The sequence below is a fragment of the Streptopelia decaocto genome (assembly GCF_964273445.1).
Source record: "Streptopelia decaocto genome assembly, chromosome: 10".
NCBI classification, from domain to species: Eukaryota; Metazoa; Chordata; class Aves; order Columbiformes; family Columbidae; genus Streptopelia; species Streptopelia decaocto.
In genome coordinates, this window is record NC_138665.1 from 21,293,045 (window position 1) to 21,433,111 (window position 140,067).

The following is a 140,067-nucleotide window of genomic DNA, read 5'->3' on the forward strand; positions in this document are numbered from 1 at the left end:
CCCAGAACTGGGTGCCAAAAGGGCCGAGAAAGCCCTGAACACTGAAGTTAATTTGCATGTCAGGTGTCACTGGCTCTTCTGGTCCTTGCTAAAAGCATTATTTTCAAAGAAAATTCAATTTAATGGGTGATGGCACTGTTCAAAGTTATGACACTGCACTGACATGTGACAGATCCTTTTGTCTCATTCAGTCTGTCCTGCGGGCTCAGGGCGCAGCTTGGGGCGCTGCTCCGGCTGCAGCTGCCTCGGTTCTGTGGTACCGGTGAGCGCTGACAGGTGCCGGGCGGTCACACCCTGACAGGGTCTGGGCTGTCACACCCTGACAGGTACCAAGGTGTCACATACTGACAGGTACCAGGGTGTCACACCCTGACAGGGTCTGGGCTGTCACACCCTGACAGGTACCAAGGTGTCACATACTGACAGGTACCAGGGTGTCACACCCTGACAGGTTCTGGGCGGTCACACCCTGACAGGTACCAAGGTGTCACATACTGACAGGTGCCGGGCGGTCACACCCTGACAGGGTCTGGGCTGTCACACCCTGACAGGTACCAAGGTGTCACATACTGACAGGTACCAGGCTGTCACAGGCCAGCAGGTACCAGTTTTTCATCCAGCTCCAGGTGTTTCAAAAGCAGAAAGGGCTGCAGCTCCCCGAAGCTTGGCAGGCAAACCGCCTCTGGTCCTCAAGTCTTCTCGGAGGCCAACACCATAATCACAGGGTATGAATGAACAATCGAATTCATGTATGAAAATAACCCAAGCACCAGCAGCCGCTCACCAGAGCTTCCTGTGCCATCTGTGTTTTGGAGCCACTGATGGAGGGAGTCAAGGTCCAGCATTTTCATGGGGATCTGAAAAAGCCATCTCATCTCCCCTGGGGCTCTGAGGATGACTGTAAAACAGGACACAAGTCATATTTTCTCTCAGGAAAAAAAAAAAATCATTCTTTTTAAAGTTAACAACTTGTGTCCAGAAGAAGGAAATGAAGTGTTCTCAATAAATTTAACAGCTTAATTTTTAAGGAAGGTAGAAACCTATCTTCCCATTTTTCTTGAACGTGTGTCTTGTGAAATCTACTGAACACTTTCAATCTTCAGGCCATATTGGCTGATGGAAAGACCATGCAGACCAGCTGTACTTCGTACCTAATTTTCCCAGCATGTTGAATAAATGAAGATAGTGTTAATATGAGAACACATAAATTCGGATATAAAATAGGCAGAGAGCAAGCCAAGCTCTACTAGGCAGTTTAGCACAGACTCCTGCTGAGTAAACTGTTTTCTTTAATTTGACTACAGGATTCAGTTGGGATTAAAATTAAACTGAGGTATGTTGGGAATTGACATCAGATTCATAATAACACTTTGTACAACTTTAAAAATTGCAGTTCATTCAAAAGATCCCTAAGTGCCTTGTAAATACCCATAATTAAATCCTCAGGGTCTGCAGAAAGGATGTTTCTCTTTTTTTCCCCAAGGAATAATATTGTTGTAAATGTAGATGTGATATAACAAATAGTTTTTAAACTAGAAGCTTATAAAATGTGTTGATTTGCTTTTCAATGTGATGTTTCCTTACCATGCAGCATTATGTGAGAAAGAGAAAATCCAGAACAGTTCTCACCCTATCAAAAAAGAAAAATGAAGTTTGTAAGAGACGAGGCCTTGCCTCACCCCAGAGTAAATGGGAATAATAAAACTGTTCCTGTGCCCCCTGGCAGGAGGTGGAAATGGGGTCCAGAAGCTTTGCTTGCTTCATCTCAATATGCAGGTTCCACCTGAACTAAAATCTCTGCTGTGTCTACATAGGAAAAAACATCGGTATAATTGGATTGATATAAATTGGTATAACTTTTCTACACAAAAAGTTGCAGGGTCCCTTAGAGCCTATTTTACAAACTTTTCTTCCTTGTTTTTACATTAATACTTTCTTAGACTAGGTCAAACAAGACTGCCCCATGAAAGGGCTCCACTTGTTTCTACAGAAATTGACATTGACAGAAGAGATCTAGAATAATAAAGGCACTTGTTTGTGATGTTAACAAATGATGGCGGGCACCACAGTGCCAGGTTCGGATCTGCGTGAGTTATGTGTGAGCTTTCTCACTGAATTCAGGTGACTCTGGGGACACTTCTCCATTACCACACTGACAACGTCACATATGACCGGGAGAGCCTGATTCCGCATCTTTTGGGACTTCAGTTCCAACATTTCTTCAACTTCAGGTGATAATGGTCTCGGTATTTCTATGGCGTAGTTTAGCACCCAGGGAGCCAATGTTTTCTCCAGCATGCTGAGAACAGGAGCCGTGGTGCAGGAGGAGCCCCGTGCCGGTGAAACAATCAATCCAAAGAACCACATTCCCGCTCACGGTGTGCACAGACAGTCACAAACTGCATGTCACACAGTCTGCCAACAGTCTGAATGGGTGAGATAAAAATGTGAATTCTACAGCATGATCAACGTTTCTTTCTCACCCCAGCCAATTCTCTTGCCCTTCTTCTCTATTTCTCATAGCAATAGCCAAACAAAATACCATTGCCACCACTTTGAAAGACAACAGTTCCCTGTAACAGGCATGAGGCTCTTGTTTTATTTCCTCTCCTGCTGCTTCCTTTCCTCTTCCCCTTCGTTGCTGAGCAGGAGGACAAGATATCTGAAATATTTGAACCACATAGTGCTCCAGCTACGGAGTCATGAGGCTGGGGTGGACTAGATGACCTTTGAAGGTCCCTTCCAGCCCAAACTGTTCTATGATTCCAGGATTCCTGAGGAATTCCTGCTGCGGAGGGGCTGCCCCAAGGCCTCAGATCCCCAGTTCTCCCGCTGGCTGTGGGGATGGCGGCACCAGGCCGGGCTGTGGCTGTGGGGATGGCGGCACCAGGCCGGGCTGTGGCTGCGGGGATGGCGGCGCCAGGCCGGGCTGTGGCTGGTGAGGATGGCGGCGCCAGGCCGGGCTGTGGCTGGTGAGGATGGCGGCGCCAGGCCGGGCTGTGGCTGGTGAGGATGGCGGCGCCAGGCCGGGCTGTGGCTGCGGGGATGGCGGCGCCAGGCCGGGCTGTGGCTGCGGGGATGGCGGCGCCAGGCTGGGCTGTGGCTGCGGGGATGGCGGCGCCAGGCCGGGCTGTGGCTGGTGAGGATGGCGGCGCCAGGCCGGGCTGTGGCTGGTGAGGATGGCGGCGCCAGGCCGGGCTGTGGCTGCGGGGATGGCGGCGCCAGGCTGGGCTGTGGCTGGTGAGGATGGCGGCGCCAGGCCGGGCTGTGGCTGCGGGGATGGCGGCGCCAGGCTGGGCTGTGGCTGGTGAGGATGGCGGCGCCAGGCCGGGCTGTGGCTGCGGGGATGGCGGCGCCAGGCCGGGCTGTGGCTGCGGGGATGGCGGCGCCAGGCCGGGCTGTGGCTGGTGAGGATGGCAGCGCCAGGCCGGGCTGTGGCTGGTGAGGATGGCGGCGCCAGGCCGGGCTGTGGCTGGTGAGGATGGCAGCGCCAGGCCGGGCTGTGGCTGGTGAGGATGGCGGCGCCAGGCCGGGCTGTGGCTGGTGAGGATGGCGGCGCCAGGCCGGGCTGTGGCTGCGGGGATGGCGGCGCCAGGCCGGGCTGTGGCTGGTGAGGATGGCGGCGCCAGGCCGGGCTGTGGCTGGTGAGGATGGCGGCGCCAGGCCGGGCTGTGGCTGCGGGGATGGCGGCGCCAGGCTGGGCTGTGGCTGCGGGGATGGCGGCGCCAGGCCGGGCTGTGGCTGCGGGGATGGCGGCGCCAGGCTGGGCTGTGGCTGGTGAGGATGGCGGCGCCAGGCCGGGCTGTGGCTGCGGGGATGGCGGCGCCAGGCCGGGCTGTGGCTGCGGGGATGGCGGCGCCAGGCTGGGCTGTGGCTGCGGGGATGGCGGCGCCAGGCCGGGCTGTGGCTGGTGAGGATGGCGGCGCCAGGCCGGGCTGTGGCTGCGGGGATGGCGGCGCCAGGCCGGGCTGTGGCTGGTGAGGATGGCGGCGCCAGGCTGGGCTGTGGCTGCGGGGATGGCGGCGCCAGGCCGGGCTGTGCCGGGCCGTGTGAGAAGCAGCACATCATGGGTTCCTTGAGCACAGGCAGGGTTATCGCTCCTCTGGCTGCAGGGTGAGATCCCAAGGGGAGAACTGTCAGCTGACAGAAGATCCTCCCTGCAGGAGGCTAGAGGGATGAGTAACATTACCCAGGGCTTCAAAAATGCCATTTTTTCCAGACTGCTCAGAGCCCAAATAGTATTAAAGTATTTTAGAATCAGATTAGACCAGGATGACATTAAGCACTCTCCTGGGAGGAGGTCTGGTATTTCACTGGGGATTTATTGTCTTGGTTTCACTTACATCAAACCTTTTTTAATACCTTCTTTTAAGCAGAAAAAGTACATAAATTATTTGGTCTGAAACACCAGAATTATTTAGCATGAGCACCTAAACAAGAGGCCATTTCGTCAGTCTATAGTTTCTTCAACTAATCCCGGGTAACTTGAACTGCCCTTTGCATAGCTTTGACAGAAGATAAAGGCCTTATTCCATCCAGCTTGCCACAATGTAATTAAAAAAAAAAACAAACAAAAAGTGAAAAAGTGAAGGTGTTCCATACTAGAAAGTGTATATCAGAGGTCTGAAAGAAATTCAGTTTGATTCACATAGGCAAAGGGAGGCACAAAATGAAATTATTACCATAATATGAGAGCTACACCTTCAGCACACGGTAGTCCCCAGTTGTCTTCTATTTAAAATTAACCAGTCCAGGTATGAGGTATTCTTTGAATAGCAGGTAAGCTTCTTTCTCCTGCTCTGATAGTTTCCTTCTGCTCAGACATTAATGCCCCCAAGTTCACAGTGATAGGCCTTCGATTATGATCTTGGACCATTTTAGTATTTGGTTGTGTTTAGAGACAAAAAGCATATTCTCTCCCAAACAAACACAACCGCTCTTTCGAAACACCCTTTCCCTCTAACAGCTTCATGCTTTTAGCATCAGGGTGATCTTTGCAGTGATTCTCAAGCTAGGAGGATGGGAGGAGCAAAGGAGAGGGAGAGCACACCACATCTAGGGAGGCAGGATTTGAACAGGTTGAGAATAACTCTGTTCACACTCAGCTGCTGGGACACGGCAGAAGCTGATGGGGCCACTGGATGTGTGACCCCATTTATCTGACCCCCTCCCCACCTTGAGGAAGGGAGCTTATTACAGTGTATGGTCCCAGCTCTTGTCCATTCCACAGGGCAGAAGTAGCTGGAAATGCCTGGAAAATCCCAGGGATCTGAGTCTCACCACTAACGTGAAGTCAGTTCTCCCCACTGTACTGAAACTCGGTCAAGAGAATCAATGCCCTGAAACACAGGGCTCAGACAGCCATAAAGAGGGAAAAGAAAACTGGCCCATGTTTCCAGAGAGCGGCGTGTAATGCGGAAGATGATCTCAGCACTAACCGTTTCAGATAAACTTTACCAGTTCTTTCCATCTAAGTCTTGGCTCCATTCATTTTGCCTGAAACTTAGACCTATTTTTGGAAACCTTAAAAATATACAGGGAGTTGCCAGCCATTTTTATTCAAATGTAGGAACATTATATACTGAAGACATTACTCTTGTCTCCTGCTCAGATGGCAGGATTTTTCCAGGTGAACACCAAACCGTCACCCATGACAACGTTGTCTAGGTAAGGATTACAGATGTTTCTGGGCTAGAACATGAAGTAGACTTAGCCAAATCAAACAAAACACCAAAAAAACCACACAAAACAAATCAAAGCCACCAGAACGTTACAGTGCGGGAGGTGCCTAGAGCAGGACTCTACTCCGGGAGTGTTCCTGCTGCCTCTCCACCCAGCTGACTCACTCACAGCTGAAGGGAATTCTCTCCCACCCGGCCGACACCCACAGTGTGACCTGCACCCCTGGGCAGCCCCAACTCGCACACGCTCTGCATCCAGTTCTTTTCCCCACAGCAAAACGCGCTGGTGCACCACACAGCACGCGCTGCCCTGCCCGCTCAGGCACAGCCACGTCAGAGGGCATCGGTTATTTTTACTGGGTTTTTACTAAACACGTGGCATCTCTGATGCTAAAATGCAGAGTTAAGGCATTTAGGATATACTTACCAGCAGAGTGAGTGGGTTATAAAAAAAAGTAATGGATTGGTGGGTAGATAAATAACAGGTAGCTAGATACATAGATATATACATACATACTGTGTTTTCAGCAGCTATGCCTGTTCTGTTTCAGAAGTTTGCTATCTTCATAAGGAACACAGACTTCCACTCCAAAAACATAGCCATCACTTTTTTTTCTTTGTCTTACAATTTTCTCTCACTCAATCCATCCTGTCTGTTTTTAATAAAATAAAATCCTCTGAATTAAAAGGACAAGTAAGAAAGCCCCCAATGTCAAAATTAGTTTTTCAAGCCCAAACACATATTTTGAGAAGATTGCCGAGTCCAGGAGCCCTCCCCAGCAGAAACCTCCATCCTCAGCACTCTTGGGGCAGGGAGAGTTAGCTCACTGGTATTTGTACAGTGCTTAGAAAACACAAAAGCTCTCCGAGTAGTTTTCTTTTAGAAACCACACAGCCATTGAGATACCAACATCCCTGTTAGTGACAGAGTAGTGTACAACGAAAAATAATAATTAAGGAAGGAGGATGGCTGCTCAGAGCACAGGAGATATCATGAGTCCTCCCTGAAGCTGAGGAGGGAGACACCTTCCAGCAGCCCCAGGGCTGAGGTGCAACATTCTGAGATGAAATGTTATATTTTTTCAAAACTCAAGCTGGGATTTTGATTTGGTCATGGCAGTCCATGAGGTGGATGTTTAAGGTGATGTATGGTCTGTCTTCTTGGAACAAATAAGTTCAGCAATCTTTTTTTTTTTAATAAATATGAACCAGAAGAAAGAACTACCTCTCGACTGGCTCCTTGTATCACCAGGCCAGAGTGATTCTGGTCTCATACTTAGAGTCTTAAACCTGGATTTACTGCCCTGATGAATGACTGCTCTTCCAGATTCTCTTCCACTTTGTTTTTGCCTACCTTTCCACAACAAATGGAGTCAAACTTTCCAGGATGATTCAGTCTGGCTATAAGTGGAGGTAATCCTGTACAAACCCGTGGAAATCTACCACACTTTGCTGCCCTCCCAAACTCGTCATCGTAACCTAAACTGCTACTATTTCTACTTTGTCATCATTACCAACCTCTGCACCACTTCACACTTGTCATAAGGGATGAAGTATTCTCATAAATCCCAATCATGCTGCATCACAGTACCATGCCATTGTTATCTTAGTCACACTCAGGGAACACGGTATCATGCCATGCCATAAAACCAAAATGGGAAATATTTAACATCAAGGGCTATCTGTGTCAAAAATCACTTGCCGCTGCTCTGCCTGCCGAGAGCTGCAGCTGCGGGCAGAGTGGTGAGTGAAGAGCAGCCCTGCACAGGCAGCTCATCCCAGTGCCGGCAGCTCATCCCTGAACCAGCAGCTCATCCCAGTGCCAGCAGCTCATACCAGTGCCGGCAGCTCATCCCAGTGCCGGCAGCTCGTCCCAGTGCCGGCAGCTCATCCCTGAACCAGCAGCTCATACCAGTGCCGGCAGCTCATCCCAGTGCCAGCAGCTCATCCCAGTGCCGGCAGCTCATCCCTGAACCAGCAGCTCATCCCAGTGCCAGCAGCTCATCCCAGTGCCGGCAGCTCATCCCAGTGCCGGCAGCTCATCCCTGTGCCAGCAGCTCATCCCAGTGCCAGCAGCTCATCCCAGTGCCGGCAGCTCATCCCTGAACCAGCAGCTCATCCCAGTGCCGGCAGCTCATCCCTGAACCAGCAGCTCATCCCAGTGCCGGCAGCTCATCCCAGTGCCGGCAGCTCATCCCAGTGCCAGCAGCTCATCCCAGTGCCAGCAGCTCATCCCAGTGCCGGCAGCTCGTCCCTGAACCAGCAGCTCATCCCAGTGCCGGCAGCTCATCCCTGTGCCAGCAGCTCATCCCAGTGCCAGCAGCTCATCCCTGAACCAGCAGCTCATCCCAGTGCCGGCAGCTCATCCCTGTGCCAGCAGCTCATCCCAGTGCCAGCAGCTCATCCCAGTGCCGGCAGCTCATCCCAGTGCCAGCAGCTCATCCCAGTGCCGGCAGCTCGTCCCTGAACCAGCAGCTCATCCCAGTGCCGGCAGCTCGTCCCAGTGCCGGCAGCTCATCCCTGAACCAGCAGCTCATACCAGTGCCGGCAGCTCATCCCAGTGCCAGCAGCTCATCCCAGTGCCGGCAGCTCATACCAGTGCCAGCAGCTCATCCCAGTGCCGGCAGCTCATCCCTGAACCAGCAGCTCATCCCAGTGCCGGCAGCTCATCCCAGTGCCGGCAGCTCATCCCAGTGCCGGCAGCTCATCCCTGAACCAGCAGCTCATCCCAGTGCCGGCAGCTCATCCCAGTGCCGGCAGCTCATCCCTGAACCAGCAGCTCATCCCAGTGCCGACAGCTCGTCCCAGTGCCAGCAGCTCATCCCAGTGCCGGCAGCTCATCCCAGTGCCGGCAGCTCATCCCTGAACCAGCAGCTCATCCCAGTGCCGGCAGCTCATCCCAGTGCCGGCAGCTCATCCCTGAACCAGCAGCTCATCCCAGTGCCGGCAGCTCATCCCAGTGCCGGCAGCTCATCCCTGAACCAGCAGCTCATCCCTGAACCAGCAGCTCATCCCAGTGCCGGCAGCTCATCCCTGAACCAGCAGCTCATCCCAGTGCCGGCAGCTCATCCCTGAACCAGCAGCTCATACCAGTGCCGGCAGCTCATCCCTGAACCAGCAGCTCATCCCAGTGCCGGCAGCTCGTCCCAGTGCCGGCAGCTCATCCCTGAACCAGCAGCTCATCCCAGTGCCGGCAGCTCATCCCAGTGCCGGCAGCTCATCCCAGTGCCAGCAGCTCATCCCTGAACCAGCAGCTCATCCCAGTGCCGGCAGCTCATCCCTGAACCAGCAGCTCATCCCAGTGCCGGCAGCTCATCCCAGTGCCGGCAGCTCATCCCTGAACCAGCAGCTCATCCCTGAACCAGCAGCTCATCCCAGTGCCGGCAGCTCATCCCTGAACCAGCAGCTCATACCAGTGCCGGCAGCTCGTCCCAGTGCCGGCAGCTCATCCCTGAACCAGCAGCTCATCCCAGTGCCGGCAGCTCATCCCAGTGCCGGCAGCTCATCCCAGTGCCAGCAGCTCATCCCTGAACCAGCAGCTCATCCCAGTGCCGGCAGCTCATCCCTGAACCAGCAGCTCATCCCTGAACCAGCAGCTCATCCCTGTGCTGCCGGAATGGACAGAGACTCGGCACAGGACTCAGACTTTCTCCTGCACAAACAAGGATCAATATCCCAGGAACACACAACTTAGACAAATATTCACACCACAAAACCCCACAACTACCTCCCCCGAGCTGCAGTCCAGTACTCAGCCCTGCTGCCAGCTCCCTTGCCATTTACCAGGCCACGTGTTTGCGTCAGACTCACCAACAATCCCGCAGACAGAACAACTGCCACTGGATCTGGCAAATTCAGTGCTTAGAAGGACTCCTCCCCTCCATTCCAAGCCCACATGATAACCTCATCCCTCTAATGAGATACAGAATAATAAAGTTAATTCAAGGCCTCAACAGCCACAGCCGTCACCGCAGCATCTGAGCGATTTGCTGTCCTGGTCCCTGGCTCCCAGCAGAGCTGGGTGTAAATTTGCAGGTTCCCAATGCTGTGAGCAGCACCCAGCCTCTGAGATCATTGCATGCAGGGTCCTGACACAGTTGTGCACAAATTTAAGCCTACTTCAGTTCCCAGTGCTGCACCCTGCAGCATTTGGAATGAAAACTGTCTAACAAGTGATAGTCATCTTGTATATATAGCTTTGGAAAGAGCTCAGTGTGGTGAAGAACTGAATGGCTTGGTTCTGCTACCCCAAAATAGTTCATGGGGAACAACCCACTTTTGTATTCCAGTAAGTCCAAATGAGAGTAACAACAGCAAAACTTATACGTGGTTGTTATCTGTTGTCCAGTAAACTGCAAGACGATTCTGTTTCTTTTTGATGTCAGTCCCAGCTGTGCTTTACTTAATAGACTTGCTCCTATCATTCTTCTCCAGGTTTACTTCCTTCAGACCTTTCAACTCTACATTATGGTAAGACACATCTAATTTTCTGATACTATTTGGATTTGTTTAAGACCACATTAAGATAATAGTTTCTATTCCATAAGGTAGTCATTAATTTAATCTCCGTGCCTCAGTTTCCTTACATGTAACATGAAAACACTGATTTCTTCTGTTTCAAGAACAAAATGTTACACTATAATTACTGATGTTTGCCAAGTCATTGGCAGGTGTGCAAGAGAGGATATGAGTCCAAATGATTCCAAATACAGCACTGTATTTCTGAAGTACTCTATTACTATGCTACTGTATTTTTGAAGTACTATAAAAGGTGGGTGTCTGACGTGATTTTCTTGAGGGGCTCCCTGTGCTTGTCCTCAGCTGAGAATATTTCTTATATTTCAGCTCTGCTTCTAAGGTAACCATGGTTCAAGGCATCAATATTTCATGAGGCATAAACGGTTCCCCTTTAGGAAAAGAAAAAGCAGTTTTTCCTGTTTGTGAAATCTCCAGGTTGCCAAGAACAAGAAAGCTTTCGAAACCCTGTCTGTGCTCTTGCAAAGCTTCACTGCCTTATAGGGTCTGAATCCCCTGGATTCCCGCTGGGCGGGCTGGGAATGCTGGCGTTTCCTCCTTCTGGGTGATTCTGGGAGGCCCGCAAATGATGTCATGGTACATTTTAGGCTACAATAACAGGAAATCATCGAGTGTTTACACTGGCAGACTGGGCTGTGATGTGATTTCCCTCCTCTTCCTCTCTGCCCCCCCACCCACCTCGCCCCTGCCATTGACTTCCTTGGTATATCTGCTTCCTCCGATTAAAATACTACAAGGTGACAACACTGAAGGAGGAAAGAGGAAAGTGGGGGAGGGAGACAGAAAGGCGTATTTTAAAAGGATGATTCCTCTTGTGTCACTCACACAGAGCACAGTCCCCCCGGCCCCGTGCACTGATTTAGCACAGCAGCCCAGACACGAGTCGGGAACTTGGCCTGAGGAGGCACTGGAGGTTGTTCCTCTCCAAGCTGCAGAAATGAAAAAGAAACTCTCCCCTCCCTAGCACAGATGAGTCTCAGAAGAGATCTCCCCAGCAAAGAAGTTTTGCTTCTGAATTTACCCGTGGCTGGGGAAAGGGTGCCACACAGGCACATCTGGAAAGACATCCTTCCTTGTCTCATCCTGCTGGGTCTAGACATGAACAGGGCAGGAACGGAAACAGAAGAAAATAAAATAATGTTATTTCTATTGTCTGTTTTCTCTCCATTCATGGAGCACCAGCAACACCGACAGCTTTAAATCATGCCAAGAAATCACCCAAATGGAAAAGCAAAAAGCCTGAGAGAGTCACTCTGCAACACTACCACGCTGCAAGAAGCGTTGCTCAGAGCACCACGGCCCTGTTCAGCGCACTGAGAAACCGCAGATCATAAAACTCAAGAGCAGAAAGGCAGGAAAGCCTTTCAGAAAAAGAACTACAGCCAGAGGCACTTAACACCCTGCATCTGTGCGGCAAGAGTAAAGTGCCATTTACAGCAGTTAGCGGAAAGAACGGGAGCCAGGAAGATGTGACTTCACCACTTATTCGAGTACTTATCTGTGGTCAATGACAAGCTGGTACAAACTGCGTTGAAGCCCCTGGTGCTATGTCCTCAATGTCATTACCAATGGTGCTAACAGCATGACCATCTGAGAGACAGTGTTACCTCTTGAGGGTCCTGAGGAACTTCCTGATTTGGGAACTTTCATTAACTCTCTGCAGAAGTCAAATGCATTTGCTGTCTGTGAGTCAGCGCCTGGGGCTTCACCAGGCCTATCCGCGACGGAATGTCCCTTTGCTGCTGAGTCACTTTGCCCACAGACGGACTGTGCGCATGCCCTGTGAGCACAGGCGGGGTGACTGTGGGAGTTGCTGTAGAGAACCCTACATTTTCCATACCCTCAGGGGCCCAGGAGAGTGACTGCCTTCACTGGCACAAGGTCTTACCGGTATCTGGGGATGCTATGGAGTTGACATGGCTAAAATCAGTAGAAATTTAGCCCATTGAGTGTAGAAAGTGTTAAGAAAACAGACTCAGAAGAAAGAGACAGGAGTACCGAACTTTGCTTTCAGGCTGACACCAGCTGGGAAGCAGGTAGGAGTTCAAATTATCTAATGATGATGAGCAGCCACTGTGAGCCATCCTCTAGCCGGGCCTGGATCCTGTTTACCTCACAAGCCCTGCAACTGTCACAGACACAAGGTCACACTGCATCAGCTAATTCACTGCTGCTCTGTACCCAAGGGGGCAGGGCGACGGAGCATGAACCTGGCTGGCTGCAAATCAGTGCGAGAAGAGCGTGTGGGACACAGCGCACTAGGCTAACTTGGTCAGGCTCCTTCTTGCAGTGGCAGCAAAGAGCCTCACTTTGTGTAGTTACACCTCAAAATCTCATTTGAATAAGAAAACTGATAACCAGGATGGCTCATTTTGTCTTGCTGCAGAAGGCTTTATTCTTCCTATCTCTGCTGCTCTAGATGAGTGGAAAACACTGGTCTGAAAGTGCTTGTCTGGGATGGGAACCAGCCACAAAACACGCTCCTTTTGAAACATAGCATGGAAACCAAGCTCACATGGAAGCGCCAGGGAGTGTGGGGGTCTAGCAGAGACCTCATGACCACAGGTTCATTTATCATGCAGGGTATCAGAAATAGGTTGGTCCTTTAATTTAAGTGAAAGATGAAACTGTTTTGGAATCAAATAAGAAAACAAGCATTAGGGGTGAATGTAGCAACCTAAGAAGACAGTGACTTCTAAGCACAAAGTGCATGACATGGCTGGTTAAGGAAACCACCCACCTAAAAGTCATGTCTGGGAGTGCAATACAATCCCTCATCGCACCACTGCTCTCATCTGCTTCTACATCACCTAATGGCCTGAGACCTGACTCCTACCAAGCACTGCAGACACTGAGAGCTGATCAGAGGCTGCAGTTCCCAGCCCCCCAGTAGGGCCAGAGGAGCGGGTCACAAACCTGGATAAGCCTCAGCATCTTCCTTCGCTGGGCTGCGCTGGAGTCAGTGGGAAATTGTCCCACAGACTGTTCCTCCAGCGGATCACACCAGCGGGCAGCAACGCCTTCCCTTCTCACTCACTAAAGCCCAACTCATCGCAGTGCTCCTCTGGCTTGGGAAACCTGCGGCCAAGAGGCTCCGCAAGAGACAAGTGCGGTCTGGAGAGGGGAAGGGGCTCCATCTGCTTGAGCAAAGCTCTGTTGCCAAGGACAGGCCCGTTTTCCCCCATCGCTTTTGCACTGCGTGAAGATGTTTGTGAGTTTCCCAATGACAAGCAACTCCTCATCCTTCCACACCGGGGAGCACTGGGAACACGAAGGAGGGGAGCCGTGTCTGTCCCGCGCCGAGCGCGCAGGACTCGGTGGCAGTACCGGTCAGCAGCCCCGCCGAATTTTCTGCAGGGAAAGCTGAAGCTGTTTTGCAGGATCCTTTGATCCAGATGAACCACAGTTTCTTTATCACATCAACACTGACATAATGTTGCTGCTGTAACTGCTGGTTTGATGGCAAATGGGAGCAAACGCTAACTGATGTGACAGGAACACCCATTTGGATCCAAATGGAGCCGTGTTCCAGAACACAGGGCGATACCCTCTCCTGACGTTCCCATCATGATTCCTGTGCAGAAGTGGGGCTGCCCCTGCGCCTGCAGAGCACCCTCCCTGGGGCGCCGCGAAGGCTGCTCTCCTCAGCCACAAACAATGTCTTCTGGGAAGCATTTGCTGAAAGACGGAGGTATAGCAGGAGTTGGCTAAGCACAGAGAGAAGCTCTGCCGCATCCTGAGCCACCTCCTCACTTCGCGGCCAGGAACATGTAACTTCCAGTGAATGCGACTTGGATTCTTAAAGTGGAGTAATGGCTGATGGTTATATCACAGACCCTTTCCTGACTAGGAGTTTCCAAGGCTATATATGTCCACAGAAAATGTAGCATCACTTTGATCTAATTCAGGATCATACCTGTGCACCAGCATGCGTGGTTTACCCTGCTCGCTCCTCCCCTGTGCGCAGCAAAGCGCGGTGCAGAACACCCGGGCCTTCCCTCCACTGCCAGGGCATCTCCAGCTTCTCATGGGCTTCGTGTCCGAAATGTTTGCAGTGTTTTATCTATCTCTTTACACAAAAACTAATTAATTGTAATTGCATTGGAATAGAGAGAAGTTACTTGATAAAACAAAAAAGATAAAGCAGCCTTAAAATGCTACCCTGAACAGAAAAATCATAGTGACAGACAAAACTTAATCAAACTTGCAATTAAAATACAGCCTTAATTAATTTTAAATACATATGTGTTATTGTATACAGAAATGTTTACTTACTCAACAAAATAATCTTAGCACATCATCCTGCTATATAAACAAAGGGAGGTGGGTTTTTTCATACCTCAATAATATTTGTTAATTCAAAATAAAACATAGGTAACAACACAATCCAGTTAAAAGAAAAGATTCCTAGTTCATATCCATGCCTTGAGAAACGAAATAACCTTAAAATTATATCAAGTACTGTAGTTTGTGTTCTTCCCTTTGAACAACAAAAACATGTAGACATTTTGGCTAATAGCCCAGTGACTGTTCCATAAAAATCAAGAACGGCTGAAATGTGCTGCGCCACTGGAAGTGTCCAGTGGAACGCTGATCCGAGCACAGGCTGCGCCGAGCCCAGCAGAGCCAGAAGGAGTCTGCTGTGCAGGGCTCCCTCGCTGCCCCCGGTGCCCGCGGATTCCTGTGGCGCGCAGAGTGGGTTGTCACCCCGCGCCGGCCCCAGGAGCATTGGCAGCTCCGGCAGCCTCCTCCACGTCTGGACGTGCGCGCTGGCAAATCAGAGGCACTGCCTTGTTCAGGTAAAACAGGAAAACAAAACACTGTTAAAAAGAAAACAGACGCGCTTCGTCCTGTCTGCGAGAGCAGGACGGCGCGCAGGCTCTCCCAGCACGCGCGGGGGTCGGGGCCGGCGGGGGCGGAGGGCGCCGAGCGCCCCGCGGGACACGCTGCGGCTCCCGGCCACGGAACCGAGCCCTGCGCACACGTTCAGGCTGTAACGCAGCACCACGGCCTGTCTCCGAACAGCTACGTGAGAAACTGTGGCATATAAAAGAGCATGGGATGAAGTGCAATGTGGGAATGACCCATGGGATTCAACGGAACTGATCAGCTGTGTACCAAGCGCTGCAACTGAGGCCTTGCCAATGGTTTGAAATACACTAAAGCAGCAAATAAAAGCAGTAAGAACTATTTGCACTCTCTTCCCAGCAAAGGGAATAAACCATAACGAAGATTTGTTGCTAAAGGCAAAGGGGAACAGAGGTTCTGAAGTGTTAATGCTTCTTCCTCCTTTTCAGCTTCTGTTTAAAGATAGCAATGTCATAATAGCTTCTAAATTTCACCATGAAAATGGGTATTGGGATGATAATAGTTAACATGCCTAACACTGCAGCTAAGGCTGCTGTCACTTGGCCAGCTGTGGTGAGAGGGATGATATCTCCATAGCCCACCGTGGTGAGCGTGATCAGAGCCCACCAGAAGCAAAGAATGTCAGCGAAGTGCAGCTCCCCTGTGTAGGAGGGATGGCTCCCCAGCATCTCCCCGTAGAAAAAGAGAGAGCCAAAGAAGAGTGTCTCAAAGGCCAAAATCATCAGCAGGATGCAAATCTCTCTGAGGATGGACTTGAGGGTGTAGCACAGGACTCTGAGGATCAGTGGCGTTTCCATCAGCTTGGATATCTTCAGGAGCTTGAGGAGATAGACAATGCGAACAAAGCCCAACCACAGCCCCAGGCTTGGCATCCTCTGAATCTGCCCAGCCACAGAGAGTTCGATATAAACTGGAAAGAGGGAGAGGAAGTCAACCACGTTCAGGGGATTTTGGAAGAACAACTTCTTGTCTGGGCAGAAACAAAATCACACGGAGAACTCAAAAGTGAACCAGAGGACACAGAAAAGCTCCAGATGAAGCAAGTAGGCAGCCTGGTGGTAAAAGTGTTCATGGCTGTTGTGAGAGGCTTCAGAATCGCCAACAGAGGTGGACTTGGCAGTAAAGAGCTCAAACTGTGCCTTGGTCTCCTCACAGAATATGATGACAATTCCAACGATGAACAGCAGAGAAACAAACGCCACGCACTGCAGAGGGAGGAAAAGAGCACACGTGCAATTAGTTCACCAAACGAGTATCGCCGGACCTCACTGCCCCACCACAACCCCAGCGCCACTTCCACAGGCACAGTACGATCCCAGAATAATCTTTCTCCAATCACCATGTTTTGCTCACATGGAGTGCACTTTCTCCTTCCAGACTTGAAAAATAAGAAGAAGATTGGAGTCAAAGGAAAAACTGCATGAACTCCTACATGAAGTTTGTAAGGAAGGGGAAATGTCCGACAGCTGGAGTGGTGCGGACAGGCTCACACTGGGGCCTCTTCAGCACTAAAATGTTGGCTCCAGAAATACCAGCAGCACAGAAAACATCCTCTGCAGCCTCTGACTTGTGTTTGTTGCTCTGCATGCCTGACATTTTAAAGGGGAACAGGGTGTGCATTTTGTACAGAGAACAGGGACGAGAAGAGGAGAGCAGAAGGAGGTGTCTGTTAATGAGAAGAGAGAACTTTATTTTCTTTTTCAATCTGGGACTCAAAGCATACTTATCAAAGCTATGAACCCATTAGCATTTTTCATGGACCCATTCCAGTAATCCCAAAGGACACAGGCTGTGTCCGTCTCCGCATACAGTATTACCTTAGCGCTGAAAGAGGAAAAGGGTTTGTCAAACGTAGACCAAATCTTTGGCTGCCACCTGGTTCGCCAGCTGAAATCCCTTCTTTCTGTCTGGACTATGAGGCACTGGTCATCAGTCTGTTCATTTTCATCCCAAATGTCAACCTCCTCTGGCTGCACCTCTCTGTTATTCAGCTTCGGCCAGCAGCAGGATGCCAGCTGCGCCTCACTGATTTCCCAGAAAGCCAGCTCTTCTTCTAAGACTGACCTACAGGTACCAATGGGACAGTGGAAATGTTTGGTCCTATAATAGTTCAACACGTAGCTGAAGATCTCAGCACTCCTATCAAAAAAGAACTCTTTGGTAGTGGGATCATAGTTGTAGGTGCTTGGGGCATGGGGCTCAGTTAGGCTGCACAGCTTGGTCCCTGGGAAGGTCCGGAGGGCGCTGCTGTATGTCGTGTATCTGACTCCTCCAATATTCAGGATGACTTTTTCCTTGGAGCCTTCCATCTGTGAGGGAGGTGCAAGTCCTCATAGGTTCTTGTTTACCTTCAGTCAAAAAGAGCAGAACACAAATGGAAAGATGTAAAGTAAAGCAAGTTTGGGAGCAAGAAGGTTTTCAAGGGTACCTCATTCCAGTGCTTTTAAAGCACATTTTGTACCTGAAACCTGCATCTCCTTTTGCGTGTTCTAGGCTCTGCTCCAAGGCCATGTTGTCTGAGCACTTTTCAGGAGATGCATCAAACAAAATGACAAACATCTGGTTCCCATTGCTCTTCCTCTCAGCTTGTACCCATGGGGACAGAGCACAGAGCCACATTTGTTCATATACTGTGGATAATCATTGCGATAAACTCATTTGAGGTAAAATTCTAATTCCCAAGACATGCCTTTCACTATCCCTCTGCTCATCTAGTTCTTCCACCTCTGTCCCAATTTCCTTCTCCACAAAGAGTTTCTTGCAGACACCTCCATGGACCAATGAGATAAAACAGTCATCAACAGCTTATTCTCCAAACAAGTCTTTAAACATAATCTCCTGTGTTGAGCCTGCATAGCAAGTTTCACAAGAGACCCTGCTGCCTGGTGGGAACACTTAGGTTCTTTGAGTTATGCTTTTTCTTTGAGTCTTCCCTGTACAGAGTCCCACCTCCTTACCTGGAATCTATATGCAGGATTCCTGGACCAGATAGGAATGCAGAACATGCTGCCTCCTCCTTTGGGGCTGGCTGACACCTCAGAAAACACCAGAACCTGCTGCCACGGCCTCTGGCATTGGAAAGCATGTTCCACATTCAGTTGCTTATCTCCTGTCATACATCCCCTCTCTCTTTCGCTCTTCAAAATCCAACATAGCTGGAAGAAACTCAAGGCCTGCTTTATGACATTATTCTAAAGGAGGGAAACCGAGGATCTCTGTAGCAGGTAGGAGAGGTGTAGAACAGGGACAGGATGTTCTCGAGGAAGTGGCTGGGGCTGTCTGCCCCAACACCCATCCACTTCTGACTGTCTGTCCCCCTCCACTTTCCTCTTCCATTCCCACACACTTCTGTCCAACGTTCTCTTATACCCTGCGTTTCTAGCTCTGGCCCTTCTCTTCTTGTAACAGAGCAAGCCTGTCTGCCCTTCCTGCTTGGACTCTTCTACCCAGAGGCGGCTGCTCAGCGTGCTGAGACCATGCACACAGAAATTCCAGTTGTCCCTCCTCCCTTTGCTGCAGAAAGTGCTGAGCATGGGAGTCACAGGTCACTTCTGCGACAAAACTTTCCACCCAGGCTCAGCAGGGAAACAAGCCCTGCGCCATGGGAGACTCTCAGGAGCAAAGAACTACATACGGCCCCCCACTCAACTTTATCAGGAAGGGGTGGAAGCTGCAGCTTGGTCACATGCTGATGGCACAGGAGAATCACTGCCCATCTCCTGCCCTTGCCAGTCCAAACAGATGTGAGGCTGGATGCAGTTTCACCCTAAAACTTCCACTAACTTCATCAAGAGCAGGATTGAGCATAAGGACTAACGGTTTGCAGGCATTGCTCAGTACATGCTGCACAGCAATCCGCACAGCCTGCTTCTAGGCAGGGTAGATTAATTCAGCACTCAGCATATCCATAGTTACGTTACTGGCCTCTGTTTCCTAGCTCTCTAAAGAGCGCAGTGATTTTTGAGATCCCAGCTAAACTTGCCTTTATCTGCTTAGAATGCCAGATACCTCTTTCTCAAACATAACAATCCCCATTGAGAAATGAGCCCAGAAGTGCCATTTCATGTTCTTACCTTGGTGCTATTACAGCAACTCTGCAACCAGAAGAAAGGAGAAGAGACTGGGAAGAACAGAAACAAATCCAGTGAAAACAGGATGTTCCATGGCTGGTCTCCAAAGCTCGAGTCTCATAGATGCCAAAACCAAACCCAGCCAATAGCAGTGAGGAGATGCAGAGGCCCCTCTCCCTCAGTCCTGCGCTGTCAGGAACAACGTTCCAACAGGGACACGACCGCCAGCCCAGACACACGGCAGCTGCTCCGCCCGCTGCTCTGCTCACAGCACATGTGCTTGGGAAACATGTGGACATAAAATGTCTCAGGACCAATTAGAGATTAAAGTAGCAAGCCACAGAAAGGCAGTCAGAGCATCGTTCTCTCTTGGCTGCGCCTTATTCAAGTTTGAGTAAAAAAAAAAAATATGGAAAACAAGAGGAGCAAACAAACAAACAAAAAAGCCCACCTCCCACCTTCTTGTCACACACTTTTTTTTTAATTTAAAGGGCTTTTTTTTATTCATTTCTATATTACTGAGAGCATGATCTTGTGCACTCACTGATTTTAAATGCATTTTTTTGGTCATGGATTACTCCAGGAAGAAAGTTGCACATGGCTGTTCATCCCAGTCAAGAAAGGCATGCTGCACACGAAATTTCCTGCCAGTTAACATTTCAAGGCCATTTCCAGGTATCACCTCTGCTTGCTTCTACCTCTCTAGTAAGAAAGTAGGAAAGGGAATTTCCTTATTCCCAGAAAGAGCAAGAGTGTTCAGGAAGGCTCTGGGGCTTCCTTTTCAGTTGTAGAAATGAAACACAGATTCATGTCTCTTTACAGGAAGTATTATCGCAGTTTGCCTGATAGATTCTTCATTTTAATCTACTACCTGCGTTACCCTGACACACTGAAATCCTTGTCTTTTAAATAATAGGTTTCCCATTTAGGCCTTTTCCCTATTACAGATCACAAGCCTTGTTCTCCACCCTCTTGGCACCTCGCCTGCAGGTGCACAGACCCCACTCAGCCCAGCCTCCCACCGCAGACACCGCAGGCGTCCCGGCCTCTGCCCTCGGCCACCACCACAGCAGGAACCTGAACGGCAAACTGCTGCCAGGCCTGTGTGGGCCACGGTGGGCAACGAGCCATCTCTGCCCATTACGTGCCCGTTGCGCCCCGAGCAGCCGAGCAGCCTGACCTCACCAGCGCGGCCTCGGCACCGTCCCCCGGGTCCAGACCTGCGAGCACGCGAAGCACGTGCCATCTGTGCTGGTTCAGTCCCTGCTCCCTTCCGTCTCTGTAACAGACACCAAACTGTTCACATCTTTCTCCCTCTCCAGAGAGAATAAGAATGAAAACTACTCCTTTTAATTTAATTTCTGATACATCTCTGAAGCTCTGGAAGCAGGTGATCTAGTCAAGTTTGATGTATCCTATCTGTTCCACAGCACTGCACTGTTTGCCTTTACAGCCTTTGTACTGCAGGTCATTTCTGAAACCCAGAAATAGTCTGGCAAGCAAAATGACACATGGTGTTCCTACGCTCTGAATAAGACCCTTTGATTGCAGTAAACAGCTTGCCCTTTCAGAACATTTTTAAGCAGATGAAAAGCGCAACTCCATTCCCAGAGAACAGGGCCCTGGTTCAAGTTTTGTCCCTTCCTCACATCTTCTGAGAACTCACTTTCACTACATGAGGCATTGTTGGAGTGTCAGGATTTAACTCCAGCCAACTGGGACCACACAGCTGCTCGCTCACTCCTCCCGCCTCACGTGGGATGGAGGAGAGACTTGGAAAGGAAAAAACCCACAGACTCATGGTTTGAGGTAAGAACAGTTTAACAGGACAGCAAAGGAAGATAAAATAATAAAAACAGAACATACAAAGCAAGTGATGCACAATGCGATTGCTTACTGGTTGTGATAATTGGCCTACATTTATCAAAACCGAAGAACAAGGCAGACTCAGTTGGAGGGAGACAGGGGCGAAGAGACTGAAAATGTAATGAACTGAGACATTTTTCAAATATGGTATTTTAAGATAATTCATTCAGCACTTCTTTCCCATAATCTTTGGCATTTAATGCAATATTTTGTACAGGGCAGAATTTGCATGATTTTTCCCATTCACTCGTATTCAGATGCACACGGTCTCAACCACGCGCTCAGGCATACTCATCAGTCTAAGTTAGCGGGGCCTTCATTAACTGCATTTGTGCTAGAATATAAAAGGAGTTCAAGCTTTCCAGTATAAGCATTTCTTCAGAGAATGTTCATAAAAAGCTGGTGAGGCTGTAAGCAGTTTGGCAAACAAACTCTTGCTTCAGACTATTGAACAAAAAAGCTTAAGCTACTGTAAAGTCCTGACAGCCTTGGAAAAGACCAAGCTGCTGTTCCGTGCTGCAGCCAGCACCAGAACCTGCAGCCTTACCTTTTCTGCTGGCAACACCAGTGTCAGTAACCTCTGCAGGCTGCCACCGCCAGTGCTTTTGCCCATCCCATGTTTTGGTTCTGACCTCTGACACAAGTGTATTCCTGGGATTATGCAACAGGTCAGTTAGAGTCCTGCATCTGAGCAGGAACAACCCCAGGTTCCAGTGTAAGTTGGGGAATGACCTATTAGAGAGCAGCGCAGGGGAAAGGGACCTGGGGGTGCTGGGGACAGCAGGGTGACCATGAGCCAGCACTGGGCCCTTGTGGCCAGGAAGCCAATGGGACCTGGGGTGGGTTAGAAGGGGGTGGTCAGTAGGTCAGAGAGGTTCTCCTGCCCCTCTGCTCTGCCCTGGGGAGACCACACCTGGAATCTTGTGTCCAGTTGTGGCCCCTCAGTTCCAGCAGGACAGGGAACTGCTGGAGAGGGTCCAGCGCAGCCACCAAGATGCTGAAGGGAGTGGAGCATCTCCCGTGTGAGGAAAGGCTGAGGGAGCTGGGGCTCTGGAGCTGGACAAGAGGACACTGAGGGGGCACTCATTCATGGGGATCAATATGGAAAGGGGGAGTGTCAGGAGGATGGAGCCAGGCTCTTCTGGGTGACAACCAGGGACAGGACAAGGGGCAATGGGTGCAAACTGGAACACAGGAGGTTCCACTTAAATCTGAGAAGAAACTTGTTCCAGGTGAGGGTGGCAGAGCCTGGCCCAGGCTGCCCAGGGGGGTTGTGGAGTCTCCTTCTGTGCAGACATTCCAACCCCTGGACACCTTCCTGTGTAACCTCAGCTGGGTGTTCCTGCTCCATGGGGGGATTGCACTGGATGAGCTTTGCAGGTCCCTTCCAATCCCTGACATTCTGGGATTCTGTGAAGACAGAAGTTTAAAAAAAAAAAAAAAAGCCTCCAAAGATAAGACAATTTATAACTTGGACAATTTAATGATTCAGCCTGCTGTCAAGATCTGTGAAGTGCTGCTACTGGGAAGCCGAGCGGTTGACTGTTCTGCAAGCGCACACAGCCAAGGCTGGGGGCCCCCAGGAGCAGCAGCCTGCCCTGCAGCCCCCCGGCCGCCCTTCCCGTCCACCCGGACCCCAAACACACCCCACCGCCCCAGAACAGAGCAGGACGCGTCCGTCCCGCACCGTCCTCACAACACCCAAGCGCCTCTCGGCTGTGACCATCGCTGGGGGGGATCCCACACACTCGGGAAACGAGTCCTGCAGCCCTCGGGCGAGCCCGGCGCTGCCAGGCGGGCCGAGAACCGCCGGGACCGCAGCAAAGCCCGCACCCCCCGCCGCCCACCCGCAAACACCGCGGCCGCCACCCAGCTCGCCAGGGGCGGGAGCCGGAAGCTCGGCTCGGCTCGGCTCGGCTCGGCTCGGCTCGGCTCGGCTCGACTCGGCGCGGCTCGGCTCGGCTCGGCTCGGCTCGGCTCGGCTCGGCTCGACTCGGCGCGGCTCGACTCGGCGCGGCTCGGCTCGGCTCGGCTCGGCTCGGCTCGGCTCGGCGCGGCTCGGCTCGGCTCGGCTCGGCTCGGCTCGACTCGGCGCGGCTCGGCTCGGCTCGGCTCGGCTCGACTCGGCGCGGCTCGGCTCGGCTCGGCTCGACTCGGCGCGGCGCGGCTCGGCTCGGCTCGGCTCGGCTCGGCTCGACTCGGCGCGGCTCGGCTCGGCGCAGGCGCAGCGCAGGGAGCGGCGGGCCAGCGGCAGCGGCATGGCGGGCGGTGCGGAGCCGGGCGGGCCCCGCGGCCGGCGGTGCTCGTCCCCGGCCCGCAAGCGGCTCAAGCCGCTGCGGACTGTGGTGGCGTGGAGGGGCCGGGCGGAGTGGGACCAGGTGATGGTGGGGCTGTACTGCGGGGACAGCCGGCTGCAGCAGGAGGCGCTGGACCGCGTCTCGGCCTGGAAGAGTCGGTACGGGCCGCGGACCGCGAGCGGGGCCGCGCTGTGGGGCCGCGGGGCCGCGCTGTGGGGCCGCGGGGCCGCGCTGTGGGGCCGCGGGGCCGCGCTGTGGGGCCGCGGGGCCGCGCTGTGGGGCCGCGGGGCCGCGCTGCCTCCCGGCCGCTGTCCCCGGGCGCCTCGCCTCCCCGGCCGGGCTGTGCGCGGCGGCGGCCGGTGCCGCCGGGCAGCCCCTGTCGGTGGCGGCTCCCCGTGCGGCGCCCCCGGGGGCACAGGCCCTGCGAGCCCGCGGCCGCACGGGCGCGTTTCTCGAGGCAGAGGCCGCGCGGTGCGCACCCGGGGGCCCGAATCGCCTTGTTCTGGTTGTGTTGGTCGGACTGCACCCACACTCAAGACTAGTCTCGGTTTGGCATCTTGTATTGTCTGTATGCTTAGCGTGTCAGTAAGCGCTCATTTAAAATATGCGTAGCAGGAGCCATGTGATCGTGCTGTTCCACATGAAAGCCTTCTGGAAAGATTCTTTGATGCTGTCCTTCTGCATGCTGGTTCTTAAGCTGTTGTGTACCACAGAGCACAAAAAGCAGCAGGAAAGGCACACCTTTTGCAGAGGGACTGTACTCTTGAGAGACCGCTCACCCGCTTTTCCTTCCTCTCCAGGTATGGTCCCAAAATGCCGCTTGCAGTGGATTGCACTGCCGAACTGATTCGCTGCAAGGTCCTGGATTCATCTGGCAGGTTGAAGTCGCATGAGCTCATCCTCTCCTATGGGCTGGCGCTTGTGCGGTAGGAGGACTCCGGGGGCCGGAGGGGGACCTGGGCAGTGGATTGTTCAGCTGTCTGATTTCACTTTGCATCTCTGGGACCACAGGGGGTTTTGTCTCTGGGGTTCCAGGTTTCTTTGCAGCTCTTGGTGGTCATTTGTCTTGTCTGTTACCTGTGTACAGGTTTGTCAACTTGATCACAGAAAGGAAACAGAAGATGGTCAGCATTCCGCTGAGGCAATTAGCCAGAGAGGTAAATGTTTCATAAGAGTTTCTGCATAACTTATGTATATACAGAGAGCATATGCATTGTCTGTTAACACTGGGTGGAGGGAGTAGTGGGGGGTCATTCCTTTGTAACCAAAGTAGTGGATATAGATGCCAGTTCTTTCCAAATGCAAAATTTTAAAGAGGCTTGATGTAACTAGTTCTAAAACTTTGTTCTTTAAAGTCAGATTAAGAGTAAGAAAGGCTGATTTTCATTAAAACATTTTGAATCATGATCAAAAGTCTTGATTTGCATGTAAATAGTCCCACTTGACATATATGCCACACTTCTTTATTTTCCTTAGCTACTGAGATATGGAAGAAGAGCTAAATTCGTGGTTTATAAATTGTAGTCTTTGACAAGCAGATTTTTGTATTAAAAAACCCTTAATCACATTTGCAGGCATTTTCATCTTGTGCCTGTTGCTTGAAGCGAGGTCTGCGGAGGAGGGAAGGGTCACAATGTCACTAGTAGCAGGACCAGCTTGAGTGCTTTTATTGCAGCTGCACTGAGCATCATATCTGGGTCTGAACAGGAAGTTTTGAAAATTAAGAAAAGACAGTATTTGGGACTCTCCTATATATGCAGCCTTGTCTGTGACAATGGTGAATTGATTGTATTTTTTTCTGGGTTTCTAAGAAGGGTGCTGCTTCTCACCATTGAAAACTGATCAAGCTTAAAAACAGAGATCTTGCATAATTTAGGTTGGCTGTCCTTAGGAAAATTGCAAAAAAATTGCACGCAACCTAGAGTGTGTATGATTTGTGTATTATATATGATATGGTTTGTATCTTTGATACACAAACTGTCATCCAGAATATTTCATCGGTTTAAATATAATTTAACTGCCGCTCAGTATCTTGCTAAATTACACACAGCACCTCTGTCTAAAAAGACATCTGCTGTCGCAAGTAACATTGAAGAACTTTACCTGTAACATCCCAAGTCTGTGCGGCCGCGAGGCCAGAGGGAGGAGGGCTGGAGGGGCTCTCAGCCCTGTGTGCCGGGGCCGGGGCTGCGGTGCAGGAGCCGCCCGAAGAGGCAGCGGTGCTGCAGCCTGGCAGCGTGCACAGGGAGCCGGGTGACGCGGCGGCTGTTCTTGCAGGTGGACATCCCCATCTGGGTGGTGGATCTCCGCCATGAGCTGACCCACGGGAAGCTGCCGCACCTGGCTCTGTGCCGCAGGGGTGAGTGCTGCTGGCGGTGCCGCGGGCGCTGGGGGAGCACCGCCACCGTTCTGGGGGGCGTGGGACGCGCCGTGGGCTGGTCCTGGCGGGGACAGCATGGAGTGAGGCACTGGGGGGTTTGTCACTGGCCCGGGGGGACAGCTGAGCTGTGTGCGGTGGCTCCAGCCCCTGGTGCGTCACAGGGCAGGTGCTCAGAGACTTTCCTTCCCTTGAAAAAAATACTGGAAACAATAGTTCAGCCCTCTTGCTTCCTTATAGCACAGGAAGTTCATCTTGGGAAGGAGGTAAATACTTTTCCTGATGGTTTAGAGACTCCTGAGACTTAAAAAAAATCCCATTTAGGAAGAAATGCAGTAGGTACTGCAAGTCTGAATCACCAGCTCTTGGCATTTGAAGGAATTCCTGGGAATTTGGGGTTAAGCACTGAGGAGCCAGTTAAACAACCTTCGTCAGGGTCCTTAGACTGAGCTGGATACTGAAAACAGTGATGGGAGAAAAGGGGTTTTCTTTACATTCTAACATATGCCTAATGTCGTCTCTGCACAAAAAATTAATGTTACTATTATAGACACCATGTTGGTCATGGTGACACTAAAGAATTGACTCATTTTCTTATCAGAACTCTCCTGCTGGGACTTAATTTCTGCTTAAATGTGGCCTAACTTGAAGGAGGTGCAGCACTATAGCAGTGTCCAGTCCTTTTTGTTGCCAAAAAGGCAGTGGGTGGGTGTTACCAGGCCCGTGATGTGGGAAACCACGGTGGATCTGTGGATTCCCTGAAGGAGGGTATGGGAACAGAAATTAGCCTTGAAGATATTAAGGTCTACGCATGAGAAAGATGGGAGTAAAGGAGTATCTGGAGGTATTAAGGTGTACCTGTGAGAGAGAAGGGAGTAAAAGAGTAACATTGACAATAGCAAAATGAGCCAATGAGATGTTACTATTGCAGCCTGTAACCAATAGCAAAAAGACACATGAACTGGTAAAGACTACATAAAAGGGCGTTTGTGGCAATAAATGGAGACTGCTGTTTGTATTTAAGCATTTGGTCTATGTCATTTGTCCGTCTCAACCGTGACACCATGATAACAGGTTGTAGGGGGCTTTTTGTTGTGTTATTTAAAAAAAAACCTCATTCACTTTTTAATGGAATTGTATGTGATTTCAGGGTTTGTAACTTGTCAGCGGCATTTCTTTTCACAATGCAGGTTAGCAATGTGCCACCTGTATGTTTTTTTTTTTTTAATAACAAAGAAAACATCCCTGAGAGGAGAATGTTTTCTGTTCTCCCTTAGGTTGTGATGTTGTGTTGGAATGGCTACGAAAGACGTATTGGAGTCGTCAGCTGGGCAATAACTTGTGTGAAGAAAGCGAGGACGAGGACGAGGAGCCGGAGGGGGTGGAAGCAAATGCCGAGCTGGACAGTGATGCGTGGGAGATTCAAACCCCACAGCATGAGGCCTGTCAGAAACACAAGGAATTCCATGGTAAGTGTCCCTAGAACAACGGCAGATACAAGGATTAGATCTGTCTCGTGCTAGAGAAAGCAGTTTGAAAGTGTCATCTTCCAGCCCTGAGTGCATACAGATTTACCTTCAGCTCAGGTTTTGGGATTCCTCTTTGGACCTTGCTGGGTTCTTGGGGTGACTGACTTTTTTGGTGTTAGCTCGCTGAATTTGTAGCATAAAACCGTTTACTGCAATTGATTATGCAGTTCCTAATTAGCAGCAACGCTTATACTGGAAGGGTTTAGGACCAAACATTATAAAAATTAGTTGTAGTGTCTAATCAGCCACAGGTTTGTTACTGAGGCCACTACTGACAGAGGTGACTGTGGTCCCTCTGTAGCCCTCAAAACTGTCGATTCATATCTAGAGCCAGAGCAGGACAAAGGCAGCTCATCAAGTTTCAAAATACTTTGTAGGTGGACAGAAAAATCATAAGCTGTCAATTGTATTAAATAAAAGAACCACGGGTAACTCTACCTGGACATCATCTAAGATATGAAGTGCAAAACTGGGAAAACTTTGGTAAATTGTTCCAGTGGCTGCTTTTCCATCACCAGAAGTCTTTGAACCAAAAATACGGAGCTTTTCTCAAAAGCGGGTTTCTGGTTTGAATGACTGGCTGGTGGGCTTGGGCATTCAGACTGGATGGCTCTTCTGCAAGGCACATCAGGTATCGAACAGTACCTCAGACAGTAAAAACAATTAGTCGTATATTTTTCTGACAAAATACGGCATGTTTATGGGGAGTTATTCCCCCAACAGATGACAGCAGCCCAGTCCAAGGTCCAGAGATTGTGCAGAAGTCCTGAAGTGACCCTTATTGCTCTCTGGAAAGTCACACTAAGTGATTATAATGATCTTTCTGCCTTTGGGATCTATGGATTTCTTGCAAGTCTTTTCTAGATTCCTTTATAACAGACTAATACGTAGATACAGTAGCTATGATCTAGAAGATATTAGCTAATTTGTTGTGCGCTTTGAGTTTAATACAGAATTTATTATAACAATCCAAACGGAGAGGCAGTACTAAACTTCAGAAGGCAGCAGCACTTAAGCACTTCTCTTGTAAGAGAGAATGTCTGGTGCGACTTCGTGGAGGAGATCCAAGCACGTGCTATTCCTTCCTCTCTCTAAAAAAAAAACCACCCCACCGCAGTTGCCAAAAGAGAGAACCACAGAATAATACAGTAGATTCTGTGGTTTATGTGTCCGGAGTAATGGAATGGCAATGGTGTGTCAGTCCTACAGTTCAAATGCATCTGAAGTTTTATCTGGCCGATACTGGGTGGGTGGGCATCCTGATAGCCGGTGACAGTGACACCTGAATGGCAAAGTGTTTTGAAAGATGGTGCTGTTTCAGGTACAGTAAAAGTGGTCAACACGTAGAGAAAAGACATTTCATGCAGATGGTAAATTCGGGTTTCGCGAAGTCCGAGAAGCATACTGTTGGTTTGCAAACAGCCACAGTGCAGTTGGAATAGATTCAGAATGCAAGTATAAGGAATACAAATACATGTCAGAACATGAACTGCCAATAGGAACAATTTCTTCTAAGCTGATCTATTGAGGCATTTTTTGCATCTTCTGGATTTATTGAACTTGCTTGTCTTTGGCTGCTGTTAGTGATAAAATACTGAACTCCTGCATCAATCTCACTTGATAAAATTAATGTTGCCGGCAGAGTCTGGAAGCTATGGGAGTCATCAGTGTTGTCTGAATCAGGATTTATTACTTCATTTGACTGATGTCTTCCTTGAGTGCATAATTGGCAGAACAAAGCAGCTTGCCCAGGTACAGAATTCTCTTTTATAGTTGATCCATTCCCTGTTTAAACTATCTATTTATGTTTATTTCCAGAAAAAGTCAGAGATGTACTGATATCCTACAAGAATGAGCAGTTTCGGGTAAGTGCAGTCTGATCATCAGCACATTGTGTTCTTCCCCGTCCCTGCTTGGGGCACTAAGTCCGCGGAGCTGGTGCTCGTGGACAGGCCTCGTTTGAAATGCCTGAGCAGGACTCGGGTGCCGTGCCAGGAGTTTATTTCATTTAACTGTAGGGATCCCTTTTTTCTCCCTTTAGCATCCTCCCCAGTCAGAATCTGTCCAGAAGTGTCGGTGATACAGAAGGGATATCTTATCAGTGCTTCAGAGTCATCTGCATAACAGTGTAACTGTACAGTCTCTGATACAGATACTTCTCTAGCTATTTTGTTAACTACTTATTATACTTAAAAATTTATGTAAATTTGTAAGGCGTAATCTAAGATAAAATAAGCTTTGTGATGGGGACTGTGGACTTTCTTGTCTGATTATTTGTATAGGTAGGCTACAGGTTCTTCAGTCACTTTAGGTCATGTGTTTATACTTGATTTGTTGTTAAAGTCTCTTTTGCATGCAGTGGTAGCTTTGCAGATGCAGGTGAAGAGAGCTAATCACAGTCATGAAAACCACACCTTGGTTTTCCATTCTCATTTTACATTACATTCCTACCTGATAGGAAAAATAATTTATTTTCTCTCAGTAGTTACTGTCTTCCACAAAGAATCTGCTAGATACTTGGTGATGTAACGTGCTTCATACCAGTATTTTATAGAAGGTGGTGAGGATAGAATTGTTACTTGCGTAGGTTGTGAGCAGAAGTAGAAGACATGTTTTGCCCTACTGGACAGACCCAGATAATGTATAAATCAAACCAAGAAATCACTGGCTTTCACATGAGTACTAACCTTCCATATTCTCTCTTCCATTCTTGGTACAACCTGGTAGTCTGGTTTGTGTGTTGCTTCCACTCATCAGATGCTCTCAGCATCTCAGGTTGCTTAGATGGCTGTGTCGATTTGACGTTTTGATTTCCTGTATGCATAACATGACTGGCAAAACTGTGTCCTAAGTAGGAAGCCTCATCCCCACCCCACATGTGAAGTTAATGATTCAAAATCTGTCCTGGTTTGTGCTGAAGTCAAGGAGGGCAAGGTTTAGAACCAGAACGAGCACGTCAGGACTGTGATGCCTTGGTGACACTGCCTTTTTAATGCAGTCCTTTTCGAAGTACGACATTGTTTATATTAATTTTTAATATGCTGCTAGGAAGGGGAACTTTAGTGAGTATTTGAAGTGCTATTGATGAAATACATGTGGCATATGCATATTCTCTTCATAGAAATGACTTTCTGTTCACCACGAGCATATTTGCCATTAATGTTTGGATTTTTCCTTCCTGCAGGTTATGCAGACTGTGCAGTCTGTGTCGAAGTCTCGAGAGCTGTGGTCCGATTCCTCTTCAGAAGTGGAGTGGATTCTGGCTCAGATCAAAGACCTCGTGCAAGAGAACAGGTACATCTGTGATAAGGAGCTGAGGTGAAGTGTAGGTTGCAGAGCTGGGCTTGTAGACCTGTTGCACTGCATTTCACCGTATTGTTCCACTGGTCATGGTGAAAGCAGTTGGTTGATTTCCTCAGCTTCTTTGAGGACTGAGTTGTTAATCTCTGTCCTATGAGGAGAGGCTGAGGGGTCTGGGGTTATTTATCCTGGAGAGCAGGAGGCTGAGGAGAGACATTCTTGCCCTCTGCAACTGCCTGAGGAGGCTGGAGCATGGAGGGGGTTGGTCTCTTCTCCCCAGTAGCAAGTGATAGGATGAGACAAAACGGCCTCAAGTTGCACCAGGGGAGGTTTAGGTTGGATATTAGGAAAAAATTTTCACGGAAAGAGTTGTCAGGCACTGGAACAGGCTGCCCAGGCAAGTGGTGGAATCACCATCCCTGGAGGGGTTTAAAAGACGTGCAGGTGAGGTGCTTAGTGACATGCTTTAGTGGACTTGGCTGTGTTAGGTTAACTGTTGGACTCTATAATCTTACAGGTATTTTCCAACCAAAATGATTATGTGATTCTTCAGAAATTCAATAAAAGCTCTGCCCTCTGTAGCTGCTGCTCCTGATCCATTCTCAACCATGACATTTGTTCGAGAAGATGAATATTATTATGCTACCAAAGCAGCAATGAGTGTGCAAGTGCTTATAATGAAGTCACTTTTACTTCAACCCCACAAGCTTTAAACATATGGCTGTGTGTTTGTGTTTATGTAAGTGAACACAGAGGTTCCTAGAAGTTGTTTTTTGAGTACCATAGTGGTAATTGCTTCTGCTTTGCTTCATATCTGTCCTGAAGTGCTGCAGCTGTTTACTGTTCCGTCCTGTGGAGTCTGTTGTGTATCACAAATGCAGCTGGGCTGGCGCTGCCCCAGGGGCCTCTCTGGTACAAGCGGCGGTTTGGAATCCGGAGGCGTAAGTGGCATTAATGAGACTCTGCTTGCTCTAGGGAGGCTGTGGCTGAAGCTCTTCTCAGCGATGGCTTTCTCATCCCCAAGATGGAATGTCTGAAGATGCTCAATATCAAGTATGAAGGTTAGTGATTTGGTCACAACCATAGCTATTGTTGTATGCAAGTTGGTTCAGGTTTTTCCTTTTCTCATTATATTGAAAACTGTAATTCTCTGTGTATTTTTCATATATCTGGGTCTTTAAACATCTTTTGGCCTCTTCTCCAGACCACTTTATGGCCACGCTTAGCTGCTGTTATTAGGTGATTCTCCCTCCATGGAAGAGCTCTGCAGCACTGAATGCTGCCTGGCCAAACCGTCTCCTGAAGTTTTCATCTCTGCCCTTATCTGCCATAGTTACTGATTTCTCTAGTTTCTTTTCTGCATTGAAAATTTGAAGCAAATCTACGGTGTTGGGTTTTGGTTTTTTTTAGCCTTGTTCACCAGTTGCATCTTAGCTCCGTGCTGCTGCCCGTACACATGGAGCTGCATGGATGTTCTGCAAGAGGCTTAGATACCTAGAGGCAATGAAAATTAATAATTTGTATGTTTCCCTGGGAGCTCTTTGAAACAACAGCCAAAGAACTTTCCAAGACAGATCCTCACATTTCTGTGATTATATAACAGTAGTAAAAATTTAGGAGTTTTTTGACTCTGTGTTGCTTTGCTCAATGGGCTTTCTTTGGGCAGTATGTTTTTAGACAGAATAGTTCTTCATTACATGTGAAATAAGCTGAGACTAGGAAGGGATTAGGAAAACAGGTAGATTTTCCTGCAGTTTACCATGTTATTAGATCAGGCATTGTATTTTTTACTTTCATTGAGCTGTTGTGTTAATTATCAATTTGCTGCTTATTTTACTTCCCTAGCATAAGAAAAGAATAGTTCCGGGTTCAGTGGGGATCCTCGGAAGCCCCCTCGAACCAGTGATCTCAGAACAAGCTGCTTAAGTTTGGAAAACATGTCATACCTGTGAGAAAAGAGAAATTATAAACCAGAGATTCTGGGCTTATCTTTTTTTTTTTTTATTGCAGCAAATAAAGAGGTATGGCAGTTCAGAATTCCCCAGACGTTTTACTGCTTTTGGCAGCCTTTGCTCACAGGCCTCCTTTCCCGAAGTTTTACACAGACCCTAATAGAGAAAATGTTCATGGAGCTAAAGGAATGTTCTGACTCTTCAGAGCTGCGGCCCCAGTTCCTGATCAACTGGATTTCTGAGCTGCTGACTGGCATTGCCAAAGTGAACGCTGGTGAGCACGTCTGCAATTCCTGCGTGTAAAACAATGAGAGTCTTTTCTGTACTGTTGCGAAAATTGGGAGAGTGTTGTGAGCTTTAGATGGAAAGCACAATAACCTAGTTATTACATTTTAGCATTTGAACATAGAGCTTTTATTTTTGCATTTCTTAAACTTTTCAGCCTGCAGCTTCTGTATGTCATGCATTTCTTAGCACAAAATTGGAATTGTTACTGACAACTTTGCTGCAGCCTCCTCAGGATAGGAAAAGCCCATCTCTCCCACGAAAGATCGGGCCCTGAAGTGCCGTTTTTTTCCAGATATATAGTAGTTGTAGCAAATAACAGTAGCAGATAACAAATAAATATGTTATATGCAACCTGTTAGGAGTGCCCTGTTCCCAGTTATTTCCTCACTTAACAGAAGCCTGTGTTTACAAGACGCGTCGTCTTGCCGGCCTTTTTTAATCCCGTCACAGGATTTTCATGCCTTCTAAACTTAGACAAAAGTAGTAAGTAATATTTTGTTTTCTGTTCCTAACTCTTTAGAACTGTTTAAACTGGCAAACTGAGTGTTTCACTCCAGGAACAGAGGCATAGAAGAGCTTTACTTACTTGAAACGTGTCACAGGAACTCTGTTAACGGGACTCTAATACTGCAATATAGTGTATCCCTGAGGAGGTTTCCAGCTGGTTGGTTTTGCACCAGGATTTTTCCAGTCTCTGTGGCGGCTGCAGGTCCATGTTTGATGCTCAGTCAGTGCTGAGCACGTCTGTTATGTACCCGGATCCCAAATGGCCGCAGTTCCCAGCTGCTCAGTCTACTCATTGCGGCGCTGTGAGGCTCCAGGAGCAGTGTACTATATATATATATTTATATTTTTATATATATCTGGGACAATACTGTCCAGGCACAGCTGTGGCTGTGCTGTCTGGGCTGGCGTGCGCTGAACCAGCCGGGGGCGCCTGCTCTGTGGTCACGCCTGGTGGGGCTGGCCCGATGTGGTGGCAGGTCCCTTCAGCACACTGGATGTGTTTGGTCATTACATCTGGTCTCGGGCTTGGAATGCCAGCCTGTTTGAGGATGAGTGTTCCAGTAAAAATGCAAAGGGATAAAGAGCATATCTTTAATGAGTTTTGAGTACCTTGTTGTCTCTCTTGTCTTCTTTCAAGCGAAGAAAAAACAACAGTCTAACAAGCAGGTGTCTGGGAAGGACCTGTTCCTCCACAAAGTTCCTTTGCAGTGGATAAGACTGACGGATAACTGCTTGGAAGCTCCCTGCTGGGCAACCCCACACCTTCTGCAGCTGTAAGTGTCACCCTGTGGCGCAGACAAGGGCAGCAGATGGTGCTGTGGAACCGCTCCGGCCCCTCCCGTATGATGCACTGGGTTACAGCAGCATTCGCTCCCCTTTGCATCTAGTAGAGATGGGGGCAGGTGCATAGAAAGCCCTGCTTGTTGCTTCTCACCTCCCCATTGATTCTACAAAGACAAGACTGAGGATAATTTAAAAGGATCCCACCTTCAAAATGAAAGCGGATATTATCTGGGGAGGTGTTAAAGAAGCGACCTGGTCAGAAGAAAAGTGACTTGGTAGCAGTCACATTGCAGTGACTTGCTTATAGAGTCACGTTTAGCACAAGTGGTAACTTTTTCACATGAAAACAGCAAAGCGGGAGTTCAGTTAGAAGTGTCCCGAGTCTTTAATCACAAACAGGAGTATCCTGGCATCCACCCACCAGGGAATAATCAGATTGGCCTCTTAGGAGATATATGGGTGAGCTGTCCTGGAGCAAATGCACACATAAAATTCTGTTCAGCTTGATAAACCCTCATCTGGAATCTTTTTTGCTTCTAAGACTTCTGTGTTGGCCTTTTCCTTTCTAGGATACTCACAATCATGAGACCTCGCTTGTCACGTTCTTCACGGAAGAACCTTCTCTATCTCGCTTCTGTTTACACGGAAGGGGCTGGCCCCTTGTCTTGCACAGGCCTCTCTTCAGACTGCGGTGAACAGCCAGTTTACACTATTGAGAGCTTACAGTGGAGGGCCAAGCAAGAAAATCAGGTTAAAAATCAAGGGCAGACTGTAGAGAAACAAGAAGATGTACTGGAGAGAAATGACGATGTAGAGGAGGTGGAGGAGGAAGAAGAGATGGTGACCGAAACAAATCCTTTGGAAGGACTTGCTCATCCTGGTAACGTGGTGGCTCTGGCTGAGAAGAGGGCAGCGCTGCAGGGGTCCGCCTGGCAGGTCACTGCAGGTAAACCTGACTTTGTAAGGCTTAGACAACCTTTGTCACTGGCAAATGTTATTCGAAATACAAAGGCATCTCAGCCCGTTGGGCCTGGCCAGAATTGGAAGTGTGCTTCAAAATGATCTAAGTGCCAAATCACTGAAAACTCTGCTTTTTTCCAGTCTTCTGTTTATGTGCAGGAGTCATCTCTCTTAAATACTTAGAATACTGTGAGTGCTTTTTCCAGGAGTGTTACTACCTCATTACATTTCATAGCAGGCTTTTCCAAACTGTTTAAAACTTCAGTGTATCCAGTTGGTGGGGCAGCATATATGCCAGCTGTAAATGGCAAGAAGAATACGGACATTTCTTCTGTTTGTCAGACCCGGGGGAGCCGGAAGGCCCAGTTTGGCGGTGCCGGAAAGCACCAGTCACGTGCGCTAAGTTCCACGCTCCAGGAAGATTGCTCTGTGACAGGTGGGAGGCAGAAGAAAGGAGTGAGGCAAGTTTTATAGGGAATAAACAGTACACCCGCTGTTTCATTGGCTTTATTATGGTAGCTGTACTTTCTTGTTGCGGTGGAGGGTTCTGTGGCTAAGGAGATTTTGGGTGACTGATTTATGGAGAGACTTGAAGACAGGAGGAGGAGGTTGGTGGAGTGGAGGTGGAGGAAAACTGATGTTTAAAGGAAGAACAGCAGCCATTAGAACACAATGAACTCTTATACCCCACTCACAGGGAAGTTTTCCCAGGTCAAAAAAAACCCAACCAGTCTGCCTGAGCAGCTTGGCTTAGTTGTGCTGATGTGAGCAGCTTGGCTTAGTTGTGCTGATGTGAGCAGCTTGTTAGAGCTGGGTGGTTTGAGAACAAGCAACATTGTCCTCTGCTTCAGTGACTTTGCTTCAGATCAAGCGAGGCTTTCAGTGAAGGAACAGGCATTATGACCTGAACCACCTCATTTTTGTGAAGATTCTGTTTATGTCATTGTTTGTGGTTAAACTTAATTTCTGTTTGAATAACGTCTGTGTTATCATCCTTAAACAACTGGAAACTATAGCCAGTAGGTACATACAAACCCATGACAACATGTGGGATATCAGCTGTTTACTGGGTTACTCCCCAAAGAGAGGTCTTAGCCTATTAAAGATATATAATGGTGTTTGTCTTACAGCTGTGTTGGATGTTACCAAATGCCATTTCTGCCCATTTTTTAGTTGTAAAATTAAAACACTTAGAAAGCACTCTCCTATGTGAAGATTTTTGTGTTCTAGTAAATGCCCAGGAATGGTCTAAAAGGAAAAACCAATACACCTGTTGGTGCTTTAGGATGGTGCTTGGGCTTTTGAGCAGGTACCAGGTACACAAAGCAAATCGGTTTCAGGCAAAGAGAAGGAAGAGGCCAAGCTGTATGTGGACAGCAGGGGTCTCAGTGCGTGTGGTTGTTGCTGGCTCGCTGGAGTGGAGTCCCTTGTCTTCTGAAGGCTTCTGGTTGCTGCTCATTGCTGAGCTCCTATCAAGCTTTGCAGAAACAAGTGTTCTGCCATCAAGAAAGCACATGGACTTAAGAAATCTTACTGTCAATACAATTACACAAAATAATTTGTATCTTTAGTTAGATGTGAAATAAGAATGAGATTTAAAGAGGGATTTCCGTATTGGGAACTGCCTTTGAAATTTTGGCACCACAATAACAAAGGGCTGGGCTCTCTGATGTTACCAGTTGTGGTGGATGGTTTCCCATTGTGCAGTTTCTGGTCCCCACTGGAAGCCAAATTCAACAGATATGAAATCCTGGAGAGGAAATAGCAATAGGTGCTCGTAAAACCAAACAGCAAAATTTCCAAGACATTGTCATATTCTTCTTGGCCATTTAATCCCATCCCACCTGTCAGTGTTTATTGGTTACTTAGGTTTCTCCAGCCTTATCCTCCTGTACGTTGGTGGGTTCGGTTCCCCGGTTGCTGTGCAGCGGGCGGTCTCAGCAAGCCGTGAGAAGCTGCTCGGTCTTGCTGCAGGAATGAGCTGCTGATGCTGAGCTGCTGTTTCTGTCTTCATCTGGGTACAAACGGTCTTTCCATTTACAGAAGTATGCAGAGTGACGTTCTAAAATTAATGTATATAAGTCAATGTATGTGTTTCAAACAAAAGTATGCTTAAAAGAGGAAGGTAAATATGAAGCATTGTTCTGGAATACTGTGGGGTTTCTTTTAAAGGTTATTGTTTCACAGTGGTTTGGATGAGATGCACTGTGTAGAGTGCATGATGTTACAAGACTCACATGTGTCCCTGTTGTCTCACATACTACTGAGACTTTCTTTGGAAGAGATAGTAAGGTTAGAAATAAAGTTACTTAAAACTATAGTTCAAACTTTTGTGGAGTGCCTGGGATTGTTTGTTTTTGCTGAGCGGCTGAGTTGCATGAGACAGTATTTGTGGACTCGGGGGGAGCTTTGAAAATCTCTGGGGAGCTCAGACTTCTTGTTTCTGTACTGTTTTTCCCCAGATGAAGTGCAGTGGAAAGACTTCCCTCTTGGGAAGCTCCCAGGTCAGACAGATGACCCTGATGGTCTCATGTTGGACAATTATTCCATGATGTCTCTGCTCGATCAGCCGGCGAGAGATGAGTGGAAAACACCCAGTACAAGGTGAGTGATGCTGTGATGCCCCTGATCCATGAAACACATTTGTCTCTCTGTGCCTTGTACTATATAATGCGAACAAGGATGGTATTTCCTCTTTACTTCTGTTTGACTAAATAGTTTGACCCAAGTATCTGCTGCGATCTTTAATACTAATATTAATACTAACTGTGCTTCTCACAGATTTTTCAAGTAATGTGTGTGTTTGGAAGGACTTTTGCAGGGATAGTGTAATAGCAGAACAGCCTGTTCTTCAGACTGTGCTGACAACCTTCAGTGTTCTCTGATGCTGTTAGTGCGGTACAGTCTGCTGATCCCTTAGAATTACTAGTCTGGAAGTGCAGAATTTTTAAAATAAGCTGCTGAGAGCTGATGCGGAATCTGCCTGCTGATGCACTGGGGTGAATAAGGGGAAGAACTGTGGCCTTGCAATTAAAGTGCTCAGGACTAGAAGCCTTGGGAGGCTGACGCTGGTCTCCCCAGTTGGGTTTCCCAGACTAGCTGGTCCGGTGTGGGAAGGAGGACTCATTCTGAAATGCCGAAGCACTTTGAGGTGCGTTGGTGGGAAAGCCCGAAGATGAGGAGGGACAGTATCCACAGGAAGGGGGCTGACTGCAGTTTGCTTTTGTAACACCTGAGGGAGGAATTTCTCCTTGGTATTGAAGTTTGGTGCTTGCAGCTGCTTTGTGACGCTCAGTTGTTGCAGTGAGTTATGGGAAGCAGTTCAGGTCTCAGTAGTATTACAGCACTGGCAAAAGCAGTAGAGTGTTAGGATTAAATGGTGACTTGGTAAAGCTTCCAGTCTGTCCCTGACTTATATCACCTCTTGTGACTTCAGAATAAATGTGATCTAATTATTTGGATTTGGAGGACACGTAAGGATTGTTGGAAGGAGTTTTGAGAGGTAAAACTTGTTAGGATTTTTGTAACTCTGTTTAATGTCAAAAGTGGGTAAGATTTCTGTTTTTCCAAAGCTTGCTTTCCATATTGTGCTTCAAGAGCAAAGTGTCGCAGTGTCATTACAATGGAAGCTGGAACTGTGATTCTGGGAGTTACGATGTCTGTAAAGGTGATTTGAGATCCTTGCTTGAAAAGTCTGCAAAGATGCATGTGTAAAGGATCTTAAGAAAAAACCCCAAACACAAACCAAACACCCACACGCCAACAGGTGCTTCCAAACACCAGGCTGACATTTGGCTCGGCAAGTTTCTAATCCACAAACCGCTGGCAGGTGGCTGGGAACGCTGGTCCTGTGTGCCGACTCAGGTATCTGGAGACAGGCAACTCAGACCTTTGGTCTCAGCTAGTGCAAGTGTTTTTCTATACTGGAACCGATGTACAGCTAAATCTGGACCCCAACAGCATGATGCATGCTCTGGAAGATCTCCTAGGATGCATTTATCCCACCTTCTTCCTGAATGTTAATAGTTCAGGAAATACTCATGGCTGTCTTTTAAAAGGCCTCTTTCTCATAACAGACTCATCGGGGTATTTTTCTCTCCTCCATGCTGTGAAAAGCTTTGGAAAGTCAGATTTGTACTTGGTCATAAAGAATGCATAGCTGTAGAGTCAGTCTATTTTAATAAAAAAAAGAGAAAAAATATTTATACTGCTAATTAGATACTGAAATGGCTTCTCATAGTTACAAATGAACTATTTTCTTATTTGTGAGCTGTTCTTTGGAAACGCTGTTGGGTGTTTTTGCACAGGCGCGCTGTTACTGATCCGTACTCTCGGTGATGTTCTCTAGGTTTTGCTTTCTAGGACCTGTTCATGAATCAGTTGCTCTCCACAGATTACAGCCTGGCAGGAGCCCAAGGGAAAAAGCTCAGAAAGAAACGTGAGGAAAACCTGTAGCTGTGCCTGGAAACAGTCCAAGTTTCGTCAGGAGTGTTAAAGCAGCAGCTTGTTCATTCCTCATTCCCTTGCACAGCAGCTCCTCCGTGTGCCCCGGGCCGTGTGGCACCGGGAGCCGTGTCTGACTTGCCCGGGGCAGAGGAACAGGTTTTCTTGGCTACTTCTCACATGTTCTTCCGCATAGAAATGTTGCCGCTGTCTTGCAGCTCTGTGGGTTTTGTGCCTCCCCCTCAAAGGCGTTTTTGAGGGGCTGTTCCAGAAGGGCTGTTCCAGAAGGGCTGTTTGCTGTTCACCTGTGCTTTCATCCTGCCCTGCACAGCCGCTCTGCCGGGCTCGCGGTGGCTGCTGCGCTGGGGTGTGAGGGATCCTGAGAATTTGGTGCTGTCCTTCGAAAATACTCATAAGATGCTCGGAAAAAGCATCTGCAGCATAGGCAATGGGACACGTCCTTCCTAAAAGCCATGGCCATCTTCTCTCCGACTCCACTGCTGCTTTGTTGGCTTTGCGAGGCCCCTGCCTACAGCCAGTTATTCCGGTGCTGAACATTGGCAAAAGACATCAGGTTTTTTGGTGTGTAGCTTGAAGTTGCTGTTTAAATGAAACTTTTCAAACATCTCCGTCATCTTTGCAGAAATTCTTTTCTGTCTGCAGAGGTTTTTGGTTTTGTTTAACATGAGGTAAGCTCCTGTAAAGCTTGGATACTTCGGAACTGCTTCTTCCTCCCTGATCCCAAGGACAGAGCTCTGTTGTGCGGTTTCTGGTGTGTGCTGTGTATGTGCGTTGTCAGAGTTTGTGTTCAGTGTTGCTGTGGCAACCTCTGAAACTTTGAATAGCTGCTGTCATCCTCGGGCAGACATTTTGGGTTTTTTGTGATAGGCTTATGTGCTTTTTGTTCACTCCAGCGCCCGTTTTCCCTGGCAGCAGGGGCGGATTTGGCAAACGACGGCTTGGCCGGAGAGTTTCTGAGGCTGGAGGTGCTGCCGCGCAGTTCTTTAGGGGTTGCCGCAAGCGGGTGCACTGACCGTGCAGAAATGGGACTCACCAGTTAATGGTCATGGGTAATGACTGGATTTTGTTGTCCTAAGGACGAGATGGATAAAGAGGTGAGAGGGATGGCTAATGTGTGCTGAAGGGTAAGATGGTGAGTAGCCATGGAATATATTCTGATCCTGGAGGATGCTATTTTGGAGCTCGGAGTGCATGAGCGTAAGGAACAGAGAAACTGAAAAATATGCACAAGACAACTGTATTTTCCCTTTTTCTCCTTCACAGTGTCAGATACCAGGTTTCAAGTGGATCCTTTTGTTTTATTGATGAAATTTAACTTTTCATATGTTCTCCAAGTGTTCTTTAAGCCTTGTGTTTGACAGCACCTGATGTCTGGGAACAGTATATAAATCACAGAATCATTTTGGTTGGAAGAGACCCTTGAGATCGAGTCCAACCATTAAGCTGACACTGGCACTACCCCTGTCCCTGAGAACCTCGTTCATACGTCTGTTGGACCCTCCAGGGACGGTGACTCCACCACTGCCCTGGGCAGCCCAACCACCCTTTTTTTCCCAGGTGCAAGAGCTCAGACTTGTCCCTGTTGAACTTCCTCAGGTTGTTCTCAGCCCGCTCTTGCAGCCTGTCCGGTCGTCCTGCACCACCTGGCTGTCCCTCCCACAGTGGCCACTTAGTTTGGTGTCTGTGACAGCCTTGATGTGCCACCCATCCTTTGCAAAACATATATGTTATGCTTTAAACAGACGGGTTTTGCAACTTTGGAGATTCTTCCTTGTTCCTTTGTGTGCTGTGTTAGCAAGCTGTGTAAATGCATCATTGTCTGTGGATCTCCTGCGACTCAGCCCTAACTGGGTAACTTCTGCAAGAATGAGCCACCTTGTAGAATAAGAAATGACTCAGCAGGCTGCGGGTGTCCCCACAAAACAGCTTCCCGCAGAGCCCTGGTAAGTGTGCTGGTCTCTGTGGCCCTTGTCCAGCCCTTGGAACGGCTCGTTTCCACATGCAGGATGTGCGGTCGTTGCAGTGGTTGTAGCTTTGACTGTTCTCGTGTCTGCTGCTTGCTGAGTTTCCATCGCACCTGGTCACTTGTGTTCCTGCCTGCAGAGGACAGGTGAAGGTTCAGATGAAAACTGTTGTGTGGTTATTTCTGAAGTTATGTCTCCCTCACAATTGTTAGGAACTGGTGACCTTTCATTTGGTTTGTGCTTTGGTACCGTTGTCACGTTAGGATTGTTGCCTCTCTTGAGCAAATTGATTAAAAACTAAGGACATTCCAGCAGGTAAATGATCAGAGCTAAAAATGAGAAATGACATTTTGGTTTGGAAATCAAACTTGTTAGCAAGTTTAAAGTGCTGTTCAAAGTTACTCTGCTGATGTGAGCTTCTGAGTCACCTGTCTGCTTATGTGCTTTATTTCTGTTCCTGTGGCAGCTCTGCGGAACTGAATATCCCTGGGTCAGGACTGTTATGGACCCAGAACGACTTCCATAAAATAAAGAGTGGCCTCCAGCTTTTCTAAGACAGGAGAGTGCTCTGCAGCTTCGGTATCGCACAAGGTGAGTGGCATGGAAGAACTGGTCATGGTGATGGGGAAATAGGCACTCCAGGATATATTTCTTTTAATGAAGATATACTGATTTAGATTTTTACATGTAAAATCAGTATTTTATAAAGCTTGTGTGTTTTAAGTTCCACGTGTAGTAGCCATTGTCTTGCTTAACCATGGTCATGAACTTTTAGCTCTAGTTGATATTTGTCAAATGCAGTTTGAGTACTTCAGAACACGTCAGTGTTCCTCTTTTTTTCTTCCTGTGGTTAAAAGTACAGCTGGCTAAAGGCAAACCTTCCTTCTGGATCCTGCTTTTCCTTTTTCTCTCAGGTCCTCGTTAACTGGACTGTGGAGCCCTTCGTATTGCAGTGACGCCAATATTGTCCTGTATGATTTTCCAGGATGAGACTGTGCTGCGGTTTTCTCTAACTAGGATTCCATACGGAGCTTCGGGGATCAAGCTGAGTTATAACATGGATGAACACACTGTAGGGCAGTAAATACCATCAAAAATGTTTTTCTCACCATTTTTTTCAAGTGCTAGTTTGAGGACACTATGTGTTTGCTGTTATTTCTGTTAGGATTTTGCTAAGGTTGGTAACTAACACTGTGGTCCTCACTGGAGCTGCTGTGATTCCTGCAGAAATGGACTCGAGTACCTTCTTGGACAGTTGCTGAGAAAAGAAGACTTCCAGCTAGTTTTTCCTAAATTTGGTTTTTCTGTGTTAAAGGTTCTCAGAACTTGGAGGTTTTTGCAATTACCCATCAAAACCAGGAGTTTAAGCGTATCTTTATCGCAGGACTCCGCAGGAAGGATTTGCTGGAGCGTACTTTTCCAGAGCCTGTCTCGGCAGTCTGATAACCGGCGCTATTGCAGACGGACGAAGGCAGGAGCCGGTGCAGCGCTGTGAAATGGAGTCTCTAGTTCTTTGGAGCTGCTGCCGACAGGATGAGCTGATGTTCTGATCAAAGAGGTGCAGCTCGGCTGCAGCTGACACTGGAGAGCACTGAAGTGCAAGTTAGAACAGCAATTTCATGGATGCCTTGGGCTGGCTCTCACAGAAAGGCTTAGTTAAATGTCCATAATATAACTATTATTTCTTTGTTCTGTTTTTTTGTCATCCTGCTCTACTGCAGCTACTCTTTACCAGACAGCCCAAAGTTGTTTAAAATGGAAGATACCTTGTATTTCCTTCTCTAAAAACAAGCAGTGCTAATGCGGAAGAACACAAACTTCTCTTTCTCTTAGGAGGGATTTTTCATGTAAGCCCTTCCCCTCTCTGGTATTTTTAGAAATTTTTCCTTTTACCCAGCAGTTCCTCAGGAAATTTTGAGGGAAGAGGATTTGTTCTTTTATCACTGTATTGGGTAGAGTATGAAATTACTTAAATAATTGTCTTTGGTACTTCTGAGTCTGCCACTGCAAACATAACAGTTCAAAAAGGAAAGAGTGATGCTGGTAAAATACTGTGTTACATAGAATTTTTTTGCCCTTCAGTAAAAGTTTACTTAGTAAAATTTGTTTGTTTTCAACGTGCTAACTCTGTACTTTGCCTGAAGCTCATTCTGTGGGAGCAGGAGCGGCAACAGTGGTGTTTTCCTAAATTACTTGATTTTTCCTTCTTGAGATTGCTCTCTCCTGTACATTTTGGGGCTCTTGCCTAAGGAGGGTTACAAAATAAAAAGCTAGAAACAAATAATCCAATCTGTTTTATTAAATAAGCACGTTTGTGTATATATATAAAAAGTATAACATTTCATATTATTAAATAATTGTGCAAACCTTTTACACAGAGTGGGGGCAAACAGGTAATAGCCTATATCTTTCTCTTAGATTCTTCTCTCAATTAGTTTAATACATTTACAAATTTTAAATACCACAGACCAAAATCATAGTGTATAATAGCTCTTCAAAGGCTAATTAAACTCTGGCATGAGAACACTGTAAGTGACGGTGCACTTGTGCTTTTCCAGCCGAAATGTTGCGAGAAATACAGGTCCTAAGGCCCTGTCCCCCAGACAGGCTGCGGGCACAAAGGAGCATTAGAGCTGAACGCTCACCACGGAAATCGGTGACAGGTCCATGACCTGACTGCTCCAAGTCCTGCGGGACATTCCAGCTCCGCGGAGATAAGTCTCACAGAAATGATTTAGCATGGAGTTTTAAAATGACCGTGGTCAAGATCTGTCCCCCGAAATGTTCCTGTAGCGATCTGGTGCGCGTCACTGGTACACACGCCTGGTCACCAAGGGGTTTCAACTGAATTATCTGGACAGATCTTTTGCATGTTCTGACCTTATCACTAAGAACTTCAGAATGACAAAATTCATAATTTGAGGCAAACTGGCTTTAAAGCATGAAGGGGGCACTCACCTGGAGAGATGTCTGGTTTGGTTGGTTCTTAATTAGGACCCTCCTGCTTGTTCTAAGCAACCACACCCACATGGTCCGTTTTACACAAGCTCAGACTCACGTTACTAGTGAATGAATGACATGCAGCAGCAACCAGAGCAGCACATGCTTATTACTGCAGAGATTTACGAATACCACATACTGGTTTAACATCTGTTTTCACTCATTTTGTCATTAAGACTTACATTATATTTGGGTCAACCAAAAAAACCCAAAGAGATTTATAAAATTTTACAACAATTAAACAGTAATGTTTAATTCTACAAATGAGTAAAGCCAACCACTGCAGCTCAATACAACACCAACAGGACTAACAGTAGTGAAATCATCTGTATGCACAATTTAATATATTACTGACATGTAATTCTTACAAAAAGTTCAATAACTTAGACAGACGTCCCATAAAGCATTTGTTTTGATTCATGAATGTAAAGTTACACACTTGTACGCGACAAATCATGTGAAAGTAACAGAGCTAAAGGTGAAAGCTCAGGAATCTGCCCTGGCCCCAGCCAAGCCCTGAGCTCTGCTGCCCACCTCCCCGGGGCAGCAGCCCAGGACTGCACCTTCCCACTTCTTGTTGCTCATCCAGAACTGTAATTTCATGGATTTTATTAAAATATAGTTTCTAGAACTGTTCTTTTACAGTTTTAAAAACATTTAAATACTATGCTCTCAAAAAGAGCATTCATACAAAGTCTTGTATTTACAATATAGACAGTTATGATCGGGTGTTAATAAGATCAACTCTTCCATGTAAGAAGAAATCTAATCTTATGCACTGAGGATGAGCGAACGTATTGGTGTTTTGAACTGGCACGTAAACATATCCGAAAACAGACATGGACGACTGTATTATCACTTAAAGTAGCTGATTAGGAAAGACCACATCACAAACAGGTTTAGTGACCTCAGGAGGACTAAACCAGCACAAAATCTGCAGCTCATTCCCACACGGCCACACGGCCCGTCCACTGTGCTGGCAGATGCCAACAGCTGCTGGACAAAGCACGTGCCCTCCACGTGCCTCAGGGAAACAGAGTGCAGGTTTGTATTGGCAGAGCATTCCGGCGGGGAAAAGGAATCGTTCTATCAGGAGGACTAAGGTCAGTGAAAATTAAAAGGACTAGACAAATCCTAGGAAAATTAGTATCTCCATAAACCACCCAACACTTCACACAGAAACTTCTGCTCCGTTTTCCACAGTAGAAAACATCAAAAAAACCCCACTAAACCCCTCTGAAAACAGCTTATCTTTATAATTGGAGAAGAAGGGAACAAACAGTTCTCTACATACAAATATTTAAATCCATGCAAGATGGAAAGTGTGAGTGCACAATAAACTTCATTTTATACCTAAATAAATTATAAATTAATCCATTAAGAATAAAGCAGGGTCTATAGCAATTATACTGCTACATTTTAAAACACATGCAGATGAGTTAACAGCAACATTTTTACATTGTTTAGTGCAAGAATGTATCTGCTTAATAAATAGACTAAAAGATCACCATGTAATGCTTCGAGGTGTACACACAGCATCTGTGCACGTAATAAACTGATTCCGAAAAGTTGTCCTTGTTTGTCTATAAACTACAAGTGCCCATTTTAAATAAAAAATATCCATAATTACTCATGGGCTACTTTCCTGTGACACATGGTGTCACAAACACTGTGGTGAAAATGTAACACTGAAGTTAATCTAGAGATTGTTATTGTTTTTATACACAGTTTTTATACAATCAAGAAAAAGAGATACAATTTGTATCAACAAACAAAAGGTCATTTCTGGTTATTTGAGGCATTGCTCTCAGCTGCTTATACCATGCAAGAGAAGAGAATAAGAATTAATTGCAAATTAAAATTATTAAATGCTGGTTAGTAAGAAATGTTTTTGAAAACCGGTCAAGAGTTAAATGTTTTCCTCAACTATTATAAATGTCTGAAGATTTATTTTTCCCATTAACAGAGATGATAACAAACTAATTAAAACTTATTTTTAAACACCAAGTGTAATTGACTCATTTTAAATACATAATGACATGGTCATTATATATGCTACCTGTACCAACACAGGGATGTTTATCGTGTGTGAAATGATATGGTTATCAAATCTCAATAAATTAACTATAGTTGCACCTGTAATTATGGTTTGCTGTTGGTTTGTTGTTTGTGGTTGTTCTTTTAAAATCACAGGAACGTATTCTGCACGTGATAAAGAGCCCACAAGATATTTAGAATCAAACCAACCATTGCAGTAACACAAGTGGAGGAAACGCTGTAACTGTGCTCCTCAGACAAACAGATAACCAGAAAGCAGCATGCAAGCCGTTATCAAAACACCAGAAACAACCCTGACTGCAGCCTCACGTTCCGTGTGTTTCACAGTAAGAAACATTTAGGCAGTGTCACACCTTCTCATGAAGAAACAAAGGCCATAAACCCGGCCTTCTCAGCTTTCATGAAAAAAACTACAGTAGAAGTCAACAAGTCCTAGCTCAAGACCTGTCGAGTTAGTAATGCTTTGAAATGTTGAAATATACAATGGATTCAAAAAAGGGCGTCCAGTCAGTGCAGCTTAAAAAACAATAAACGCCTCTTTTGGAGACATTTAGCTACAAAGGTTCCCACCCTGAGCAAGATACCAGTTGCGCAAACAATGCCACACAGAATTATCTCACCTGTTGAAACAGGAACTCTAAAAGCCTTCGGGAGGCAAATGCACACCTTTGGATCTGGAGAGCACGGGCCAGCTTTGACAAATCCAACTGTAGCGGCTCTTTTCAAGAAGCTGCCCCCCCCGGCCCCTTCTCAGCTGAGCTTGCACGGCCTCTTCAAACACCCTGCCCAGGGGCTGCGCTGACCCACGAGCTCCCACCTGAACTCCAGGGCCGCTGCTTCCAGGCGCGGGAGCCGACCTGCATACAACTGGCAATCTCAGCTGGTCTGCCCATCGGCCGCAGCTGCAGCCAGAGGCAGCTCTGGAGAGAGAAGCTACAGCTGAACTCCTTAGTTTACTGAAAGGCGCTCATGCCCTCACACTCAATGTTTTGGTCCTAATTTAATAAAGTATTTGGCTTCTGTTGGATTGAGCCAACATGCTGGACAATGTAACAGATAGTCAAACTCTTGGGGAACACTTTTGAAATTTAAGTACCAACAATACTGACATTCAAAAGCTGAAATCAGTCTTTCCTTTTACAAACTGAGTATTTTAATTTTTGTCAAGTTTACTTTTTCTCTGATATTTAACATGCCAGTAGGCCGTATCAAATGACAAAGCTGAAACCCTGGGTCATCTGGGCGTGTATAGAGCATACCTTTAAAGCCGATTAGGTACTTGTAAGCAAATTGAAAGTGTACACTAAACCATGCAGTATAATTGCTAACGATAATTTTGTAGTAACAGCTTTGAGACACGGAACATGACATTGTAGTTTTTAATGAGCTATCCATGCACCAAGGTATGCATTTCCTATAAAATACTACTAAAAATCCCTATATTTAAAATCTTAAAATTTACAATACAATCAACTCTTGTGTAGTGCCTCAGCATATGTATGCTTGCTACTGTGTACAGAATTTTATACTATCTTAGTAGAAAATATTTACAATAGATTTGCATCTTCCTTCTTCATATTAGTTTTCCTCCAGGTCCTGTACGCTGTATATTTCCATTTATCCAAAACAAGCTGTAATGCTTTAACGCCCTGTTCTTAACTTAGCAACAATCATAGCTGCCAGCTGTTGCGCATCTGTCATGTGGGGATTCTTTTCCATCACAGAAAGGACAATGCTCGGAGGGAAAATATTGCAGAGGTTCTTGTACGTCTGATACTGGTGCTCCGGAATGATATGGGGCTCCCGCGGCTCACCACATATCCCAATCCAGGGATTTCTCCAGAGCTGCTCCATCTTCTCAGGCATGCTTCTCACCATGACGGGTTCATAGCATGGCTGCATGAGGTTGTTACTCAGCGGATACGAGTGGTAGGTGTAGGAGTCTGATGCACACGGCAACGGGTCCCAACTCGCGTGCTGCTCCCGACAGAGCGGTGGCCGTCTCTGCCTCGTGGGGTTACTTTCATAGAGCCGTGAGTCAGAAATACTGTCCATTCTGGTCATGACCAAGGCACGGCTTGGTTGCGCAGCCGATGGATGAACATTTTGAGGCACAGCATATTCCCCTGGACAACTGGACCGTGCTCCAACAACTGGATGCTGGGCATGTAGGCCTAAGTGGGACACTGACTGTTTGCGAAGGGATTGCTTGGGTTCCTCAGCTCCGTAACTCTGAGCTCTATTTAAGGCTTCATGGTAACCATGGGAAAAAGGCTGAAGACGATTTTGCGATGGCAGTCTGTGGATCTTCACATTGTCTTCTGGACTGGCATCTGCTACACCCAGATACAAGTCATTGTAAGAGGAATAAGAATCATTACTTGTATGGCTTAAGCAATTGTCAGGACAGGGGCTTGAGTTTCTAGAATACATCCCCTGGTCCATATCAGCCCCGTAATAATCTGTGTTACGGATACTACTTATGCTCAAGTTGGAGAAATCACTGAGTAAGGAATAATAGCCGTGGTCCCCCAACGATTCGTATTTGGGATACTGGTCAGTATAGCTAACTGAGGTGCCATGACTATTGGTGACTAGTATAGGAGGATATTGCACACTGGACATGTGTTCCAGTGAGGATTTCTGATGCATGAACTGTGAGGAACCTGGCACCGGACTGCTTGCCGAACGAGTATTTAACGCACCAGCTGCATGGCTTTTTGGTGGAGGGAGCGTTGGCACACTCAGTGCGGTCACCAGAGACGGGACAGAGCTGGCCTCGGACTTGCGTGCTACTGACAACTTTTCCTCGGGCTCCACAGCTACTGATCTAATGCTCGGATCTGACTGACGTTTTGGGGCAATGCGTTTCACTTCAGAACTGATTTCTCCTTTGGAGCTGGACGGCCCTGTGCCACATTTGGCCAAGGCTCCCTCACTCATAGTTTTCACAGCAGATAATTTGGCACTTATTCGAAGCTCATCCGCTACTGACCTTTGAGGCTGGTTTGCCCGTTCTGGGTGGTAATATTTACATTTGTGCCCATAGGTGCACTTTTTACCTGCAAGAAAAGTGTTTTCAGGTTAAATAAACCAAAAAACCCAATCAATACCACCAGTTGCTATCTTTTTTCTTTATATCTTTTACCACTTCTCAATAGTAATATTTCTATATTAACCCCCCAAGGAATAATTATACATAGTGTCCACAGGCAGTCACAGACTCGCTGTCTGTATCCATGTATATCACTGCATCAAGGGCAAAGACACATTACTTCTGTTACAGCTGGCTCGTGATTTCAATATTGATGACATACTCAACACTATATAAATCAAACCAGCTCTAACACAGTTTGCATAGTTGTGAATCTTCTTCCTTTAATGCAAATCAGAAGAAAATAGCAAAAAAATGTGTTATCCACAAGGTATATCTGGTAATCCTTAATTTTCTGCTTTTTTTTTTTTTTTGTTAATTATTATGTGTATGAAGGGTATAAAATCTGATATAGTGCTCAGATGACATTAGGAAAATTGTGCTTTTTTTTTCAGTAATGACAAGATATTAATTAATTGCTTGCCTCACCTGCCTTTGAATACAATGAAGCAATCTGACTTAGGCACTTACCATAAGGACATGGTTGTTTCTTATGTTCAGGAATAACTGGCCTTTTCCTTAAGAAATTTTCAAGGCTTGGACCATGGCGTCCTAAAGGATCATCAGGAGGCATAAACCTAAGGGGAAAGAAACGAAATGTGAATCTCAGTTATTAGCGAGGACGCTGAACTAGCATATTCCCTTACTTTTGAAGCAAAAAAAACCCCCACGACATACTTGTCATTCACAAACGAATACATTAGCAGCCGTTCCTCTATGAACTTCTTCCATTCTGGCTTTTCATTTTGAAGATCCCGATAGTTGTCATTTGACACAATGATACCATCCGAGTCAAAAGCAAGTTTTACTATGAATCGATCATCATAGCACACTACTCTTCTTCCCTGAACTCTTCGAGATGGGGTGAAAACAAGGATTTTTTCTTTCTCCAATTTACGTAAGATTTCTTGATCTGTAAAATAATGTTAGTTGAGCAGCTTTTATAAAAGTTGTAAAAGAAAGAAATGCAATCTTTTAAATATGAAACTTCTTGCCCTCCTTTCTGAGAAAGTATTTTGCAATTATGTTGACATAGGGTCCACATTATCATTTTAAAAACACCCAGAATGCAGAGAGCCATTTTATTTCTGAGATTCAAAGTTCTGGGTAAATATTCAGTATTTAAGCTACGCCTCTGTAAACAAACACGTACCTCTACTCAGTCTTTCTGAACACGTCAAGAAGTTGGTTGTTGCGCTATTGTAACAGCCTTCTTGACAGCCTGGAGTGAAACCTGAGTGCTGTCTATTGCTCCAAACACATGCTGCCTCTTCAGTGTCCAGGACAATCCTGCTCACTGAGACCCCGGCCCGATACCGCTGACTTTACACGCACCCAGCAAGTAAGAATCAGTCCCTATGTGCTTAACAATGTTTGCTAATGGGAAAATGATGACTACTGCTTCGCAAAACTGTTGAAACGATCCTGTAATGTTACAAAACCCAGCACTGTTTACAGATGCAGATACGTAAGTGCTTGTTTCCAGTGAAACTGTTGTTTTCAAACAAACAGTTGAGTACAACATCACACTCACAGTATGTGGCACCCATCAGAAACATGACGCGGGTGCATCTTCATGCAATACTTTATTTTGTTTTCTTTTTAACCAAGGCGTCAAAGAAAATCTCGATCTGTTACCTGTAATCGGTGCATCAGGTCGAGACTGCTCCTTTCTCCATGCAGGTACAAACACAGTGATATCTTTATGTCCTTTTTCCAGAAACCAGTCAACAGCCAGCTGAATTCCCCGACAGGAAAATCCTTCTTTATTCCCATGGCTGAAAGTTTTAGAAATAGCAAGGACAAAAGTTACATTTGGTTTTGGTTTTTGTTGTCGTGGTGGTTCTGGTTTGGGTTTTGTTTTTTTGCTTTGTTTTTTCTTCTAAAGCTGCCATGGCCTAAGGGCATCAGGGAAACAAAGTCTGCAAAGACAGGCAAACCTGGTCATCAGACCAGCTTACATACCTGGAAGAACACAACTGTCCAGAGCTATTCAGCTATTGGATTACAGCAACACTGCTACTTAAAATTCTAGAAATAGTCAAATTTCACTCTCCCAAAAGCAAAAACAAATAAACAAAGTTTTTCTGCTTTTTCATGTTATTAGCTGAGTTAATGAAAAGTATCACTCACTCCAACAAATTGACCTTGCCTTAAAAAGTACCATACGAAAGTTATTAATAACAAAACCAAAATGAACTAACAATGCTGGCTGTCATGGGTGATATGGGCTTTTAAACATCTAGATTAAAAAAATGTGTTTCTCTAATACTAAATGCATTTTTATTAGGGCTTTTTCAAGGAAAAGAAAAAACTTTCAAAGATGTTCAAGCCCTGCCCCCATCAAAAAATTGTTTTTTGAAGCACACAGGAGTGAAACAGCACACAATTCAGATACAGGGCTTCAATTTTTACAATGGCCTAAGAACTACCTGCAAAAGAAAAAAATTCTTTAGGATTTTGATACAAATTAAGTAGAATCTTAATTATGAATCTCTAATTTAGTCTACCTCATGGGTGCACCTATCTTGATTTGCTAAACACAGAGTGAACTAAAGAATCAGGTTTTAAATCCTCTCAGGAAATAGTTTAGGAATGCCTGAATAATACATGAGTACCTACATAAGAGAAGATGACATTTAATTATAACCTCCTTAGTAGTTAGTCTTCACAGATAAGAGAGAGTCACAGATCTTTGCATTACGGCTGGATTTCATATTTAGATTCAAACCAACATTTTCTTTGTCTAAAAAAACAGAGTGCATATATTACTGCTACACCATATAATTGAATAATAAAAACTACAGGTTCTGGCTCTTTTCAGTCAATGTTGTTACAAGGTTGTTTGTTGCTGGAACAAAAGATTTGAGGGGAGAACTTGGTTTGAAAAGGGGGGTGGGGGGGGAAATGGAATAGGGATTATATATATAGGAGCAACAGCATAAATAAAAGCCTGGACTAAAGAGTCCATTAAAAAGATGTATTACCAAGTGTAAATACATTGCGTGACTTAAAAAGACTTTGCCAGAAATACTGATTTTTCTCATAAATGTTTAGTGACTCGTGCTTGTCAAGCGGTGTGACAGGGAGACCCACCTCATAGCCACATTGCTTCCGTCAATGACAATTGGCCTCAGGTTATCACTGTTGTCCACAACTTCATCTTCTAGTGACAGTTCAGGGCTCACTATTTCCTTTGGGCAAGGGCCTCGTGGCACCAGAGCACCAGTGGCACTGCTGGCACTGCTTTGTCCCTCTGATTCACTTTTGTTGCCAAGTCTCACAAGCTCTGCCAGAACATCATTGATGAGCGCATCTGCTCCCAATTTATTCAGTACAGCCTGGATCTGATCTCCTGCATACCCAAGCTTTAAAGCAAAATCCATTTTAGCTTGGTATTCCTTGTCCAAATTTGTTTTGCATTCATCTAGCTTCAAGTCTTGTGTGATACTGCTCTGTGAAAAGCTTGGGCGATCCAAACAAGGGGACCGACAGAGCGGCCGATGTGGTTTAGTGGGAACCTCCTTTTCTCTCCACGGAGTGTTGCTGCAGCTGCTCCTGAAGTACGGCTGCTCAGGTTCACTGTCTGAGCTCGTCCATTCCTCAGATTCAGCACTGCACTCCCCAGCATCTTGTTCCACGTTTCTGGCTTTTCTGGAGCGCCGCTTCTCCATTTTCAGCTTCCCTACCATAGACCAGGCCGTCATCACGTTCAGCTTCCAGCCAGAGCGCTCAGTTCTCTTTCATTTCCAAAGCCACGTGGAATGCATGCTCGATCACATTGTGTTGGCCAACTGAAAGTTTACATGAGGCTGAAGGTAATTTGCCTTGCTTACTGTGTTCTGGCATAAACAACACCAACATGAAGTTCCTTTAAAAAAAAAAAAAAAAAGAAAATTAGCTTTTGACAAATCCCGTGAGTACTCAACTACGACGACTTTGTTTACAAGTCAGCAGAGGTCCATAGTCATTCACATTTCTGTGTAAAAATTGATCATAAGAAAGCATGTAATTATGTTGCCTCTTTAATCACAAATTAAACTCTTTTTCCCTCCCCCAGTTACTGTACATACCAAAAAAATTACACTTCCCACACAATAAACTTACAGCTGGATTTAATGGAGTATCTCAATAATATTTAAAGATAATAAAACAGAAAAGGGTGATCCAGCACTTCCATCAGAAACTGCCTTTACAGCCATCTACTGCAGGAATAGCCTGTCTACATCAGGAACACCTGTGTGGAGTTCCAGTACACACAACATTTAACACAAACCATTTCAGACCCTTTTGGTAAGAGTTTACTATCAGAACTGACAGGTTTATTTCAAGCTGGCTGCTAGAGGCATAAAGGTCAATAAATGGATGCACAAAGGCTCTACACTTAATCACCTTGTGCTGTTCACTGGACCTACTGCACTGCAAATCCAAACAATCAAGGATGGATATTATTGCATTTTTTTCAAAAAGTCAGGACAGACGTTCAGAATTCTCATCCAGGACAGAAGAACAGTTGTTCGTAACATCTCCATTCTTTTTGCCAAGCTGTCATCATTTCTTTAACCATAATGTCACAAGAATGTTTTTGCCATTTGTTAAACTTATCATGCCTGGCTTTCCACTCCAGTAAATAATCCTAACACCTTTGCTAATGGAAATCTCATAAGAATGATCAGCCAATGGTCCTTGGCTCTCAGACCAGAGCAACTAAAAGCATTAACTCTGGGCTGGGCTGTTATCTCTTGTTCTCAAACTAAGTCCAAACAATAGCCATGCTAGCTACAAACAAGAAAAGTTTATAGCTCTATGAAGAAAATTAACTCATTTTCAGTCAAACCAGCACAAGGGCCAAATTTACATTCTCTTCTAAACACTTAAATATTAATTTAAACCACAAGCCAAATACATTCCTTCCTAGCTGGAAATTAAATTACCTAGATTAACTTGAAAAGACTATGATATTTTAATAATAATAATAATCATCATCATCATCATCTGGGTAACACTCTCACTAATTAAATTTATATTTTTCAATTTTTTTTTAAGTTTTGCTTTTATTTTTTCCCCTCTTTCTTAGCTGGAAAAGAATCCATTTTATCTGCATATAAACTGATTTCATCATTTTGTTGCATTGTTCCAATTCTGCATATATATTGCTAGTTTTCTGTTATATAACATCATATAAGCAATTTGTCTTAAATCTCATTTGACCTTCCCTGAAAGTAAAATCTTATTGTAACAAGAAGATAGTTTGATCATCGTTCAAAAGTTATTTAAAATACAAACAAAGCACATTCATCCTAAGCAGAGTTTCTCTCCCTGCCGCTGCCGTACTCACGAGGCAGCAGCTCCGCAGCCCCAGGCCGGGTCAGGTTTGCTGTGCTCTGGTCACAGCGGTGCGCCCGCGGCTCTCTTAGGAAAGCTCAGTCTATGGGAACTCCCACTTTGTGACTCATCTTGGAGGTTCTTTTCTTTTTTTCATTCATGTCAGCCTTTGGTTGAAAGCCACTAACTAGGGAAATTTTAGCTGCCTCATCCCTCTCTTGCATAGCAGTGGAAAATATTTGGTCTGTGATGTAATGATCACCATTATCTTTCAAATATTTTAGAAGGGAACTAAAAATACACTAAAAAAGAAATAAATCTCTAGTTGTTTTCAAACTATTTAAAAACTAAATCACAGGGTTTTATAACCATCTCTTCATATCCATCTAGGATCTTGTGAGGGAAGCACTAAAAGTCAAAGGTCCTATTTGTACCGTGTCATTTTTTCTACCAAAATATAACACAGAACAAAAGAAGAAAAATAAAAAGTAGACATTATAACTTATTTCTGGAAAAGTAAGGAGTTTTTCCCCATTTTCTTTAAACACCTGGCACACAAAGCCAGGACCTGCAGAGGCAACCTTTGCCAACTAGTTTTGGTAGCCTGTTTAGCACTAGCTGCCACGTTGACTGCGGACGGGGCAGGCAGGCTCCAGAGCCCACCCTGCAAGCTGCACACTTGTGCACAGAGTCCCTAGGAGAGAAAACAGCCTGCACCAAAGCCTCTCCACCCTTGGCCAGTCGCTCCATCTATGCAACTTCACTTTTCCCATGCATCCACAAACTTGGGACATTGTAGGATTTGTTCCCAAATGCATAAGGTTCTCAAACAATGAGGGTCATCTCATTGTTTGGTCAGGAGCACCAAAACAAACTAACAAATCCAACAACAACAAACATATTACAGCACAGGACCAAGTTTTCCCACTGACCATTGAGAGAAGGAGCCCGGGAAGGAGGACGTGTTGTGTTGCTCCTAAGACAGCAAATACAGTGGAATGAAGAACTATGCAAGAGAAAGAGCGGCAACTACCGCTACTTCAGCACAGCTGAGGCGCAGAATGACCTTACAACCCTTGAGGTTATAAGGAAGGTATGTATTGATTTACGACGTTGGACACACGGGGAATCATTTCACCTAATAGGTGTGCAAAATCACAGCAGCTGTGAGCTTGGTTAAATGCAGTAAAGTGTTACATATTCATGAAAGTTTTAGGAACGTCCATACATATTCATAACCTGTCCCCCGAGAAGGCAGTTCTTATTACGAGTTCCCGGAGACCATTTCCATAGTCTCCATCTCCGGCAGTGACCCCGGGTCGTCTACCTCTGTACACGGTCACCTTCGGTCCAGTGTGATGAGCTGGTTAGGTCTCAGACTGCTGACTTGCTTAAAACTGGCATATCTCCTGTCCTGTGCCCAAGTTGCTGTAATCTACTTCACCCAAGGATGCATCAAGGATGCACCCAAGGATTATTATTTTTGCAAGGCGTCAGTGAAGTCCTGTTTCTCGTACAATAAGTTACACAGAGCTAAGCAAGGCTGGGCAATAGTGATGTGGGTTAAAGGGTTAGCTCTTTAAGTGTCAAGTGTTAGTTCTTTAAGTGTTAATTAGTTGTCAATTCCCTGTATCACAGCGCCCTTCTTCGCACCCTCCAGATCAGAAATCAGACTTGTAACACCGCCGTTCAGCTACAAAAACAGCACTATGGTCTCTCCCTCACTTTTTCTCAGCCCCAAGCAGTCCAGTCTATACTGAGCTGCAATCTCACAGTCATCATTACAGATTTACTGCGTGTTCACTGATTGTGATCCAGACCTGTGACCCTGAGCAACTCTCAGCAGTGAGAAAAGGCAGAGCTACAGAAACCGATTACCACTTGCTGTCAGATTGCAGTCACGATTTTTAAATAAATACCCAGTCCTGTTCTGGAGCCCAGGCTGACTATAGTGAAGAGAGTATCTCTCTTCTGTCAGTGGGTATTGGGACCCAAGCAGCCTGTCAGTCACTGCCTCTGTCAATGTCAACCAGCACCACGGCTCTGAAAAGGCTCAGGTGCCCGCTCCTGGAAAGCTGAGGTCTCAGCTCTGTACCACCCATGTCTGAAACCGTATTTGCTCAGTTTACTTCTGACTTCCAGTTCAGTACCTCTACTTGCTGTCATTACCTCTACACCCACACTATGACAAGCATTCGGTATATTAGTCCTTTGTAGTGGACCACATGGTTCTCCTTCAAATTAAGGAGTCGTCTGTTATGTAGGCATATCAGGGAAATGAGTTTTCTGTATGTTCAGAGCATGTAAGCTCAGTGACTTGAATTCACCACCTATCTCAACCATACAACAGTCGAACTCAAGAAACTGCTGATTAAAAAACTGTAAGTAGGAACTTAGGAAGTTCCTTTAAAAGAAGCTTGATGCTGCCAGGAAATAAAGAACAAATGAGATACTGACCAGGTTCTGTCTTGCCACCTCAAACACAAGAAGAGCCCAGGGAAGAGTTGTAGCCGCTGCTCTTTACACCTTCTCATGGGAAATGTGAAATAGTGTTAAGCAGATACAAAATCAACATTTTATCTTGACATTAAGCCAAGTCCAAGTCCTCCATTTTTTACCGATTTTAAAAATTCTAATCCATTTTTGAGCAAGTTTTGGATTTTTTCATTAAGCTTTTCATAAGTAGCTTGTCTTGCTTCCCCTGACTACCTCTCCAACTAAAATAAGGTTCTTGCTTCACTGTTTAGATCTGTTGCCATTGAAGCATAACCTAATAAAGAATTTAAAAACACATTTAAGTTGCTAGCATTGTTTCCTGCTTCCCATACTGCTTATAGATTAAGTATCGCTTGCCAAATATATGTCATAAAGTGCACCAAACAACTCTGGTTTCTGTTGAGGAAACCCTGAGCAGCTGCACAGCTCCAGTTCCAGCCAGGCCGAGCACATACTCCCAGGTTACACACCCCAGTACACACACACCCCCAGGGCCACCTGCACAAACACAATGGGACTGGGGGCCTCAACTCCTTGCCCTCTCTGGCTGATAAAGATGAAGGTCTGTTAGTATAATATGCATAATTTGTATAAACATAGTTTAAAAGAAAGTGTGTGCAAAAATATAAACTTTTTTTTTTTTTTAAACAAAAAGGTCATTCGGTAGTTGCATTTTCCACATCTGTATGAAAACAACCCCTGGCTATTAATCTTCCTCCTGCTTCCCACTTTAAGCAACGAAGTTCATAATTTCTTTCATACATGTAAAAACAACAATATCAGTGCCACATCTTCAGGACAACTTCCAGTCAGCAGCAACATCTGTATGCAATTAACTCACTGGCATTTAGGCTAAAAAAACCCTCAAAGCTGCAGTAGTATAGTTTGCTTGTTTGTTTTTCCACATTGCACTTACCAAAATTCCAACTTGTCATCTTGCAAAGTACTGACAATAATTAAGAATTTCTTTTCTTTCTCATTTACACTACCTGGCAGTGGTAGTACAGCTGTACCTATGGACCTCAATCGGTTCCTATTCTATTCTAACTCTGTAGTCCCTAACTAAACAAAAATACAATCGAGAATTATGACGACTGGCTACAGATTAATTCAACAAGTGGTAACTGGAATATCAGAAGGACTACAGGAAACACTTAAGTACTGTCTCAGTTCACTGTCCAGACACCTTTAGAGGGTACTTTGTGAGGACACTAAGGGAGTTTATGGAGAGGTTTTAAAGGGACAAGTGAACAGTAATGATGTGTTTAATATGCACATGTAGAATAAAATGACAGCCTTCGGGCAAAGTCTTTGGAAGGAATATCTTAGTTGAGCTCTATTTCTGGAAGCAACAGGTGGTCCATCGAGAATTCTCTGTTATCTCATTGCCTTTGTGCTGCCTTTGTCCTTACGTGCGCAAGAAAAGTTGTGGAAAAAGCGCTAATAATTTGTTTACAGAGCTATCCTTGCAGATAATTTTCCACTTTTTTGTTTTGTTATAGCTTATACTGTACAGTTTTTAAAGCTGGTATAGATGCATTAAGGAGTTATCACACAGGGTAAATTTAAAAAAAATCCACTTACAAGCAAAAAGAGAACAAACATTTAAAAACATAAATCATTTGAGTCACACTTGATTTTGCTGATAACTACAAAATTGAGAAATGAGTCAGTGTGCCTCAAAATCTTCCCAAAGCTAGAATAAAAGCTCATCTCACAAATCATAAACAATAATATTGTATTGATGAAAATTTAGTGTTTGGTTAGTACGAGTTATGTTATATCCAAAGACAGGAGAATATGAACATATATCTAAGGAGAGAAAAGAAAGCTATTACCAGCTTTTGATTTAAATATAACTCAGAAATACATATACTGCAGCTTTAAAATTTTAATTCTCACCATGTTCACTGCTAAGAAACCAAGTTTTCTTAGTAAACACCTCTTTCAACACAGTCACGACTGACTAGTAGAATTGATAACGTGATTCAGAGAAAAGGGTGAGGCAAAATTATGTATATTTTGTTCATAAAGGACTAAACTGAAAGCATCTATTTAACTTTGTGGGTATTAAAATAGAAGGAAAATGTCTGCTCAGTAATAAAGCACTCTAATATTAACGAAAAACACTTGGAAGTTATTTAAAAATCACTATTCGAATGACAATGACTATAAAAGAGCTGGTGCTAGAAATACTCTATTCAAAGCCTGTTCATTTCAGCAGGACCAAGACAATCAGAGCAGACAGAGTGAAAGGTCGGACCAAGCCACTTCTTTGGTCCCTTCTGACACGGTCTCTCCACCATCCACGTGTGTCTGAGCTGTGCCCTTCAAAGGGGCAGTTACAGGATGCAGACATCTGTTGGGAGGAACAACCTTTAAATGAAAAGTATTTTATTAATTAACTCCTTTCATCAACTTTTAAGCAGCTTTACATGTTTTCTGTCATTACAGATACTAAACTGGAAAACCAAACACACACCCAACCCAAGTATTTTCTCAAATGTCTCTCCCACCTGGATAATAAATACAGATTATAATGATTTTATAGTATTTATTTTAAGAAGAGGAAGGATTGTTTGTTTTCCCTTGTACATTTTTGAGACACATGCAGTTAATAAGGGTTTTTAATAACACTCAAGGAAAAAAAACCTAACTGAATACTGACACCTGAAATGGTGATGTCTAGGGGAGCTCCATATGCACAGTGAGGAATAAATATTTCAAAATTCTCCTTCTGTATTTCTTAAACTGTGAAATAGACATCTTCACAACAATTAAAAACCTGGCATGTTTTCTATGAAGAAAATTAAGCTATTCCCTCCATGGCTTCAGCATTAATTTCAATGTTTTAGCATGTCTCTTGCCTCTCTATTTCACTAACTTACCATCAGCATTCAGGACAAGCCGTCTTTACAGAGAAGGCTGTTCCAAACAACAGCCCAGCCTTTGATTACTGTGGCTATTTCTGTATCACCAGAACCCAACTGAAGAACAGAGACACATACCCAGACCTATGTCCACGCAGCCAGCCCAGGCACCAAAAGCAACCAAATCCCAACAACATGGACTGCAACACAAAGTGCACAAACTCACCAGGATCCCAGGTCACCTGTTCTACAACAAATGAAGTAACGAGTTAAACCCCTTCTCTCATCTTCACAACTAAACAACAGGTAGGGCTGGTATACTACATACCTACTACAGCTGCGCCTCATGAGTACAGCATAAACAGCGTGTAAGCTGACTAACACCACAGCTGACAACTTCCACATACTGATTACAGTAAATTAGGAGTCTAAAACGATGGAAACAATATGAGTAGAGACAAAGAGAAGTCTTTCCAAAAACGATTCAGTGTTAAGAGACACCATATCCATTGAGCCCTTCAACACTGCAGTGTGCTACAGCACAGACCAGTGGTGACTCTCAGGACACAGAGTGCACTTTAGTGATTTTTAACACTTCCAGCACATGACTAATTGCCATTTTAAAGACATGACAATTTGGGCCTGCAGCACACATGCACACACACCAAACCAAACCAAACCGCATGGCACAAGTCTTCGGGAACATGAGCAGTATTTATCAGGCAGCAGTTAGAGGACACAGACAACAAGCAGCTCAAGATGCACAGATGGCCCTGGGCTTTGATTAGCCCTTGATTAGCGCATTTCTACAGCGCTCACGAAAAAAGTGACACAACCCAACATTGGTGTTTTCACGGCACCAAAGACACAACTTTCTTGTATCGTTATTTCAGGAGCAGTACAGATATTACACATTACTGCTTGCTGCTTTGAATATTTTCTGACATAGTCAACTACTTTATCTATTGAGAAAAAAACACTTAAAGCTGACAAAGTATATGAGTCACAAATAAAAATGGTAGTTTTCCCTCATTCTAATTACACACTTAGGTGGTACACATCTGCTGGGACAGATTCACAACCGAAAAAAGCAGAATACATTCTAAAATTAACACGTGGGTATTTCAGAATGGATTAAAAAAAATTGAAGAGTTGGGCTGGCATTATGTACAATTCTCTTTTGTCCTTAATAAAAAGGGTTGGTGATCTGTAGCATTTTGCCTGTGTGTTTATATACCTCGAACTACTAGATTTCCATATTTATCATTATTTTGAACAGAGCTAACAGGAATTTATTACAGTTTACACATGCATACCATAATAATACATAAGTTGTAATTCAGCAGGAATTAATCACTTTTACCCATTTATTTTTTTTAACCTTAGAATTACTTTCAGCATGTAACGAATCTGTCAGCTTTGCATATTTAATTTTCATTTACTATGTCAACTGTTGCAAGATGGTAGGAAAACAGGATAAAATAGGCTTTGTAGAAAATTTTCCTATTTACGTTTGCCATTTTGAGATTAAAGTGACTCCAAAATGGTGATGCTTTTGCAAAAATACAGTATGCATAATTTGTAGTCATAGTGTCCAGTGCACCTCTCAGTGATGTCAACAAGATCCTATGACCAAGCACTCTGAATTTATCTAAGACATGGAATAAAGAATTCTACTCTATTGTTCCTTTTAAAACTGTATTTTACAGAGTTTTATTAAACTGTCCTAAGAGATTTTTTACTTAGCAAACAAGACTCATCAAATCATTGACACGTGTATAGCATATAGATTCTGATAGAGCTTCCATAAAAAGTCCAAAATACATACGAGACACTCAGTGAAGGAAAGCAAGTGTATCAAAGCAGCTGCTTTTGATGCAAACATCTGGCATTAACATCACTTACAGCACTTTCCTCACTGAGGAGTGAGGAATCTTCCTTATTTAAAAGGAGTACTCTTATTTTAAGATACTTAAAATGAACATGTGTTCAAATACTTTTTAATCTAACAAAATCAACTCATTTCTCCATTCTAGAAGAGGTGGTCTAAATGAATGACCTGAGCACAGATCTGCAGCTCATTTATACATTCAAGGCATATAATCAGTATTCCCAGAGCACGCACCAAGTTAAAATCCCACTTTTAACAGAAGCGTTAAAATGGCAGATCAGAGTTTTTAGTCCCTTGATAATTAGAGCCGTAAGAATGACAGCATTTTGATTCAGTTTAATGGATTTTTTTCTTACCTTACTATGCAAAGTCAGTCTCAACATGTTAATGGTGAGTTTCAACACTGTCATTCTGATGAACAGAAATCTTAAAGTTACACAAATCAAAGGCCTAATATTGTACAGTCTTTTATCAAGCCACACTCAGAACACCACCAATAAAAATATTTTACTTACTTCTACTCATTAGAACCTCTCTAAAATAAAACACCGGTGTACTTTAAGCCCAAAGTAAAGCACTACAGGTAACACCAGTAGTGAACACCTCGTCCCTAAAATTAATATTGAAACCACAACTAAAAAAGAGCCTGCTGGCTATGGTTAGTAATAATTTTTATTTAGAAACGTCCTCCTTTCTGAGTCACTTCAGATGCACTATTTTAAAAGAAAAGCGAATTTGCCTTTTCTGTTTCTACATCTGTCTGTCTCCCTCCCTCAAGCACCTCTGGAGTAGGACAGTGAGGGATGTGACCGCACAGGTCTGCTATAGCGGCCAGGAGGAAGGGAACTCACCAGTAATCATCATTATCACCCAACCCCAAAGGGGATATTTTGTCTTAACGAATGCTAAGGCAACACTTGTGGTGGTGGAAGAGGTTCAGCTGTGCAGACAGGACTGAATTCGAGGAAACCACACACTAGAATGTATAGAACTAGAAATGAATTTAGAAATATCACTAAGCTTTACCTTGCTGACGTTCTATATCTTCTTGTACCTACATGTGTCCCGTCAACACACAACAGTGATGCAAAAAAACCCAACCATGTACATACACACATAAACATACAATGGCTACCCTTAAAACCCAAAGACACTTAACTGAATTACTTGTTTAAATAAAGAATGTATACATTTGAATCAAAACTGTCAGATAATTAAGAGTTTTTCTTTTTATGGCACATCTCGTGAATAAATTGTTCACCTCAGAACTATAAAACTATATCTTAAGACATGCTATTCTGCTTAGATCTGCACTTCCAAGTATGTTTCCTAAATCTGAAATGTATGAAATACAATACTACAGATCATGGCATTGGGAAGCCTGGATCTGTAAAGGTGGTCATGGTATTCTTACCTCCAGACAAATTATCTGTGTTACCATGAGTATATTGTAACAAATCGACAAAAATGGACAATCCACAGGAAACAGAAAAAACCCACAACGCATTAACAGATGTAAAGAAATTTTAAAATACCAGCATTATTACTCAAACGTCTTTTTCACTTATAATGCCTAGAAAAAAAATAGCCTTTTATAATAAACTTACAAAAATCGTAAGCTTATATATACAAAAATATATATTGGTCCAGCCATGTACACATGGCTCTTCAAAGCACCTTATGTCTACCAGATTCCGTGATCAAAACAGGGCAGCATTCTCAGGGATGTGTCTGAGGTCTAGGTAGCATTGCAGCCATTTATATATATATATTTTTTTTACATTAGGAGATAGACAAATCAATATATCAAACTAACTTCCAACGTGGCAACACCTGAAAACTTCTTCTCAGTTTATAAATTACATTTCTTCACCTTCCCAAGGCCAGCTCCCATAACTGAACTGACCTGCTGCCCTCTTTATTTCCAAAAGCTATTTCCAAAAGTGATGTAAGCACTAACAGAGTACAAGTGACAGAAGCATTTGTCTTATTTCTGTTACTCACAGATCTATAGTAGAAGTGTTTTACAAAACGACACTTCAGTTGCAAACCATAAAGTCACTAGGAAAGTCAAAACCAGTAGCTGTTTACAATGGAATAATTTGCATTGGAAAAGGCATAAAGATCAAAGCACAGAAAGCCAGAACTCGCCCCACAGCAGTTCACAGTAAGAATTTACTTTCTTACTAGTTCATTTGCATATCAACTATCACAGGTGCCCTTAACACCTCTTGTTTCCATTTTTTCTGAAGAGTTTGGATGTCCCTAGATTTTTTTTTTTCAATACATCTTCAAGAGGCCATTTAAATGAAAGTGTCTTAGGAAGCTTTACAGATTGCTCCTATTAAAACTCACTACACATTCGATCGTTTTAGAAGACAAACAGATCACAGGTCCAGAAAATGTCAACAGCCACAGGATCAATATATGGAAAATATATGACAGTGAAGAAGATGACATATTCTGGCAGCAGTTAAATTGTTCTAAATTTGAGGGTGACCTTGACTTTGTCACTAACCCATTTTTCAGCAAGAAGCAAAGACAATTTTATAAGTGACATTAGCTACACTTGTGAAAGACACCTTTCAGTTCTACATACCACAGTCCATTTTTAACATCCAGCAAGCACAAGATGTATCTCATCAAAAAAAGATACCTCCTATACAAGAATGACTTGACAGACACATCCATTTGAATAAACACACCAAGCGTAAGAAATAGGATTGATCCGGAATGCTGTACACTCTTAACAACTGATATGCATAATGGAAGTTCATAAATGACCAGTATCTTAATTTAATTTCTATTCCTACTTCCCATTTATGACAATACGTGCTAATCACTGAAACACACTGCAAGATTAAAAAACAAAAAAGGTATCACATGCATCTCAATAAACTCATATTAACTTAGATCTGCCTTTATCAACCTAAGCAGACATAATACTGTTTGCTAACTTGTGAAGAAAATATCCAGCTCTTGTGACATATCATCTCCAAACGATTAAGTGGCAACTAGAAAAGGAGACAGCTATGAAAAATAACACTTTAGAATGAACCACCTAGAAAAAGTATCTAAAACGTTATGTATACCGCAGCAGGTGACCAGTTCCTTATTCCCATTTGCACTACAAAGCAAAATAGAAGGATGTGAGCAGGGATATCAGGTACCCTCCAAAAACGTAATTCCCTAATTTCACACCTTCTTTCGTTAATGCAAGTTTCTTGCTGCCCTTCTTGTGTGCTGACACGGAACACCTCCCTGCACACCGCGCTAACGCAGCCTTTGCAACCCCTTCTTAGCACTCGAATCACTAACTGCAACCAGCCGAATTTCCTGATGGCACCCAGGCCGCTCCGGCCGCCCGGCCCCGCGCAGGCCCCGCGCCCCGGCAGTGCCCAGGCGGAGCCACGGCGAGCGGCCTCACCTCCTCCCGCCCCGGCCCGTGCGCGCAGGCCAAGCGGGGCACCCCGGCCGGGAGGCGGCGGAGCGGGCGGCCCGCGGGGCCCGGGCGGCAGCAAGGCCGCGGCTGCCGGGCCTGGAGAGCGCCCGGCGGGCCGGCAGGGGGCGTCCGACCGGCCTCCACCGGCGCGCAGCTCTCGCCGCGGGCCCGGGCGGCCAGGGCTCCGCCACCCCCGGCCACCCCGCGCGCTCCCTCTCCGCCCCCTCCCCCAGCCGGGGCCTCACCCGCTGCTGTCGCTGCAGACACCGCCCGCGGCTCCCTGCGGGCTCTGGCGGCGGAGAGGCGACGGACGGCGGGGCTCGGCGCGGCCGCGGCGGGGGCCCCACTCCGGCCGCTCCCGCCGCATGGAGGGGGAAGGGCAGGCCGGAGCGAGGGGAGCGGAGGAGGATGGGGGCGGTGGAGCAAAGCCAGGGCGGGCCGCGAGGGGAAGGTGCGGAGCGGGGCTCAGCGCTGCCGAGAGCCCGGGGGCCGGCGCTGCCGCCGCCTCATCGCTGCCCGCGCCCCAGCCGGGCCGGCGCCGCTGCCGGGCGCCGTCGCCTAGCAACCGCGCCGGGCCCGCCGCTGCAGGCGCCGGCTCCTCGCGCCGGCCCGCGCGCTCCCGCAGGCAGCGCACGCGCCAGCCGGCCCCCTCGCGCCCGGCGCGGGGGCGGGGCCGGCATGTTCCCCTTGCCCCGCCCGCCGGGGGCGGGGCAGCGGCGCGCGGGGCGTGCGCACGTGCGCGGCCGCCTGTCGCTCGGGGCACGCGCGAGAGCTGCGGCGCGCGGCGCTGGGGCGCGTGTGCACGTGCGAGCGCTGTCGGTGCGTCTGTCCGCTCGTGACCGGCGTGCTGGCGGTTGACGGCACCGGAAGACACGTCACAGGGTGCGCGGGGCGCTCGAGGTCCGAGGCAGAACGGGAGGGGAAGGGCGCCTCCCTTTGCACTGGCCCTGCGCTCGTCCAGCCCCCGCGAAGTGAGGCGGCTCGGGAGGGCAGACGGGTGGCAGTGTCAGTGAAAACACCGCGCCTGCCCAGCTTTGCAGACCGCAGGATGTCACGGTGTCAGGCAAGGCGGCAATACACGGTGGCAGACGCTCCCTGTTATCCCCTTTATCTCCCGCCACCCTTTCCTTTAGATCGGAAAGATGATAAGAAAGGTAAGGGGAAAGGAAGAGAGACTTAGACTTCAAGTTGGAGAGTTTTAAAGGGTTTTACTAGTGCTACTAATAAATAGAGAATATATACAAACCCAATCTCAAGTGCTCGATGTGCAGTTGGCGTCGCTCAGCAGCACAGCTGGGGGTGCGGGGCTGGCGGCTCCAGGTGCAGCTCAGGCCCCGGCAGTCACGGGCCGGACTGCACAGCAAACGGAACCTGGGTGCAGGATACGGGGCCTGAGGCCTGTGGATCACAGACAGACAGACAGACGGGGGCCTCTCCGGATGCCGGCCATGGTCAAAGAGAGCTCAACCCTCGTGATCACGCTCTTATGTAGGGGTATGATGATTATGGGATGGAATACTTCCGTTGGTCAGTTCTAGTCCCCTGTTCCATCCACCCCTCCTCAAACACGCCCCTCTCACAAGGGAATGTGGCAAAACTTACCAGTCTTTCTTAGCTACCATAGTAATAAATCTAAACACGAGCTTCTTCAGCATTCCACTGGTCTCTTATCAGCACCGAGTGCAGCATCCGAGGAAAAATATGCAGGCTAAAACTTAGAAAAGTACAGCCACCTATAAGAACTTAGCTGAAAGAAAAATCACTAACAGAGAACCGGTCTTGTTTTTAACAAAACCAGGACACAGGAATGGAAGATGAAATAAAGGACATGACTAAATTCAGATGTATTTAGGCCCAGCTTTGGAATGGGCTGAGACTGACATACGCAGGCACATAAACCTTTAGCTTGCTAGGATGCTAATTGTGTGCTCTTAGACACAGTGTGTATAGAATTATTGTATTGATTAACAAAAATTGCAGATACTTTAGGCTTTGCATAAATTTGACATTTGAAGACCAGATGCTCTTAAGATGTCAGTGCTAGCAGTTTAGCGTTGCTGATGACTACCCTCAGCTTCCCAAAGCTTCCTGAAACCAATTTAAAATATGAAGTGGGCCAGTACAATTTGGGTGACCCAGTTGTAAGAAAAAAGTCTTGCAAATGTGACTTGAGTACATCTTGAAGCCTCAAAAACCCAGTGGGATATAGAAATAATCCATTTCGATTTTAAAAACTCAGGAATTTATATCAAATTTCACGACTTAGGATGCACCATTTTGCATCACCCATTTTATGATGTTTAGATTTGACAACATGGTTACCTATTCTACTCGTAGTGACCTGTACCTCATCCAGCAATACGTTAGCCAAAATTCAGTCCTGTCGTATGTTTATTGGAGGCTTTCCTCCATTAGTCTTTATTCTCTAACATTGCCTTAAATGATACTTGTTTCATAAAACATGTTGCATATTTTTTTTATAACAGGCCAGTTCAGTTGGAAGTGACCTACAGTGATTATCGAGTCCAACTGCCCGACTACTTCAGGGCTGACCAAAAGTTAAAGCATCAAGGTAATAAGGGCATTGTCCAAATGCCTCTGAAACACCGGCAGCCACTGGTCACGGGCCGCCTCCCCAGGAACCCTGTTCAGTGTCTGACCACCCTCTGGGTAAATCAGCACTTCCCCACGTCAAATCCAACCTGCACGAGGCAGCTCTGAGCCTTGCCCAGGTCCTGACCCGGATCCAGGAGCAGAGTTCAGCGCGTCCCTCTCCACGTCCCCTCCTCTGGGAGCCTCAGGGAGTGACGGGGTCGCCCCTTGGCCTCCTCTGCCCAGCACAGACGCCCCCGCGCCCCCGGCCGCTCCCCTGACGCCCGCAGCCCCTCGCGGTGCGTTCCAACACCTCCACTCGCAGAACAGCGGGGCCATGGCTATTTCAGAGTCAATCCTTACAGATTTCAGTCTGCCCTCAATGTCTCCACATTTCCCCTGCCAGCTGAGCGACCTTACGAAATACAAAATGTCTGAGTTTTATCATATACAAGAAAGAAATTATACAGGTTGACTGCTTTAACTCACAGATATTTGCCGGTAAAGATGTATCAGATGCTCTGAAGAAAAAAACACAAAAGTTTACAAAGTATACACTATTTTGTATTTATAACATAATTTATAACAAATATGTAAATTTTGTTATATAATCTGTCATACTGACTCATTTTAAATAAACTCTGATGATACTAATATTTTAGGGCGCTCTTTATAACGTGTGTCAAGTTTTCTGTAAAGAATAGTAAAGAAATGTCCAAATTAAACACCAGTATACTTTTGTTAGGATCATCTCTTTTGTATCCAGATTTTTTTAAACAAAAATAGTGAAGGAATTGAAGAGAATATATATTAAGGTGTTATATCTAACATATACTGAGAAAAGAAATTAAAATGTTCATCATTACATCCAGTCTTGCAGAATTAATTGCAAGATTAATTAATCAGGGTGATTACCCAGAGGGAAAAAAAATTTTCTTGCAGTTGGAAATGTTGTGTGCGGGGTTTGCTGTCGATGACAAGGCTGCATGGGCTGGCGCTAGACAGTGAAATGGGAGCAGCTCATTTTTCATGCAACAAAATTCAATCCTGTGCTCGATGATGGCTGCTTATGATGGCCAGTGCTCTCATCTTTTTTTCTTCATTCTCTCTTCTTATTTCTTGCCTTATATTTAAGTAATTTATTTGGAACAGGAACCACAAGCTTTTGTCCTTGGATTTCTATACTGCTAGTTATGAAGGGATCCTGCTCCACAGCTTAAGACTGTAGACACTAACATGAAGTTCATGACAGGGAAGACCTCACTGTTCAGAGACACCACCTACCCACAACTCACATGGTCTCTGAGCTGACACCTCTGCTCTCAAGAACCAAATACCAATTTACTAATAAAGTGTAAAAAAAAGTAATAAAAATATCCACTGTTAATCCTTCAGAGAATGTGGCTTGCTTCACATCCTGAATCAACCCAGGTGCTCCAGCGGCTGGTCAAAAGAAATCCATCAAGGGATTTATCTTTATTGTGGTTAAGATAAGAGAGTGAAAGGCAGGACATACAAAAATAAATTCAGCTATTTTCCCTAACTATGGCTATTTAGGAACCTCAGTTTGGAGCTGTTTACTCCAGCTATTAGGAAGTTCCCTGCCTCAGACTGAGGACAAACCTCAGTCACAGCAGCTCAGCTCCGAACCCTGTTTTGTTTTCTGGGTTTTTATTTTTTTGAACGGCAGCACCCTCATCTAGCTTCAGTTTACAACTTCCCTAAAGAAAACAAGCCAAACCAAAACAAACAAAAAACCCCACATACCACAGGGAGAAAATCTGCAAGGGTAATTCCCCTCGAGTCCTTTTTACTGCACAAATCTTCTGTGTGAAATGCCAGGGACTGTGGCATGTGAAGAGTTTCCAAGGTCAATTTTTAGCTCAGAACCAGCTAGTTTACCTAGACTATGTGAGTTCAGCTACCAAGTATTACAGTAATACATGGCATTAGTTTCTGAGATTTATATTGGCTTAATAATTTAATGCAAATTTATATTGCTTTACAGGTGTTTACAAAAATGGGGTTCCTGCTTCAAGGCAGCACAAGGGAAGACTGTGGAGAATAGGAAGAGCAGTAAAAGCACTTAGAGAAAACAGACTGACACAGAGAACAAGGTAATAGTAAAGAGGAGGTTGGAGAACACAGGTAAACCAAAGGGAAACAAACAAACAAAACCCACCTTGTTTATCTGTGCTTAATGAAAACTAATAATTTTTGCCATTAAAACACCCAATTTTAAAAATAAATGCTGTCTAATACTGGAGTCTGCATTCATTCCAAATTCTCATTTGCTTCACTAGAAATTAAAAGCATTCAAAAATATGACTAAAGCTGTTATTATCAGGGAAAAATGAGCAGAAAGCTGCAGTGCTCTGGTTCTGTTGTCGTCGAGTGCTGAGGAGTCTTTGTGACTGACTTGAGTTCCTGGATCATTTGTTTCCACTGGTGAGTGAAAGCAGCACTGGGGAGTTTCAGCTTCTCATGCTGCCTGGAACAGAGTCTGATCTGCATTACATTACATTGGTCATGCACTGCCATTTGTGTAGGGAAAAGAAAATCAAATCCCACAGGTTAATATTTGCTGCTTCCATTAAAAAAAGTTTGCTTAAGCATCATCATTACTGGCCTGGTATCAGAATTCAGGAATTTAAGTATTTTCTTCATTCTTGACAAGAACTCAGGAGAAGGCAGAGGGACTGTTGGCCTGTCACATTCCCTTCTACGGGGCTAAACCTCTTTTGTTACACAGAACATTTTGCATTTTTCTTCTTGGCTTTCATTTTTTGTGTCTGGTTTATCAGTAGGTTTTCTGTATTTGTTTCAGGCTATGCATGTCATTTACAAAGGCAGCAAGTGACTGAAGTTTTAGTTTTAGCTCAGCTGAGTGCACAAGAGAAGACTCTGTGATTTCTCATCATGGCACTTAATAAATGGGAAAGTTCTGGATAATATTAGATATAAATGCATCAGCAACTGAATGAGAACGCACCTCAGTTTTTTCAAAATAAATGAGCAAGAACAGAAATATTTACAGATAAGTAGGACTAACCCCTTTGAAGCCTTGGATAGCTAAAAATTCCAAATTAGCTTTTTTTTCGGATCTGTTTGCTTGCCTTCCTCCCAGCTGCCGCTCCAGCCTCAAGCCCCATCCCTTCTCCGGATGAACCTTCCTTGTTGCCTCCCCTTTTTCATTCTCAGTGACTCCTGGTGAGTGTCCTCCTCTGCCAGGACACGTTAGTTCATTTTTCAGCCCTCTCAAGAGTTCAGTCTCTGACTTGAGAACCTAACGCAGACACTTAAATCCGTGCTCTTGTGTGACAACTCATCCAGGCCCTTGGCCCCTGGTCCTGTCAAGAGATCACTACAGAAACAGGAGCAGGTCGTTGTAGTGGCAACTGATGTGCCACATTTGTGAGGGTCACTCAACCCCTATCTCAAAGCAAGGGTCTGCAGTAACCGGATTAGTATGGAGACGCCTTTATCTAAGTCGTTTGTAAAAGCAGTAAGGGTATTCCTACACCTCCCAGATGGCTTTTCATAGTGAAGCACACTCTAGTCAGACATTTTACTGAAATCTGTCCTAAAATTTCTGTATTGCTCATGAAATATATTACTTTTTAGACTTCTCTCTCAGCTGACCTAGTGTATTATTTACTATGATGGCTCTTCTAACACCTTTTTCACACTGAAAGACTATTACAAGCTACATTTATGCCATGCTGTTTGCTCAGCACTAGAGCCAGAGCCCAACACCCCCATGGCTCATGCTGTCTGCTCATTACCTCACCCAAGTTCACCAGCTTTCCAGGCACACATGTTCATGCACAAGGGCCACCGCTTGCCCTTTAGCCTGCAACTGGAGATGCAACTGGCTTAAGACATAACTGGCTCATTTCTGTGACCATAAGCCCTAACTCAAGCAGATCTACTACATCATGTAAATATGGCCACACTGTCTTGCATTCAGCTGTCTTTCATGTTCCCAAAACTCCTATCATTTTTTGTTGCTCTCCTCTGCATTCTGTCCATTTTTATTTTTCACCTCCTTTTCAGAGCCCCAGGCCAGACAAGAGCAAGTCTGATCAGTGCTGAGTAGAGGTTAAGTACTTCTGGTGCCTTCCATATAACATTTCTGTAATATATTCTGGAATAATTGCCTCATTCTCATCAGCCTCACAGTACTAACTGATGAGTGGTCTGCTATATTCACTAGGACTGTGGTACTGCTGCCTGTACATTTTAAACACACAGGTGTTCACGTTTGCAGAATCCGATTTGCCTGCTGACTGTCTAGACCTTGAGCTTAATGTTCATTCTGATGTGCTGACCCTTCAGTCCAGCATGACCCTCAGAGCTGGTAAACCCCGGGTACACGTGTGGGCACATAGGTGAAGGATTGTGACTTTACACTGTGGATCCCTTCGGACAGATCCTGGAGGAGACCTTCCAAAGTGTTGAGATACAACTGTTATCTTCATAACTTAAAACACAGCGCTTAGTACATTACAGAAGCTGAAGGGAAATAATTACCTGGCTGAGGAGACTGAGAGCCTTTTCATCAGTTTCTGTAAAGTGCTCTGATATTCTTGACTAGAATGTCTGTAGAAAGATAAATGGTCACTTTCCTCAATCCAACAGTTTTATTCGCGTTCTGTTTTTTCTTTTCCATAGTTATGAACGGTATGTATAGTAGTTGAAATAAAAAAAAGAAAAGCCTAGAGAACAAAATATGTCTTTTGTGAACTGTAGGAACAGTCCCGTCACTCAGAGCAGTACTGATATGGGCTGCAGCATGCCTTTGTGTCAAAAAAAAAAAAGTTTGAAATCAAAATAATTGACTCATTCAACAGTCTTTTAGTGCGTACTCAATAATTTTACCGAAATGCTAAACATTGTACAGATCTCAGCAGAAAGCCCCCTGCTCTTTTTGCACTCCTAAAAACCTTCGACACAATGAGTTGTGACAAATGGGCTTCAACGCAACTGCAGGAAGCGGGGAGGGCCGCTGTGCTCTGCCTTGTGGGTGCTGTAGTCCTTGTGCCGCCTGCCTGCCCGGGCTCGATGGGGAGCGGGACTCCCAGTCCCATCGCTCCCGCTGGAGCCGCCGCACAGGCTCAGAGACCGTGTGCTCCGAGGGGCCACTACATTGTCTATTGTATGTTTTTCTCCCCCCCTCCCCCGCCCCGCCTTGGCATTTTGTACATTTCACGGGAGGTTTAAATCGAGAGTGAAAAGCATGACAGACGAGCAAGAAATTATGTGCAAACTCGAGAGCATCAAGGAGATCAGGTACGTTCGCTTTGTGCCTCATCAGTTACAAGAAGCAGCTTTTCCTCGGGAGAGCGGAGGAGTTGCATGGATCTGAAAGTAGCTATTGTGCTACTGGGGGGAAAAAAAACACCATTAGGCTTTATGATAAGAGGTGAAAATACGTTTTTTCTAAGTAGGGAAGGAGTATCTGGTGCTGCGAATCGCCGCTGGATGCGCAGTGGGGGCGGCAAGGGTGGGGGATTTCCAGAGAATCAGCCTCGCGAGGAACCGCGGGGGTAGCGCGCGGGGGGGACGCGGCGGCCCCACGCAGCCGGGGGAGCGGGATCGGCCGCGGGTGGGCGGCTTAGGCCCTTTGGATCATTATTTCCTGTTCCTGAGGGCCTCTGTCATGAATCTGTTACTTTGCCCTGCTGACTCCGCGGAAGGAGCCGTGACCGGCTGGGAAGGAAGGGGCTGGCACGGGAAGCAGGGTATGCGGTGTCCGGGCAGGGCGGGCGCGGGGCGGCGGGGGCCGGGGTCACCGCGGCTTTGCGGGGCTGTGGCCTGCAGAGGGCACAGAATTTGTGTGGTTGTCAGGAGAGGGGAGCAGCCGAGCCTTGAAACAGCCAGCACCCAGCTGGCTCCCTCCTACCTTGCCTGCCCCTGCCTGCCCGCCCCTGCCTCTGCCCGCCCTGCCCTGCCCCTGCCCGCCCTGCCCTGCCCCTGCCCGCCCTGCTCTGCCCTGCCTCTGCCCGCCCTGCCCCTGCCTGCTCGCCCCTGCCCCTGCCCCTGCCCGCCCTGCTCTGCCCTGCCCCGCCTACCCGCCCCGCCTGCCCGCCCTGCCCTGCCCTGCCCCTGCCCGCCCTGCCCTGCCCCTGCCCGCCCTGCTCTGCCCTGCCCCGCCTACCCGCCCTGCCTGCCCGCCCTGCCTGCTTGCCCCTGCCCGCCCTGCCCTGCCCCTGCCCCTGCCCGCCCTGCTCTGCCCTGCTCTGCCCTGCCCCTGCCCGCCCTGCCCTGCCCCTGCCCCTGCCCGCCCTGCCCTGCCCCTGCCCCTGCCCCTGCCCGCCCTGCCCTGCCCCTGCCCGCCCTGCTCTGCCCTGCTCTGCCCTGCTCTGCCCTGCCCCTGCCCCTGCCCCTGCCCGCCCTGCCCTGCCCCTGCCCCTGCCCCTGCCCCTGCCCCTGCCTGCCCTGCCCCTGCCCGCCCTGCTCTGCCCTGCTCTGCCCTGCTCTGCCCTGCCCCTGCCCGCCCTGCCCTGCCCCTGCCCGCCCTGCCCTGCCCCTGCCCGCCCTGTTCTGCCCTGCTCTGCCCTGCTCTGCCCTGCCCCTGCCCCTGCCCCTGCCCCTGCCCCTGCCTGCCCTGCCCCTGCCCCTGCCTGCCCTGCCCTGCCCCTGCCCCTGCCCCTGCCCGCCCTGCCCCTGCCCCTGCCCCTGCCCCTGCCCGCCCTGCCCCTGCCCCTGCCCCTGCCCCTGCCTGCCCTGCCCTGCCCCTGCCCCTGCCCCTGCCCGCCCTGCCCCTGCCCCTGCCCCTGCCCCTGCCCGCCCTGCCCCTGCCCCTGCCCCTGCCCCTGCCCGCCCTGCCCTGCCCTGCCCTGCCCTGCCCCTGCCCCTGCCCGCCCTGCCCCTGCCCCTGCCCCTGCCCCTGCCCGCCCTGCCCCGGCCCTGCCTGCCCTGCTCGTCTGCCGAGTGCTGGCTGGCAGGGCAGTACAGGAGTGGTGGATGGGGACACACTGCATGAAGCTTTTCCCGCCACCCCTGCAGGACCCACCGCAGGGCAGGAGGCCAGTGCACCCCAGGAATTTGTGCAGAGTGTCCTGCACAGGGGGAGTCGCGGGATGCTCTGAAAAAGGGGGCTCAGAAACATCACGGCACCATGTGTGTGTGCCCAGTGTGCATGTGCCTGCTTCTCAGCTTCAGATCGGGCATTTTCACTCTTTGGCTTAGGACACTGATTTTCAGGATAAGGCCTGATGCATCCAAAAGCCAAAACATGTGAAAAAGAAAGTGAGAGCAGTCGTATAGCTGGGAGGTGCAAGGCATGGACATGCTTACAGTGGGAAACCCCAGAGCCATGGGAAGTGTTTTGGGACAGAACAGCTAGAGAGGGGCTATGGGAGGGAGAAAGGAGAGGGCCAGGGACAAGGACACGGCCAGCGACGGTGCCTGCAGGTGGTCACAGAGACTTCTGGCTGGTACCAGCACCTCTGAAAAGCACGTTGTACCCATGGAAGAGGTGAATTGGGCAGCAGTGTATGGGCCTTGGCCTGCTTCACACAATATCACAAAGGTGAACAAAGACCAAGCAAAAATATTTGTGTCTCAAAACTATTATCCCAAAACTATTAATAGAAAGAGATGAGCGAACACCTACTTTGCAGAGTAAGAACAACACTTTTCTACTCAAGTGCTACGCAGGCTTAGTTTTAAAATACAGATCTAAATATGGCCTCCTACGGTTTGTAGTCCAAATATTATAACACTTAATTTAAATATCTCATTACATTATATTTTCAGTGAGAGTGATATCCTGTATTTGGAAATTTATGGTGCAGTCAGTTTTCCGATAATATATTCAAAGGTGATATATAAACCGTAAGACATTTTTGCTATTTGTTTGTGGCATAAGGTACTGTAAAGGTGAAGAAAGTTGCTTTGATATATTTTAATTTTTTGAAAAATCAAAAAATGAATCCTACTTGCAACACTGATGTATATTTTGAGTCACCTTTAACAAAATCTGATCAAGTAAACCTATTTTTTCATCCGCAAATCTTCGAAAAAGAGCTTATGTTCTGTCAAGAATTTCCTTCAAAATAAACATGAGAAGTTCTTGTGTTTATGGACACACCTTTGATAGACTTGGCAGGCTTTATTTGAATCTGTATTCCATGTATTACTCCACAGGCAGAGAGGAAAAAAGCCCCACAATCAAAATCAACAAATTGCCCATTCCTGTAGTTGATATCTGTCACTTATTACAGGCGGCTTAGCTGGGTTTTTGAAGGGATTCTGGAATCTGATTTTGAAGACCTCTGTCAATATCCATATACATATCTATAGATACACACATACAGCTTGTAGTCAATGGAATACTGCTGCCAGCTAACAGAGGGATGTGTCCACAGTCCAAACATATCTGCACATGCTTATTTATATGCACCAAGTTGTTCCAGAGAAATAACCCTGGTCATAAAATATAGCAAATACCTAAACAAAGACCGGAGCCCTGTGTTCTGACTGGGAAGAGATAAATGAGGATTAAAGTGAACTCACTGATGACAGACACTGGTTTCACTGATTAACTGGGACTCAGTGACTACTGTCATCAGTGCAGTGATAGAATTTAAATAGAAGGGAAAAGAATACAAGGGCAGAATTCATTAGGCAGCCTAGAAATCACACTTACGGTTTCTGTTTTAAAACACTAATGCATGTTGCCTGATGCTAACAGGAAGAGTTCTAATTTGTGTGCACTTTTTCTTTTCTAATACCAAAAGCTAATCATTTGGACTGAAACATGCTTTGCAACTCATAGCAATTTGGCCAAGCATGGCAGCCAGTGACTTGTAGCAGTGAGGGCTGATCTATTCCATTGTCTTACGTGCACACGTGCCATAAATAGAGGAGAAGAAACAGGGAGGAAATTGGGGACAAATACTGCCTGTCCCAGTAATCAAATCTGCCATTACTAAATAAATGTTCTAAGCAAATGCGAGCAATGAGAGTGGATAAAAACAGTGGTAGATGGTTGGATGGTGCTTTTTAGTGGGATATTGCCACATTTAAAATGGAAGGCATAGAGGATCTCTTTTACTGGTTTAAGTCCAATGTCTACGCTGACTAGTATACACCATTGCATAGCGAATGACAGAACACCTCCAATTACGTTAAAGATTACAATGCTGTAGCTACATACCTGTATTTTGTCTACACCCAGGCTTCTTCTGCACTTCATTCACAGAACTTTCACTAGTTGACTTATTGTTCCATCACCTATTTTTTACCCTAATGGTGAGATACAGACTTTTCAAAACTGGAATGACTGTGTAGCTTTTAAAAGAAATGTCTGCTCACGGGTATACGATTAATATTTTCTATAGTAAACATTATGTGAAATAAGGTGAACTCTTTGGTGAGCTGCAGTACAGACATAGTAATCATACTTACTGAGTGAATTTTATCAAATTTGGTTTTAAGTGTCTTCCACAGTATCTGTAAATATCTCTGAGTGACATCTGAGGTGACCTTATTTGTCATTGGCTTTTTCTGTGTTTATCTTTGATCTGGTATTTCTATTCTTAACAGTCATGGGTTGCCATGCCTGGGAACAGCAATCAGTATATTTATATGGAGGAAAGAACATTACTGTTAAGATTCTTTCTGAAGTACCAATGCGAGGCGGAATTTTGTTCTAAGGAAACAAGCAGCACTTCTTCTGACCTTAAATTTTTCAACTGTTCAATTTAAAGTCTCTGTCATTCATATTATCCCTACCAGGCAGCCCATTTCTGAATACATATTGGAGAAGTTATTTATGACACTGTTTTTATCTCTTGCAGCTTTATAAACTCCTGAAGTGAGAGAGGGAGGAGCCCTGGTCACATCACTAGCTGTAATATTTGAAATAGATAGCCATAATTCGTTGCCCTGGAGACTGACTGTGCTTTCTGCCCCACTCCTCAGCCGCTGGTGGGAGCCCATTGTGCCGGTGATGTCTCACCCGCTCAGGAAAGGGTTACCAAAGGTAACCAGAGGTTACCAAAACTAGAGGCATGAGCAGATACTGAACTCACAAAGACTGATTTGGAAACAGGAGTGAGGGGACTGAGAGGAGGATTCACAAGCACGACGTTAGAGCCTATGTTAGAGCAAGTCTGGACCCTGCAGGAAGGGAAATCACAGACCCTGTTCTGGAATGGGGTCAAATCCCTGTTCTGGGATTTCACTGCTGATCTGATAGGCAGCTTCATATAATCTGCACACTGCATTCTATAGCCAGCTTTGCTGCTTACAGTGAATTTGAATCAAACTTACCCCACTTTGCTTTGGGTTAGGAATAGGATATTTAAATATGAATGCAAACCTCATTTTCCCAGCCCCCTCTTACATCATGCCTGTAGGAAGATGCTATTCTTGCACTTGGAAACCAATACAGATCTGTTTGCACTAGGTGTTAGGTGACTAAAGAGGAGTGGTACTTTCTCGTTTCACACAGGGTAAAGGAGTACTGAAACTCTTGATTACATCCCTGAAATGTGACTGTCATGGAGGCACCCCGAAGTTAGTTTAGATGTGCAACAGGGTCCAAAACAAACTTTTATTTGGTAAAGAAGGTGCAGCAGATTAACCGGTGGAAAACGGGGTTTTAGCTCTCCAATAGTGACATAAATACAGGTTCGAGTATCAGTTGAGGTAATTATTGAGGTGCAGCAAATAATAACAATGGAGATCCAGTGTGCATACACGTGGCTCACCAAAAACAATGCCAGAGCCGTCCCCAGCTCCGGGAAAAGTATACACTTGCCTGACTCTGGCAAGGAATTATTAAGGAAAATACACGTGCTTATATTTAAGCATGGAATAAGCACCCACCATCCTGCGAGGAATTGTTAAGAAGTTTTGTCACTCACGTGGCTCAGTGGGGAAATCCCGGTCCCAGGAGATCACCTGAGGCAGCCACCCTGGTAAGGGGAAGGGCTCTCGGCCGCAGACTTTGCCCCGTGCCCCAAGAGGTCCACACAACCGGCAAAACCTCGGTGGGGGTCCTGTTTATATAGCCTTGTCAGATCTGACTGTGGGCGTTTCAGAAGCTTCTCTGCACCCCCACCCTGGCTGTGGGGTGTCCTGAAGCTTCTAAGCACCCCCACTCTGGCTGTGGGCGCCCCGTGGATCCTGGGCACCTCTGCGCCCCCTCCTCCTCTCTCTTAAGGACCCTGGCCAACGGGCTCTGGGGTCAAACAAAGGAAGCTGTTGACCCCGTTGCAGGAGATGGGGGGGGAGATGTGTCTCCACCTTCCATATCAAAGGAAGGGAGGGGGAGAGAGAAGGGTGTGCGTCTGCCACAGTGACGTTGCAGCATCTTGTTACAAACACTTAAACGTTGTTGCCACATTGGTTACCCAGTATTATATTCTGACTTCCAGTACAGGAAAAATAACTAAGGCCTCTTCATTAAGGAAATTGCAGGAACAAGAACAGTTTGTTCTGTTCTACAGCTTGGACAAGTGTTGAATCACAACAGCAGTAAGTAGGCAGTTCTGCAGCTTAGAACTGATGACTGAAAGTCACACTCTTTGGTGATTAGCTTTGAAGAGAGAGGTAAGGACACAGTGTCTAAAGTTTTTTACTATGGAATTACAGATTGGCACAAATAAAAAAAAATCAGAATGCAGGATATGGGCAGAAACACAACTATGTGACGGGTACTAAATCTTAGCAAAGAACCAAGAAAACGCAGAGCTCCTTGCAAGTGGGATGTCACTCTGGAATTTTCTGTAACCTGAAGTTGAAGTTAGTGTTCAGCAGTTCGGATTACTGTCCACATAGTTTTAGTCAGTATATATGACACTATAAAAACCTCCAACTCAATTTATGTTTCTCAGAATCCTGTGCTAAACCTCCCAGATTTTCTGAATTTCTCTATTTCAGAACTAGGGTTTAATCTGAGTTAACTGATGCAGTACAACTCTACTGGTACAAATTCTCTGCATCTACAGTAACTGTTGAAGTCTGACAGTGTTCTGTTAATTTCATAATTCAGCATAGGAATTCTCACAGCACTGAAAAACTCAGCAGAAGATCTGGGATTAGAATTCAGTTGTCTCATTGCACCTCATCTTTTCTCAGACATGTTTAGTCTTGTCTGTTATTGCTGTTACCTTCTTCCATCCATTCATATATAAAGTGACACCTTGCAAAAATATGTTGCAGTGTGTTACTGTTGTCTCTCTATATTTTTAATTATCACTGGGATCCAGGAATAAGACTTTGCAGATGGAAAAAATAAAGGCACGTCTGAAAGCAGAATTTGAAGCCCTGGAGTCTGAGGAGAGGCACCTGAAGGAATACAAGCAGGAGATGGACCTGCTGCTGCAGGAGAAGATGGCCCATGTGGAGGAGCTGCGCCTGATCCACGCGGACATTAACGTGGTATGTGATGGTCCAGCTGTGGAGAGCCTGACCAACAGTTGTGTGTGGATCGTTGCACAGGCTGTGAATTGTCCACATCAGTGGACTAGCACTGGTTCAATAATCTGGACTTTACAACACCATCCCAGGATCCTACAAAGAGTGCAAAGTAAATTTTCCTCAGGATAACTGTTTTTCCTGTCTGTGTTGGGCAGGATATTTTGTAAGGTGGGCATAGTAAACATTTGCACCAAGAGGACAGGCAAGCTCACTGTGGGACAGCTTTACCTGTAGACACCGTAACATCACCCTGGCAGCCCCACAGAAAACTGTTTTTCCCCTTAGTCTTCTCCCATTTAGCACCTGGAAACAAAGAAACTTTGACAGCTAGGTGGGACTTTTGATGGGAGGTTTTTGGGAGAAAAGATATTTTGGGAAAATACACTTGTTAAGTTCCTAGTAAGAGCTGGCCTTCATCACTGAGTGGAACTGTCAGACATCAAGCACCACCAGCCTGAAGGCAACTAATGCAAGTAAGAGAAAACCAGTTTATGAACAAGGAAGATTAGCCAATTAAAGGGGATAAATGGTAAATATATTTTTAAACCTGCAGTTTGTACGTCATGTTAGGGCACTTACATGACTGTACAATGGTTTCCAGCTCTGAAGGTGTTTGTGCATTGCATTAGAAGAAAAAAACTTCCACATCGTTAGCAAGTACAAGCTACATGCTGGATGCACAGACTGCACTTGTTTATCACTTGAAATGTCTGTTCCCCAGTCAGCTGCACAAACTCAGTCTCTGTTTCCTGCTCCCCTCTTTTTCCTGTCAGATTGTCTTTTTCTTTGCTGTTTTTGTCATTTACTGCAGTAAGAGAACCAGGAAGCTTTCCATAGCTTGTTTGTTAAATTCTTACCATCAGTGTTCAGTTATCTTAGAAACACAGAAATTTAGTTTATTCTGCTTTCCATTGCTTCTCACTTGCTGACTTCTCTGTAGCCCATCTACCTGATTTTTCTGCTGTTCAGGAGGTCATATAAGTTGAGTGCACCCTTTTAACTGAAAATGCATCTCGTATTTCACTTGCAGTTGCTTCTTCCTTGCCCAGTTTTTATCCTCTTGGTATCTTAACTCTTTGTTTTACTACTGCAATGTCTCCAATCTCTTCCAACTTGAGTGAGAAAAATCTCTGTTTTCTGATACAGTCTCTTGCTAAACTGGAGCATTACTAAAAGAACAGTTCTTTAAAAGCATGCCCATCCTCCCATTTCAGATGGAGAACACTATCAAGCAGTCTGAGAACGATCTCAACAAGCTCTTGGAATCGACTCGTCGCCTGCATGAGGAGTACAAACCCCTGAAGGAGCACGTAGATGCTCTGCGGATGACTCTGGGATTGCAGAGGCTGCCAGATCTGTGTGAGGAGGAAGAGAAACTGTCCCTTGAGTAAGTCTGCAAAGCAAATATTACCCAGCTTTATACCTTTTCTCGATTCTACTGGTTATTTTGTTGTTTTATTTTTGTTGGTAGGTGGAAAAAAGAACTTAAGAGGTCAGCATGAAAAACAAAAGTTAACAAAAAAGGGATGCACAAGCGTGTGTATTTGATAACATTCAGTCTGAATTTGCTGGAAGTTAAACTTAGATTATCCCAAGCTGCAAACTCTGTATACGACATGCAGCATTTCAAGGCTGGCTGGTTCTCTAGATTTTTCTACCATATGCTGCTTTTTCTAGAAAGATGATTTTTTCCCCTTGTTTAGCCAGCAGAGGGAACACAAAACAAGTATTCTTCACTTGGTTACTGCTAGTCAGAATTTTATGTTTTGCTGTGCGAAGATGGCAGTGGCATTTAGCCATATACCTATGACTGTCAACAAGTAAGTTTACCGTGGATGCGGAATAAATTTGGATAATAAATTACAGTTTCATTTTTAGTTATAACCTGTGTGGGGAGGGTGACAGAATTAGCTACTATTCAAAGATCCGTGTCCTTTGTTTAACAGGTCAGTTTTAAATGCAAATGATTTTTTAAGAAACACATATTTCTCTTAATGCCCAGCACAACTGGCATCATTTTCACAAATGCACAGTTTTCAAGATTTCTTTTGCATTGCTCCAGAAATGCTGTTTTCCATTCCAAGCACCTTGACACTACAAAGAATGTATTTATTGCATGCAAAAGTTATTAATTTTAACAGAATAAAATACATTTTAAAAGTTTGACAGAGGTGCACCTAGAGCTGTTAAATACATATAGAATCATAGAGCAGTGTGTGTTGGAAGGGACCTTCCCAGCCCCCCAGTGCCCCCCAGCCATGAGCAGGGACATCTTCACCAGCTCAGGTTGCTCAGAGCCCCGTCCAGCCTGGCCTGGGGTGTCTTCAGGGATGGTTCATCCACCACCTCTCTGGGCAATCTGAGGTTCCCAGTGTGTTACCATTTTCCATCCTGTTAGATTTATATCCAGTTGTACACCAAGATACCTTAGAAGCCGACAATCTGGAATCTGGCTGAAGTGTACAAACGCAGAGGCAAATACCTCCAATTCTATTTATAAACTAGTCCAAGTGGTATCTAAGTGTAGGCAATTTGACCCTAGTGGAGGAAAACGATCAGGCAGTGTGATCCATTATATTTTAACACAAAGTATCATTTACAAACTAATGGAATGCTCCAGAAGGTGGTTATATTTTTTATTTGATTTTCCTTTGTCTAGCTACTTTGAGAAGCAGAAAGCGGAATGGCAGACAGAGCCACAGGAGCCGCCCATCCCCGAGTCGCTGGCTGCAGCTGCAGCTGCTGCCCAACAGCTGCAGGTGGCCAGGAAACAAGACACCAGACAGACGGCAACCTTCAGACAACAGCCGCCGCCCATGAAGGTCAGGACAGGGAATGCACTGCGTTTTCTCTTTTGTCATTGGAATGTATTGTGTTTATAAAGTTGATCAATATTTACAAAAAGGAAAAATAATGTGTCCTGATTCTGATTTTTCCTGCAGTGGTTCAAATCAAGAGCAACCCCAGTAGACTTTGAGGAGTAGCACCAGTCACCAAGGGTTAAGGACAAGGCTCTGTATTATTTGACTCCTTTATGACTTAGGAGCCTCCATCAGCAGAGACGTAGGAAATTCTCTCTCCTCTTTTGCTTCATGTGGGAGAGAGGCATGTAAGAAATAAAAAAGTTAGGCAAAAGAAAAACTAATAGCTGTGAGTTAATCCCAAATGGATAAATATTAGAAGCAATGCACTTATAAGGGAGAGTAACTACTGGTGGTACAAATTACCAGGGAAGGTGATTGTTTCTGCACTTCTTGGGATCTTCAAGACAAGACTAACATATGGATTAATTTAACCTAACCATGGTTTTACTGAGCTCCTTCTGCAGTCAGTAAAAAGAGCCCAGTAATTCCATAGGAGTATTCATCCCACCCAAGTTCCACAGATTCAGTCCCTAAAGAGTCTAACTGACATGACTACACTGCAGTTATGTACTTACTGTCTGGAGTCAGGCCTTCAAAAAGCCTTTCTGAAAGTGACATGCGTCAGTCAAATGGAAGTTAAAGAGCTTAGTATGAAGCAAAAGGTGCATCTTGTATTAAATACGTGGAATTCATCTAATTGCCCGCTCCTGATTTGAATTCTGTGACATCGCAGTCAACCTTCACTGGAACGTCTCTGACTCAGTGCGCTATTATGCATGTAAACATCTTTAAAACACGTGGAACGTTTAACATAAAATAGAACTTAAAGTTATTGATACACGCCTGAACCGTGTGTCTGCTGAACTGCAGCTTCAATTCACTGAGATACTCTAGTTTTTCATTTGGCCTGGACTGTATAAAATGTAGCATGGGTTTGCCTTTGAAGGCAAGAAGCTTTAGTTATTTTGTTCTGTCCAGTGACTTGGAATGTGATACTCAATAACCCATCTAATGAGGCAATTAAATATTTGTAATGAGGCTGCAACATCACATTTCACAGAATCACAGAATGTTTATATATTTATTTACTGAGGGATGTTTATTTCAGGCATGTTTATCGTGTCACCAACAAATTCATCGGAACGCACCCATATGTCCACTCTGCAAAGCAAAGAGCCGATCCCGGAACCCCAAAAAGCCCAAGAGGAAACAGGACGAGTGACACCCAGCAGATGACGAGCGAGCGCGTCACCTGTTCCAGTCCTCTTGCAGCAGAACTGCAAACGTGGCCACAGTTTCTGAAGTACAGACTCAAGTACGACCAACCCATTGTTTCCTATTTAACGCAATGTAAGCACAATGTTCCTGTTCTGTCTTGATTTCCTTCCAGTCCTCAGGATTTGATTTTACGAAAGTTAAGTATTACTGGTGCTACAGTTTAACACTTCAATCATTCCACCTTTCGGACTCCTAAACAAGGTAGAATTCTTATGCCAGGCTATTCCTATTGGCTGAATGTGATTACCACAAATGCTTTCACGTTCTCTTTTCAAAGACAGATGTTACTAAAAGACTATTCTGTTTTCTCCTGATGATAGGAGACTACCTGAAGTGCTGAAATAGCAGACTCTCTGTTTCACTAAAGAACAATTCGTTTTCTAAGCTAGTAAGGTTTCATAGGTTTGGGTATCAAGCAGAGCTCTTCTTATACAGGAATAGTTCAGAGGAAAAAGAGAAATTGTTTATACAGGAAATAAGTGCATTAAGGACACAAGTGAGCTTTGGGTTACTGGAGTTCGACTGCACCACTCCCTCAAACTTGACTTAAAATTTGGAAGGGGGATCAAGTTGCTGGCCTTCTATGGATTTGTAAAAATGATGTAATTTGTGATGCTTTAACATCCAAATATGCTATTTTCAGCAGTCAGAAGACTGATTGACTTAAGTACAAGGCTCAAATGAACTGTATTAGTGCTTTTCTTAGGCTCTGTGGCCAACCAGCTCACTGTGGTTCCCTAGGAAACACGCATGAAGTATCCCAAATCTCTATGCGCACAGACTGCAACAACAGCCATTCTGCATGTCTTCTTCCTGGTTTCTACAGCCCAGATCTCCCTTGGCAGGTGTTTCCTCCACTGGAGCGCAGGGAAGCTCAGGAACATGCACCAGCAACAGCGTCAGCTAAAAATGATGACTTTCACCAGAACTGCCTGGCTTTTGTGTTATCATCCACCCTGAAACAAAACTTCCTGGTTTTGTATAATTTTCAAGTAGACTTTATTTCAGCCCAGGGTTTGTTTTTGTTTGGTTTTTTGCTTGTTTGGGTTTTGTTGTTTTGTTTTTGTTGTTGTTTCTTGGGGTTTTTTTTTCTTTTCCTTGCTCTGTATGTGTGCCAAACGAACCCTGACTAAAGGATCCTATAGACCTCTCCCCGTATCCATGTCTTCCCTTTGTTTCAACTCATGTAACAGCAGTTCCTGCAATGGGGAGGATGGCAGTGACGCAACAACAGAACCGGGGTTTAAAACTCACTTATTTCTAATCCCAGTCTTGTTACCACCTCTGTTGTCTAAATTGATCTTGAGTATTAAGTATTTTTCTCACTAACTCCAGGAGGCAGGGACTGCCTGTTTATATCCTTCTCTCTTTAGCCCAGGTTTTCCTCTGCTATAGTATGCTGGAGTGTTTATATGGAGAACTTCTTAAATAGGAAGAGCAAGGAAGCCCCAGCTTTGTCAGAACTTTGCTGGGGACCATACACATCCATATAAACTGATTTTGCTGGCCAAATCATTTATGTTGCCATTAGTTTCCCAACTTTGCCATAAAGTACATGAGTATTCTATTGCATATAGCCCTATAATTTTGACCAAGTTCAGTTGGTATTCTCCCATTTTAATGTTTCGTAGCCAAACACACACCTGTCAACAGCAGAGACAGAATGTGGACCACGTGCCCCTGAAAGTGTATGAAGAACAGATTCTGCTGACTGAATTACTGGGATTCGGTCTCTGCGAGATAACAATAACGGAGGATGGTCTGACCCCACGCTGCACATGGCAGTGCTATGCTAACTCTATTGTTAAGCATGTTTCCCAACACAAATACTGGATTCTGCTTTTAAATGTGAGAGCAGCCACATGCTCTGTGTGTGCCCCGTTCAGAGCAATTCCTACTGAGTTTACGGGAAAATGCACACAGAGTTAAAGGACAGTATATGGACTCCCCAGAGTGCATGCATGAGAGCAGCACACGTTGATGACAGTTGTATGTAAATTTAAGAAGCAGTGACAGTGCAGAATGGGTGAATGGTCTGCAATGAAGTAGTGCAAATAGAAGGTTAGATGCGTAGAAACTTTGACTTACAGTTCTGAAATAGATAGGGTTAGTCATAGCTACTCTTACTTCACTGTTACTTTGCCACATTCTTTCTTTCTTGAAGATTTCTAGAGCTCTAAACTGAAATACGCTTAAGGATTCACCATTTACTAAATTAGTGTGGCAGTTTTGTATTTTTACTTTTTTAAACTAGTCTCTTGTGCCCTTGTGTTTAACAAGGTTTTTGTTTTTTTAAAAAAAGCAAAACGTGAATATGACATATTGTGTTTGTATCAATCATGTACTAGCATTTACAAATCTGTTTTCACATCCTTTACAAAGTTCTGCCATATGAATAGCAGGCATTGCTGAGAATGAGTCTGACTGAATGTGGCCAACACGTCCTCCGGCAGACAAAGCCTCGTCCAGGAGCGGATCAAGCGCAGTGAGCCAGTCACTGCAGGTGATCATCCCACGAGCACTGGGTGCAGTTTCGGGTGCACCCAACTATTAGAATGTGTCCAGAGGAGAGTGACCAAGATGGTGAAAGGCCTCAAGGGCAAGAGGAGTGGCTGAGGTCAGTTGGCGTGTTCAGCTTGGAGAAGAGAAGGCTGAGGGGTGACCCCATGGCTGAGGGGTGGCCCCGTCGGTTCCTCCTGGCGGGGCGGGCAGCGGGGGGAAGGCGCTGAGCTCCTCTCGCTGGTGACCAGGGGTAGGACATGAGGAATGGAATGAAGCTGTTCAGGGGAGGGTCTGGTTGGACATGAGGAAAAAGTTCTTCACTGAGAGGGTGGCCGGCCGCTTGAGCAGGCTCCCAGGGAAGTGGTCACAGCACCAAGCCTGCCAGAGTTTGGGGAGCGTCTGGATGATGTTCTTAGTGTTATGGTTTAGTGTTAGGTAGTCCTGTGAGGTGCAGGGAGTTGGACTTGATGATCCTTATTGGTCCCTTCCAACTTGACATACTATGTGATTCTGTGATTCTACCTCAAGGAGACAAAATCCGTGTTATGTATTAAGGGATCCTGGGGGCAGGGAAGCAGTACCTTTCATAGGGAGCCAGTATTCTCCTTTTCTCTCACAGATTAACTAAGGCAGTTTAACTGAAGAGCTCTTCTTGCAAAAGCCCTGGACCCTTTTCTCCCAGGCAACTTTCTCAAGAGACTAGAGGGGTAATTATGAAATATTGATTTATTGTTTTTTAGTCAGAAGCAGAAACTGTGGCAACTACAGTTCTTGCCACGAGTCTACTGCATTTTTGCTCCATGGAGTAACAATAGCCTCTTCCTTTGAGGATATTTCTTCCCTTGGCTTAAATGCATTCTTATTTAGGTTAAATTCTTGTAATAGTCACAAAGACACCCTTCTCAAAGCTCACAAGATTTTTATATTACTAAAGTCTGGTTTAACCCTAGCATTGTCATTCCCTTTTCAATGGGTATTAAAGCAACAACAAAATCACTGGATCATTTTGTTACAGATGGTTCCTGGGGTCTTTTCCTGGTTCCTCACTCGCCTCAAGGGATAGACCTGTTGTTCTGCAACCAAGTGGCAAAAAAAATCACAAGCCTGTCCCCCTGCCCCTTATCTTAAGCTCATGCTAAAAGGATACAAGGACTCTCCTGTGTCTAAAGGCTTCGCTATCAAAATTTTTGTACCCAAGCTGGGGTAGGCCAGTTGTTTCAACTTTACTGCCAAGGACCCCATTAACAACAGAGAAAATCTACACTAAATTTTAATACTTGCACTTCCTGAATTCAGCTTTAGCTTTCTGAACAGGACACTGACTGAACCTGCCAGTGGCTTCAAGTTACAGAATCTAATTTTGAAAGAATAGCCATTAATGTGTTACTCGAAATAGCAGACTTTTCAATACATTAACTTTACTGGCACTTTAAATAACTGAAAGTGCTTTCCTTTGTTTTACGGTTTCCTAATTCTTCCAACATAGGTTTCCATTTTAGCATTTAGGTATTTTAGCAGTATCTGACATTTTCACTGCTCTGTGTTTTAAGTATTTTACCCCTGTGCCCAGTTGAAGTAACAGTGCGCTGCCTGTTTAATTTGCCTGTACAACCCTTTTTAATAAATGGTTGTTTCATGTCTTGCATTCTTCCCGCAGAGTATTTTCACATCTGTTATTTGCTTATGCTACTGAGAAGCAGCTGCATCCCGAAAGGTAAAACCAACCCAGCTCTCTAATTGTACGGGATGCAATGAGCCACAATTTTGTTACACCTTTACAGAACTTTATTGAGATAAAATGGGGAAAGGAATATCTGTTCTAATGATATTAGAAGGCCCGCGGCACCCGCCACTCCACACGCCCCCGGCCCACGCCGGGCGGCACAGCGGCCACGCCCCCGCTCCCGGGCCGCTCAGCAGCCGCCAGGGACCGCCGAGGGCGCCCGGGGCCGGCCCGCAACCCCCGCCCGCGTTCGCTCCGTGCGCGGCCGGCGCCCACCGGCAGGCGCGAGTGAAGCGCGTCACCGGCCCGCGCTACGTCACCGGCCCGCGCTACGTCACCGGCCCGCGCTACGTCACCGGCCCGCGGCCCGTCCCACCGGCGGCCCTGGCGGGCCCTGGGCGCAGCCCAGCCCAGCCCGGCCCGGCGGGACCTGCCCCGACTGCGGCACCGCCGAAGCGGTCCCGGCCGCTCAGCGCTGCTGGAGCTGCCGAGCGCACCGCGAGCTCGGGCAGAGCTGTGGGTCACACCGAGCTGCTCCAAGCTGCGGGTGTTCCGTACCGTCACGGCGGGGCTCAGTTATTCCTGCGAGTGCCAGAGGAAACGGAAATCAGTCACCCTTGGGGCTATGGGCTTGTGCCGCTTTAAAGCAAAACAAATAAGTACTTCCACCTGCCCACCCCCTCCAACAGAAAATGGCTGCAGGACACACAAGAGCCGGTGGAGACCAGGAAACAGCGTGTGCGGGGCCGGGCGCGCCGCTCGTGCCGCCGCAGGAGAAGCCGCGGCTGGTGCTGCCCCCCCCAGTGTGTGAACTGCAGTGGATGCTCTGCAGAGCGTGAGCTGACCGGGGCTCTGGGCGTGGCTCGTACTGGCTGCACAGCCTGAGCTCTCGTGGTCTCACCAAACGGAGCTGCTGCTTGTGGGATACAGGACAGCACAGAAATACTGAGCTGGGGGTGTACACCTCAAGTAGGAGTGAAAGCATGCATCAAAGACAAGTAAGTTACCAGCCATACGGAATTCAGCCACGTTCTTCTTGATTTACTGCCTATTTAAGTACACAAATTCTGGAATTCTCTTACAGTTTCTTTTTCTAAAACTGCTCATGCTAGAATGAAATGCAAATCAAAAAGATGCAGCAAAATGACTCTGGTCTATAAATTATTGGTGTTCAACACTGCATAGTTATGGTGCTACATTCTTTCTCAGAATTCATGTCAAAGTAGCATTATAAAGTAGATTATAATTCTGAAACTGGGTATGAGAGATTCTGCTTTGTAGGCAGGAGCTGGAGTGCAGTATTCCTGCCAATAACCCATTGCAGCGGTTGGGGCCTGTGCGGTGGCTTCCACACTTGTGGGTTAACCCTAGTTGGCAGCTGGGCCACACACAGCCAGTCACTCATCCCAGTGGGATGGGGCAGAGACCTGGAGAAGTACAAGTGACAAAACTCAGGCATTGAGATAAAATACCTTGTAGTAAGGGAAGGAAAGCAGTGTGTGCAAGCAAAGCAAAGTAACTAAAAAGTAAATGTCAGTGATATATCAGGTTTTTAAAATGCATGCTCAGTGGGAACCACTGCCATGGCACAAAAATGCCCCAAACACCCTGAATCTGGGTCTGCAACAGGGAGGGGGGGGGGGGGAAGAAAAAGAAAACAAAACCAAACAACAATCTCATAACCCACACCCAAGAACTACACCAATTTGGGGAAAAACCCACAGCAATCAGTTTGGGGCAACTGGGGAAGCAAAATCCCCCTGGATGTGTGCAGCTGGAAAGTGAAATAAACCACATTTTCATGCACTAAACCCAAAGCAAAAATAACCAATTTTTATGTTTTGTTGAAGTGCCAAAAGAACCTCAAAACTGGATATTTTGGGAAAAAAAAAGCCAAAAAACCTCTCTTTTTTTATTATGGAAAAGTAAACACCAGCACCCCTCCGTCTGGGGCAAATACAGAGTGAAACAGCAGCAGTTGCAGGGGCATTGCCTGGGATGATCTGGTGTGGATTCTCCGTCGTGGGTCGGTTCTTCAGAGCGGATTCTCCGTTGTGGGTTGTCCCAGGTGAGTTGTCTGCTGTGAGTGGTCCCAGGTGAACCCCCCTGGCGCAGGTCACCCCAGTACATGTCCCGTTCCCCCGTGCACCTTTCCACTGCCACGTCCCCCAACGTGTCCATCTCATGTCCCCAAATGCTTTCCCTCCCCAAATGCTTTCCCTCCCCAAATGCTTTCCCTCCCCAAATGCTTTCCCTCCAAACGTGCCCCATGCGAGTTCCTTCTCCTGTGACATATTTGGAGTACGATAAAGACTGTTGTGTGTGTAAGTTTAGTTCAAAGAACAGATAATTATTTCTACATTCAGAGCAGCAGAGGTGGACTTGGGTTCAGAATTAGTTCTTAAGTTATGTGCATCCTTATCAGAGTAAAAGTTAATGAATGCCATTTTACACAGTAATTTAATCTGTATTTGATTCAGGCTTTATCTAACTTGCAGGTGAGAAATACTGAGGTTTAGATTTATTGTAGATGCTACTTTACTCACATTTCTCTTTGAAGAACTGGAGAAGTGAGGAGACAGACCTTGCTGCTTTCTGTGTTCAGAGATGGAACAAGTTACTCAAGTGGAAATACTTTCTTGACTGCAGAATTTGCTTAAGAGGACAGATTAAACTCCTGTTACAGACAAGCTAACGCTTTGCAAACTTATTGTAGATGTGTGTACTGACTTTATCGTAGTTCACAAGAGTGTATTTGTCTTTTAATTCACTTTGTGACAATAAAATCCTATGCATATGTGTGCTTTATGTTCCTTTTGCATGTGTTGAAAGAATGAGAGTGGAGAGAGGAGCTGCTTCCAAGTAGGCCTGACTTTACTGCATTAAGCAACATATATATAAGAATTTAAGAGTCTTTCTTTCATTTAGACTGCTGAACCTTTCTAGATATTTTAGTATCCATATTGTTAACTTTGTGAGCCATTTCTTTCCCTTGTGCTGGGTGCTGCTGTCATGGATTGAATATACTCTCCTCTGACTACTGCTGGAATTAGCCGCTGTAAACACTACGTAAAAGTTGAATCTCTGGCGTAATTAAGTTTTCTTCCTTTTATGTTGAGGAAGAACAGCAGGAGTACTTTGCATTTTGTAATGTCGAGTTTTGATTTGAAAATGCCATATTTTTCAGACATGAGATGCATTTCAAAATTAATTACACAAGGTTTGGGAAAGTATTACAATGTGCTATTTAACATTATAAACTTATTTCCTCTACTGATCTTAAAGTGCTCTAATTTCAGAGACATTTGTCAAGGCTGCTGATTATACTGTGTTGTTCAACAGTTTCTGAGGATGATTCTGAAGACTGATGCCGGTAGAACTTTGATACTGCAAGAGACAAGTGGAATTGCTGCAGAAATGCTGAACTGACAAGAACAACATCAAAATACATTTGTTGTTTTCTTCTCCTTAGTAAAAAGTGTGTTGATTATTGCTGTAGTATCTGAAGCATTGTTGAATTCATAATCAACTGCTGCACAGTGGAACTCAGCAGACTTGAGAACTACTCAGCTGTGTGAGGATCAGATACATATAAAGCAACTTTGCCTTTTAAATGATGAGGATGATGTGCTTTGTTTTGGAAGGCATCAGATTTTGAATGTTTAAGGAAGCTGTAACTACCTTGATGTTTCCTTCTCCCCACAGTCGGATTTCTGGTTCTGTCTGTTGAGCTGTGCTCCTCTCCCGCACCAAGTGCTGATCGTGGGTTTCAGGGTGAGGGGGGCCTGGGAGGGCGGGAGTGTCTGTGGACTTAAATAAGTTTTGTTTGAGGTTTTTTTAAACGCCTCTGTTGACATATTGTAGAAAAACTTATTGCTGCAGTGCTAATGAATGAACAGGAGGATAAGCAACAGACTTTAGAAATTGTTTGGGTTTTGGTTTATTGAAAAATCATTATTTAACTCAAAAAGCAATAAGATCTTGCAGTGGTCTTCTAATACTTAGTGGTAGCTTTTTAATATACTGGTTTGGAACTTTGAGATTATATTTGATATTAAGTGGCTGTTCCATTGTGGAATATTGCAGGAGTAAACTCTTGCATTTCAGCATTCCTGGCAGATATGCAACTTGATAAAGACCTCAGGCTGTTGAGTTTAATCAGACTTTTGTACATCCCACCTTCACTGTTCAAAGCACTGGCTGTCAATGTGTTTTCTAGCGTTGTCACGTCTTTCTGAACAAAAACGGCAGAGGCAGCAGCTCTACTGGTATCGTCTGTTTTATTTAAACATGGATATTTACAGGAACTTTAACTTGAAAGCTTAGAAAGCTATGGTCTGTGGTATATCTTTGTAATGTTTGTAAATTCTTATGCAGATATTCTTAAGCCAACTAGCACGGAACTTTTGTGAGTGTGAACTGCTGTGCAGTTAGAAGGAAGAAAGATGTGTGAGCTAAAGCAGCAGGAAGGCTGCAGCCGTGTAAGGCGGGGGTGCAAACGGCACGAAACGGGCTGCAGCGGCGGAGCCCTCGGTCCCGGGCCGTCCCGGGCAGGCGGCGGAGCCCTCGGTCCCGGGCCGTCCCGGGCAGGCGCAGCCCGGGCGCTCCCGGCCCCGCTGCCGCTGACCCGCCGGGGCCGGGGCCGCGCTGCGGGCGGACAGCGCCGCTCTGCGGCCGCCGGCGGCTCCGGGCCGGGAGGGGGGGGGCGGGGCCCGGTGGCCGGCGCGGACGGGATTGGCTCCTGCCCGGGATGGGCGGGGACACGCTGCGTAAGTGCGCGGGCCGAGGAGCGCGTGCCGCCGGTGCGGCGGCGGGAGCAGCGCGCGAGGAGCGGCGGGGCCGGCGGTGAGCGAGGGGCGGGCGGACACCGGGGAGACTGGGCGGGGCCGCCCCGGTCCCGGCTGAGGGGGGAGGCTGGAGGGGGAGGGACGGGCTGGTTTGGGCAGGAGGAAGGCGAGGGGCAGGCAGCCGCAACAGCGCGGCCCCGGGCCGAGAAAGGGGCGAGGGGGAAACACGCGGGCGGCTGTGAGGGAAGGAGCCCCGGGCTGAGCGCTGCGCGGGGCTCGGGCGGGGCCGTGGGGCGGAGGGGGAGCCCGTGGGCACACAGGGCAGAGGGAGGAAAGCGAGCGGGAGGGGCAGCGCCGGGGCGGGAGCGGCGCAGGCGGGGCCGGGGCCGCCGTGGGGGCGCCAGGGGCGGGGGGGGCCCTGCCGTGGGGAGGGGCCGGGAACGGGGGGAGCGGCGGGAGCGGCGGAGGAGCCGGAGGGCGGGACGGCGCGGGAGGAGCTTGGGCGGGAAAGGCTGAGGGGCCGCAGGGAGGGGGGACATCGGGGAGGCTTTGGCGGGAAAGGCTGAGGGGCCGCAGGGAGGGGGGACATCGGGGAGGCTTTGGCGGGAAAGGCTGAGGGACCGCAGGGAGGAGATGGCGTCGGGGAGGCTGCAGTGGGCAATGCTGAGGTAGCTCAGGACGGGATGGCACTGAGGTTGGTTTCAAAGGGAAATGCTGAGGTACCTTGAGGAATGGATGCTGGGCTGGGAACTATGAACACATCAGATTGGTTAAGAGAGTGTTCATGACATAAATTTGTGCAGTAAAGTATTCCAGCAAAGAGAGGGAGAAGAGCAAAACTTAGATCAGGCCTCCCAGGACGCCTGCAGGTTTGGGGACAGGGATGATGAGGCTGTTAATCCGGTCCTAACTTTTTCTTTCTCCCTCTCTTGCAGCACCTGACTGAATGGAGGAGCAAGTGGACAGAAAGTTCCTGCGCCACAACACAGATCACATTTATTACTCTTGGCTTTAGAGAGGTGGAGAACCAAACCGTTCCCATCGTGCCTTGAAGCAGCCTGTGCTCATGCGCTTCTCCCGGGGAGAAGGCAGAATGGCAGTGACTGGCCACGTTAAACCACAGGGTGCACACTCTGCAGCTGTCAAGCCCAGCTCTGCGTTAGCTCACACCTGCGATTTTGCGCCGCACGTGCAGATTTGAGTTGTCGCTGGCTGTTGCAGCGTTTGGCTTTGGTGAGGACAGCGTGTGTTTGTCAGCAGTTGGTGTAGGTGGAATCTTGAGGAGAAAGTGATATTTCCGTGCCAGAACTGGTTGGTGTTTGCACGGTATTGTGGCGGTTGTTCCCACAGGTCATCAGTGCTGGAGTATTATTGCAGAATGAGGGAATTTTTGAGGCTTGTCTGTGAGATGCACTAGAGGCAGCAGTTGAAAGCGGAAGGCTGAGATTTGGAGAGTTTGTCGGTGGGTTTTGGGCGGTTGTCAGCTGAAGAGTTGGCTGTTTGCAGGTGAGGTGTAGGCAGAGGGTGAAGCTGACTTTGCCTGGGTGGCGCAACTGGCTGGGTGTGCAGAGCTGAGGAGAGCGGGCTGCTGCGGGGGACCCTAAAGCTGGAGAACCAGCCGGCAGCTGCAGACGCTGCCGGGCAGGGCCGTGCAGGCCAGTGCCCTGGGGCACAGCGACAGGACCCTCCGCACGTACCAGAGAGCAGGTGAGGACCGTGGGCACTTGTGCTGAGCTGTGACATCTCTAACCCATGACACTGGGATCCAGCAAATACCAAAGAGCAGGTGAGGACCGCGGGCATTTGTACTGAGCTGTGACATCTCTAACCCGTGACATTGGGGTCCCGCAAGTACCAAAGAGCAGGTGAGGACCGCGGGCATTTGTACTGAGCTGTGACATCTCTAACCTGTGACATTGGGGTCCAGCAAGTACCAAAGAGCAGGTGAGGACCGTGGGCATTTGTACTGAGCTGTGACATCTCTAACCCGTGACATTGGGGTCCATCAAATACCAAAGAGCAGGTGAGGACCGTGGGCATTTGTACTGAGCTGTGACATCTCTAACCCGTGACATTGGGGTCCAGCAAGTACCAAAGAGCAGGTGAGGACCGTGGGCATTTGTACTGAGCTGTGACATCTCTAACCCGTGACATTGGGGTCCAGCAAGTACCAAAGAGCAGGTGAGGACCGTGGGCATTTGTACTGAGCTGTGACATCTCTAAGGCAGGTGCGAGGGGCTGGGGCCAAGGCAAGGTGGGCGCGCTGTGGGGGTGTGGGGAGGTGTCAGCCCCCAGACTTGTCCCCTGTCTGACTGAGTGCCCTTGGGCTGGTGTAGCTCAGTCCTTTGTGTGTTTCTCTTCAGGTGGAGCAGCGTGCAAAGGAAAAAGGAAGCAGAGGAAGGTGGTGAGCCTGTGAGGAAGAGTGTAGCGAGTCTGGCGTGGACTCACGGTAAGGTGCCGTGGGAGACATTAATTACAAACTCAGGTTTGCATTTATACTCGCTATGATGCTTGCTCAAGCATTTGCTGATTAGCTAAGTTAGACATTACGTAAGCAATGTATTTTGTGTTCCCACCAAAGTTACTGCCAATAACACATCTTTTGTCTATCATAATCTGTCCCTGCTGGTGTAGCTCAGTCCTTCGTGTGTTTCTCTTCAGATGGAGCAGCGTGCAAAGGAAAAGCAAGGAAGGAGGCGAACCTGTGAGGAAGAGTGATCGAGAAAGAGGGTTGGATCGCACCTGCCAGTCAGGAGGGATCAGGGAAGAAGACACCGGTGGTGGAACCGCAGGTCAGGAGAGCTCAAGGAGGGAGAAAGGTGATTGTGGCCGTATGGGTTTTTCTAGCTCACACACCAATGAAAACAGTTTGGATAATAAAAGAAATGTATGCAAAACCGGTAAGTAAAGCCAGAGAATGTTTATATGCTATGTATGGGATAGACCTGAAGGTATATTTATTCCTACAACAAAGGAGAATTCGCAATGGTAATTAACTGGGGATGTGAATTTCCAGATTGCTTTGGCAACATACGCAGGGAACATATCAGTTTATTACCCTCAACATAAACTGTGGGCTGAAATTGGTAATTTACCCTTGTGCAGCAAATGCTGCTGTCAGCAGCAACCAGTAAGCGACAAGACTGTATTTACTGATGCCTCTGGTCACTCACGTAAAGTTGTAATGACGTGGCTAAACTCAGATACCCAGTGCTGCAAACACAAGGTAGAAAAAGAGACCAAGGGTCGAACAAGTTCTTGAGCTGACAGCTGTTGGGATTGCTTTGAGGTGTTCTGTAACAAAACTTTGAATGTTGTAACTGGCTCATACTATGCAGCTGGCATACTTAACCGCCTGGAAGCTTCTTTTCTTAAGGAAGAGGATAATCCTCTTTCGATGGCTGAATTGAGAATGCTATGGTTTCTAATAGATCATAGACATCATGGTTATTATGCAATGCACACCCGCTCTCGCACGGCCCTTCCAGGACCGCTTGCGGAAGGCAATAGGAGGGCCGATGCACGAGCTGTGCCGCTCACTGTGCCTAAAGCCTTGGAGCAAGCTAAATGATCACATAAATTCTTTCACCGGAATGCAAAGTCGTTAAAACGACAATTTCAAATTAGAGTGGATCAGGCCAGGAGCGTTCTTATGTCCTGCCCTGATTGCCAACAGTTGGCCCCCGTGCCATCCACAGAGGGTGTTAGTCCAGGAGGGGTTACTGCCAATGAGGTACGGCCAGTGGATGTAACGCATTGTTCTGCATTGGGTAAATACGTACGTGTTTCTGTAGACGCTCATTCCAGATTTCTCGTTGCTGCTGCACGCGCTGGTGAAAGAGCACGAGACGTCTGTAACATCGGTTGACATGTTTTGCTGTTTGAGGAGTTCCACGATCTGTAAAACCAGAGGAAAGCGGAACGCACACTCCATTAGAGGAGCGATCCCCCGAGTGCCCAGCGCGCTGTAATAAAAGGGCCTGCTGTTTAACACTTTCAAAACAGTGTTAGAGAGGCTGTTTGCCGACTTTTTGGTATCGTTTTCTGGTGACGAGGATGGGATAATCTGCCTGACCTCCCGTGGATCCCAGGATCTCTGGGACCTTGTGCCGGCACCGGGGAATTCCCGGAAGGGACCACAGATCCTCGGACCAGCTCGGGATGCGGGTAAAGCCCCATCAATGAGATAAGGCACTTTCATTGTCTGGTTGGGTTGGCAGCTGCCTGCGCGAGATGTGGGCGACACCAGCGTGCTGGGTCTGCGCATCCGCGTCTGCGCATTTTGTAAACTGGGGAACTTAAAAAGAAATAAAAAATTAAAGAGGAAAATGAGAAAACAATAAATAAAAGAGAAAAACGAGGGAACAGTAATTTGGTAAAGGTACCTTTGGTGATTTTGCTGTTTTTGCCTTAGCAATTGTATGATTGTGTCTTCAGTGATCTGTTGTTGTTGTTACTTGTGTCTTGGATTTTATAGTCCAATACTTACAGTTCACTTACAGTCTGTTATTGCGATTGTGAAATAGGTAGTGGTACAATTGACAGGAGGGATTTGGAAGAAATTCCCCCCGGGCTGTGTTTTGTGACATTGGAAACGGATCATTTGACTCTCTGGGGAACAGCAACCAGGGGGAATCTGATTAAATATTGTAATTAATGGTGGCCACTGTAGATAATATTAATATGCTGCACAGGTCTAGGTGGGTATACTTTGAGATGTGTAGTATAGTACTGCACTACATGTAATAAATAAGAAGATATATATTTTAAATCATATATTGCTTATTACATAATGTGTATTACACAATACATAATGTTGCATATCCATTGTATTTATCCCTGTCAGATCCATTTGTTTTGAAAAAGGATAATCAGAAATTGAAACCAGTAAAAGGTTTGTTGAAGAACAGATATTGGTGTAGAATACACAGAGAACATTAGATCAGAATTGTCCCTCGGTCAGTCCAGGGTGGCATCCTAATGTCCTTATATCGGGGGACAGGCTGCATTGGTATCGCCAGTGCATTTTATACGGGATTAGACACGCTGTGCCTAAAGCTGTAAATACGCCAAAACCTTCTGAGATTAAACAGGATCGTGAGGAGTCTCCCACTGAGTTTTTACACCGTCTTAAACCGACAGCTCAGAAATATATTAATATAGATCCTGACTTGGAGAACAGAGAATGAGAATTCTTAGTTGACTGGGAGCTCATTATTCTGTATTAAACACTATGCAGGGAATATTAAGTAGTGATTCTATAACAGTTATGGGTGCCACGAAAATTGCCAAACATGGCCCTTTAACCCGCTGCTTAGAATGTTTGTAGGTGGAGTCTGGTACTTATTGATTGTGTACCATGTGTCTTCTCTTGTGCACAACAAATGGTTGAAAAAAGCTTTAATGGTGCAGTGGCTGTGCAGTTACATGCTGCTATGGCTGCAATTGTTAAACAAAGAAGGGGAGATGTGGCAGGGTTGTGACATCAGGCCTGTGAGAAACTGCAAGAGTCACAGTGTGAGAACAAGCGCTGGTGGAACAACACATGCAGCAAGGACTGTGTGGGACATGAACCATCAGGGACAGAGGGACTGATATGGGATTGATACGGGATCGGTACATCAGGGACAGAGGGATTGATATGGGGTCGGTACATCAGGGACAGAGGGACTGATATGGGGTCGGTACATCAGGGACAGAGGGACTGATACGGGTTCGGTACATCAGGGACAGAGGGATAGATACGGGGTTGGTACATCAGGGACAGAGGTACGCGATGTTTCAAATGCAAACCTGAGTTTGTATTAAATGTCTCTTCGCATCTTAAAGAGAGTCTGTGCCTCATTTGCTACACCCCTTTATCTGTTTCCCAAATTGCGATTTAAACACCATTGTAAAAATAAAGCTTTCCCCCCTTAATTTTTGTCACATATTGTAATTAGAATTAATAGAGATCTTGAAGCCCGTCCTAGCTAAACTGAAAAAAAGACAGCAGCCATGTGTATTTTTAAATAAAGAGTAAATCAAGTCTGCTAGCTCATTATCTTTAAGCGTTTTCCTGTGATCACCTCCCTCCCAAGGTTTTGTGTCTGTTGTCACCCACGGCCACAGTGGATGAATCACCGTGGGCACAACGCCAGGAACCGCCTGTTGGTGTCCAGGATATCCACTGCAGCAGATGCTGTTAGTAGAAGAGCACATCATGGAACTGAAAAACCATCTAATTGTGTCATTATGCACATTCACTGCTCTTTTTTCTGCTTTATACCCCTTGTAGCACACGGAGCCTGATTTTCCTTCTCTAGGGCCTTTCACCCGGTTCCCCGCACCCGTGTGATCATTGCGCTGCACGTGGGCAAAATCAGCCGTGCCCTGTGTTTCTCCTGTAAAATAGTAAGAATGATAATATAATCGGGCCAGGAACTGCCTTCACAGTGAATATTTGAAGGAACCCACTGCTAATGTATTGTTAATTGGTACTTGCATTATGAATTAGATGCAACAAAAATCCATGCTTTCTTTTATCCTTTGCTGTACAGGAGGTGGTTGAACTTTTCTATAGCAGATTCAGTCACCTGCTGTAAAGCAAGATGGTTGTCTCCTGTGAGGAAGCAGGGTAGATGTATCCATACTCTATAAGCACCATTGATGAGCTATATAGAGTAAGAGCTTAAAAACAAACAAACCAACAACAAGAAGCTAATGATAAAAACAACAAAAGAGGCAAAAAAAACCCAAACAAACCAATCCAAAAGCGCAGAGGCTCCTGAACACCCCCTTTCAGTGCTGTGATATCCATTTTCTAGGGAGCCCGTGGGGTGTCCCCAGAATCACAGACACAGGTGACCCGGCTGGGTGGTGCCAGCAGAGAACAGTTTGTGTGACCGACCCGCTGGGCTGCCCTGGGAAAGCCGGGGACAAAGGGCCGGGCCGGGGCATCGGGAGGTTGGTTCCAGCTCACGGAACAACTCACAGCGCCTGCGGAAACAGCCCCGAGCCGGGACGCGCCCCCGCCGTGTGCTCCTGTCCCACCGCCGCGGGCTGTCCTGGCTCTGGACATCGTTGTGCAGGATCGTTTGAGAACCGTTCCTGAAGGATGCGAAGCGCCCAGAACAGCAACACCTGCCCGGCTGCTGCTCAGCTGCGGGTAAGGGCTGGAACTGACCCCGTAACAGCCCCAGAGCTGCCACAGCTGCGGAGGAGCCGAGTTATTGCTGCAGACAAGACACGGGCACAGGCAGAGGCAATATATTTTATTAGGCCAGAAGACATCTTGAGGAAAATAATACTTTATAAATGTGGGGGTTTTATCTTTTATCAGTGTGTCTGCCATGTCCGCGGCTCTGGGAAAGCGCGTTCAGGGAGCTCAGGCTGCCCACGGGTCAAGAAAAGCGCCCGCGCTGCGGGGCCCGGGGGGCGCTGCGTGACCGCCCTCGGTGCTGCCGTCTGGTGGCCACAGCCCGGTACTGCAGCTGGGGAGCAGCGCCCTGTGCCCGTGCTGGGGGACGAGGGGGCGCTGCCGCTGCGGGCGGGGTCGTGCCGGTCAGAAAGGGGGGGCAGCGGTCGGACGAGCCGCCGGGAAACAGAGAGGCCCCCGGCTCTCCCGGGGCAGCCCCGCTGTGAGGGGAATGGGCGAGGTGGCAGCAAGAGGCGGCGGCGTCTCCTCGGTCCCGGGCACAGGGGAGAGAAACCTGCCGGCCGGAGCTCCTTAGGGCTCTCTGTTCACAATGAATTTATGGGTAGGTGACCACCCGCCGCCCTTTTCAGTGTAAAGCAAATGAGCGCGGTTTGTTGTTTCCTTTTAAACGCGGCTGCTGGAAGCCGTGCGGCCAAAGGGCGTGGGGGTCCCGGCAGAGAGGGCGGGTGTGGATGCAGAGCGGGCCAATGAGATGGCTCGGGAGGGCTGGAGGGGCGGAGCGCTGATAGGCGGGGAGAATAGCAAGTGACGTGCGTAGGCAGCCAATGAGATTGCCAGAGAGGCGGGCGTTGAGGTGTCCGTACTGCGCATGCCCAAATTGCGCAGTCCTCAGTCAGGTCCGACGTGAGGCGGGCACTTGGGCGCGGACCGCGGAAGGCGCATCCAATGGGAGCACGGCGCGGTGGGGTGTAAAGCAGCCAATCAGAGCGCGCCGACTCAATCCCGTTTGAACAGCTGCCTCCCTGGCAAACGCGTCCGTGGTGTCTCGGCGCGGGTAGCGGGAGTTAACGGGGAAACGGGGGTCGGGGCGAGGGAGGGGAGGCTGTGGAGCGCTCGTTTTGGCCTCTCCGTCCCGTTTGCCTCGCTCTCCCTCTCTCTGTGTCACCTTGTCTGGCTCCCTGTCACTGTCTTTCTCTGATAAGCTGACCTGCTCTTTGCCGTCCCTTTTTGTGGAATCACAGGCTCATTCTGCTTGGAAAAGACACGTGCAATTTTAAATTTGGGGTTGACTTCTAGGGGTTTTTTTCCCCATTAGTGTGAATCGATGGCACGTTGTCCCGTGGCTCAATCCCCATTCTAGTCCGTGGAGTCTTCAATTTGGGATGTTCAGGTAAGAAAGTTTGTCCTTCCAGAAAAGGAGCAGTCATTGGTAGGAGCGAGAGAGGCTTTGAAGTGCACGATCCGAATTGAAGCCAGATTGCACTTGCCCTTGCTGCTGTCCGTCTTGGCTTTCACTGGTTTCCCCACGGCTCCCTAGTGTTTGGGAGCGGTGAGCGGGCGGGTTAGGATGCAGAGCGGGCCAATCAGATGTCGCGGGAGGGCAGGAGGGCTGGAGGGGCGGAGCGCTGGTTGGCTGCCTAGGCACGTCAGTTGCCACTCTGTCCGCCTATCAGGTTGCTGGAGGGGCGGGCGTTGAGGGCTCGGTACTGCGCATGCCCCAAAGAGCGAGCGCTGATAGGCGGAGAACATGGTGATTGGCGTGCAGCCGACAGCCAATGATGTTGCCGAAGAGGCGGGCGTTGCGGTCTCCCTACTGCGCATGCCCCAATGGCGAGCGCTGATAGGCGGCGAGAGAGGTGATTGACGTGTCCTAGGCAGCCAACCGGGACGCGGCAAGGGGCGGGTGCTGCGGTATCCCTACTGCGCATGTCCAAACCGCGAGCGCTTCGGTTGGGGGGGGGGGGGCGGGTAACCGGGAGCGAACGGGAACGGGGGTCGGGGCTGCTGCGGAGCGCTCGCTGCGGCCGGCGGGGTCGGTGCCCGCGGAGCCCGGCGGGAGAGCGCGAGGGGAACGGAGCGGCGAGAGACGCGGCAGGTGAGCGCGGCCATGGGGACCGTGCCGTTGGAACGGGGGGAGCAGGATGGGCTCCGTTTCCCCCCCGCCCTTACGGCCGAGCTGGCGAAGCTGGTGGGCGGCGTGCGAGCCCGAGGGCAGGTGCGCTGAAGGCTTGCGGTCTGGAGCCGCGTCTCCCTCCGGCGCAGCGCCCGTGCCCGGTCCGGCAGTCCCTCCGGGAGCGGCGCAGCCCCCGTTAGTGGGGGCACGTTTAAAAGCGGAGCTGAGGCGCGGTTGCAGGCTCGATGCTGGGGCGCCGTTTCGGCGGGAGCTCGGGGCGAGGCGCGGCGGGTTCCGTGTCCCGTAGGCGCGGCTTTCGTGCCGCGGCTCTCCGGGTGCTTTTTTGTTTTGTTGCGTTTGTTTTTTGGGGTTTTTTTTTCGGGATTCCCGCGGCACGGGGCGCGACCGCTCGCCCGGGGCTGGCGCGGCGGGTCTCAGTGTCGCCGTCCTGTGGACAAAGCGCGGTGCTGCACCCGGCCGCCCCAATGCGGTGCCGCGGCGGGTATCAGTGCTGCCGCCCTGTGGCGAAACTCGGGTACTGCAGCGCACGGCCGGAGCGCAGAGACGCTGTTTGACCCGCGGGGTTCGCAGTCAGGTCTCTGCGTGTCAGCGTCCGTTCCCCCGACGGGGGTCAGGTCCCCGTTTGTGTGCAAACAACATCCCTCCCTCGGTGCCTCCTTAGAACTTTTAATGGTGTAAATATTGCTACTGCTAACGTTGTCGGTGTGGCTTCTTTCCTCAGTGGATCCGTCCTGCAGTCGGTGGCCCATGAATGCTTGGCAGCAGCAGGAGTGGATTGAAAGGAACGGCCGCTGGAGGATGCCGAAGACTCCCGGGTCACTGATGGAAGCAGCTTTGCGTAAAGCAAGGGGTACGCGAAGCCGGGCGTGCGGGGACGGCTGCCCAGCAGGTAATGGGAGCTGAACCTTTACCTCCAGGGGCTTCTGCCCAGAAAGCTGAAGAACTTGCTCTCACGCGAGCTTTAGAGTTATGCAAAGAGAAGAAGATTAATATTTGCACTGATTCTAAGCAGGTTTTTCGAGTGGTGCATGCCCTTGAAGCCATTTGAAAAGAATAAAGTTTATTAACAGCACAAGGAAGGCAGATTGAACGGGATGCTCCAGTTGCTGGAAGCTGTGCTGTTGCTAGAAAAGTTGCCGTCATGCGTTGCAAAGGGCCTCAGAAGGGAAACGCCGATCAGGAAACTGGAAATAAATTGGCAGCCGCCGCTGTAAAACCAGCCAGCGAAAGGACAGAGACCGACACAAAAGCCACGTCTCTGATCCCAGGTGGCTGTCTCCTCCAAGCAACATCAGGAAACTGTGACAAAGAGGATAAGAAATTAATAGGAGATTTATAGCCGAATTAGAATTAGGGTCCAAAGAAGCCGTCACCGGCGACGGGAGAGCAGCGGTGCCTCGCGGCGTGAGGAGCTGATGCGCTCTGTCAAGATTAGACGAAAAGGTAAGAGCGAATTTAGAAACTCTTTGCGAACGAGTGACCCGGCAATGTGAAATGTGTCTAGAAAACCATCTTAATACTGTATACAGGGTACAGAGAAGAGCAACTGGACGAGGGAAATGTACCAGGGCAACACTGGCAAATAGAGTTCTCCAAACTGCCTGGAGAAGGGGGGTGTCGATATTGGCCGGCACGAACAGCTCCCTGCTCAGGCTGGCCAGCAGTATTACCATGCCGGGGGGCAGGTGCCGGCCTGTGGGCCGGGGGCTGCGGCTGTTTGGGGCGCTGCCCCCGCTTTGTTTTCCTGGGGGAGCCCCCCCACTTTTGGGGGGTGGTGGTACGTGCACGTGTAAATGACACGATGTTCCTTTTGTTGCCGTTTCAGGATCTATAGGCACGGCTGAGATTTGCATGGCTTGGAGTACTGAATGTATTAACCGAATAAAGCACGGGATCATACATGGTACAAACAGCTCCCCCAAAGAAGTGATCCCACCAATGGCCGGTAAGTATAGAATTCCATTTCTGTACTGGGACACGCGCAACTCGTTTTATCTCCTCTGCTATTTCCATTATAGCTTCCCCATTACCATCTATTTCTAAACAACACTCAGAAGTATTCCATTTCCCACAGACACCCCCTTCTTCAGCTAAAAGATAATCTAAGGCTACCCGATTTTGGTCCACTGCAGCCCTGGTCTGAGACAATTGTCTTGCTATGAGATTCAGTGCCTCAGCTGTCCGGTTGCTTCTTATTTCAACCACTGCTTGCAACCGGATAATTCGGTTTAGCATGTATATTGGGGTACGGTATCCCCGGCTTCCATCTTGGGCCCAGGTGGCTGGATCATAGTATTCAATTATCCTTTTCGCAGGCCATTCATCATCTTTCCAAGTTTGCGTTCCTCCTCTGGGGACATTTGTTAAACCCCTCTTCTCTCTCTTTAAAGTTTTCGTACAGAGGTTTCCCCAGATGACTCCCTTTTTCCTTTGGGAAAAGGAAAAATGCTGGTTGAATTATCCCTATTGTACAAGACCCTCTCCATTTAGGCATTAACTCGTTCTAAGCTCTATTCCCACATATCCAAAAGAATCCATCGGGGGCTTTCCATGGTTCGTTGATATTGGTAGAGGCAGGATTCTGCCAAGATCTCCTTAAATCCCCCATTTCCTCCAAGGGGTTTGCTTTGCTTCGATTCTTCCAGCATATCGTTTCATTTCCCAGGCTACAATTTCCAGACCAATATCCATTAGGTGGACCTGGCCACCGAGTGGGAGGAATAGAGGTATTTGATGAATTTGCCCGTAACACTGACTTACAAGGGGTTTGTCCAGCGTGTTCAGTAAAATCCAGTTTACCATCATCCCTTAACAGGCATATCTGCCCTATTATTAAGTGACTTAATACCCATCCTTCTGGTCTTTTTTCTCTCGAGTTACGTGAGTGCTGTTCCATCCCAGTAATCCTTCTGGGCTTACCCTCTCCCCTCTCCAAGGCCACCGTTCTGCCGTTGGAGACCCCCCACATATCCAGCATGATGTGACATTTAATTCCTGGGCTATCTTTTCCATAAGATCTATAAACAGGTTTTTCCCTACTGTTGGTAATTGTAATCCCTTGTCTTTTTTCCTTATTTCTTCATACCGATCGCTATTTTTCGGTACCAGTTTCTGTTTCTCTTGCCTTCTTTTCAATTCCTGAGTGGCACTCTTAACTAACTCCTCCTTATACTGATCTTGCACCCCCCCTCCATCTGAACAGCCGCACATAGCAGCTTGTGTAAAACAGATACTCTGTTCTCCCCTAGGGCAGGAGACAGAGCCCACACCGAGTCCACCTTTCCCTAGGTGAGTTGCTACCCATAACTTCTGCCCTTGGATTTCACATTTTTCCAATTTTGTTCTGTCATAACACCCAGAATTAACATGAGTGTGCTAACTGAGAACATCCTGTGTCAGTCGTCCTATTCTCATGCGCTCATAGCATTTGGTACAGGGGTTGGCCAGGCTAAGTTGGGAACAGTAAGTCCCCACTCCTAGCAAGAGGATCAGGTCCAGGTTTCTACACCCTCTGCCTCTCTGGCCGACCAGGTTGCAGCCGCAGCCGAGTTCGTCATCTTCTCGGCAGCAAGGGCGGCGCGGAGTCGAGGACGTTCTCAGCGCGCCCCAGGGATTTCTCTGGAGGTGGCTCTGGTATGTACGTCTGGAAATGGCATTTTAAAGTCATGAGCTGCCCGCTGGGGCTGTTTTCCTTTTCTACCTTTTTTTTTGGAGTGAATCAATGGGGGGACTCGGGGGGTGACGATGATGTTACCGGAGGAGCAGGCCAGCGAGAGATGGGGGCTCACAGCCCCAAAATGCCTGAAGAAACAGGGTGTTCAGTGGTAGTGTGGGGAGGAGAAATTTCTCCCTGTCTGCTGCAGGGAAAACAGAACAATCCCCCATCAAAGCTGTCCTAGAGAAATACTTGCTGTTTGTCATTCAGGCTCTAGAACGGCCTGGTGTCCTGTTAAAGGTTGCGGTGGTGCGGGTCAGGGATCCCCAGGCTGTGCCGGGACCACAGGACGGCTGCTGGTGGAACCAAAGTCCAGGACAACTTCTCGGAGGTAAGAACCTTTCGATTTGTTCTCCTCAGGGCACGTCCCTTTGCCTCTGGACCCCTCACAAGCTTACTCGCCCCCTGGTTCCCTCAGAAACCCATTTCCTTCCAGCTCCTCTGCGATGACCCTGCCTGCCTTTGGGTCCCTGCAGGCTCTTTGGTGGCATCATGGTGCCCGTTTGACCTCTTGCCCCATTAAATTCCCCTCTTTTCTCTCCCCCTCAAAACGTCCCCATTTGCTCTTGACACATCCCAGAGGCCTCATTTTTGCCCTCTTGTCTCCTCTCAGGACCCCCCATCTGTTGGCCCCTGTCGAGGGTTTAGATTGCGGGGTGACAGTAAAACCCTGGCAGGTGTATTGTTAACCCCCTCTCCCCCCCACTTCCCCCTTTTGCCCCTCCCTCCCCCCCCGTCCCACTCAGGACAGGCGATCGGGAGGGGGAGAAGGACAGAGAGAGGAGAGCTGGAAATATTAACAATGTTTTACTAATGCTACTGATAAGAATAGAGAAAATAATACAAAATATACAAAACCAATCTTGAATGTCTCAGCACCTGCAGAGCCGGCACCCGCAGTGTGGTGAGCCGGCACCCAGCTGTGGGGTTGGTTGGGCGCGTTGTTGGCGGAGCCGGCACCGATGATCTCTGGACGCGTCGAGGCGCTGCGATGGGTTTTCCTGGAAATTCCAAGGCCCTGGTGTTTTATGATTGTAACTACTTACTTACTGTAAGACATTTAGAATGAAAACGTAAATAAGAGTAACCAGAAGAGTAAATAATGCCTGTCATCTACTCTGGCTGTTACTCAAAACTCTGCAGACAGTAATTATCCCCAATTGATGTAGTAAAATTTAAAAGAGTGGAATATAAATACTGCAGCACTAGTTGGAAGTAATACTTGTAGAGAAAAAATCTCTAGTTTATAATAAAAAATAATGTGTGCTAGTTAATCCGGCTGGTAGTAATGTAATGATAAAAATGTTAAAGTGTAAATAAATGCAATTATTTGGGCGTGAGCAATAACTGAATTTAATTTCAGCTATTACTTGGTGCACTAGGCAGCAGTTATTCCCAATCTGAATCCTAGTTTAAAAACCACATTGTTTGGAATTCCTTTGAAATGGTAAAGGCAGAAAACTAATGTGGAGTCATTGGTAGCTCCATTTGCACAACCGTTATGAAATAAACTGCAGGCACGAATGACTGCATAGGAAACGAAGGAAGCTTTAGATTTTAAACAGCATTGGAAAGTGATCGGGAGTGTTTAGTATTTAAATTATAACAGAGCCATGAGATTGGAGGCAACAAAGCTCAGAACCAAACGGAGTCAAAACGTTACTTTTTTTTTTTTTTTTTTTCCAAGAGAAGTAAAAAGGAACCACTAAGTAGCGGCTGTTTCTAAATGGTGAGGATTCAGAATGGGCCAATCAGATCGCTCGGGAGGGCTGGAGGGGCGGAGCGCTGATAGGCGGGGAGAATGGCAATTGATGTGCTTAGGCAGCCAATGAGGTTGCGGGAAGGGCGGGCGTTGGGGCTGTCCGTACTGCGCATGCCCAAAGTGCGCAGTCCTCAGTCAGGTCCGACGTGAGGGGGGCACCTGGGCGCGGACCGCGGAAGGCGCATCCAATAGGAGGACGGCGCGGTGGGGTGTAAAGCAGCCAATCAGAGTGCGAAGACTCAATCCCGTTTGAACAGCTGCCTGCCTTGCAAAGGCTTCCGTGGTGTCTCGGGGCGAGCGGGGGGAGGCTGTGGAGCGCTCATTTTGGCCTCTCCGTCCCGTTTGCCTCGCTCTCCCTCTCTCTGTGTTACCTTGTCTGGCTCCCTGTCACTGTCTTTCTCTGATAAGCTGACCTGCTCTTTGCCCTCCTTTTTTGTGGAATCACAGGCTCATTCTGCTTGGAAAAGACACGTGCAATTTTAAATTTGGGGTTGACTTCTAGGGGTTTTTTTCCCCATTAGTGTAAATCGATGGCACGTTGTCCTGTGGCTCAATCCCCGTTCTGTTCCGTGGAGTCTTCAATTTAGGATGTTCAGGTAAGAAAGTTTGTCCTTCCAGAAAAGGAGCAGTCATTGGTAGGACTGAGAGAGGCTTTGAAGTGCACGATCAGAATTGAAGCCAGATTGCACTTGCCGTTGCTGCTGTCCGTCTTGTCTCTCACTGGTTTCCCCACGGCTCCCTAGTGTTTGGGCATGTTTTTTCCCCAAGGAGAGGCCGTGCGGGTGAGGATTGAGAGGATTCAGAGCGGGCCAATCAGATGTCGCGGGAGGGCAGGAGGGCTGGAGGGGCGGAGCGCTGGTTGGCTGCCTAGGCACGTCAGTTGCCACTCTGTCCGCCTATCAGGTTGCTGGAGGGGCGGGCGTTGAGGGCTCGGTACTGCGCATGCCCCAAAGAGCGAGCGCTGATAGGCGGAGAACATGGTGATTGGCGTGCAGCTGGCAGCCAATGATGTTGCCGAAGAGGCGGGCGTTGCGGTGTCCCTACTGCGCATGCCCCAATGGCGAGCGCTGATAGGCGGCGAGAGAGGTGATTGACGTGTCCTAGGCAGCCAACCGGGACGCGGCAAGGGGCGGGTGCTGCGGTATCCCTACTGCGCATGTCCAAACCGCGAGCGCTTCGGTTGGGGGGGGGGGGCGGGTAACCGGGAGCGAACGGGAACGGGGGTCGGGGCTGCTGCGGAGCGCTCGCTGCGGCCGGCGGGGTCGGTGCCCGCGGAGCCCGGCGGGAGAGCGCGAGGGGAACGGAGCAGCGAGAGACGCGGCAGGTGAGTGCAGCCACGGCCACGGGGACCGTGCCGTTGGAACGGGGGGAGCGGGATGGGCTCCGTTTCCCCCCCGCCCTTACGGCCGAGCTGGCGAAGCTGGTGGGCGGCGTGCGACCCCGAAGGCAGGTGCGCTGAAGGCTTGCGGTCTGGAGCCGCGTCTCCCTCCGGCGCAGCGCCCGTGCCCGGTCCGGCAGTCCCTCCGGGAGCGGCGCAGCCCCCGTTAGTGGGGGCACGTTTATAAGCGGAGCTGAGGCGCGGTTGCAGGCTCGGTGGTGGGGCGCCGCTTCGGCGGGAGCTCGGGGCGAGGCGCGGCGGGTTCCGTGTCCCGTAGGCGCGGCTTCCGTGCCGCGGCTCTCCGTGTGCTTTTTTGTTTTGTTGCGTTTGTTTTTTGGGGTTTTTTTTTCGGGATTCCGGCGACACGGGGCGCGACCGCTCGCCCGGGGCTGCCGCGGCGGGTCTCAGTGTCGCCGCCCTGTGGCGAAACTCGGGTACTGCAGCGCACGGCCGGGGGGCAGAGACGCTGCTTGACCCGAAGCAGCCAGAGGTGCCAGATAAGAAACACAAGCACTCAGAAGTGCCAGATAAGAAAGAAACGTCAGAACCGGCAGGAGCTGCGGCTTCAGAGCTCCATCAGCGTTGATCTTATGAGTCTGATGTTGATGCTAGTCATTTTGACTTACATTATGCTACAGTGTTCTGTTTGGCACTGCTAGTGGGTAACAAATAATTGTGCTGTACCACAGCACGAGATGATAATATTTTGTAGATTTATACTGCCACAGAATTTGCAAGTATATTGCAAAGGGGGGAATTCAAGAGAAGCTGCCAAGTTAGTGTATGCTGTGATGAAGTTATAGAACTCATACCCTCGTTAACCAGTTGATGTGAGGGAAATGCTTTCTGACCCCCTGCACGCTGAGGGGATATTTTTTACCTTTTAGATCCTTCTGCATGACAAGGGGGAAACAGAAGATTAAATAACACGTTGTTTAGAAGCAGAGTGCTTAGTTTCTATTTAACTAATAGGTGTATTGTCAGTGTATTGGCCAGCGTGCCGCAGAGGAGCAGGAGGCGCCAGCCGGCCGGGGGCAGATGCCGGGTGCGTCCCCAGCTCGCCAGAGCTCCCCCTGAGCCTCCTCCCGCGGCCCCGCTCGCCCCGTGCAGCCGCCCCCAGCCGCGGCAGCTCCTGCGAACCCGTCCCGTGTTCCTGGGCCGCTCCCGAGCCCCACGGTGAAGGCGGCAGGCCGGCCCTCGGCACCTCTCCGGTGGCCCGTGCGGAAGGAGCAGGCTCAGGCAGGGGTGAGCTACGGTGCTAACAGCTGCTGCTTCTTCTTTCCCGCTCCCAGAGGCCACGCTGAGGATGCGGCCGTTCGCTGCCACCCCGGGGATGCCGTCGGCTGCGCCCGCCTCGGGCTGGCGAGGCTCGTCTGGCAGCGCGGCGGGAAAAGGGACGGGGGAGCGCGTCCCGTCCGTGGACGGGTGCTGCCGCGGCTGGAGCCGGAGAGGTAAAGAGGAAGAAATGCGGGGCCGTCGGGCCGACGTCTGCTTCCTGCGGCGGGCAAGAGAGGGAGCCCCTCTCTCCGGGTGGCGAAGGGTCCCTCTGCGTGGCGTGCAGCGGGCCAGGCCGTCAACGTGCGCGGCAGGTCCGTGCGCGTATCCTGGAGCGGGACGGCTGCGTGGCGAGCGAGCCAGCGAGGCTCCGTGTCCCCGAAGCTTCGTCTCGTAGCAGCCCTGACACCCCACCGTGTTCTCCTAGGCTGAGGACGGCCGAGCGCCCCGAGGGAGGAGAGGAGGGGACAGGAGCGTCTGAGCTGTTAGAAGCCTCCTGGCAGCCACCGAAAGCGAGAGCCGCTGTGAGTCCCTGGCCCTCGGGCCTCGTCCCCGGCTTGTGTGTCCTGGTGCCTCCCTGCCCCTCCGTCTCCTTTTTCCCCACGCTTTCTCTGGCCCGTTCTTGTCCCTGCTGTTCTCTTGTCCCCGCTGCGCTCTCGTGTCCGTGTCCGTCCCCCCGCTGCGCTCTCGTGTCCGTCCCCCCGCTGCGCTCTCGTGTCCGTCCCCCCGCTGCGCTCTCGTGTCCGTCCCCCCGCTGCGCTCTCGTGTCCGTCCCCCCGCTGCGCTCTCGTCCGTGTGCGTGTCCCCCCGCTGCGCTCTCGTCTGTGTGTCCCCCCGCTGTTCTCTTCCTCTCTGTGTCTGTACGTGCTGCTCTGTCCCCCGACCTTCCTGTCTTTCTCTTTCCTTCCTCCCTCCCTTCGTCTTCTCTCTCTGTGCCTTTGTCGTGCTCAGCGTTGCTGGCTTTCTTCATTCTGTACGGCGCTGTTCCCATCCTCGTTCCTGTTCTGAGCCTTCGTGCTGCCCCCCGCCCCGTTTTTCTCTTTTTTTGTTGTTTTTTCCCTGCCCTCCGTCTCTCGGCGGGGCTCCTCATTCCTCTCTTTCTTCCTCCAGCCCCCTGTGCTCCCTGCGGTCTCTCTCGCTCTGCCATCGGTTTTGCCTGTTGCTCTCCCTCTTGCTTCCCGTTGATAGGAGGGACAAAAATCTTTTAGAAAACCCTCGGCATAAGGTAGCAAGACCAGGCCTAACGTAACAGAAACCTAACAGAGAAAAACTGGCTCTACAGGGACTGGAGGTGGCGCAAAGCGGGATGTCCTTGGCTCGCAGGCTGGGAAAATGAAACGTTCCACTGAATGGAGAAGGAGCTACTTGAGTAGCAGCACAAAATGACAGTGGGCGTGCTCAAGAAATGAGGTTGAGAAGCCGACAGTGGGGCGGGGGGGCACCGGGGACCGCTGGAGACCCTTGGTGGACACGCTGGCACACCAACGATGGACTGCCAGCGAAGGGTGGGGTTATGGAAAGAGCTTCCGTCTAATGCATTAACTAAGCGCTGGGAGCAAAGGAATATCCAATAGGTAGACGTAATCAACACCAAGAAGCGTGAGTCACATGCGCGCTCGATTACAGGGGCGATCCTTGAGCGTGCGGTGCGCTGTATTGAAATTGCCTGCCGTTTAACACTTTCAGAACAGTGTTAGAGAGTCTTTTTTGCCGACGTTTTGGTATCTCCCCGCGTCCCGTGGTTTCTCTCTGCGTCCCCGTGTCCCGCTCCCTGCCCGTGGCCGCGTTCCTCTCTGTCCCATTGACCGTGCCGGGCTTTTTTCCTCCGTCTCTGCCCCGCCGCGCCGCTTTGTTTCTTCCTCTGCCCTGTTCCTCGGTGCTCTTCCGGCCTCTTTTCCTCTGTGCCCCCCGCTGCTGTGTTCTCTGCCTTGTTTTTTCAGATACCTGTCCCTGTTTTCTCTTCTCGCTTGTGAAGAGAAGCTGCCAGGGGGCAGAGACGCTGTGTGACCCGCGGGGTTCGCAGTCAGGTCTCCGCGTGTCAGCGTCCGTCCCCCCGACGGGGGTCAGGTCCCCGTTTGTGTGCAAACAACATCCCTCCCTCGGTGCCTCCTTAGAACGTTTAATGGTGTAAATATTGCTACTGCTAACGTTGTCGGTGCGGCTTCTTTCCTCAGTGGATCTGTCTTGCAGTCGGTGGCCCACGAATGCTTGGCAACAGCAGGAGCGGATTGAAAGGACCGGCCGCCGGAGGATGCCGAAGACTCCCGGGTCACTGATGGAAGCAGCTTTGCGTAAAGCAAGGGGTACGTGAAGCCGGGCGTGCGGGGACGGCTGCCCAGCAGGTAATGGGAGCTGAACCTTTACCTCCAGGGACTTCTGCCCAGAAAGCTGAAGAACTTGCTCTCCCGCGAGAGAGCGAAGGGCGGTATCGATATTGGCCGGCACGAACAGCTCCCTGCTCAGGCTGGCCAGCAGCATTGCCGTGCCGGGGGGCAGGTGCCGGCCTGCGGGCCGGGGGCTGCGGCTGTTTGGGGCGCTGCCCCCGCTTTGTTTTCCTAGGGGAGCCCCCCCACTTTTGGGGGGTGGTGGTACGTGCACGTGTAAATGACACGATGTTCCCAGCTGCTTTGTTCTCTGCCTTGTTTTTTCAGGTGCCTGTCCCTGTGTTCTCTTCTCGCTTTTGAAGAGAAGCTGCCAAGTTAACATATGCTGTGATGAAGTTATAGAAGATGTAGCCCTCATGAACCGGTTGACGTGAGGATAATGCTTTCTGAGCGCCTGCACGGTGAGGGGACATTTTTCGCCTTTTAGATCCTTCTGCATGAGAGGAGGGAGACGGAAGGTTAAGTAACACGTTGTTTAGAAGCTGAGAGCTTAGTTGATATTTAACTAATAATTAACAGATGTGTTGTCAGCGAGAAACCAAACGGTTATAACTAACCTCATCCAATGCAGTACAGCACGCGGCTTAGCAGCGCCGCTGACTCTGCCGTCCCGTTTCTTTCCCCGTTTCGGGCGGCGAGGCGGCCAGAGGACCCGCTCTGTGCGGCCGCAGGACCCGTGGAGTCGAGGACTCTCTCGGCGCGCCCCGGGGATTTCTGTGGAGAGACTCCTGGTCTCGGTCGGGTCGCCGCGGGGACGCGCGTGGACGGGTGAGGAGTCTTTCTTTGCTGAGAGCTGGGGCCGGGCTTTTGGTACCCGTTGTTCCGGTGCTCCGTTGCGGTGTAAAGCCAGCTCTGTATGTAGCGGTGAGGCGTACCGTAGTTCGGTTTAATTCTTGGATAGGCCTTGGTTCTGACCGTGCACTGGAACGGCAAAAACTACAGCTTTTCCTTTTTCCAGGTTCAGAGCCCGTGCCTCATTTGGTTATATCTGTAAACCTTCAACATCTTAACACGAATCACAGCTGCATTTTTGACAGTTGCCACGTTTTCTTTTTATCCTCTTGATTCGTGCTTTGGCCTCAACGTTAGCTAGTACTTGCCTAGCGGCGGCCAGGTCCAGTTTGGTGTTATCTTTGAAAATCATCAATTTATACCCTGTTCCTTTTGTTGCCATTTCAGGATCTATAGGCACGGCTGAGATTTGCATGGCTTGGAGTACTGAATGTATTAACCGAATAAAGCACGGGATCATACACGGTACAAACAGCTCCCCCAAAGAAGTGATCCCACCAATGGCCGGTAAGTATAGAATTCCATTTCTGTACTGGGACACGCGCAACTCGTTTTATCTCCTCTGCTGTTTTCATGATAGCTTCCCCATTACCATCTATTTCTAAACAACACTCAGAAGTATCCCATTTCCCACAGACACCCCCTTCTTCAGCTAAAAGATAATCTAAGGCTACCCGATTTTGGTCCACTGCAGCCCTGGTCTGAGACAATTGTCTTGCTATGAGATTCAGTGCCTCAGCTGTCCGGTTGCTTCTTATTTCAACCACTGCTTGCAACCGGATAATTCGGTTTAGCATGTATATTGGGGTACGGTATCCCCAGCTTCCATCTTGGCCCAGGTGGCTGGATCATAGTATTCAATTATCCTTTTCGCAGGCCATTCATCATCTCTCCAAGTTTGCGTTCCTCCTATGGGGACATTTGTTAAACCCCTCTTCTCTCTCTTTAAAGTTTCGTACAGAGGTTTCCCCAGATGACTCCCTTTTTCCTTTGGGAAAAGGAAAAATGCTGGTTGAATTATCCCTATTGTACAAGACCCTCTCCATTTAGGCATTAACTCGTTCTAAGCTCTATTCCCACATATCCAAAATAATCCATCGGGGGCTTTCCATGGTTCGTTGACATCAGTAGAGGCAGGATTCTGCCAAGATCTCCTTAAATCCCCCATTTCCTCCAAGGGGTTTGCTTTGCTTCGATTCTTCCAGCATATCGTTTCATTTCCCAGGCTACAATTTCCAGACCAATATCCATTAGGTGGACCTGGCCACCGAGTGGGAGGAATAGAGGTATTTGATGAATTTGCCCGTAACGCTAACTTACAAGGGGTTTGTCCAGCGTATTCAGTGAAATCCAGTTTACCATCATCCCTTAACAGGCATATCTGCCCTATTATTAAGTGACTTAATACCCATCCTTCTGGTCTTTTTTCTCGAGTTACGTGAGTTCTGTTCCATCCCAGTAATCCTTCTGGGCTTACGCTCTCTCCTCTCCAAGGCCACCGTTCTGCCGTTGGAGACCCCCCACATATCCAGCATGATGTGACATTTAATTCCCGGGCTATCTTTTCCATAAGACCTATAAACAGGTTTTTCCCTACTGTTGGTAATTGTAATCCCTTGTCTTTTTTCCTTATTTCTTCATACTGATCGCTATTTTTCGGTACCAGTTTCTGTTTCTCTTGCCTTCTTTTCAATTCCTGAGTGGCACTCTTAACTAACTCCTCCTTATACTGATCTTGCACCCCCCTCCATCTGAACAGCCCCACATAGCGGCTTGTGTAAAATAGATACTCTGTTCTCCCCTAGGGCAGGAGACAGAGCCCACACCGAGTCCACCTTTCCCTAGGTGAGTTGCTACCCATAACTTCTGCCCTTGGATTTCACATTTTTCCAATTTTGTTCTGTCATAACACCCAGAATTAACATGAGTGTGCTAACTGAGAACATCCTGTGTCAGTCGTCCTATTCTCATGCGCTCATAGCATTTGGTACAGGGGTTGGCCAGGCTAAGTTGGGAACAGTAAGTCCCCACTCCTAGCAAGAGGATCAGGTCCAGGTTTCTACACCCTCTGCCTCTCTGGCCGACCAGGTTGCAGCCGCAGCCGAGTTCGTCATCTTCTCGGCAGCAAGGGCGGCGTGGAGTCGAGGACGTTCTCGGCGCGCCCCAGGGATTTCTCTGGAGGTGGCTCTGGTATGTACGTCTGGAAATGGCATTTTAAAGTAATGAGCTGCCCGCTGGGGCTGTTTTCCTTTTCTACCTTTTTTTTTGGAGTGAATCAATGGGGGGACTCGGGGGGTGACGATGATGTTACCGGAGGAGCAGGCCAGCGAGAGCTGGGGGCTCACAGCCCCAAAATGCCTGAAGAATCACGGGCAGGGTGTTCAGTGGCACTGTGAGGAGGAGAAATTTCTCCCTGTCCGCTGCAGGGAAAACAGAACAATCCCCCATCAAAGCTGTCCTAGAGAAATACTTGCTGTTTGTCATTCAGGCTCTAGAACGGCCCAGTGTCCTGTTAAAGGTTGTGGTGGTGCGGGTCAGGGATCCCCAGGCTGTGCCGGGACCACAGGACGGCTGCTGGTGGAACCAAAGTCCAGGACAACTTCTGAGAGGTAAGAACCTTTCGATTTGTTCTCCTCAGGGCACGTCCCTTTGCCTCTGGACCCCTCACAAGCTTACTCGCCTAATGTCGCCATAAGCAGAAGGGACGAAACAGGGCAAAGAGGACAAGATCCTCATGATCTCCCACTTTTATATGAAGTATTCACATGAATGGGATGTTATACACAGTCGGTCAGTTTCTCCATCACCTGTTTCTTGTTGCCCCTCTTGCAAGATGTGAATGTGTCCTTAGCAACAAGTTAGCATTCCATTGCTCTGTTTACCACAACACGTATCTGGTTCTCCAGGAAAATGCAGCTAATATGAAGCTTTAGCTGACAGGCAAATTCACTAAAAGAGAAACTTGTTTTGTAACAAAACCAGCACAGCCCCCCACCGCCAGGGGCATGTTTTTTTCCCCCAGGAGTTCAGGAGGGGACCCAGGATTTCTGGGGGGACAGAAATGCCATTTGTGCCGCGGCGGGTCTCAGTGTCGCCGTCCTGTGGACAAAGCGCGGTGCTGCACCCGGCCGCCCCAATGCGGTGCCGCGGCGCGCCTCAGTGCTGCCGCCCTGTGGCGAAACTCGGGTACTGCAGCGCACGGCCAGGGGGCAGAGACGCTGTTTGCCCCGAAGCAGCCAGAGGTGCCAGATAAGAAACACAAGCAGTCAGAGGTGCCAGATAAGAAAGAACCATCAGAACCGGCAGGAGCTGCGGCTTCAGAGCTCTGTCAGCGTTGATCTTATGACTCTGATTTTGATGCGAGCCATTTTGACTTACATTATGCTACAGTGTTCTGTTTGGCACTGCAGGCGGGTAACAAATACTTGTGCTGTACCACAGCACGAGGTGATAATATTTCGTAGATTTGTACTGCCAAAGAATTTGCAAGTATATTGCAAGGGGGGGAATTCAAGAGAAGCTGCTAAATTAATGTATAGTGTGATTAAGTTACAAAAGACAAGCCTGTCATCAGGCAGTTGACATAAGAAATGCTTTCTGGAAACGTGCAAAACGAGGGGCTATGTTTCAAGAACTCTCATGTGGAATTGCTGTGTTTCAGGGGGAACTGTGACCGCCCCATGCTCAGCAGACCCCCAGCCCCGGTGGGGGGAGCAGCGCCGGAGCGGGAGACGCGGCACCGTCGTCCGTCCCCAGCGTGCCGGGGGGCGGCTGCCGGCCTGTGGGACGTGGCTGCGGCTGTTCGGGGCGCTGACCCCCGGGTTTGGGGGCTCTGGTATGTACGTATGTGAATGGCATTTTAAAGTAATGAGCTGCCCGCTGGGGCTGTTTTCCTTTTCTGACAGGCGATTGGGAGGGGGAGAAGGACAGAGAGAAGAGAGCTGGAAATATTAACAATGTTTTACTAATGCTACTGATAAGAATAGAGAAAATAATACAAAATATACAAAACCAATCTTGAATGTCTCAGCACCTGCAGAGCCGGCACCCGAAGCGTGGTGAGCCGGCACCCAGCCGTGGGGCTGGCTGGGCGCGTCGTTGGCGGAGCCGGCACCGACGATCTCTGGACGCGTCGAGGCGCTGCGGTGGGTTTTCCTGGAAATGCCAAGGCCCTGGTGTTTTATGATTGTAACTACTTACTTACTGTAAGACATTTAGAATGAAATCGTAAATAAGAGTAACCAGAAGAGTCTTTGGGAGTAAATAATGCCTGTCATCTACTCTAGCTGTTACTCAAAACTCTGCAGACAGTAATTATCTCCAATTGATGTAGTAAAATTTAAAAGAGTGGAATATAAATACTGGAGCACTAATTGGAAGTAATACCTGTGGAGAAAAAACCTCTAGTTTATAATAAAAAATAATGTGTGCTAGTTAATCCGGCTGGTAGTAATGTAATGATAAAAATGTTAAAGTGTAAATAAATGCAATTATTTAGGCGTGAGCAATAACTGAATTTAATTTCAGCTATTACTTGGTGCACTAGGCAGCAGTTATTCCCAATCTGAATCCTAGTTTAAAAACCACATTGTTTGGAATTCCTTTTAAATGGTAAAGGCAGAAAACTAATGTGGAGTCATTGGTAGCTCCATTTGCACAACCGTTGTGAAATAAACTGCAGGCACGAATGACTGCATAGGAAACAAAGTAAGGAAGCTTTAGATTTTAAACAGCATTGGAAAGTAATGGGGAGTGTTTAGTATTTAAATTATAACAGAGCCATGAGATTGGAGGCAACAAAGCTCAGAACCAAACGGAGTCAAAACGTTACTTTTTTTTTTAAAGAGAAGTAAAAAGGAACCACTAAATAGTGGCTGTTTATAAATAGAGGTGTTAAAAAGTTCCCAGGCAGTAATGATTCCCAACGGAACAGTAAAAGATATGTAGATGTAAAATAAAATCAGAAAACAGTGAGTTATGACAGTCTGAATTTAACCACGGCTTTTCTGGGGTTGTGCAAAAACATGACCAGTATTAATTACCTCTGAGTTAAAATAAAAGTCAGCAAACTCGATGTGGTTAACAACAGTTAATTTTAATTTTTCAGTGTGCTGTCCAGTCTGGCCTCTCCCTCCAAGGGCGTGTCTGAGAAAGCCACACCCCCAACTCCACCCCGTCCAAGCTCCGCCCCTGCCAGTCTGTGCCCTCCCCGAGGGGCGTGTCCCTTACAGACCCCTCCCCTTTCATCGCGCCCACCCCCAGCAGCATGATGTATCAAAGCCCCGCCCCCAAACTCAGCCCCTCCTAAGCCACGCCCCTCAGAGCACGTGCTGTACAGAGCCCACCCTTATCTCGGCTCCACCCCTCCCTTCCTAAGCCACGCCCCCTTCGGGCGTGCCCCTCTCCCTACCCCAAGAGGCTCCTCCTATGGGGGCGTGACACACGGAGGCTCCACCCCCTGCCCACTTTCCCCAGGCAGACCTCCCAATGGGCGTGTCCTCCCAGTCCCCGCCCCTCAGCACTGACCCCACCCCCCGTGGGTGGGGCCACACTCAGCTGCGCGCGCTGCCGCGCCCCCCCCCCCCCCCCCCCCCAGTTGACCCCAAAGTAACTCCATAGCAGCCCTATGGCTGCCCCACCGGTACCGCTACAGCAGCCCCGTTCCTGCCCCATAAGCTCCAGACTCGCCTCTGAAGAGCCCCCACAGCAGCCACCTAAGTGCCCCGCAGGTTATCACCACAGCCGCCCCTCCCGCCCCACGGCCGCCGCTCGGGACCCCCGGAGCCCCCGGCCCCGCACCCGCCCGCAGCGCGCGGTCCCGCGCCCCCGGTGCCGGTGAAGCCACGTCCTGGCCGCGGCCGGAGAAGCCGCCGGTTCCCGCCCCCCCCACATCCCCGATCGCTGCTGCTGCCGCGGCCGGAGAAGCCGCCGGTTCCCGCCCCCACATCCCCGATCGCTGCTGCTGCCGCGGCCGGAGAAGCCGCCGCTTTTTCGCCCCCCCCCCATTCCCCGCTCGCTGCTGCTGTCGCTGCCGGAGGAGCCGCCGCGGCCGAAGGAGCCGCCGGTTTTCCGCTCAGCCCCGACTGTCCGCCTTCCTCCTCAATCGCCGCCGCACGCAGCCAGGACGCCTCCTCTTCCGCCATCTTGTCTCCCTCTTCTGTTCGCATTCGCTATTTTATACCGAGGGAGGGAGGAGGCGCTCGCTGATTGGCTGACGGTGTCAGCCACGGGAGTCGTCCATTGGCTCATCCCCACGTGGGGTTCTCAGAGGGGGTGAGAGAAAGGCGCTGATTGGACATCGTGTGGCTGAGGGGAGGAAGGCACTGATTGGTCACTGCCTTTCTGCCAAATTTCGCGCTCCCAGTAACCGGCGCTGATTCGCTAGCGCTCCTGAGGTAGAGAAGGCGCTGATTGGTCGTCGTTTTGCCGCCGACGTTCGCCCACAGCAACGGAGTGCTGATTGGGCAGCGCGGCTGAGGGCGCCGCTCGCCCATTGGCCGGGGGGCGGGCGGGGGGCGGGACTGGGCGGGACAACGAGGTGATAAAGGGGGCGGCGCAGGGCGCGCGCAGGAGCAGACACGTGGAGGCGGCAGCGGCTGCGCGAGCTCCTGAGCGCTGACGAACCGGCTGAGCACCCCCCCCCCCCCGCCCCCCCCCCCCCCAGCCCGCGGCGGGAAACCCGAGAGCGGCGGCCGGAATCGGGTAACGGGGCGGGCTAGGGCGGTAATTATCGTGCGGGTGTTAATTGGGGCTCGGCGGGTTAATGAGCGAGCGGCGGGCTGGGGTGGGTTTGGGGGTTTTGATCGAAATTGGGGTTTTAAAGCCGCGGGTTGGGGGCGGTGGGCGGTTAAGGCTCCCGGAGCCGCTTTAACGGTTTGAATCGTTGTGTTGAGAGCGGGAGGAGCCGGGTCGGGGCTTTTCTCAGCAATTCGGCTTTTAAAAGTTTTTTTACGTACTTTTTGGGTATTTTGGGTCCCGATTTGTGCCAAAAGGCGCCTTTAAAATCTGTTTATTGAGGGTTTATCAGGAGAGTTAAAGTTCAAAGCTCGGGGGGATTTGGGGCTTTTCCCGGGATTGTGAGTCCCAATCAGGGTTTTAGAGCCCTTGTTTATTTGAATTGTTGTGTTCAAAGCGCTGTTGGCGGTTTTGTTCCCGCGCGGGTCGGGCCGGCTCCTGCAGCTCTGCACTGTCCATCGCTCAGCGCTCGGAGCCGCTCGGGCCGTTGGGCTCCATCGGCTTTTAAAGGTTCGTTTATCGCGTTCGGAGCCCGAGCGGCCGATTCGCCGCTTTAGAGCTTTTGAATCCACTTTGATCGGAATTTCTGCAGTAGATTGATGTTTAGAGCCGGGGGATTCGGGGCTGTTTCCAGGGCTGCGAGTCCAAATGCGTTGTTTCCTTTTAACCGCTTATTAATTTAAATTATTATATTTAAACGGGGCTTTTTGAGGTTTTATGAGGGTTTTTTTTTTTTGAGCATTTTGGGCGGTTCGGAGGCTCCTAAAGCCGCTTACTTGTTTAAATTATTAATTGTTACAATAATTTAAATAGTTGTTGAAATCAGTGTGTAAATTATTGTATTTAAAGTCGGGAGGGCATTTCGGTGCTTTTTGGGGGTTTGGGGCTGAATTCACTTTATTGAACGTGTCTGAGCTGGGGGTCCCAGATCTGGTGCTGCTTTACGCCCCAAAAAAAGCTTTAAAAATCTATTTATTTACAATTTACTGAATTAATATTTAAGCGGGAACAAATTCGGCTTTTTAACGCGCCGCCATTTTGTCTCCCCGTCCCGTTCTCCCCCCACGCTGAGGGGCCGAGGAGCCGCTCGCTGATTGGCCGGTGCCGTCTGGGAACCTCCCGCTGGCCCCGCCCCCGCGCTGTCTCGAGGAGAGGAAGGTGAACCCGCTGCATTGTTACATTGGGTTACATTGGGAGCCTCCCCTGGCCCCGCCCCCGCGCTGTCTCGAGGAGAGGAAGGTGAACCCGCTGCATTGTTACATGGGATTTTACATTTAGTTATGGATTTTAATTTAATTTAACTTAATTTTAATTTAATATATTATTTAATTTATTAAGTAATATATTAATATTAAATATATAGATAAAATCCATATAGTAATATACTACTATAAGATATAATATGATGAATAGTAGAAATATATAATATATAATCTGATATAATTAACTGATCAACTAATATTCATTGATATTACTTAATGTAATTTATAATTAATATATAATGGCATAATATGATGATATATAACTTAATGTTGTAATAATAATGATATTCATTATATAATATTAATATATATATTAATATATATAATTACTATGTAATGTATCTAATCTATTTTTACATATATATCTTATTATATAAAGCTGTGAGGGACCATATTTGGGTGGGTTTTTGAGATTTTTAAGGCTCTTTGGTCTCAAATTCAATTTACTTCATTTTGGGTCTGTTTTTAGGATAATTTGTGCTCAAAGAAGCTTTTAAGATCCATTTTTTTGGCAGTTAATTTGCTCACTGGGTTAATACTGAAGCGGGGGGATTCGGGGCTGTTTCCCAGGACTGTGACACAAATAACGGCCCTTTCCTTCCCTTTCCCACTGCAGCTCCTGCTCAGAGAACAGTGAAGGCAGCCTGGCCGCCCCCCTCCGGCTGACTGCGCCCCCAGCTCCGGCTGACTGCGCCCCCCAACTCCGGCTGACTGCGCCCCCCAACTCCGGCTGACTGCGCCCCCAGCTCCGGCTGACTGCGCCCCCAGCTCCGGCTGACTGCGCGCCCCAGCTCCGGCTGACTGCGCCCCCCCCAGCTCCGGCTGCCTGCGCCCCCCAGCTCCGGCTGCCTGCGCCCCCCAGCTCCGGCTGCCTGCGCCCCCAGCTCCGGCTGCCTGCGCCCCACAGCTCCGGCTGACCGCGCCCCCCCCAGCTCCGGCTGACCGCGCCCCCCCCAGCTCCGGCTGACCGCGCCCCCCCCAGCTCCGGCTGACCGCGCCCCCCAGCTCCGGCTGACTGCGCCCCCCCCAGCTCCGGCTGACCGCGCCCCCCCCCAACGCCGGCTGACCGCGCCCCCCCCAGCTCCAGCTGACTGCGCCTCCACTGCACACCATGGCGGGGACGGGAGGGGGGATCACAAGGGTCTATGGGGCGGTGTGGGGGTCAGGGCGGCTGTGAGGTCAACGGGGCTGTTGTGGGGAGAAACACCCCTGAAGAGGCTGAACACCCTGCAGGTGAGTGAACCACACGCTGATGCACAGTGACCCACAGTGCTCCATAGCACCTCCATTCTGCCCTATAGATCCACAACACTGCCCCACAGCACCCTATAGCTCCTGTACTCTGCCCCATACATCCACAGTAGTGCCCCCCATCACCCCATGGCTCCTGCACTCTGCCCTATAGATGCCCAGTACTGCCTCACAGCACCATATAGCTCCTGTACTCCGCCCCATAGATGCCCAGTACTGCCCCCCAGCACCATATAGCTCCTGTACTCTGCCCTATAGATGCCCAGTACTGCCTCAGAGCACCATATAGCTCCTGTACTCCGCCCCATAGATGCCCAGTACTGCCCCACAGCACCATATAGCTCCTGTACTCTGCCCCATACATCCACAGTAGTGCCCCCCCAGCACCATATAGCTCCTGTACTCTGCCCTATACATCCACAGTAGTGCCCCCCAGCACCCCATGGCTCCTGCACTCTGCCCTATAGATGCCCAGCACTGCCCGACAGCACCATATAGCTCCTGTACTCTGCCCTATAGCTGCCCAGTACTGCCCCCCAGCACCATATAGCTCCTGTACTCTGCCCCATACATCCACCGTAGTGCCCCCCATTACCCCATGGCTCCTGCACTCTGCCCTATAGATGCCCAGTACTGCCCCACAGCACCATATAGCTCCTGTACTCTGCCCCATACATCCACAGTAGTGCCCCCAGCACCCCATGGCTTCTGCACTCTGCCCTATAGATGCCCAGTACTGCCCCACAACACCATTTAGCTCCTGTACTCTGCCCTATAGATGCCCAGTAGTGCCCCCAGCACCATATAGCTCCTGTACTCTGCCCCATACATCCACCGTAGTGCCCCCCATTACCCCATGGCTCCTGCACTCTGCCCTATAGATGCCCAGTACTGCCCCCCAGCACCATATAGCTCCTGTACTCTGCCCCATACATCCACAGTAGTGCCCCCCAGCACCCCATGGCTCCTGCACTCTGCCCTATAGATGCCCAGTACTGCCCCACAGCACCATATAGCTCCTGTACTCTGCCCTATAGATGCCCAGTACTGCCCCCCAGCACCCCATGGCTCCTGCACTCTGCCCTATAGATGCCCAGCACTGCCCGACAGCACCATATAGCTCCTGTACTCTGCCCTATAGATGCCCAGTACTGCCCCCCAGCACCATATAGCTCCTGTACTCTGCCCCATACATCCACCGTAGTGCCCCCCAGCACCCCATGGCTCCTGCACTCTGCCCTATAGATGCCCAGTACTGCCCCACAGCACCATATAGCTCCTGTACTCTGCCCCATACATCCACAGTAGTGCCCCCCAGCACCATATAGCTCCTGTACTCTGCCCCATACATCCACAGTAGTGCCCCCCAGCACCCCATGGCTCCTGCACTCTGCCCTATAGATGCCCAGTACTGCCCCACAGCACCATATAGCTCCTGTACTCTGCCCCATACATCCACAGTAGTGCCCGCCATTACCCCATGGCTCCTGCACTCTGCCCTATAGATGCCCAGTACTGCCCCACAGCACCATATAGCTCCTGTACTCTGCCCCATATATCCACAGTAGTGCCCCCAGCACCCCATGGCTTCTGCACTCTGCCCTATAGATGCCCAGTACTGCCCCACAACAACATATAGCGCCTGTACTCTGCCCCATACATCCACAGTAGTGCCCCCCAGCACCCTATAGCTCCTGTACTCTGCCCCATAGATGCCCAGTACTGCCCCACAGCACTATATAGCTCCTGTACTCTGCCCCATACATCCACACTAGTACCCCCCAGCACCCCATGGCTCCTGCACGCTGCCCCATAGATGCCCAGTAGTGCCCCCCAGCACCATATAGCTCCTGTACTCTGCCCCATACATCCACAGTAGTGCCCCCCAGCACCATATAGCTCCTGTACTCTGCCCTATACATCCACAGTAGTGCCCCCCAGCGCCCCATGGCTCCTGCACTCTGCCCTATAGCTGCCCAGTACTGCCCCACAGCACCATATAGCTCCTGTACTCTGCCCTATAGATGCCCAGTACTGCCCCCCAGCACCATATAGCTCCTGTACTCTGCCCTATAGCTGCCCAGTACTGCCCCACAGCGCCATATAGCTCCTGTACTCTGCCCTATAGATGCCCAGTACTGCCCCACAGCACCATATAGCTCCTGTACTCTGCCCTATAGATGCCCAGTACTGCCCCCCAGCACCATATAGCTCCTGTACTCTGCCCCATACATCCACCGTAGTGCCCCCCATTACCCCATGGCTCCTGCACTCTGCCCTATAGATGCCCAGTACTGCCCCCCAGCACCATATAGCTCCTGTGCTCTGCCCCATACATCCACAGTAGTGCTCCCCCAGCACCCCATGGCTCCTGCACTCTGCCCCATAGATGCCCAGTACTGCCCCCCAGCACCATATAGCTCCTGTACTCTGCCCCATACATTCACAGCAGTGCCCCCCCAGCACCCCATGGCTCCTGCACTCTGTCCCATAGATGCCCAGTACTGCCCCCCAGCACCATATAGCTCCTGTACTCTGCCCCATACATGCACAGCAGTGCCCCCTAGCACCCCATGGCTCCTGCTCTCTGCCCTAAAGATGCCCAGTACTGCCCCACAGCACCACATAGCTCTTGTAATTTGCCCCACACATCCAAAGTAGTGCCCCCCAGCACCCCATAGTGACTCTACTCTGCTCCATAGACCCACAGTGCTGCCCCACAGGACCCCATAGGACTCAACTCTGCCCCTTAGACCCAGAGAGCTGCCCCACAGCAGCCTGTAGGTGCTGCATTCTGCCCCATTGGTGCAAAGTGCTGCCCCACAGCACCCAACACCTCTGTCCACCTGACCACCCCTCCCTCCTGACCACGCCTGCACTGCCCACTATGGGTGGGTCACAAGGGTCTATGGAGCGGGTGTGGGACCAGGGCGGCTGTGGGGTCAATGGGATTGTTGTCAGGTGAAACACCCCTGAAGAGTGAGTGACCCACACAGTGACCCACAGCAGCCCATAGCCCCTCTGCCCTATGGAGTCACTGCACCTCGTAGCTGCTTTTACTCTGCGCCATAAATGGACAGCGCTGCTCTACAGCACCCTATGTCTCCACTCTGCCCCATACATCACCCACAGCACCCTGTATCTTGTTTACTCTGCCCTATAGACCCACAGTGTAACCCCACAGCACCCCACAGTTCTTCTGCCCTATAGATCAACAGCACTGTCCCAGAAAACATTGTAGCTTGTTCACACTAGCCCATAGGCCAGCAATGCTGCCCCACAGCACACTGTAGCTCCTGCACCCTGCCCCATAGACCCACAGCAGTGCCCCACAGTGCCCCACACATCCAGTCTGCCCTCTACATCCACAGCACTGCTCTGCAGCACCATATAGTTCCAGCACTCTGCCCCATTGATATGTAGCAGCCCACAGCTACTGGGTTCTGCGCATAGATCCACATTCCTGGGTCCCCTCACCCCACCAGATGTCCTGGGTTGTGATGCTGCACGGGGCCCTGTGCACAACAGAAAATGAGGGCAGCATGGCTGCTGGGCTCCACCCTGCTTGGAATCCAAGATGGCGGGGGGGGGGCTGGCAGCCCTGCTGGCACTGCCGGACGGGCTGTTCATCTGGGCCGTGCTCAGGCGGCAGCTCCCGGCTGTATCGGCTGCTCCCATTGGCTGCCCCTGTGGCCCTGCACCCTGCCCATGGGAACAAGATGGCTGCCCTGATGGGTGGCCGTCTCGGCTGCTGTGTCCCTGCTGGTGGGCGGGGCCATGGCTGTCATGGCTGCCAAGCCTGTGCTGGAAGGGTGGGGCTGAGGTGGGCGGGACCTGCCTAGGGTGGCCATTTTGGGGTGGGGCCCAAGGTGGGTGGTGGGACCTGTGGCTCTGTTTACCCCCGATGGCCATCTTGGAAAAGGGCAGCGCTGTGCTGTTGCCATCCTGACATTGCTCCCCCTGGGCCATGTTGGGGGATTTTTAACATGGTTTTGGGGCCAATTCTCAACCAATAAAATTAAATAATGTAAAGAAACCTTAAGCATGTGGTTTGTTCCATTTCCAGTGAGGGATTTGGGGGTGGGGTTTAGGGTTGAGGGTGGGACTGAAGGTGTGGGTGGGGCCCCTGCCAACCCCACCCCCTCCCAAGCTCTCCTGAATGTGCCTTCCTGGAGGGGTGTGCCCCAACCAGGCCCCACCCCATTTCCAAGCGCCCCACCCTCCCAGCTGGGCTCCTCCCCCTTGACCCACACTTCCAGCCCCATTGGTGGGCTCCCTGCAGGGGGTGTGGCCTACAGACCTACATCCCTCCCCTTTCCCAGAGGACTGTGGGCAGGGCTGGGCGAGGCTCAGGCTATTTGAGCCCCAGCCCCTGGGCAGGGAGCTCAGTCTGTTCCTGGGCTGCTTGGGTGCTGGTTCCTTGCTGCTCCTTCAGCAGTTGGCAGCTTGTGAGCTGTTTAAGCTACATGGGCACGTGTGTTTGGACAAGTGGAGGGGTCTGTTTGACATAAGACCTTCAGGAGCAGCAAAGTTTCAATAACAGCTGTAGTTGAAGGTATATTTGTAACTATATTTCATTTATTGAATCAATTCCTGGTGCTCTGTGTTTTCCCAAACTTCCTGACTGCAATGAAGATGGGGTGTTAATTTTTGGTTTGTATTGGTGTGGAACAAGTCGCTGATATAATCTCTCCTCCTACCACTGATGCTCAGCTTATCTAGGAGGGGTTAGGATGAGTATCTCATATCTGTAGGTGGAGTTTTAGCATTTCTGAAGGAAGCAGCAGGACCATAAGGCAGAGTGTCTTTCAGGCTACAGGGGGGCTCAACGCCGCCCTGATCACCCACAGAACAGTGTGTTGTCCACAGAACCTTTGCAGTGTGCAGTGGCCGCTGGTAGATCATTCACATCTACCTCCCAGAACTCAGCCAAGGGGAGCAATGGCTAGTGAACTAGTACTGATAAACAACATCTGAGTGTTCATTATTGCGTATGTGTTTTTTTATTGTGGGTGATGAAGGGGAAAGTGGAAACTTTCTGGTTTCTCCCAAGCACTACAGTTTTTCTGTTTCTTTCTTCATCGAACGTGGCGTTTTCATCCGTTGAAGATGGATTCGGTCTCTTGGCCCTCTGAAAGCTAAGTGGAGGCTGGGCGGCTGGGAAGGGGCTGGGAAGCGCAGGGAGGGGGGTAAAGTTCTGTTCGGGGCAAGGGCTATCCAGGAACAGTCCCCTTTGGGCAGGTGAAGGGCCCGGGGACCTTTCCCGTGCGACGCCAGCGTGTGCCGGGCAGGGCAGCTCCAGCCTGTGTCTGCGTTGTGGTGTAGTTCGGGACGCCTGCCTTGCGCCTGTCAGACGATCCTGGGGTCTCGTTGCGTTCAAGGGACACGAAAGGCGTCTCGGGTGCCGTCCCGGGATCTGGAACCCCGGTGCCGACTGGCGTAGCGCCAGTTGGGCGCTGGTTTTCTGGTATCAGCAGCCGAAAGCGTAGAGGGTTCTTGCGTTTCGGTCGTTTCTGGTCGGTGGTGTTTGTGGCGTTGTCCTGGGCTGTGCCGGCAGCTGTGCTCTCTACCCTTCCAGTCTCGGGGACTGGCACTTCAAGATGCTGGGAAGAAGTTCTTAGGCGTTGCAGCAGCTTCTCGTTTGGTTGCGCCGTCTCTGCTGGGTTGCGGCGGTGCCGCCGTCTCGTCAGGAGCCATGACGTTGGGCTCCTTTTTCATTTGGGGTTGTAGGAGAGGCTCCTGGCCTCACCGCTGCCTCCCCGTAGATTCTTTGGATGGATGCCTGTCTGGTCTCGGAGTGTCGTTTTCGTTGTGGAGCGTTTTTGGTGCTGTGGCCGTCGTGTGGTCGATAACGTTCTGCGGAGCGTCTGTCCGCGCGGGTGCGCGTTTGGCTCGGAGCTGCTCTGCCGGGACGCGTGGAGTCCGGGGTGGGTGGACGGGGCTCTGGGAGTCCCCGGCTAATCTGCTGACGCGTTAAATTGCGTAGGCAGAGGTTGCGCGGTCATCTGGGCTGGAGTAGCCGTGGGCAGGGGAGTGGAGGGTCCCCGCGCAGGCGTTTTGGAGACTCCCCGAGAGCTTGGAATGCTATTGCGCAATAGAAAGCAGACGTGCGGAATGGTCAAGCTGTTGATGAGCTGCTGGGTGACTTGCTGAATAACTTGATTTCAGGTGCAGAGGGACAGCTTGGCACAGAAGGGGCGACGCAGGAGGCGAGCTGTGCGCCGTAAGCAGGTGGGTCGGTGCGTGGTGCCAGAGGGAAGCTGTGCCGTGTGGCTCTAGCTAAGCCCGGTCGTTTCTGCTTTTCCTAGGTGGGAAGCGAAGAGGAAAGCTGGGTATCGGCAGCGCAGGTCCTGGGGCAAGGTGAGCACGGAGTGCTGGGCTGAAGCGGCAGCTCGTTTCAGGTGCCGTGTTGCTGGTGCAGGTCTGAGCGTCCTTTGGTTGTGTTTTACAGGCAGTAGCTGAGCGTCTTCGTGGTCAACAGCGTGGCAGCCAAAAGCAAGGGCGGCCGGGTGGGCGAGCGGCCCCGGTAAGGGAGGGCGAGATGGGGGTGTCTGCGGCAGGCTGTGTTTTCGGGCGGCGTCCGAGCGCGTGCCTCTGGTTTTGCAGGTGCCGCAGACGAGCTGGGAGGGGCGAAGCCGCACGCCAGCCGGCAGCCGAGAAGGTGAGGCGGCGGTGGGTGTTGAGGAGCCCGGTATTGCCCGGTGACTCGGTTCAGCGCTTCCTTCTCTCTTTGCAGGCGCTTTGTGGGCCCTTTGGCCTGGGAGGAGCATTTGAGGTGAGCCGGGCTAGGGGCGAGGAGGAGCGTTTGCGGCCGGGGACTCGTTCCAGGCGCTACAGTTCTTTTGCTTCTCGCCGTCTTAGGTGTCACGAGCGACCAGGGTTGGTGACCGCGCCCGCGGCACGACGCGCCGAACGGAACGCCGTGGAACTTAGCAGGAGGTGGGTGTTGCGGAAGGGGTCGGCGTTTACCCCACGACGCCGTGTGCTGGCACGCCTTAGCGAGCGTGCGTTTTCTCGTGTTCCTGCAGACGCTGAAGAGGAACCCGGCGATGCAGGAAGACGGCCGTTCGCGCACGTGGCGTTTTCCTCTGTTGAAGACGGGTTCGGTCCCTTGGCCCTCTGAAAGCTAAGTGGAGGCACGAGGGCTGGCAAGGGGCTGGGAATCGCAGGGACGGTGGGTTTAGTTCTGATAAGGGCAAGGGCCGTCCAGGAACCGTCCCCTTGGCGCGGGTAAAGGGCCCGGGGACCTTTCCAGTGTGACGCCAGCGTGTGCCGGGCAGGGCAGCTCCAGCCTGTGTCTGCGTTGTGGTGTAGTTCGGGACGCCTGCCTTGCGCCTGTCAGACGATCCTGGGGTCTCGTTGCGTTCGAGGGACACGAAAGGCGTCTCGGGTGCCGTCCCGGGATCTGGAACCCCGGTGCCGACTGGCGTAGCGCCAGTTGGGCGCTGGTTTTCTGGTATCAGCAGCCGAAAGCGTGGCAGGTCCTTGCGTTTGGGACGTTTCTGGTCGGTGGTGTTTTATGGTGTCATTGAGGGCTGCGTCGGCAGCTCTGCTCTCTACCCATCCAGTCTCAGGGACTGGCACTTCTTCCCAGCATCTTGAAGTTTTTAAGCCGTGCCGCCCTCTCTGTGTGTTTGCGCCAGCGCCGCCGTCTCCTAAGGGGCCGTGCCGTTCGGCTCTTATTTTTTTCTGGGGTTGCAGTAGAGACTCCTCGCCTCACCGCTGCCTCCCTGCAGGTTCTTTTGATCGATGCAGTCTCTGGTTTGGAGTCGTTGCTTTTATAGAGCGTTTTTGGCGCTGTTGATGTGTTGTCGATAACGTTCTGAGGTGCGACTGTCTGCGCAGGTGCACCTTTGGCTAGGAGCTGCTCTGCCCGGAGGCGTGGAGTCAGGGGTGGGTGGACGGAGCTCTAGGGGTGCACGGTTGATCTGTTGACGTGTTAAACTGCGCAGGCAAAGGTGGTGCAGTCGTCTGGGATGGAGTAGCTGTGGGCAGGGGAGCGGACTGTCCCTTCCGCAGTGTTTTAGAGACTCAATTAGAGCTTCTGGTGGGATTCCTAAACAGAAAGCAGACCTGTGGAATGGTCAAGCTGTTGATGAGCATCTGGGTGACTTGTTGAATAACTTGATTTCAGGTGCAGAGGGACAACTTGGCACAGAAGGGGCGACGCAGGAGGCGAGCTGTGCGCCGTAAGCAGGTGGGTTGTTGCGTGGTGTCAGTGGGAAGATGTGCTGTGTGCCTTTATAATGTGCGTTGTCTCTGCTAAGTGAGTGTGTGTTTTCTTGTGTTACTGCAGATGTTGAAGAGGAATTGGGCAATGCAGGAAGATGCTTACTAGTGCACGTGGTGTTTTTCTCTGCAGATTGATGCAGCCCCTTGGCCCTCTGACAGGTAAGCGGAGGCTCGAGGGCTGGGGAGGGGCTGGGAATTGCATGGAGGGGGTTTAAAGCTCTCATAGGGGCAAAGGCCGTCCAGGAACAGTGCCCTTTGGGCAGCTAAAGGGTCCAGGGAACTTTACGGACTGATGCCAGCTTGTGCACGGCGGGGCAGCTCCAGCCCGTGTCTGTTATCGTGTAGGCAAAGGTTGTAGGCAGAGGGACAACTTGGCAAGAAAGAGTGAGAAAAGAGGCGAGCCGAGCACTGTAAGCAGGTGGGGCGGTGCGTGGTGTCAGAGGGAAGATGTGCCTTGTGCCTTTATACTGTGTGTTTGCTCTGCTTAGTCAGCGTGTGTTTTCCTGTGTTGCTGTAGATGTTGAGGAGGAAGCCGGCGATGCTGGAATATCCCTGTCGGCGCACGTGGCGTTTTCATCCGTTGAAGATGGATTCGGTCTCTTGGCCCTCTGAAAGCTAAGTGGAGGCTGGGCGGCTGGGAAGGGGCTGGGAAGCGCAGGGAGGGGGGTAAAGTTCTGTTCGGGGCAAGGGCTATCCAGGAACAGTCCCCTTTGGGCAGGTGAAGGGCCCGGGGACCTTTCCCGTGCGACGCCAGCGTGTGCCGGGCAGGGCAGCTCCAGCCTGTGTCTGCGTTGTGGTGTAGTTCGGGACGCCTGCCTTGCGCCTGTCAGACGATCCTGGGGTCTCGTTGCGTTCGAGGGACACGAAAGGCGTCTCGGGTGCCGTCCCGGGATCTGGAACCCCGGTGCCGACTGGCGTAGCGCCAGTTGGGCGCTGGTTTTCTGGTATCAGCAGCCAAAAGCGTAGAGGGTTCGTGCGTTTCGGTCGTTTCTGGTCGGTGGTGTTTGTGGCGTTGTCCTGGGCTGTGCCGGCAGCTGTGCTCTCTACCCTTCCAGTCTCGGGGACTGGCACTTCAAGATGCTGGGAAGAAGTTCTTAGGCGTTGCAGCAGCTTCTCGTTTGGTTGCGCCGTCTCTGCTGGGTTGCGGCGGTGCCGCCGTCTCGTCAGGAGCCGTGACGTTGGGCTCCTTTTTCATTTGGGGTTGTAGGAGAGGCTCCTGGCCTCACCGCTGCCTCCCCGTAGATTCTTTGGATGGATGCCTGTCTGGTCTCGGAGTGTCGTTTTCGTTGTGGAGCGTTTTTGGTGCTGTGGCCGTCGTGTGGTCGATAACGTTCTGCGGAGCGTCTGTCCGCGCGGGTGCGCGTTTGGCTCGGAGCTGCTCTGCCGGGACGCGTGGAGTCCGGGGTGGGTGGACGGGGCTCTGGGAGTCCCCGGCTAATCTGCTGACGCGTTAAATTGCGTAGGCAGAGGTTGCGCGGTCATCTGGGCTGGAGTAGCCGTGGGCAGGGGAGTGGAGGGTCCCCGCGCAGGCGTTTTGGAGACTCCCCGAGAGCTTGGAATGCTATTGCGCAATAGAAAGCAGACGTGCGGAATGGTCAAGCTGTTGATGAGCTGCTGGGTGACTTGCTGAATAACTTGATTTCAGGTGCAGAGGGACAGCTTGGCACAGAAGGGGCGACGCAGGAGGCGAGCTGTGCGCCGTAAGCAGGTGGGTCGGTGCGTGGTGCCAGAGGGAAGCTGTGCCGTGTGGCTCTAGCTAAGCCCGGTCGTTTCTGCTTTTCCTAGGTGGGAAGCGAAGAGGAAAGCTGGGTATCGGCAGCGCAGGTCCTGGGGCAAGGTGAGCACGGAGTGCTGGGCTGAAGCGGCAGCTCGTTTCAGGTGCCGTGTTGCTGGTGCAGGTCTGAGCGTCCTTTGGTTGTGTTTTACAGGCGGTAGCTGAGCGTCTTCGTGGTCAACAGCGTGGCAGCCAAAAGCAAGGGCGGCCGGGTGGGCGAGCGGCCCCAGTAAGGGAGGGCGAGATGGGGGCGTCTGCGGCAGGCTGTGTTTTCGGGCGGCGTCCGAGCGCGTGCCTCTGGTTTTGCAGGTGCCGCAGACGAGCTGGGAGGGGCGAAGCCGCACGCCGGCCGGCAGCCGAGAAGGTGAGGCGGCGGTGGGTGTTGAGGAGCCCGGTATTGCCCGGTGACTCGGTTCAGCGCTTCCTTCTCTCTTTGCAGGCGCTTTGTGGGCCCTTTGGCCTGGGAGGAGCATTTGAGGTGAGCCGGGCTAGGGGCGAGGAGGAGCGTTTGCGGCCGGGGACTCGTTCCAGGCGCTACAGTTCTTTTGCTTCTCGCCGTCTTAGGTGTCACGAGCGACCAGGGTTGGTGACCGCGCCCGCGGCACGACGCGCCGAACGGAACGCCGTGGAACTTAGCAGGAGGTGGGTGTTGCGGAAGGGGTCGGCGTTTACCCCACGACGCCGTGTGCTGGCACGCCTTAGCGAGCGTGCGTTTTCTCGTGTTCCTGCAGACGCTGAAGAGGAACCCGGCGATGCAGGAAGACGGCCGTTCGCGCACGTGGCGTTTTCCTCTGTTGAAGACGGGTTCGGTCCCTTGGCCCTCTGAAAGCTAAGTGGAGGCACGAGTGCTGGCAAGGGGCTGGGAATCGCAGGGACGGTGGGTTTAGTTCTGATAAGGGCAAGGGCCGTCCAGGAACCGTCCCCTTGGCGCGGGTAAAGGGCCCGGGGACCTTTCCAGTGTGACGCCAGCGTGTGCCGGGCAGGGCAGCTCCAGCCTGTGTCTGCGTTGTGGTGTAGTTCGGGACGCCTGCCTTGCGCCTGTCAGACGATCCTGGGGTCTCGTTGCGTTCGAGGGACACGAAAGGCGTCTCGGGTGCCGTCCCGGGATCTGGAACCCCGGTGCCGACTGGCGTAGCGCCAGTTGGGCGCTGGTTTTCTGGTATCAGCAGCCGAAAGCGTGGCAGGTCCTTGCGTTTGGGACGTTTCTGGTCGGTGGTGTTTTATGGTGTCATTGAGGGCTGCGTCGGCAGCTCTGCTCTCTACCCATCCAGTCTCAGGGACTGGCACTTCTTCCCAGCATCTTGAAGTTTTTAAGCCGTGCCGCCCTCTCTGTGTGTTTGCGCCAGCGCCGCCGTCTCCTAAGGGGCCGTGCCGTTTGGCTCTTATTTTTTTCTGGGGTTGCAGTAGAGACTCCTCGCCTCACCGCTGCCTCCATGCAGGTTCTTTTGATCGATGCAGTCTCTGGTTTGGAGTCGTTGCTTTTATAGAGCGTTTTTGGCGCTGTTGATGTGTTGTCGATAACGTTCTGAGGTGCGACTGTCTGCGCAGGTGCACCTTTGGCTAGGAGCTGCTCTGCCCGGAGGCGTGGAGTCAGGGGTGGGTGGACGGAGCTCTAGGGGTGCACGGTTGATCTGTTGACGTGTTAAACTGCGCAGGCAAAGGTGGTGCAGTCGTCTGGGATGGAGTAGCTGTGGGCAGGGGAGCGGACTGTCCCTTCCGCAGTGTTTTAGAGACTCAATTAGAGCTTCTGGTGGGATTCCTAAACAGAAAGCAGACCTGTGGAATGGTCAAGCTGTTGATGAGCATCTGGGTGACTTGTTGAATAACTTGATTTCAGGTGCAGAGGGACAACTTGGCACAGAAGGGGCGACGCAGGAGGCGAGCTGTGCGCCGTAAGCAGGTGGGTTGTTGCGTGGTGTCAGCGGGAAGATGTGCTGTGTGCCTTTATAATGTGCGTTGTCTCTGCTAAGTGAGTGTGTGTTTTCTTGTGTTACTGCAGATGTTGAAGAGGAATTGGGCAATGCAGGAAGATGCTTACTAGTGCACGTGGTGTTTTTCTCTGCAGATTGATGCAGCCCCTTGGCCCTCTGACAGGTAAGCGGAGGCTCGAGGGCTGGGGAGGGGCTGGGAATTGCATGGAGGGGGTTTAAAGCTCTCATAGGGGCAAAGGCCGTCCAGGAACAGTGCCCTTTGGGCAGCTAAAGGGTCCAGGGAACTTTACGGACTGATGCCAGCTTGTGCACGGCGGGGCAGCTCCAGCCCGTGTCTGTTATCGTGTAGGCAAAGGTTGTAGGCAGAGGGACAACTTGGCAAGAAAGAGTGAGAAAAGAGGCGAGCCGAGCACTGTAAGCAGGTGGGGCGGTGCGTGGTGTCAGAGGGAAGATGTGCCTTGTGCCTTTATACTGTGTGTTTGCTCTGCTTAGTCAGCGTGTGTTTTCCTGTGTTGCTGTAGATGTTGAGGAGGAAGCCGGCGATGCTGGAATATCCCTGTCGGCGCACGTGGCGTTTTCATCCGTTGAAGATGGATTCGGTCTCTTGGCCCTCTGAAAGCTAAGTGGAGGCTGGGCGGCTGGGAAGGGGCTGGGAAGCGCAGGGAGGGGGGTAAAGTTCTGTTCGGGGCAAGGGCTATCCAGGAACAGTCCCCTTTGGGCAGGTGAAGGGCCCGGGGACCTTTCCCGTGCGACGCCAGCGTGTGCCGGGCAGGGCAGCTCCAGCCTGTGTCTGCGTTGTGGTGTAGTTCGGGACGCCTGCCTTGCGCCTGTCAGACGATCCTGGGGTCTCGTTGCGTTCGAGGGACACGAAAGGCGTCTCGGGTGCCGTCCCGGGATCTGGAACCCCGGTGCCGACTGGCGTAGCGCCAGTTGGGCGCTGGTTTTCTGGTATCAGCGGCCGAAAGCGTAGAGGGTTCGTGCGTTTCGGTCGTTTCTGGTCGGTGGTGTTTGTGGCGTTGTCCTGGGCTGTGCCGGCAGCTGTGCTCTCTACCCTTCCAGTCTCGGGGACTGGCACTTCAAGATGCTGGGAAGAAGTTCTTAGGCGTTGCAGCAGCTTCTCGTTTGGTTGCGCCGTCTCTGCTGGGTTGCGGCGGTGCCGCCGTCTCGTCAGGAGCCGTGACGTTGGGCTCCTTTTTCATTTGGGGTTGTAGGAGAGGCTCCTGGCCTCACCGCTGCCTCCCCGTAGATTCTTTGGATGGATGCCTGTCTGGTCTCGGAGTGTCGTTTTCGTTGTGGAGCGTTTTTGGTGCTGTGGCCGTCGTGTGGTCGATAACGTTCTGCGGAGCGTCTGTCCGCGCGGGTGCGCGTTTGGCTCGGAGCTGCTCTGCCGGGACGCGTGGAGTCCGGGGTGGGTGGACGGGGCTCTGGGAGTCCCCGGCTAATCTGCTGACGCGTTAAATTGCGTAGGCAGAGGTTGCGCGGTCATCTGGGCTGGAGTAGCCGTGGGCAGGGGAGTGGAGGGTCCCCGCGCAGGCGTTTTGGAGACTCCCCGAGAGCTTGGAATGCTATTGCGCAATAGAAAGCAGACGTGCGGAATGGTCAAGCTGTTGATGAGCTGCTGGGTGACTTGCTGAATAACTTGATTTCAGGTGCAGAGGGACAGCTTGGCACAGAAGGGGCGACGCAGGAGGCGAGCTGTGCGCCGTAAGCAGGTGGGTCGGTGCGTGGTGCCAGAGGGAAGCTGTGCCGTGTGGCTCTAGCTAAGCCCGGTCGTTTCTGCTTTTCCTAGGTGGGAAGCGAAGAGGAAAGCTGGGTATCGGCAGCGCAGGTCCTGGGGCAAGGTGAGCACGGAGTGCTGGGCTGAAGCGGCAGCTCGTTTCAGGTGCCGTGTTGCTGGTGCAGGTCTGAGCGTCCTTTGGTTGTGTTTTACAGGCGGTAGCTGAGCGTCTTCGTGGTCAACAGCGTGGCAGCCAAAAGCAAGGGCGGCCGGGTGGGCGAGCGGCCCCGGTAAGGGAGGGCGAGATGGGGGCGTCTGCGGCAGGCTGTGTTTTCGGGCGGCGTCCGAGCGCGTGCCTCTGGTTTTGCAGGTGCCGCAGACGAGCTGGGAGGGGCGAAGCCGCACGCCGGCCGGCAGCCGAGAAGGTGAGGCGGCGGTGGGTGTTGAGGAGCCCGGTATTGCCCGGTGACTCGGTTCAGCGCTTCCTTCTCTCTTTGCAGGCGCTTTGTGGGCCCTTTGGCCTGGGAGGAGCATTTGAGGTGAGCCGGGCTAGGGGCGAGGAGGAGCGTTTGCGGCCGGGGACTCGTTCCAGGCGCTACAGTTCTTTTGCTTCTCGCCGTCTTAGGCGTCACGAGCGACCAGGGTTGGTGACCGCGCCCGCGGCACGACGCGCCGAACGGAACGCCGTGGAACTTAGCAGGAGGTGGGTGTTGCGGAAGGGGTCGGCGTTTACCCCACGACGCCGTGTGCTGGCACGCCTTAGCGAGCGTGCGTTTTCTCGTGTTCCTGCAGACGCTGAAGAGGAACCCGGCGATGCAGGAAGACGGCCGTTCGCGCACGTGGCGTTTTCCTCTGTTGAAGACGGGTTCGGTCCCTTGGCCCTCTGAAAGCTAAGTGGAGGCACGAGGGCTGGCAAGGGGCTGGGAATCGCAGGGACGGTGGGTTTAGTTCTGATAAGGGCAAGGGCCGTCCAGGAACCGTCCCCTTGGTGCGGGTAAAGGGCCCGGGGACCTTTCCAGTGTGACGCCAGCGTGTGCCGGGCAGGGCAGCTCCAGCCTGTGTCTGCGTTGTGGTGTAGTTCGGGACGCCTGCCTTGCGCCTGTCAGACGATCCTGGGGTCTCGTTGCGTTCGAGGGACACGAAAGGCGTCTCGGGTGCCGTCCCGGGATCTGGAACCCCGGTGCCGACTGGCGTAGCGCCAGTTGGGCGCTGGTTTTCTGGTATCAGCAGCCGAAAGCGTGGCAGGTCCTTGCGTTTGGGACGTTTCTGGTCGGTGGTGTTTTATGGTGTCATTGAGGGCTGCGTCGGCAGCTCTGCTCTCTACCCATCCAGTCTCAGGGACTGGCACTTCTTCCCAGCATCTTGAAGTTTTTAAGCCGTGCCGCCCTCTCTGTGTGTTTGCGCCAGCGCCGCCGTCTCCTAAGGGGCCGTGCCGTTCGGCTCTTATTTTTTTCTGGGGTTGCAGTAGAGACTCCTCGCCTCACCGCTGCCTCCCTGCAGGTTCTTTTGATCGATGCAGTCTCTGGTTTGGAGTCGTTGCTTTTATAGAGCGTTTTTGGCGCTGTTGATGTGTTGTCGATAACGTTCTGAGGTGCGACTGTCTGCGCAGGTGCACCTTTGGCTAGGAGCTGCTCTGCCCGGAGGCGTGGAGTCAGGGGTGGGTGGACGGAGCTCTAGGGGTGCACGGTTGATCTGTTGACGTGTTAAACTGCGCAGGCAAAGGTGGTGCAGTCGTCTGGGATGGAGTAGCTGTGGGCAGGGGAGCGGACTGTCCCTTCCGCAGTGTTTTAGAGACTCAATTAGAGCTTCTGGTGGGATTCCTAAACAGAAAGCAGACCTGTGGAATGGTCAAGCTGTTGATGAGCATCTGGGTGACTTGTTGAATAACTTGATTTCAGGTGCAGAGGGACAACTTGGCACAGAAGGGGCGACGCAGGAGGCGAGCTGTGCGCCGTAAGCAGGTGGGTTGTTGCGTGGTGTCAGCGGGAAGATGTGCTGTGTGCCTTTATAATGTGCGTTGTCTCTGCTAAGTGAGTGTGTGTTTTCTTGTGTTACTGCAGATGTTGAAGAGGAATTGGGCAATGCAGGAAGATGCTTACTAGTGCACGTGGTGTTTTTCTCTGCAGATTGATGCAGCCCCTTGGCCCTCTGACAGGTAAGCGGAGGCTCGAGGGCTGGGGAGGGGCTGGGAATTGCATGGAGGGGGTTTAAAGCTCTCATAGGGGCAAAGGCCGTCCAGGAACAGTGCCCTTTGGGCAGCTAAAGGGTCCAGGGAACTTTACGGACTGATGCCAGCTTGTGCACGGCGGGGCAGCTCCAGCCCGTGTCTGTTATCGTGTAGGCAAAGGTTGTAGGCAGAGGGACAACTTGGCAAGAAAGAGTGAGAAAAGAGGCGAGCCGAGCACTGTAAGCAGGTGGGGCGGTGCGTGGTGTCAGAGGGAAGATGTGCCTTGTGCCTTTATACTGTGTGTTTGCTCTGCTTAGTCAGCGTGTGTTTTCCTGTGTTGCTGTAGATGTTGAGGAGGAAGCCGGCGATGCTGGAATATCCCTGTTGGCGCACGTGGCGTTTTCATCCGTTGAAGATGGATTCGGTCTCTTGGCCCTCTGAAAGCTAAGTGGTGCTGGGCGGCTGGGAGGGGGCTGGGAAGCGCAGGGAGGGGGGTAAAGTTCTGTTCGGGGCAAGGGCTATCCAGGAACAGTCCCCTTTGGGCAGGTGAAGGGCCC

General features: G+C 49.2%; 4 protein-coding genes and 3 long non-coding RNA genes across 16 annotated transcripts; 4 read left to right on the forward strand and 3 right to left on the reverse strand.

Moving 5' to 3' along the window:
• Positions 1-14,444: 14,444 nt before the first annotated feature.
• On the reverse strand, positions 14,445-18,193 carry LOC309444042 (voltage-gated potassium channel KCNC1-like). The gene is given in 4 exon segments (XM_082061552.1): positions 14,445-16,072; positions 16,076-16,291; positions 16,904-17,434; positions 18,044-18,193. Coding segments are annotated over 3 exon segments (1,290 nt in total). The 5' UTR covers positions 17,396-17,434; positions 18,044-18,193; the 3' UTR covers positions 14,445-15,490.
• Positions 18,194-20,965: 2,772 nt separating this feature from the next.
• On the reverse strand, positions 20,966-21,909 carry LOC309444269. Its single transcript, XR_014184977.1, has 3 exons — positions 21,857-21,909; positions 21,570-21,673; positions 20,966-21,466 (listed from the first exon to the last, which is right to left on the reverse strand). It is a non-coding gene; the product is annotated as an uncharacterized lncRNA (long non-coding RNA).
• A 1,324-nt stretch (positions 21,910-23,233) lies between these two features.
• Positions 23,234-43,727, forward strand: LAS1L (LAS1 like ribosome biogenesis factor). Of its 4 annotated transcripts, none has more exons than XM_082061577.1 (14): positions 23,234-23,477; positions 24,120-24,245; positions 24,407-24,476; positions 25,597-25,678; positions 26,974-27,165; positions 29,044-29,090; positions 30,410-30,519; positions 31,501-31,586; positions 32,536-32,751; positions 33,910-34,045; positions 34,625-35,001; positions 37,478-37,619; positions 41,910-42,034; positions 42,358-43,727. In XM_082061577.1, the coding sequence occupies exons 1-13, from the start codon at positions 23,281-23,283 to the stop codon at positions 41,995-41,997; spliced, it is 1,869 nt and encodes a 622-aa protein (XP_081917703.1). In that variant the 5' UTR covers positions 23,234-23,280; the 3' UTR covers positions 41,998-42,034; positions 42,358-43,727. The 4 variants fall into 4 exon arrangements, with proteins under 4 accessions (XP_081917703.1, XP_081917704.1, XP_081917705.1 ...); XM_082061578.1 differs by having other exon boundaries at positions 42,609-43,727; XM_082061579.1 differs by having other exon boundaries at positions 42,759-43,727.
• A 4,139-nt stretch (positions 43,728-47,866) lies between these two features.
• On the reverse strand, positions 47,867-66,287 carry ZC3H12B (zinc finger CCCH-type containing 12B). 3 transcript variants are annotated; one of them, XM_082061573.1, is made up of 8 exons: positions 62,594-62,669; positions 60,675-60,774; positions 60,485-60,588; positions 52,752-53,526; positions 51,294-51,433; positions 50,334-50,568; positions 50,127-50,233; positions 47,867-49,563 (listed from the first exon to the last, which is right to left on the reverse strand). In XM_082061573.1, the coding sequence occupies exons 4-8, from the start codon at positions 53,360-53,362 to the stop codon at positions 48,143-48,145; spliced, it is 2,514 nt and encodes an 837-aa protein (XP_081917699.1). In that variant the 5' UTR covers positions 53,363-53,526; positions 60,485-60,588; positions 60,675-60,774; positions 62,594-62,669; the 3' UTR covers positions 47,867-48,142. The 3 variants fall into 3 exon arrangements, with proteins under 3 accessions (XP_081917699.1, XP_081917700.1, XP_081917701.1); XM_082061574.1 differs by lacking the exons at positions 60,485-60,588; positions 60,675-60,774; positions 62,594-62,669 and adding an exon at positions 65,925-66,287; XM_082061575.1 differs by lacking the exons at positions 60,485-60,588; positions 60,675-60,774; positions 62,594-62,669 and adding an exon at positions 65,665-65,772.
• A 7,096-nt stretch (positions 66,288-73,383) lies between these two features.
• ZC4H2 (zinc finger C4H2-type containing) lies at positions 73,384-89,009 on the forward strand. Of its 3 annotated transcripts, none has more exons than XR_014184972.1 (6): positions 73,384-73,563; positions 80,499-80,670; positions 81,924-82,096; positions 83,369-83,531; positions 84,682-88,060; positions 88,369-89,009. XR_014184972.1 is itself a non-coding variant. In XM_082061900.1 (5 exons), exons 1-5 carry the CDS (start codon positions 73,511-73,513, stop codon positions 84,793-84,795), a joined length of 675 nt encoding a protein of 224 aa, XP_081918026.1. In that variant the 5' UTR covers positions 73,384-73,510; the 3' UTR covers positions 84,796-89,009. The 3 variants fall into 3 exon arrangements, 1 of the variants encoding a protein (XP_081918026.1); XR_014184973.1 differs by having other exon boundaries at positions 84,682-87,468; XM_082061900.1 differs by having other exon boundaries at positions 84,682-89,009.
• A 101-nt stretch (positions 89,010-89,110) lies between these two features.
• On the forward strand, positions 89,111-92,774 carry LOC309444124. 2 transcript variants are annotated; one of them, XR_014184951.1, is made up of 3 exons: positions 89,111-90,074; positions 91,003-91,144; positions 92,419-92,774. It is a non-coding gene; the product is annotated as an uncharacterized lncRNA (long non-coding RNA). The 2 variants fall into 2 exon arrangements; XR_014184952.1 differs by lacking the exon at positions 92,419-92,774 and adding an exon at positions 91,637-91,854.
• Positions 92,775-94,804: 2,030 nt separating this feature from the next.
• Positions 94,805-97,462, forward strand: LOC309444043. 2 transcript variants are annotated; one of them, XR_014184913.1, is made up of 3 exons: positions 94,805-95,096; positions 96,227-96,312; positions 96,525-97,462. It is a non-coding gene; the product is annotated as an uncharacterized lncRNA (long non-coding RNA). The 2 variants fall into 2 exon arrangements; XR_014184914.1 differs by having other exon boundaries at positions 94,805-94,987.
• The last annotated feature ends 42,605 nt before the right edge of the window (positions 97,463-140,067 follow it).

What these genes read in the sequence shown, in the direction of transcription:
- LAS1L (XM_082061577.1), top strand. Translation starts at nt 23,281, where the DNA reads ATGGCGGGCGGTGCGGAGCCGGGCGGGCCCCGCGGCCGGCGGTGCTCG. An exon ending in CCTGGCTCTGTGCCGCAGGG is followed by an intron (nt 25,679 to 26,973) that starts GTGAGTGCTGCT and finishes GTTCTCCCTTAG; the next exon opens with GTTGTGATGTTGTGTTGGAA. An exon ending in CATTGCCAAAGTGAACGCTG is followed by an intron (nt 32,752 to 33,909) that starts GTGAGCACGTCT and finishes TCTTCTTTCAAG; the next exon opens with CGAAGAAAAAACAACAGTCT.
- ZC4H2 (XM_082061900.1), top strand. Translation starts at nt 73,511, where the DNA reads ATGACAGACGAGCAAGAAATTATGTGCAAACTCGAGAGCATCAAGGAG. An exon ending in TCCACGCGGACATTAACGTG is followed by an intron (nt 80,671 to 81,923) that starts GTATGTGATGGT and finishes CTCCCATTTCAG; the next exon opens with ATGGAGAACACTATCAAGCA. An exon ending in GAAGAGAAACTGTCCCTTGA is followed by an intron (nt 82,097 to 83,368) that starts GTAAGTCTGCAA and finishes TCCTTTGTCTAG; the next exon opens with CTACTTTGAGAAGCAGAAAG.
- ZC3H12B (XM_082061574.1), bottom strand. Translation starts at nt 53,362, where the DNA reads ATGACGGCCTGGTCTATGGTAGGGAAGCTGAAAATGGAGAAGCGGCGC. An exon ending in GGAAGCAATGTGGCTATGAG is followed by an intron (nt 51,434 to 52,751) that starts GTGGGTCTCCCT and finishes TAAAACTTTCAG; the next exon opens with CCATGGGAATAAAGAAGGAT. An exon ending in TATTCGTTTGTGAATGACAA is followed by an intron (nt 50,234 to 50,333) that starts GTATGTCGTGGG and finishes CTTTCCCCTTAG; the next exon opens with GTTTATGCCTCCTGATGATC.